This window comes from Saccostrea cucullata, unplaced genomic scaffold (assembly GCF_032062105.1).
Source record: "Saccostrea cucullata isolate Sc308-1 unplaced genomic scaffold, CSIRO_AGI_Scuc_v1 ctg628, whole genome shotgun sequence".
Lineage (NCBI taxonomy): Eukaryota > Metazoa > Mollusca > Bivalvia > Ostreida > Ostreidae > Saccostrea > Saccostrea cuccullata.
In genome coordinates this window covers 1-117,500 of record NW_026927928.1, presented here as the reverse complement: position 1 = coordinate 117,500, position 117,500 = coordinate 1, and the positions used below count along the sequence as shown (strand labels likewise).

Below are 117,500 nucleotides of genomic sequence, written 5' to 3'. Positions count from 1 at the left end.
TGTTTAAATTTAATAATTTAATTTAAATAACCTCATGAAGGTTTCACAAAGATCATCTTTTCAGGCCCAGTGTTTCTTAAGAAGATTTTTTTTTTTTAGATTTTTCCTATGTCTTTCATTGTTTATAAAAATTTGATTCCCTATTGTGGCTCTGACTCTAACCCCATGGACTGTTTTTTAACAATTTAGAATCTACACTATTTCTACATAATTTTCAGCTTTTCTGTTAGAATGGTTCCTAAGAGCAAGATTTTTCCTAATATACATTTCAATATTAAAATTTGAACTCATATATTTTGTTGCCTTGTCCTACCCCTTGAGGCCATGATTAGAATAGTATTGAGTCTACACTATTTCAGAAAGCTTTCATATAAATTTCAATATTTATGCCCCTCTTCGAAGAAGGGAGGGCATATTGCTTTGCTGCTGTCTGTCGGTCAGTCGGTCTGTCAGTCCACTTAGTTTCCGTTCATTTTCTTCGCAACCGTTGCACATACTGAAATGAAATTTGGTATACAGATATATCACATGAATTTATATCTAGGTCAAGTTTTGTTTTAGGCACGATCACACCATTTTTGACAGAGTTATGCCCCATGGTCTTAGAAAAATTTCAATTATTAGCAGTTTCCGCTCATTTTCTTTGCAACCATTGCACATACTGAAATGAAATTTAGTATACAGATATATCACCTTAATATCTAGGTCAAGTTCTGTTTTGGGTACAATCGCACCATTTTTGACAGAGTTATGCCCCTAGGACTTAGAAAAATTTCAATTATTAGCAGTTTCTGTTCATTTTCTTTGCACCCGTTGCACATACTGAGATGAAATTTAATTTACAGATATATCACATTAATATCTAGGTCAAGTTCTGTTTTGGGTACAATCGTGCCATTTTTGACAGAGTTATGCCCCTTGGACTTACAAAAAAATTCCAATTTGGGGGGAGGGGGGCATAAGTGTTTTACAAACATCTCTTGTTCTTGTCCAGTTGTTATTGAGAAAAAAAATTTAATGACTCCATTCCACTCTTTTTTCAATTATCTCCCCTTGGGAGGATGTCTTAAATTGCCAGTTTGTTCAAGAATTTAGAATCCTCTTCACCCAGAGACACGCATGTACCTACTTTGTCTAAAATGGTCCAGTATAGCTCTTGAGAAGAAATTGAAAATGTGAAAAGTTGTAGATGGACAGCTACATGTAGACAGACAGCTATAGAAAAATATATGGATGGACAGACAGATCACTTGGGCTTAAGTGAGTTAAAGAGTTTAACTACATACTTTCAAAATCTATTTCTTAACAATCTCTCTAACTTAATCATGTTCATGATACATTAAAATCATTGCTTGGGAAGTTTTACTTTTTCCCCAGAGACATTTGCTCTCAGTTGATACAGACAGCATGGATAAACTGTAGTTTCAGGGCTCTTTATTCTCTATAATTGGGGTTAGTTAAAATGATCCAATTCAAACAAGGTACCTTTTTCCAAATTGAATGTGTTAATTAATTTTCCCAATTTGTCACTTCCCAAAATATTAAGGAATGTAATTACTTAATTAACTTAATTGTTACTCAAGACATCATGTTTCTCTATAAAACAAGTTCTTTATTGACTTTGAGCTTTATAGCTCATCAGTACAAACAAATACAAACATGACTGTACATGCAGGTTTACAGGAGAATATGATAATTATGAACATATGACACTTATGTATAAATATATGACATAAATGATTAATTTAACAAGTATTCTCTAGTCTTTAGGCTGAAGTAAATAAATTTACCTAGGTTGCATAATTCTTTCACATTTTCAACATTAAAAAGTTGCAACAATTTAAACATTGAAGGTTTTTTCCAATAATAAGACTTTAAGTATTTTTTACGATGTACTAGTATTTCATAAGCAGAACAGATTAAAATAAAATGAAATTCGTCCTCAACATTATTTGAACACAAAAAACCAATATCTAGAGTGTCTTTCTGTATTACTATATCTACCTGTTTCAATTGCCAATTGGTGTGATGGCAGTCTCAATTTAGAAATTCATTTTTGATATTTTATTGGTATGGTTTTCCGTAAGTAAAATTGTAAATTATGATTTGCAATTAGATATCTGTAAAAAGAACACTTCCTGAAGCTATCTATTTGAGAAAAAATATTCTGTCTTGCCAAAACAAACCATCATGGTAGCTCATTTAGTAGAACATTTGCTAGGTAATTAAAAGGTTTTAAGTTCATTTTTGCTGCAACTGACCTGGCGGGGTCAATAAAACATTGGTAGCAACTAGCAACTCTTCCTTCACCATGCACTCGGCACTTTGAAGTGAAAGTTAATGGTCCTTCAGATGAGACCTTAAAAACGGAGGCCCCGTGTAATCGCAGGGGTTAGCCCGATTAAGATTCATCACTGCTCAATGGCCCTGAGTGTCAAGAAAAGGTCAAAATTTGAAGCTTTTTACAAGTATATGCATATGACGTTTAAATATGAGTGAAAAATTCTCCAATTGGGTATAAAGAACATAATGGTACAATCAATCTATATAACAAAACAGAAATTTTGGTGATAATAACCATCATAGAGTCAATTCATTATGAATTTAGCTTTGTCTTATGATTTTTCTCAGTTTTTATTGCCCCGGTTCTAGTCCCAATAAAGTGCCCCATCACAGCATGATACAGCTATCAAATATTGTCCAATTTATTATCCTAAACAGTTTACACTGCAGGAAAATCATGTTAACCTTGATACACAGAGAATGGGTGGACTTAGCGCCCTATTTTGGATCTTTTTGAGACTGCACTCTACAGTACCCGCATCGTTATTCTTTACAATTCTATCGTGTTCTATCGTGCGTGTATCCTATCGTATCGTGCGTGTATCCTATCGTATCGTGTTTTCCGTTTATCAGGTTTTGCGTTTTCTATCGTGTTTTCCGTTTATCGTGTTTTGCGTTTATCGTGTAGATCGTTTATCAGGTTCTATCGTGTATCATGTTTTGCGTTTATCATGTATATTCAGAAACCCTCGCTTTTTATCTTCACTATGTAAAGAAACTACTGAGCTATTCCGAGTTTCTTTTTCGTTTTGTTAATAAAAATGAGATTAATTCAACTGAAAAAGAGAAAATAAAGATTTATCCCTTTCTTTTTCATCAATATAATAAATATTAAAGCGTAGAAGGAAAAAATAATTAATCGCTTATTTCATGAATGAATAAATTGATTAATTGATAAATAATTAATTAAATAAATAAAATAATTATATCATGGTAAAGCAGACAGTAATTGTAAAATTTAAACAGTAACTCTATTTTTCGGAAATGAAATTATAAGTAGATCGATCAACTGGTCTATTACTTTAAAAAATAATTTGTCGAATTGTATGATTTATTTTGTCAAAATTAAATTATTTAAAGTCTTGATGTTACAAATATAATAAAACAAAAGACATTGATCCAGATGACTTTAACAACGATTTTGGTCGTATACGTTCAAATTTTAATTTATTTTTTTTGAAGCTAATTATAAATTTCTTGACATATGTCTAAATTAATAAAAGAAATCAAAATTATAAAATATAATCAATGAAAATGTTCTACCCAATTTATCACACCATGACTGTTACTATAAAATAGAAGATTTTCACACAGGCGCTTGACGTTTTTAACCTTTCTCTTTATAAATAAAAAATTTCCCTACTATAATAATAACCAAGGTGTCTCACGTAGCCATCTTGGATTTTTTTCAGGTCAGCTACCTCGCCTTGATTTTTAGTCTACAGTATGTTTAAAATAAACAGATACAACCCTTTCCTTGGAGTACTTACCTTAACCATGCCTCCACTTTCAGGCAATCCAACTCAAACCACATTAAACCCTCTGTAATCTTTAAAATATCGCTTCATACTCAGTATACTGCTACCGACTCGGTAAAAACTTAGAAAAGGGAGGCCGGAAGTGTTATTATGTAAATGAGAATTTCCTCTGCTTAAATTTGATTGATTACTTAGGTATTTATATGATGCATACCAGTAAAACTGTTCAAGCTCCATTATTTTGTGTGTATTTTATTTTTCATGCTTTAGATTTACATGATGTAAACAGTTCGTTTTCTATTTCAAATATTACCGCAAGTTTAATATTTATAACTAATAAGATATCAACCAATCAGAAAAGGGCTTTCCTGGATTATGACGTTCTAACATTAACTTCCGGCCTCCCTTTTCCAAATTTTTACCGAGTCGGTAGCAGTAGACTGAGTATGAAGCGATATTTTAAAGATTACAGAGGGTTTAATGTGGTTTGAGTTGGATTGCCCGAAAGTGGAGGCATGGTTAAGGTAAGTACTCCAAGGAAAGGGTTGTATCTGTTTATTTTAAACATACTGTAGACTAAAAATCGAGGTGAGGTAGCTGACCTGAAAAAAATCCAAGATGGCTACGTGAGACGCCTTGGTTATTATTATAGTAGGAAAAAGAAAGGTTAAAAACGTCAAGCGCCTGTGGATTTTCATTAATTTTATCTGACATTAGATTAAAAATAATACATGTATATACATGTACAGGGGAAAACATGAAGTTTTTTAACAGCTTACCTTTTCGGCGTGGAATTAAACTCAAAATATTATCCATTGGGATGCCAAAAATCAAAATAAATCGAAGACCTTTCCTACCAAGAAAAATGACACGTATGTGTGGCTCTCTAATTAGCACACTGTCTTCCTGTGCGGTCATCCGCCCCCTCCCCCTTCTCCCCTAACTGACACCTCAGTCCGTATGTTTGTAATCACCGTCAACATACCTGGACTAATTTCTCACCTGGGGTCAATTAGTAACCTCGAATACTACCTGGTTCTAATGAAACGCATCTACATGTACTTATTTTCGGGATTTTGTTCCTAACTTGTTTGAACAATTTTATAAAAGATTTAATTCAAAATACATTAAATAATTGTACGATTTATGGATTAAAAAATCATCTTGAATGTTAAAAAAATTTCAAATAAATCAATTTAATGAAATGAAGCCCCTAAACTCACTCCGTTGATTCTTTTTCATTTCGTACAATGTTTCCATTATGTTTATCTAAATAAGTCTTTTAATAAACATAAAAAAATATACTGCGCTTATGGTACGTTCACTTTCGGGTTTTTATGTAAAACGGAAAAAATTAATTCTAGGAAACGATTTCATTGATCGTGGAAACGGATGAAATAGTTCTAACTTTCTAAACTATAAAAATTAGCTCGCAAAATTTTTTAACGGTATCTTACTAAAAAAAATAAAACAAAATGAGTCGTCTGATCCGCCGTGACCATGTAAGACTAATAAATACACCGAATCAATTTATAGTATAAATTGATTTTATTCCATACGTATGTAACTTTATTTAAGAATTCAATATTATATTTGGCTATTTGGTTAGATCTTGTTTATCTAATTTAGTTGGTTGCGGACTTTCAAAATACCGCCCTTCGAATATGCCTAATATGAGATTACCGGGTCAGTGTAAAATGATGTTTAAGGTTTAATGATTCATTTGCCGAATTAAAACTATTTTTCGTTATTATTAGAAACAATACACACAGAGTTTAATAGCAATGATTTATAATTATTTAGTCGGAAAAGTCGCATTTCACTCTTTTAATATTTGTTAATTCATTTTTCTGTTCTGTATTGTAAAGAAGAAATTATTTTACCATTCAATGTTCGTTAATAAATACGACGTTTTAAGTATCTGTAATGTAAAATGTTTACATGTACATAAGTCAGAGCTTAGCGTAAACGCACATGTGCAGTTGTAGCAGATTCATATTCTCATGACACAGTTTACATGTATTAATGCAGATCGCCATTATTTTAATAATTATTTAGATCTCTATTCAGAAAATTCAACTTTCTTCAACTGTTTCGTTCTTGATAGATCTATCATGTTAAATTTATTAATTTTGTTAAAGCCGTTTTCTTTAAACCTTTCTTTCGGCCAGTCTTCTACTTGTATTATTTTCTAAGATATTAATATTTAATTGCGATTTTTGGATACATTGCAGATTGTAAGCTTAAGACATTAAATACAAATATTAAATTTATTGCGTAAATTTCTTTCGTGAAATAACTTGGCACTTGTAGATAAATTTATTAGATAAAAAATTAAAATATATTTTTCATAAATAATAAATCTGTTTATAGAGTTTCAAAATTCACACACTTAAGAAGAAATAAAAACAAAAATACAGTCTCCATTTTATAAAAATCCATTTAATCACTGTCAATTTTTTATATACATAAATAAACAACTTTTGTAAAATTAATACAGAGATCTCAGGTTCTTTTTATAATAAGTAAATGTACTTTATAGTTAAGATTTGAAGCTCTGCGAGTATTTAAATTAAAATATAATTTAATTAAAATAATCTTTAATCTTTAAATTTAATTCAAAATAATCTTTTCGTTTTGTCAAAAAACGTTCCGCATTTTGAAACAATCCTATCAGGTTTTGCGTTTATCCTATCGTGTAGATCGTTTATCAGGTCTATCGTGTTTTGCGTTTATCGTGTTTTGCGTTTATCCTATCGTGCGTGTATCCTATCGTATCGTGCGTGTATCCTATCGTATCGTGCGTGTATCCTATCGTATCGTGCGTGTATCTTATGGTATCGTGTATCCTGTAAAGAATAACGATGCGGGTACTGTAACAAGTTGAAAATAAAGTGAATCCAAAATATAATACAACCACTAGAAAGAGCGACGTATACATGGTTATTTTAGATACATAGCTAAACAAATGTACAAAAGCAATGCCTTGTTGCCATGAATCAAAATTGAAACAACGATACATTAGTGTTGTCTTCCCGAATTTGACATGTACCTGGAGTGGTTTTTAGGTCGCGCTATCAATATTAATAGGAGGCGGGGCTATCGATTGGTGTCATTGTTGACATTTCTCTCTCCATCTCTCTCTCTAGAAATTTGAATACGTGTTTGGAATATTACGGCGATGTCGTTATGATTTTTTTTTTAAAAAATGTGAGGACACACCAAATTAAAACAATATTTAATGTGCTAAACGGCACCAAACATAGTGATTTTCATCTAGGTCAGGTTGAAGAATAAAGGTTGAAGAACTGTTTCCACGAGTACACTCGCAGGTGAACATCACGTGATGAATTGTAATATTTAACAGGTCAATCGAAGTCGTAACAATGGAAACGAGAAGTTTGTTTGGAACATGTTTTTTTTCAATATACACATACAGTTTTCGTAAGAACAGCCGACAAACATACGCTGACTATGTATTCAGACGATGAAAAATGCGTGGCCCTGATTATCTATTGATATTCAACAAATCTTCAGGCACCATGCCTTCGATATTTATTTAGTTTACCTCTAAAAGAGCATTTTAAATTCACATCCGTACCATAAATACACAGTTAAGATATCGGAGGTTTATATGATGGAAAAAAATCAACATTTTATGGAACATAAATTTGCGGCATTTTTTCTGGCCAGTTAAGTCCACCCATTCTTTAAATAATGTTCCATTCCTGGCCATATAATGTATACATATCCCGAAGTGAAGGTATTAATTAAAACAAATGATATATATTTTTCATGTGGTTGTGCTAGAACTTAACTAATGCCCATTTAAAGCTTTGTTTAGTGTATAGTTTATGATTGATTAACAATGCTACAGCCTAATAAAACATCAAACAAATTATGATTATTCTTTAACTATATAAATATTGTCATCTTAGCGAGACATGACTCTGCAATTTGTTGCAAAGATATTAAAATCAAAATTAAGAAATATTACATAATATACCAGTATTATTAAGTTTGAATTATACTATACAACATGTACAATATAAAATTAGTCTGAATTATTTCACAACAAATTTATCTTCAAAGTTTATATAGACTAGCTAGCCAGCAAGGTTTTTATATGATGCTAGCTAGTCAACAAGATTTTTATATGATGCTGTTTCCTTTGCCCAAATCCCATCAGATATATTATACAGTTAAAGTATATCATTGTGGGAGTTAATAAGAAGGGAAATAGTCCTGGTCTTGGGAAACTGGAATCTTGCTAACTCCCTCAATGATATACTTTTTAACTGTTTTATTATACTGATACAAATAGAGGATTACGAATGGCGGGCAATTAGCCTCAAGACTATCGCACGAGGAATTAGTCCATTAACATATTAGACAGATACAAAGGTGAAATCTAGAGGATTACGGATATCTGGAGAATTAGTTTCTGAAGCAGGGATAAGCTCATTAAACTAATGCATGGGGAATTAGTCAATTCACTGAGAAGGGAATTATTCATATTTTCCTGCCTTTCTTTTATATAGGAAAAAATCAGTAGTGGTATAACAAGAGGTCCATGGGCCACATCGCTCACCTGAGCACTAAGGGTAGGAAAAAGTAGAAAATGGCTTTTATTGTAAATTTAAATCCAAAATGAGTCCCATAACCAATCATGGATTTGCTATTTTTTAAAAATGATTTTTAAAGAATTTTCCTATACATATCGTTAAAAATTTCCGTTGGCCATTTTGGCCCCACCCTACCCATGGGGTCTTGATTTGAACAAATTTAAATCTAAACTACTTGGGCATGCTTCCATATAAATATGATGAATTCTGGCTTTGCCATTCTTGAGAAGAAGATTTTTAAAGAATTTTCCTACGTATTTCTATGTAAAACTTTGGCCAGCCATTTTGGCCCTTCCCTACCCCCGGGGGTCATGATTTGAACAAACTTGAATCTACACTAGCTGAGCATGCTTCCATATAAATATGATGAATTATGGCTTTGCCATTCTTGAGAAGAAGATTTTTAAAGAATTTTCCTATATGTTTATGTAAAACTTTGGTCGGCCATTTTGGCCCCGCCCTACCCCCAGGGGTCATGATTTGAATAAACTTGAATCTACACTACATCAGCATGCTTCCATATAAATATGATGAATTATGGCTTTGCCATTCTTGAGAAGAAGATATTTAAAGAATTTTCATATATATTTCTATATATCATATACCTAGTAGTGTATCAGCCCTGATACAGGCGTTTTGGACTTGGCGATACAGCGCTTTGGAAGTAGGGCTGTCTCGCCCTCAAGGCTGAGATATCTCTGTCTCGGCCCGTCGTCAAGGGGCTGTCTCGCCCTCAAATTTCAAATCATTATTTCTGTTTAATTTGTGTGAAATAAGAGTAAAATTCATATTTAAGCATTAAAGAGAAACATTATTTATCGAAAAAATTAACCAGAATTTTTAAAAAATATTAATTCATATTAGAATTTTGAGAAAATTGTTTTTAAAAAGTGCGCCAAATGATAGCACTTGTGACGTAAGAGAGGTAACTTTTGTTTACTTCTAGGACGGCAACAAGTCATGTTTTCAAAACAATGGACGTTTATTTGCTTTGACAGTATAAAGGCAATACCAAGTTTTCATTTAATGTGCAATTTTCGATTAAATATATATTGTAAACAAAAGAAATATTTACTATAAATCTCAGGTTTACAAATTGTAACGATTCGTTGACGAAGTTGTAACCCCGGTTCGATCCAAAGTGAAAGTAGAATATTTTTAAGTTTGGGACCTTTTAAATCTTTGTTATCTAATATGCTTCAAAATGAAATGTTTCAAAACACCAGGACTATTCTTTTTAATGACCAGACCAGGCAAATCTATCTCATTTGATTATTCACCGTCAAGCAACATCTCCAGGAACATCGAAATAAAGAAAGATAACTCTACCGCCCTACCCCCGGGGGTCATGATTTGTACAAACTTGAATCTTCATTACCTGAGCATGCATCCATATAAATATGATGAATTCTGGCTTTGCCATTCTTGAGAAGAAGATTTTTAAATAATTTTCCTACGTATTTCTATGTAAAACTTTGGCCAGCCATTAAGGCCCTTCCCTACCCCCGGGGGTCATTATTTGAACAAACTTGAATCTACACTAGCTGAGAATGCTTCCATATAAATATCCCAACTATATTAATATCAATCATGACTTTGTTATTCTTGAGAAGATTTTTAAAGAATTTTCCTATATATTTCTATGTTAAACTTTGGTCAGCCATTTTGGCCCCGCCCTACCCATGGGGTCTTGATTTGAACAAACTTGAATCTTCACTACCTGAGCATGCTTCCATATAAATATGATGAATTATGGCTTTGCCATTCTTGAAAAGAAGATTTTTAAAGAATTTTCATATATATTTCTATGTAAAACTTTGGTTGGCTATTTTGGCCCCGCCCTACCCCCAGGGGTCATTATTTGAACAAACTTGAATCTATACTATCTGAGCATGCTTCCATATAAATATGATGAATTATGGCTTTGTCATTCTTGAGAAGAAGATTTCTAAAGAATTTTCATATATATTTCTATGTAAAACTTTGGTCGGCCATTTTGGCCCCACCCTACATTGTACCCCCGGGGGCCATGATTTGAACAAACTTGAATCTACACTACCTGAGCATGCTTCCATATAAATATGAGGAATTATGGCTTTGTCATTCTTGAGAAGAAGATTTTTAAAGAATTTTCCTAAACTTTGGTTGGCCCGTAATTTAGGCCCTGCCCTACCCCTGGGGGTCATGAATTGAACAAACTTGAATCTACACTACCTGAGGATGTTTCCCCATAAGTTTATGTTTCCTGGCACAGTGGTTCTTGAGAAGAAGATTTTTAAAATATGCCACCAAATTTTCATTAATTCCCAATTTTCTCCTCTTGAATGAGGCCGTGGCCCTTCATTTGAACAAACTTGAATCCCCTTCACCCAAGGATACTTTGTGGCAAGTTTGTTGAAATTGGCCCAGTGGTTCTTGAGAAGAAGTCGAAAATGTGAAAAGTTTACAGACAGACAGACAGCTAGACAGACAGACGGACGCCCGACAAAATGTGATCAGAAAAGCTCACTTGAGCTTTCAGCTCAGGTGAGCTAATAAAAAGATTTATGAAACACCTATTTGATCACAGATCTTGAGGACAGGACATCTCCATCTTAATTAAAGGTCAAAGTGACCTTGTTTTAATGTATGACACCCCTTCTACCCAAGATGTATCAATTGACAAAGTTTGATAATTCTTGACCTGATAGTATGCAAGTTATGAGCCGGTGTCACATAATAAACGTTCCGGGTAACTTAGCGTTCTGGCCGGAACTTAAATAGTTACCTATAATATTGATTCCAGGCCATAATAAATGTTCCACTCAACATAAGTTTTGTTCCGGCCATAATAAACGTTCTGGGCATGCAGGCACCGTATTAAACTCTTTATTTATACATGTAATTAATATTGCCTATTAATTTTAATTTTCTTCTTTCTCTAATACCTTCGTATATGATACAGCAGGATTTAAACCGGCGTAAGACATACATATGTTTACATTTTATGTCAGAATATGTGGTCTTTTTAACAGAGACATTCATATTTATTGATGTCTTTGATTTGAATATTATATTAATCCATTTGATTTGAATATTATATTAATTCATGAAATTCCAGCTGATAATTTTGATTCTTTGTAAACAAAAGAAAGTGGGAAACTTGTTTCCATTGATATGCCCCATCATGCTGTTTTACGACACCCTAGCTTGCCTTTGGTTCTATCGATACAAATAATTTCGCAGTCATGCGAATCGCCGTAAGCAAACATGACCACCCTGATCAGATGATAATGGTGATAGATCATTTATATTTATGATAAAAAACTTATTGGGTAATATTTTAATTACCTTGCACCCATAGTTGCGTTCTTGTAAAACCAACTATATTAATGAATTTACATAAAAGAACATAATAGGAGATGGATCTAAAAAGGGAATTAATTTATAAGCATTTTGAAGAAAAGGTGTTCCTGTTTGTTGGTTATTTTTCCTCATCAGGTGAAGTTTTTTTTTTTATTTCAATGTTAATTATGTTGACAAAATATGATCAAATATAGACACCGCTAAAAACTATTGAATAAAATTCAACAAGATTTTATTTATGCACGTAAGTACAAATACATTTGTATTAAGATTTGTAAAAATAACACAGAAGAAGAACTGTATTAAAGACACAGATCTGTATTTTACTATTTATATGAATAGCATTGATAAGTCTTCGAACCCCTTTTACCTACAGTGAACAGTAGCCATAGCCGGAACCTAACTTACAGTAAAAGCCGGAACCAATATCATAATTCTAAGGTTCCGGTTGGAACATAATATATCCGGAATGTAAATTATTCGACACCGGACACAAAAAGCTAACAGACAGACGGATGGACATGAAGGCTATAACAAATTACATTATTATACCTCATATAAATAAACACAAGTAAAGAGGAATCTGATTGGCTGAAGCAGTCTTGTGACCGTCGTGTTTGCCCTGCAAAAAAAAACTTCGTGTTTCCGGCATTCGGTTCACCTTGCCTGACTACGCTATCCTACATCTAAATGTAATCAACTGAGGTGTACAGAACGTCTTTCACGTAGTGTTCCCCGATTGTGATGTCACAATGCGGCGAATGCGATGATTTACTAGTATAATGAATTCGATTGTTTAAATCTTTGAATAATTATGTCGATATAAAATCTTAAAGTATAAATAGTTAGAAAAAGTGTTTCCATGAGTGGGTAATGAATGTAACTACACTGCAGTGTGTAAATCAGAATGACTTGTCACGAAGGGTTTTTTTTTTTTATGAAACGCTAGTGGTGTGACTTACACCTATTGGTATTTCATTTTGTTCTCATCAAATGTTAACTTTATTTATTGGATTCTCTTTAATATCTTCTGCATTGTGCTTGATTTGGTATAATAACATAATTATTGCATGAATGTTCGGGAGACATGAAGATTTCTTCGCCCATGAAAAAATCATATTCCCCTCAGGCATTGCCCTCGGGGAATATGATTTTTCATGGGCGAAGAAATCTTCATGTCTCCCTCACTATCATGCAATAATTGTATAATACACGTTAGAAGGGATGTCTTAGGACAGCGGTTCAAAAGGTGGTGTTTATAGAGCCCTGGGTTTTGTTAAAATTTTATTTACCTTGTTTACGAAGAACAGGACCATCCACATCCATGTTTTCTTCTTTTCTCTCCATTCTAATACAACTACTTCATCAACTACAATTACAACTACATCGTTAACTACAATAAAAAAAAACTGGAAAGTTTCCTCCACATTTTATACAATAGTTTGAATTCTTATAATGCTTCGATGATATTCTTGGAATGATAGAGCACTCATCAATTCTTTTATTCTCCGGTCCTTGTAAGCAAAGTAAATGAACAGGTCCAGCACAATCTCTTGATTAGGCCAGGTAAAATTAATCTTTAGATTCTCATCCTAATTTGCTAAAAAATGGGGGTGGGTGGGCGGATTTTATTTTTTATTTTTTATAATTGTTAAATTATACGTATCAGCAAAACATGGACGCCTCATACAAATTTTTTCATTATGTTATTGCAAATATGAATAGATTTAATTCTTTTCATATTCTTTTAAATATTTAAAGAAAATATGAAATATTTATCGTTAAGTAACAAATTATCAAGTACACATTATACGGCACACCCTGAACAAATGAGGTGGGGATACCAATAAATTGTGTATGTGTGACTTCTTATTTTGCAAAATATGTTCTAATAATTATCTACTGAAAAATCTAGGCCTTCTTTAAAGTCTGTCTACGATGTTGTTGGTTTTTTTTAAAAGCAAAATCACACACAGCTGGAGATCGTTATACATTTTGTATTTAACTTGACCAGGTGTCATTTTCCTCGTCTATTTTTACTTAGTTACAATCTCTCTAAATACTTGCACCCGTGGGGATCCGGGTTAGAATAGGTCCTCAGTAACCCCTTGCTTGTCGTGAAAGGCGACTAAATGAGGCGGTCCTTCGGATGAGACCGTATAAACCGAGGCCCCGTGTCACAGCAGGTGTGGCACGATAAAGATCCCTCCCTGCTCAAACTCCGTAAGTGCCGAGCATAGGCCTAAATTTGCAGCCCTTCACCGGCAATGGTGAGTCTCTCCATATCAGTGAAATATTCTGGAGAGGGACTTAAACAGTATACAATCAGTCAATCTAAATACTTGCTCATGCCAGTGATGGTATCTAGATGTGTTTATGCTATTTTTTCTTCTCTGCCTTCTCTATACTGACAAATGATCTTTTCCTTACATATTTAAATTGCTTTTACTGCCGATTTTTCTCCATTCTTCACATGGCTCTTTTGCTATAAATAGCGACACATGACTTTTAATGCAGACGGGAGATAACCTTTAAACTTTGACCCATATTCTTGCTGAATAAAAATACACGAAAATACCTTTATTAACACCCAAAAATCAAAATAAAAAACATCGGGGCGGGACACTTTGAGAGGGGCGGGCGGGGATGAGAATCTAAAGATTAATTTTATATGGCCTTAAGCTATATAGCTTTAAAAAGCTATATAGCTTTATTAAGCTATTCAAAATAGCTTGATAAAGCTATTTATATGCAATTTTTCACAAAAACGTTTTTTGAAAGATATAAACAAAAAGTCGCAAATATTTGACTCTTCATATATGTACTATGGACTATCAAAAATACAACCTAAATCACAGAAAGTTCTAACATTGCTGCTGTTGAATACTTTTAAGCAAAATATGACTTTCCATTGTTTGAGTAACTGTGTGTGTTGTGAGGCGTGGGTAAGTATGATTGCTTCTCATTGTGCTGAACTGTTACTAATCAATTATCCTGTTGGCCATAACTGGCCTCCTTTATAATTTCATTCAAGAAATAACAGTGTGGTCACTCATCAATAGCCCCAAAACTTTTAAAACTTTGAGTACAAAGTCTCTCAAGGAGACGCAATTTGGTGAGTGATTTTTACATGCATTGTATTCAGAAGAAAACAAAGTTTAATATTTCCACTGCACCAAGGTGCGACTTTTTGCACATGTTGAAAAAATAACGCATTTGAGAAAAAAGTCTGACAAAATAGCTTAATCAAGCTATTCTGAATAGCTTAATAAAGCTATATAGCTAAATCAAGCTATATAGCTTAATCAAGAGATTGTGCCGGACCTGATGAACTGACTGTAATGTTCACATTCAGATATGGCTATTTGCATGCAATGGTGTGACTGCTGCAAAGTATTAGGGGGAGTAAGATGGTGTTTTTCCCTTTTAAAGATCTGATAAGATGTGTTTAAAATAGACCTTGACACACAAAACTTTTTAGATATATCGATAACGCATACATGTAGTTACGAACAATATTTCATTGTACAATGTGGTCATTTAGGTAGTTTCAAACACCTATTGTAAAACTTTTACAATTGAACAACAAAATAAAGAAGAAATTAAAACACTACGATACCTATACCAATTAATGTACCTTAGTATCAGCCTACTTCATCAAGAACTTTGTCGTATACTTTTGAAGTCGCTATAAACAAAGAAGTTAATTAGGTCTATGGACAGGAAATCATCATTTTCTTTGTTTGTTTGGCTCGCGTTTGGATGTCACATGCACATTTATGCTTCTATACACTAAAAGTAATACAGTCATTTTTAACAAAAACACAAATCTAAATCTACTTTCGTTTTGGTCATCCCCGAACCCGATCAATTATCGAGAACCTAAAAATATGTATAATATCAATGATGTTCATTAACAATCACTGACATATTGAAATGCAATATGTACTGTATTCAATAAATAATTTAGACATAATTAAACGCTTCAATCAAATCCATTTTTTAATTAAGTTGAAAAGTTTCCGACGATGTTCTCCCTTTGCTGATTTCAAGGAATTCCCAACTTTTCCAACTTTCGGTTTGTCTTTATTTTACTCTTCCTTGACGACAAGGCAAATGCTTTAGTCTTTGAAGGTAATTTGAGCATTAATCATGTTAATTATGAATGGCATTTTTGTCTATAATCAAACTATTTGGAGATAAAATTATGATTATAGCTACAGAGCTTGCGTACGTATGGCAAATACTAGTATGACGAATTCAATCAAATAGACCAGGTCCAGTACAATCTCTTGATTTAGCTATATACCTTTAAATAGCTACATGTATATAGCTTTATTAAGCTATTCGGTATAGCTTAATTTAGCTATTTTACTACACTTTTTTTCTCTAAGGTGTAATTTTCTCAGTATGTACAAAAAAGCGCACCTTGGTCATGTTGGTGCAGTGATGATATACAACTTTGAACTCTTCTTAAAATAATGTATGTAAAATCCACTCATCAAATTACGTCTCCTTGAGAGACTTTGTACTCAAAGTTCTACAAGTTTTGGGGCTATATAAAGCAATTGATACAGTTACTTCTGCAATGATATTATAATGGAGACCAATTATGTTTAACAAGATAATTGATTGGTAACAGTTCAGACTACAAATTAAGGTACAGTGAAATAACGAATCGTATCCGTTAACGAATCACTTTCTGATGAAAATTCTGTATTTTTCTTATCAAAGTCCAATACTTAGCTTAACCTACCCTGTCATGCTGAATTATTCTTGCTTTTATCATTTATCATGAAATTCAACTCATTCAATGTCCTAATTTTTAAATAATGTAGTGAAATTGCATATATACAGTGTATATTTATAGGCCTACCCATCTTTCGTCATTTACAGAACTACAGAAGTAGATTGGGAGCGCCTATGAATAAGACTATATTATATACAAATATGTAGAGAAATTGTTTTTCCTGATGGGGTGATAAAAACCAAGGCAGACAAGTTCCCTGGCTTCATGCATGTAGGTTTGTGTGTTTGAAAAAAAAAACTCTATTAATATAATGAACAAGAAATATAATATTTCCATAAATTATTACCATAGGCACTTCCCATCTTAATTGTTAAAAAAATATATTCTACTACATGTATACTATAAACAAAACTTATTTTGTTTGAAGCATAGTAGATAAATTAATTTTTTTAACAATTTAGACGGGGAGTGCCTATGCTTATTACATTAGATATTAATTCGGGTAACCCTTCGATCATACAATGTAATCATATTGTAATAATTTGTTCATGCCCCCCCCCCCCTCCCGGGCCCTTGATTGCATGGTGAATAAACATTTATATATTTTTTTGTTGTTGTTTTAGATTGGCTTGTGTTGTATTACAACATGTCTGGATCATCTAAAACAGCCACTTCAAGCAAAGAAAAAAATAAAAACGTTGGCATTGTAAGTTGTGGAAGTGAGGGTTCAATATACTAGTACATGAAATTGAAATATTGGCACCGGATTAACATGAGTTAGAAAATCAGTCAATAAATCAGGGCTCGATAGTTATGTTAAATTGTCTATCAATATCATTTATATATTTTTATATCTCTGATCAATATGTATGATTATGCAGGCGGGTATCCAGGATTTTTTTGACTGGGGACCAATTTCTTGATTAAAAAAATAAAACAAACAAACAAAAACTAACGTTCACTCATTTCCCATTTAAAAAAAAAACTTTCGTGAGTGTGGGGGGTCGGGGGGGGGATTAAGCTTTAGCTTTGACTTTTAAAGCCTCATACTTATGACTTTTCATACCAATTTCAAATACATGTAGATCTGTCTCGGAGGAGGAAACCGCGTTTTCTCTGGGAAGGGGAGGGGGGTCCAAGTAAGAGTACATACATACCTCTGCAAGCCCTCTAGATCTATGCATGGTATGATCATTCCCACTCTCCATGATTCTCAAGTAGAAAACAGAGAAAAAGCTTTTTTCGACTGGGATTAATTATAGTGGAAGTTTGAAATTCTAATCTCAACCCTTCAGGCCCGTAGGAACCGACGAGATGTGCCTCAATAAGATGATGGGTGGATAAGACGGGCGAAGTGCTCATAATGCGACAGATAAAAAGTGAAAAGAACGTGGGCGCTTTGATTGGCATTCAGCAGAAATCGTGGCGTAATTGAAAAGTAAAAGTTTAATCGACATGTCACATAAAATTTTAACATTTTTAAAGCTATTAATCGGGTTCCTGTGCAACGGAAAAGGAAAATATTTTCCCGAAATTGAGCTTTGATTTGCTAAAATATAACTTGATGATTTGCCAGATAAGACATTTGGTACAAAAATGGTACATTTTTAAACACGGTTTTCTAAAATTTTCTATCTCTGGGTCTTCTCTCCATGATTTTGAAACGTTATTTTTGTTATTTTGATTCAAAGAAACGAATTCACTTTTGTAAAAAATGGACAGAAGACACAGAGACCACGCAAAAATAAACTTTTTCCACAAAACCCAAATGTGTGAATGTGGTGCTTATTGATCCTTTTAAAGTATAACATATATAAAACATATGTTTAACATATTTTCATGTGTATAAATACACCGTGTGTTTATTTTTACACATGTTAAACACAATCATGTGAAACATATTTTTAACATGTGTTTCAATAACACCATATACATTTGTGCACTTTTAAATTTTATGTGTTTTACATGATCGTGTAAAAATATATATGTTTAACACTAGTGATGCCCAAAAACTGCTAGCTAATCACCACCCCTCATTAGAATTCAATGGTGTATATTTACTGAAAGTGTGTATAGAAGGGATATATTAAATGTTGAAAACTCTTTTTCTTTGAATGCTTTGAGATAAAATATGATTTCCTGAGAATACAGGATTTAGATGATCATATGATAGTGCATGCATATTTATAAACATTAACATACACATTTTTTAGCATCTCAAAGATAAAAACATAGCTATAATACAGAGTAAAATGTCAATTTATATAAATTATGAGAGCTGCAGTCTAGTATTTCCAACCATCGAGAAAAATATACAGTGTATATTGAAAAAAAATGCACATCACTTCATAATTTTGCATTGCTTTTCATACGCGGACATTTTGGATTTCAAATGAAACTTTTTTTCTTTAGAGAACAATTGAAGAAGAACATGCAGAAGAGCTGGTTGCTCTTTTCAAAAAAGAACTTCAAGATATAAGTAAAAACTACAAAGATATTCATGTTTCGACATGCACATCACCTGCACAAGTTATTATTCAAACCAAAACAAAAGGAGATGAATCTGTAGAAAAAATTAAAAGAGAAATGCTTGGGTGGTTAGGAAGATTGACACAGGAGAAAGTTATAACAGAAAAAGATGAAGGAAGTCAAGCAAAAATAAGAGAGTTCATGAAAAAAAATAATATATTCTACAGAGAGAAAAAGCTTGGTCAATCACAAGTATTTCGAATGAAATTTAAAACAACAGTCTGTGACCCGAACGATTACATGAAGAAGCTTAAAAAAGTACTTGGAAGGACAGAGGAAAATACAGGAACGGTTAGTGAACTTGCACAAAATGTTGAAGGTCTTAAAACAAACCCTACATCGTTTTCAAAGAGCCTTAAAGGCGCAAAAGCACAAGAGGCAAAAAAATTAGAAGAACGGGAAAAGTCGATCCAGCAAGCAAAGAAGACAAAACCACAAGATCCGATTGTGCATGTACCAAATGGCAATTCTTTTGGAACAAGTCCTATGTGCAGGCCTATAAAAAATTCGTATAAAGTAGACGTAACATTAAAAAGTGATTTGATATTTAGAATATACACCGCAGATATTACAAAATTAAAACTGGATGCTATAGTTAACCCGGCAAATGACCAATTGTTAAACACTGGGGGTTGTGCTTTACACATTTCTAAAGCCGCAGGAAAGGACTTTGAAGACGATTGCAAAAGTATTATAATAGAAAAGAAAAAAATTAAAGTTACAGAAAATGTGGTGACTAGTGCAGGGAATCTGCCATGCAAATGCGTCGTTAATGCTGTCGGTCCAGAATGGGCAAATTATGATGAAGGGAAAAGGGTACAATGCTTAGAAGATCTTCTTAAAACAGTCATCAATATACTAGAAAAAGCAGAAAAGGCACAGCTGTCTTCAGTTGCAATACCACCCATAAGTTCAGGTATGATGCCATAGATTTACCTTTTTTGTTGAGACAGTGGAATAATTTTTGTAAATTGTGTCAATAATAACTTCGTATTAATAATCAATTTTCAGCTTTTGATTTATATTAAGTTTGAGGAAGGTTTATCAGCTGGTTGTAGACTATAACGTAGTTGATCTGTGTACTATATTTTTCTTCCTGTTAGGAATATTCGGAGTTCCTGCGGAGGTGTGTGCTCCAATGTACGTGAAAGCGATCACAGATTTCGACAAAAAGCATAGAAGGAAATTACGAGAAGTACATTTGGTTGATATGGATCCAAACAACAATATCTTAGACCTAACAGCATCTGCATATCACACTTTTCTGCAGAAACACGAAAGTCTTAATCCGGATGACGTCATGCGACGTTACGCCCAACTAAGTCTTCAAGGTTCGAAGTCAGTGAACAAACAAGACAAACTAGAGGCGTCTTCAAATCAATCACGATGTCAATTTGTAGGAAAAGACAAAGGAGGAGTACTCTCATTTGAAATGGGCAGAAAACTGAAGATATTCATATACAAAGGGGACATTGTTTCTCTTAAAAATATCGGGATACTTGTTTGCTCTGAAAATAGAGGAGTGACAGGATCTGGAGCTCTTGCCCAAAGCATTCTAAAAAATGCTGGTCCGCTTTACCAGAGGGACTTTAAGAAAGTTCAGGAAAAAGTAACCAAGACAGGGAAAAATCTCCCTATAGGTGATACACATGTTTTGCACGCAGGAAAACTCCACTACAAGCATGTAATCCTTGCAATTTTATATCGTTTTCCTCATGAAAGAGCTCCGAAAGAAAATGAACTGCTTGACTTGAAGCAAACGGTGTGTCATGTTTTGAATTGCGCAGAAAATATTATAGCACCTGTAAAAAAGAAGTCTGCAGCACATCCCAACTCTCTTGCAATGCCTTTATTCGGAGCTGGTAAGTTTTTTTTAAATTGAAAATTTGGAAATATATATCTAACAATTTTTATCAACACAATTGTTTCCTATTTCGCAATTTTTAGGGATGATGACAGATCCTAGGTATTTAGAAAAGCTTTGCTGGTCTGTGTATTTCGCCATTGACAGCTATTCAAATCGTAATGATAAAATCGCTCTGAATGAAATCCACTTGGTCAGTTTCAATGACAATACGAATGAAGCATTCATTAACGTCTTTATGGAAGGATCAGCCGAAAAATATAGACAATCAAGACCACTCCCACCTACGGCACGGCCTGCTTCTGCTGATCTTAGTGAACACAAAGCTTCTACCGAGGATAAGGACAACAAACATGCAGAAATATGGACCATGGAACGCAGAAAGAAAAGCCTACCAAATAATAAGACATATTTCCAGAATCCAGCAGAGAAATCTTCGGATTCCTGTGTCATCTGCTTGGAACCATACACCAAGCCTGTAGAGCTCAACCTTTGCCACCACGTATTCTGTGAGGAGTGCATTGGCGATTTCTTCTCGAGAAAGACTGCATGCCCCGTTTGCAATACTGTCTATGGGAAAATTTATGGAGATCAGCCACAAACAGGAACAGCAACAGTTTTCAAAGAAAATTACTCTCTCCCGGGACATCCAGAGTCCAACACCTGGGAAATTCTTTATGAATTTCCAGATGGAGTTCAAGAGGTAAAGACTAAAGGATATTGCACCTAGGTTTAATTTTAAAATTTATAAAAAAAAAAAAAAAAAAAAAAAAAAGATTATACCATTATACAATGCCAAGTAAGGGATGCATAAAAGCCTCAAATTCAATATTTTTACGTATAGCAACATTTGAAATTATATAAGACCAATCGTAAAAGTCTGTGTATCTTGATTTATAATTATGTGTGCAACAAATGCACTAGACGTATGTATAAATTTATTTCACTATTGATAAAGAAAAATCAGTTATTTTTTCTTGTTTTAGCAAATGATTCAACTAGAATTTCGCAATGTTATAGCTGGTGGACATTTTGTGGGTCTATTTAAAGCAATATGAGCTGCATGTTTGACATCGGAAAAAAATATTTCAAATTTGTGATTAACTATTTCAATGACAGGAAAATAGAACGTTTATAAACTTCTTTTGTTCATATTTGGTATGGAAGAACGTTTTATAAGCCTTGATTGAAGCAAAAATTAATTATTGTCGTCCTGTACAATAATGATTTCTTATATAATACTGTATATTCGGTTGTACAGAAATATTTCTTCTGAAACATTTTTAAACTTTAATTTGGTCTTATTGATCATAAGGGTTTAGATTACATACTGAAAAATCATAATAACAGATTTTACCAGCAAAATGAAATTCTCAAAAATGCAGCTCATATTGCTTTAAATAGACCCACAAAATGTCCACCAGCTATAACATTGCGAAATTCTAATTGAATCATTTGCTAAAACAAGAAAAAATAACTGATTTTTCAATATTTCAGGATTGTCATCCACACCCAGGTCTGCCTTACAAAGGGACTCGCCGTTTAGCATTCCTTCCAGCTACTAAAGAAGGCACGGCTGTTTTACGTATGTTGGAGAGAGCCTTCAAACAGGGATTGATATTTACTGTAGGATCATCCAGAACGACAGGGCAAAGTAACGTCGTCACTTGGAATGACATCCATCACAAAACGAGACCTAAAGGCGGGCCTGAGAGGTAAAAATATACAAAATTAATAGTAATCACCGATTCTTACATGTAAAAGCATTCAATTTGATTTTGAATACTTGTATATTTCAATCATTTTCGTAAAGGTTTGGATATCCAGACCCAGGTTATCTTCTGCGTGTTCGAGAGGAACTAGAAGCGAAAGGAATCACAGAGAGAGATGACAGGGAGCAGCAATAAGGCAGACAGTTTAGAAGCAATTTGAGACTTTGGATTGAGTTACTTTGACTTAAAACTTCAAAAAAGTTATTTTGTCTTGACTACATATCAGTTTTAAGTAAATTTATTCCGTACTTACCGTAATACAATTTCAAGTACTTATACCTGTTTACAAGGGAAAATTCTCGATTATTTTTTTTAACCACAGAGCGAGGGAGTGAGTGAGAAAGAAAGAATTATAGCATTGTTAGTATCAGTCTGTGCTATCTATTTTTATATATGAAGGAATGTTTGTTTTCCTATATTTTTGATGTCATGTTTTCTTACAAGATTTTTACTTGTTAAATTCTGTCGGTAGTTAGAAGAACATTACTTACCGGTATATTGGGTACATTATAAGAGAAACAGCGAGGAAGAGAGACTTGGAAGGTGGATTTTTTTGAGTTAGTTGTTTAGCTTTTAATGTCATTGAAAGGGTTTTACATAGTTTTTCTACATGTTTATAGTTTAAAAAAAAAATATTTATGGTACAAGTTGAAAGATATATTCATATATGTCAGCTAAATGCATGGGAAATTTTGTCGTCGTGTATTTTAACACATAAAATGAGTATCACAGTTATTGCGAAGTGCCGGTGACGAAAAAATACAATTAAACGTTACTGACGTTCTATCAGAAAATTTTTTTTAAACGTTTTAGAAAAGTCAATTCGCAGCAAGCATGATTTTGCTGTAAGGTTGTTTGTTGTAACCTTGTTTAACTGTACATCTTTAGTTAAAAGATGTGTACATTGTTTTTTTTAAACACCCAATTCTTTCCTCAACATTAATTAATATGTTTCCACCATTCTACGTCATCCTACATACAGCTGTACCTATAAAGTCAGGGAAACTATTTTGTAAATCAGATGAAAGCTTAATTCTTAAATTGAAATATATGTTGAGAGTTTGCAAAGGACCCGAATGGAAATGTAAGTACATGAAATTAAGGATGACTAGAGAATGACATCTCACAGTAGTATCCATTAAAATTTTTCAATTCACATATAATCAATATAGCCCCACCAGAACCCTTGACCCCGAAGCAAAGGCATTCAAAGTGTTTTAGAAGAGGTACACTATTGCTTCACAACAATACACTTTTCCCCTTGAAATCCAGAGAAAAACGGTAGTTAATTTTCACTAAATAATCAACTCCTCACACTGGGGCTACAAATTTTACAATTTTGGACACCACATCCCAACCATACAAATATTTTTTCTGCTAAAAATGAACATTTTTGAAAGACTATACATTTTCAATATATGATCATTCCCGTACGAAACAGTCCGGGCGGCTTAGACACGGCTCAGGCACGGATTCCGTCTCCAGAAACCCGTGCTTTAGCATTCCGTGCTCCTATGTAAAGTATGTATGGAAAGCCGTGCCTAAAAGTGGTCGAGGCACGGACACGGCACGGGATATTGGCCGAAATATTTAAATGAGATCACACGGTTTTACAAAACCCGTGTCAGAAAGCCGTGCTAGTTTCCATATATGGACTCACGGATTCTGTAAACCCGTGTCTGAAACCCGTGTCCTTTTCCATATATGGAGACACGGTTTTTTGGAAACCCGTGTCAAAAAAGCCGTGCCTTATACCATATAAGGAGTCACGGGATCTGTGCATTTGTCTAGATCTAGGTCATGGCCTTTAGAGAATCTCTTGATGTAACTGTGGATGCCAAAATGGTTACTGAAACCAAACTAACTTCACATTGCTTTACATTAATGCTTATAGTTTTAGAATTTCAAAAGTTAAAACTCTTAGACAGTCCAGTCCAATACGAAAATTCGTAATATTACGAAAAAACGTAAGATTACGAAAGATCATAATGTTACAAGTTTTCGTAATATAAAATTTATATTATAATTTTTCGTAATGTAGTTAAATTACGAATACGCATAATATAGCAGATTGTAAGAGACTATATTACGAGTTTTCGTAATCCAAGACAAATTCAAGCATTGCAAGAAATTGAGTGGTGGGTAGCAAAGTATGACGTCAGTAATATATCAGATTCCATGGCTACTGATAACACGCGGTCAGTTTGGTCAGTTACGCCTATCAGAAAGCATGGAAATTCAAGAAGAAAGTACCGCCAGCGATGGGTGAGTGGACAATTTCTTTTATTATTCTTTTATAGGAATTTTCCCAAGGATAAGACCAATTTTCCAGTAAATTTCAATATTCCCTTAAGCATGTCGCATTGGTCTATATCACCCGAACTCCCTACTTTTCTTCCGAAGTCTACCCTAAAAATTACACCCTCATCGCATAATACAACTTTTGTGCAATTCTTATTGAAATACACAGAATTCAAATCTTAGTAAGAGTCGTACAAGTTATCGCCCGTGACATCTCGTATTAAACGTCATACTTTGCTATCCGCCACTCAATTTCTTGCAATGCTTGAACTTGTCTTGGATTACGAAAACTCGTAATATAGTCTCTACAATCTGCTATATTACGCGTATTCGTAATTTAACTACATTACGAAAAATTGTAATATAAGTTTTATATTACGATAACTTGTAATATTACGCTTTCTCGTAATACTTTTTTTTGTAATATTACGAATTTTCGTATTGGACTGGAGTGTTAGATGAATGTGTCCATTTACTTTCTGTTAAAGATTAACTCTATCAGTTACAATCCATGCTAGTTTTTAATTAAGATTTTAATGATAATGTACAATATTCAATTGTAATTTAATCTAGTAGCTATAAGTTTTCACAATCTGAGAAAGAATTTAGTTTAAATAAAACTTTCACTAGCACAGTGATGTCACATAAAATATATACTATAAAGGATTAGTGAAAGCCCATAAAGTCATTAAGTCATTCAAATAAACCTAAACTATTTCATCATGTTCATTGTCAACATCGCAATACAGGAAGATCATGAAAATTGAAAAATTGACTTATTTATTCTAGATTACACTTACTGCATTTAGTTCAAAAGTGAAGAAATTATCCCAGACTGACATAAATACAATTCCAACTGACATCTATTAGTTAAATATCCTTTAAATAGAGCAAAAAGACACATTGACTTAGCTCATGACCATGAATCCCTCCAATTTAATATTCAAATAAAGGAAGTTATGATTGAGCATGCTCAGTAAAAAGCCATGAGATATAAATAAATAGTTTGAAGCAAAACCCGCCTAAGTTAAAAACCGTCTCCCTGGGACACGGATTTCGTGCCTCCACACGGGTTTCTGTGAGTGATGATTCCTAACTTTCAGACACGGAAGCCGTGTTCGTGTCTTGGACATGCAGAACCCGTGCGGCTTTTTAAAAACCCGTGCGGATTCCGTGTCTTAGCCGTGCCCAAGCCGTGCCCATTCCGCCTCCAACTTTCGTACGGGCTAGAACCCTAACGTTACTCCAATACTTTGTGTTTATTAATTTCACATTTTTGGTAGAAAATCTCAATGTTTATCACAATCATGGCATCATTTAAAGTGTTTTTGTGAACAGGAGTGAAGAGGGCTTAAATGACTGCATTAGTTTTTCCCCACCCCTCACACCCAAGAAAGGCAGGGACCATAAAATTTATAAATATTGTTCCCCTTTTCTAATAGATGCTTTATGACAAAATTCGATGAAATTGTTTCAGTGGTTGTTGAAATGAAACTGAAAATGTTCAACCGTTAACGTTTGCTATAGCACACGTTACATGTAACAGTTGAACATTTTCTATATATCTATTGGACATAATCAGTTAGCAATACATGTGCTAAGGCCACAAGAGAATCTTATTTTTATGATTATTTTTTATATTTTGTTAATCAGCATATTGTTATGGCTTTTAGAAAATATAAAAATCTGCTCTATGATTTGGTATTTATTTCAATTAAAATGTATACAAAAGCTCTACTGGAACAAGATACTCAACCCTATAAAATACATGTGGGTTTTGGTATTAATGAGAGATTGTACTATGGTTACCAAAATATATTAATTTCTTTATCAAATTCTAACGAAAAATTATATTCTTTATACAATTTTAGCGTGTTTTGATTAAATCCTGGTATATATACAGCTAGACTTCATTGAAATTCATTATTCTTTCGATTTTAGTGAAAGGTATTGTAATTGCAAACCAAAAATATATAAAGAACACAAATTTTTATATAATTGTAAACGAAATTATTGATGAAAAACAAATATATATAATGGGAAATTTGAAAGTCTTTCAAAAATTCTATTCCCTTCTAGGTATGATTAGATTTTAAAAATAGTTGGTAAAATTATATATGTAGATGTATAATCCTAAAATAGAAATCTAAAGGTCACACACCAGCAAGTGCACATTTTCCACTATTCAAACAAATGTGCAGCTATATCTGTGATATCGAAATTATTAAATACCGCCTTAAAAAGAAATTAATATATATGAAAAACGAGTTTTAAAGTCTTATATATAAGAAAACGAAATTAATATATAAAGAGAAACGAAATTATATATAAAGAAAAACGAAATTAATATATAAAGAGAAACGAAATTATTAAATAAAGAAAAACGAAATTAATATATAAAGAGAAACGAAATTATTAAATAAAGGAAAACGAAATTAATATATAAAGAGAAACGAAATTATTAAATAAAGGAAAACGAAATTAATATATAAAGAGAAACGAAATTATTAAATAAAGGAAAACGAAATTAATATACAAAGAGAAACGAAATTAATATATAAAGAGAAACGAAATTAATATATAAAGAGAAACGAAATTATTAAATAAAGGAAAACGAAATTAATATATAAAGAAAACGAAATTATTAATATATAAAGAGAAACGAAATTATATATAAAGAAAAACGAAATTATATAAATTATTAAAAGAAAAACGAAATTATTAAAAAAAAGAAAAACGGAATTATAAAAAAAGAAAAAAAGAAATTATTTAATAAAAAGGAGAGTGAGGGAGAAAGAGAAAATATCAACTGAAACAAATACTTCAATCTAATGTTTGAAGTAAATTGTCAATAATTGTTTAACGGTATACTTAATTTGTTGATGTGTGGCATTATGCATAGAGGATCAAGAGGGTGGCTGTTTCTGCTTGATTAAAATTAATGACATCCAATTCAAAGAGCGCTTGAATCGCTGAAAGGTCAAGACCTTGCGTATCGTATTATAAAATTCCCTCCGGGATAAGCCTAGCGCCCCATCTGTATATTCATAAATCACGGGTTGTTGAAACAATAACGAGGATGATTTGATTACTTCGTGGATATTTTTACTTCACCATTCCCCTCATTTCATAAGGACGTCGCTAAAATGGCATTTTGTTCTTCTTGTGGATCACCTAATCAGAATGATAATTATTGCTCAAAGTGTGGGAAGAAAATTGACAAGTCCTTGGGTATGTATATATACAGATTCTCTCTTTCGGGCTCTCCCCCTCTCTCTTTCTCTATCTCTCTCTCTCTCTCTATCTCTCTCTCTCTCTCTCTCTGTCTCATATAAACAACTTCTACATTGTAGTTATCCATCACAAATACAATGTGTGGTATTTACAGAAACTACAGGCACTGAAAGAACAAAACATGTAACATTACCAACTTTTGATGAGTTTCAAAGCTTTAGAAGAGAAAAAGAACAGGAACGGAGAACTACATTTCCTTTCTCTAAAAAGGGTAGAAAATGCGAAGGGCGTGTCAAGGTTGGTATAGCTAAAGATTTCTTTCAGGCGAACATATAAATGCAGAATACATGGTTTTCACGCACATACAATCTTTCATCATCGCAAACCACGGCCAAAATGTACGATCCTCTCCCATTGAGAGAGACAAACATGTAGACTCAGAACCGTGGCTTGAGACGATGACACCCTTCTGGTTGAGTTGACGTGTATGAAACAATTTTAATCAGACTCTGAAGAGTCAAAGGAAAAAATAGACTTATTTGAATTATTTAAAATTAACTAAAAAGTGAGCTTGGGCTCCACCCCTTTGAAAATGCAGACCATCGAAATCTGCATGAAGTTGATATTAAAACTTAAAAGTCATAGGTATGAAGCTTCAGAATTCAACGACTATCCCTACATCCAAACTAATCACCACCACCAACTTGAAATAGGGTTTTCACGTTAGGAAAGCAGTTTAATTTTTTTTGCTTATAAACCCAGGCCCTGGCATTCTTGCACGTTTACCTGTATATATTAAAATTAATTCACCACCAGAAATACCTTCATTTTACTTATGGGTCATTTATTACCGTTATTACTTTCTCAAAGGAACCCACTGTCTTGTCTGTTACACATCTTGCTTAAAAATTTATGGACAGTTTAAGGATGGATGGGCTAATTTATTTAAACAATAAAATGCTTTCTTTGTTTGTTGTTACTGGAATGAACGGAAGCAGCTGTTGCAGAAAAAATACATATTAACCCGCGTAAGCGGGTTATGTAATTTTTTTTCTGCAATAGCTGCGACTGTTCGTAAAATTGACTGTTCCGTATTATGATGTGATCTTGACATCTAGACATGTAACAAGAAAAGAAAGAATGTTTGGTAAAGAATTCATGCTGTATATATAACTCATTCTTTTCGTAAAACTAAAATTCTTAATTTAATTTTCATTTTCTTTTATTTTACTTCATAACAGCATTTGATTTAGACCCCCCCCCCCCCCACACACACAACAACAACAACAACAACAAAAGAAAGAAAAGGGACACAAAGGCATCTAAATACTTATTATTCTAACTGAAATATAAAACTTAAGATCCTTCCCTCAAAACTGATGACATTAATGGCCCCGCGCACAAAAATCAGAGATAAACGTTTAAGTTCGCTCTAATGTGTCTACAAGTTTTCTTGGCATGCGGTAAAACGCTGCTGACAGATCAATTAATTCAATGGTACAAATTTGAAAAAATGTCCCTTGATCCTTTGAATTCAGTATACACACCAGCAGATCTGTTGAAACAACGAATATATATAAAGCCTTTTTGACAACTGTAGATCACGTGCACTATTTTATTTTTTTTGCGTCCTGCTGATTTTTAACTGAATATATGATATATGTTCGCCAATTACACTGTATAAGCATACATATTATAATTACACATAAACAAGGTTTCAAGCATGGGAGCATAGCATAGCATCCAGGCATAATTAAGAATTTTGATTGTGAAAACAAAATAAAACCCCACCCCTTATCAAATTAGGATTTTTGAGCTAGTTCGGAGATTTTTTTACCTATAGTAGGTTTATGAACACACCACACTTCACACTGTATCCATCAATGTTAGAAAAGCGAGTATGCGAGCGGAACTAACATTTTATTTTAATTAGGTTAAGTTTCATTACTTATAATCAAAATTTACTGGTTTAATATAGTTATATCGGCATAAAATGCGACCAAAATGACAAATTTGAATTACATTTAGTGTATTTCAAAAAGTATGTTTTTTTCTAATTCAACAAATATGCTAAATATCACAGAATATGTTTTTTTTTTTTAACTGTGATCATTTTTGTGCGGTTCTTAATTTTCATATGTCCTAATCTTCCATGTATATCTTTTTTTCTGTTTTCAAATTAGATAACTGTAGGTTTAATGAGATGCAACGCAGGGGCACCAAAGTACGTAAGAGGTAGTGGCGTTACCTTGGAAGTCCTACCAAGTAGCACTGGTGGTGACTTAATAAGATTAGCACAGGAAAAGCATATCCTTCTTAATAAAGGTCTACCAGATACCAGTTACGTTCTTCTGTATAAAGATGGTTCGTTAGCTACCTGTATTCCTGGCACATCATCTCCCATGACCCTTCGTGGATACAAGGAATTTCTTGGATTTCCTTATCAAAAAGTACCACTATATATATGTCCAAAAACGGAGTACGAAAAAGGTATGTTTTAAAATAACTTAGAAAAAGCGGAGAATTCATCATTGGAAATATTTATTTTACAATAGCTTTAAACGATTTTATCTGCCCATATGCCAAAGGTGTCAAGAGGAAATTAAAAATTGGGTATAGAAAGGAGGTATGAGCTGAACAAAAAATGTATATAAACACCAATTTAAAATGCCTATATATTATGAACATGTCTACAAATAAGGGGGGATAACCACACCACCCACCCTCCGGTTTCGACGTCTCTGTATGTGTTTAATTGCTAATGCATTAATTTCATTTTTTAACAGTTCAAAAAGACTCCGACTCTGACGAGTTACCCGAAATAAACTTGGATGATTCTTGGGACTCGTCAGGCACTCCAGAAATAAAGTTTCGGAAAAAAAGAACCCAAACCAACATTCAAAGACAAAAGGACGACCAGCCATCAACTAGTTCTTCGATGTCAGGGGCACATTGCTTAAATTACAGGTATTTATATTATATTTTTTATTAGTAATGTTATAAATTATCAAAAATATTTTTAAATTAAATTATAGGTTGTATGTTTTTTTTTATAAAAACAATATCTTTATAGTGAGTACATCACCATATTGCCAGATGAAAGCGATGATAAAGAGGATAAAACAGTCTCACCACTACCGCCCCTTCTTGATAAGGAAGAGGACAATGTTCAGTAAATATTACATAAATAAAGATATTTGCAGTGACATAGCATCAATTTTGAAAGGGGACAATCAGATAACAAAAAATTCTATCTTAAAAAACAATCAAATAAAAAATAGAAATTGCCCAAACTCGAAAATCGTATTTCGTGGTGGTGGGGGTAGGGTTGTGGTTAGGGGATTGGACTTTTTTCAGTACCATATTATCTACATATAATGCTATATTACCCTTTTTTACCTTACTGTGGGTATAAGTGGGAGGAGGGCGGAGCACCCAGCCTTCAATGAATATTATTAATACAGTAGTATAAAGTTATGTTTGTAAAAAGGGGGAGGACATCCCCCTCCTGTTGCTACGTGCCTTATTTGTGTAATTGCATGCTGCATGTATTTTCATTTTATTGAATAATTTCTAGCATGTATATTTTAGGGAAGTAGTTTCTACAACGGTCAAAGACATTTTGATGGATCTTAGTCAAAAAATTAAGAAGACAGAGATAAACAGATTCAACATCAATAGAAAAAATGTTTGGGATGGGGCTTGTCGAGGATTCAAAAGAACATCATTTTCACCTGAAAACACCTTATTTGTGAAATTTACTGATGATGAAGGGGCATCGGAAGAGGCTTTGGATCAGGGTGGCCCTAGAAGGGAGTTCCTTCGCCTGCTTATGGGAAGCCTTTCCCAAACGTGTATGTTTGAGGGCCCCATTACATCCAGAATATTGGCTCTTGATAGTCAGGGTACGCATACAAATGTATTTTTTTTTTGGGGGGGGGGAGGGGGTATAAACACAGGCGCTTGTTTCATACAGGAAGCTTAGTCTTCTACTATAACAATAAGAGACACAAAATTGATTTCTCTTTTGTATATGCATGTGTGTTGGGGGGGGGGGTGAACAAACATGCTAATGAAGAAGAAAATATTTCAAAAGTTTTCAGTGGAGACAAAAGTTAAAAAAAAAGTTTTAGTCATTCTAGAAATAAATATATTCTGTCCTGTGTATGAGTGATCTGTCTCGATCGTCATTTTTGGAATCAAATGGCTCTCCTCTGAAAAAAAATTAATCGATGTCTTCTATGAATTTTATATGTCTTCTTAAGGCTAAAAATAAATCATATGAATATGAATTTCAAACAATATATTAAAAATTTTGGGAGTTAAAAGTATTTGTCTTCTGGGTGCATAAAAAAACCATGCCTTCTAGAGTAGCTGAAGGGGATTGAAAATGCATTTCAAATTAGAATTTCAATCCAACATTTTCTCGGTCAACCGCGTCGAATTGTACCTGCCCATTTCATTGTCTGTCAATAATTGTTTTGTCTGTAAGAGATTGAAATGACGTAAGCTGCATATTTCCAATGTTCCATGATCTTATGCTTTCTTATGTTCATTGCAGCTTTACAAAGAGATGATTATTATATGGCCGGACAAATGTTGGCGATTTGTCTTGTACATGGTGGACCTTCACCAAAATTCTTCTCACCAACACTGTTTGATGCTTTGGTACAAGGGCCCGAGAAAATCCATGTTCCGCTGGACGATATAACCAATGAGGAAGTCAGAAATGCTATAAAGAGGGTAAACTGAATACTAGATACTTCTGAGGATTCTTAATGCACTTCATGTTCCCATAGAAATATGTATTTTGACAGTTATTAAATAAAATTAGTGAATTTTTAAATAAAGAATCTCTGATATATCGACTATATTAAAAACTTGTAAGACATTGTTCTATATTAATATATGAAAACAAATAAATTATGAAATGTTATATAACAACAGATAACGGAAGCAGAGAACATACACGATCTTCAAAATACCCTTCATGCCGAGGCAAGTATTCTTACGATAGCTGGATGTTTCCATCATGTAAAATCTGTGGAGGAAAAATATCATATTGCAGAAGATTTAAAGAGATGGTATGTTCTAGGAAGAACAAGGTCAGCTTACGAAAGGTACGCTTAATATTAATTATGATAACGTATATATAGGATAATGTATATTATTGTAAGTTTGCAGATTATGTACTACTTATATATAGGTTTTTAATTAAACTTGCTTGTTTTAGTAGAAGAATAAGTTTATTTCTTTTAATAGGTTGAGAAAGGGATTGGAAACTCTAGGTGTTTTACAAGAAATCATCAAACATCCAAATCTTCTCAGAAATTGCTTCATATATAGTCCTATGCAACCAACCGCTGCTGAAATCGAAAGTCTGTTTATACCCAAGATGAGTGTGGTAGGAAGTAGCAAGCGTTTAATTGAAAATACAACATTGGGGTTTTGGAGGGATTACATCCAGGATGCTGAAGGTATTTATTTCTAGCAACATATCAAGCCCCTTCCGAATTTCTGTCATCTTAATGAATATTAGAAAAAATATTTTTACATTACAATTATGGTCAAGTGGAATACTGTTGGATGTTACATGTAAGAATAAAAAAAGATATATCTATTTACTGTGAAAGTCAACACTTAATTCAATACCTAATGCCTTTACTTTCAGAAAAGTCTGCCAAAGCATCACTCTCTGCAATTCTTATTTTTGCAACTGGATCTGATTCAATACCCCCACAAGGATTCACTCCTTCACCATCAGTATCATTCATTCACGCAGAAGAGGAGGGGCAGAATTTCATATCAAAATTCCCAATAGCAAACACATGCGCAAACGAGCTGAAGTTACCTGTAGTCCAGTCCTATGAAGAATTTAAGGACAATATGGACTTCGGAATTTTGAATTCTCCAAGCTTTGGGAGATTTTAAAGGACTCATTTGGTACTCCCCAGTACATGTCCTGAAGAACTATTACAAACTACTTCCATGTATCAACATCAGTCAAAAACATATAGCATGGGGCAAACAAATCAGATTGAATATCTAATTACACACAATATTTTACGTGTGTGTTTTTGTAAGAGTAGACCAAAATTCTGGAAATATTTTTTAAGGATTTGACTTCCAGTTTATGCATGTAGTCAATAATATCCTTGTAATAACCAAACAGAAAAATAAACATGTTTTAATGGATGTCGTGTAAAATTAAAAGTAATCGTATATCAAGACAGAAAAAAACTAGGATGTGTTCGTGAAACACTTTTCTTCCCAATATGTCAGCTTTTAGCGAAGGTTAAAGTTCCTCAAATACTAGTCAAACTTCAAGGTCAAGGATTAAAGGGTTGACTAGTTATCGGAAGAAAGGACTTGTTCTCAATGAATATATATGTGAAAAAGGAGAGCCCAGACACTTGCTATTAAAATTTTTGGCTTAGGTTAAAGGTTTTTGAAATGTAAACCAAACATGAAGCACCAATGTTCAAAAGTTCAAAATCCAAATTTAACTTTTTTCAAAAACAGGTCAAACTCTAAGTTCAAAAAGTCAAATTTGTTGGTATGGAATGCATTGTCACATTAAATACACCTATGAAATATGAAGACCCTTGTACTAATTGTTCAAAAGATTTGTGAATTTTTAATTTTTTTTAACTGGGTCAAAGTCAAAAGGTCAGAGATATTTATATTCCTTGAAAGATCTTGTTTCAATAAATACACATGTGAAATTTGAGAGCTATTATAGCACCAATCGTTCAAAAGATATGGCCATGGTTATAATATTAGGTAATTTATGGCTGGATTATTTTAAACTCCAAGGTCAAGGGGTCAAATATGTTGATACGTAAAGAAAAGCATTGTCACAAGGATTATATTTTTGAAATATGTGACCCATTGCTCAAACCAATCAAAGGTTATAGTCGTGTTAAAGTTTTTGCAGACGAATAGAAAGACAGCTGGACAGACGGAGACGGAAGCATGGGGCAAAAACTATACATTTCTGAATTTTCGAATACGAATTATAAAAATCCAAGTTTAATGAACAGTTGCTCTCTAAAAACAATATTATTTAAATACAATGTAGATCTTTCACGCCTTTCTGACCTCTGAAATCCAGTTCGCGAATATGCAGGGCATGCATGTACACTTTCCTTTTCTGAATACCTCTTAAGCCTTTTTTTTTTTATTAATTATTACTATCTATCTATGTTGTTAATTTTCGCCAGAGAGGCGCATAAGTCTCAAATATTGTTTTAACGCAGAGTCAAAATCACTTGGTTCATCCCAATCTGCAAAGGATTTGACATACTCTAAGTATTCTTCTACATCGTTATCATCACACAACTTTTTAGGTTTAGTGTTTACTCTCATATTGTTGATTTGGTCCTGATTGATTGGCTGTTTAAAGTCTGATTTGCTGTAGAGGTCGTGTAAGAAATATATTTCATTTGGAATTCCTGCAGGACACGAGCCTGTGTTTGGTCTTATTCTATGAGAGTTCCATGCTAATGCGGTACTCTCGAGTTCTTTTTGTAATATATTCATAAAGCAAAACTGAAAACAAGATTTCTGAAATCGATTATCTGGATTGTAAATACCGACTGAATACAAATCGGAGAAATAGTCCATCATCCACTGAGCTTTGTTTCTTTTAAAATAGCTCCACCATGCCTCTATACGCTGATTCCTTACAGAAGTGACAAACCTGTGACTTAATTCGTTCACAGAAAAAACTGTTTGTATCGCTGCTGTTGTGCTGTTCTCGGTCCCAGGGTCTGTTCTAAGATTCTTTGGGATTCCTTCCATTTGTTCTATACAATTCAAATAATAACCTGCAATAACAGCTGGGTCATTATTAGTGGCACATACTTCTAACCACATGACACGTCTGGAAAATCCATCTACAGCACCATGAATTGCAAATCCATACGGTTTTAATTTATCAAAACCGTCCATATGCCAGGTAAAGTTAGGACCATCACTGATATAAATTCGTCTTTGCAAACGCCGTGTCCTCCTTTTCTCACTGCCATGGGGGTCCAATCTCCGTAAAATTTCCATTACTTTATTCCTTGCAACAACAAGTTTATATTTTCTTTGTAGTGTCCTCCACATTTCTCTGTACCCAACATTACTGTTAGGGCCAGTTAACTCCTCTTTTATTTTATCTTCAACGATTGGAAGAGGAGTCATGTGTTTCCTTCGATAGAGGTTGAAAGATTTTAGTCTTTGTTTAAGTTTACGGACGCTCCATGTAATGCTGTGATACAATGATAAACACAGAAGCATCTTTTCATATGTATAACCCTCAATCATATATGCTCTCAACATATCCTCTTCCGTCTCAAACTGTTGCATCTGTGGTGGCTTAGGTAACGTTGCATTTGACAAAGGCAGGCTGGTTGCGATGGTCAATATTAGAAACATAATTTGTGTCCTGAAAAAAATCACAAAGTAATACAATGCTGTTTTATAGATTTTAGTCCATCCAGATTCAATTTCAAAAAACGTTCCATGAAAAATACATGTATAAACTATTCAGACTTGCTCAAGTCAAACGTTTTTACTTTTTTAAAAATAAAAATATGACTTTGCTCTCCTTCAAACATAATGTTATGCCCTGTTCACACGGCAAGTTTAATTCGCAGTAAATTAATGCGAAGTAAACTAATGCGAATCAAACTAATGCGAATTAAATAGCGTTCACACGACAGCTAATGCGAAGTAAACTAATGCGAATTAAATTTTTACTTCGACAGTCAGGCGTGGGGAAGGCTATTATGACGTCATTTGCAAATCACGTCACTTTATGCAGAAGCAAATGCATTAGACATAATGCCACAGTGTCTGGAGACATATTTCAGTGATTAACATATTTTTTCTTAGTTTTTCACTTAAAATAGCACAAGTACTTAAAGCTGACCACCGACATGACGGATTTGACTTAATTTTGCCATTACGCATGCCCCAATATTTAATCCAAATTAGCTTCGCTTAGCGTTCACACGGAGCTAATGCGAAGTAATTTAATTCGCAGTAAACTAATGCGAAGTAAACTAATTCGCATTAAATTCTCCGTGTGAACGCTAAGCGAAGCTAATTCGCAGTAAACTTACGTTTAATTCGAATTAAACTCTTCGTGTGAACAGGGCATTATTAATCATCGGACCTGTGACAAGGTTATGTCGTTTACGAATCAATATTTATGCCCTGTTCATGAAGCGCGCTTCATGAAATATGCCTACGTGACAAGTCTGTGTGATTCACACACCAATAACTCACACAAAACTAAAAAACATTCCTTAATTGAATTAGAAATTCGTGTACTCCTCATGTAAATTTCTAATTCAGTAATGGTAAAGGACAGTTAGTAGGTATCTGTTTTGTTGTGCAATCTTTAACCTATCCCCAAATAAAAGTTGTTTTAGCTACCGAATAAGATTATGCGGACCTTTTGAGAATGAATTTAGTTTTCCTTTTAGCAGTATCGAAAGAACATCCCGACCAAACCAAGATCTAGTTTTAATTAATTTTTAAAAGTTATTTCCGATATATTCGGTTAAGTAAAATACGAGTATATGAAAAATGAAAGGCATCTTAATAAAAAGCTTTTAGTTCTACTTTGTTTTTCATAAATTATCTGTGAGGACTGTAAAAACACAAGCAGTACTTGGAAATTGAAATATTTTTAGTGAGTCATAACGAAACATGGCTCTAAGGAAGGGGGCACGAGTTTTCTCTGCCCCATCCAGAAAGTATTCTAAAGAAGATAAAACTTACTCTGGAATGAACCCCTCAATTACGCTAATACATTTAATTTTCCAATTTTTTTTGCTTTAAAAAAATCCTTTTATAGCCTCTTCCTCAACTTAGGGGCCACAATTTTCAGCATATTTCCAAATTAATGTTTTGTTGTATTTGTAATACATAATTGCAATGTAAGTACATGTAGTTAACCGTGTATCTTTTACAACATATTAAAGTAAATGTGCCAAAATATATCAATAAAATGCAAAATTCCAAGGAAATAAGAGCCGATTGTCTCGCAAGAAATTGCCATTCTGACATTGTTTTCTTTGAAAACTTAAGGCATTCTTATCTTGTTGAAAAATTACATATTTATATCTTCTCATGTAATTAGAATCTTCGGTTTATATTTTAACAAGACAAAGTGGAGTGAATATTCACTACAGGGAACGTTTCAGCCTTCATTATCTTCAAACTTTACAATAATGTGATGCGTTGACCAGTTTGATCAATTGACCCTGTAGGTCTGGGAAAAGAAGTTAACATATCTGTTAGGATTCCGGTGTATACAACGGCTATAAAATTTGTAACATTTAGAAAATTCCCATGGCAATACATCATTTGTCACCTATAGCTAATCAAACAACACAGCCGGGCTGTAAAATGATATGTTACCAATCGAATTTTGCAAAGTTTGATGGCATTATTAAAATTCACTGCAGGGAAATTTGAATATGTCAAAGCATCCAATGGATTATTATAATTGCGTAATTCTTTACATTATTAAAAAATTCTTTAATAGTCCTGAACATTCTACAAGAGGCCCATGGGTCACATCGCTCACCTGAGCACTATAGCTTGGGAAAAAGCAGAAATCAATTTATTATTGGAAAGTTTAAACCCAAAAGTGGTTTCAACCAATCCTTAAAGAGCACAGGGTATGATTAGAACAAACTTGAATCTACACTAACTAAAGATGCTTCATATTTCTTTGACAACCTGTGGCTTTTTGTCCTTTACATTTGTACTTACATTGTATCCCCGCCCTACCCCAGGGGGTCATGACTTGAACAAACTTAAATCTACACTACCTGAGGATGCTTCCATATGGATATGACTAACAATGGCTTTGCCATTCTTGAAAAGAAAATTTATAAAGTTTTTTTTTCTACATATTTCTATGTAAAACTTGGAAATTTGAATCAACTCTACCCCCAGGGGTCATATCTTGAACAATCCTGAATATACACTACCTGAGGATGCTTCTGTATAAATATGATCATTCATGCCTTTGTATTCTTGAGAAGAAAATTTTAAAAGAATTTTCCTCTATTTTTCTATGTTAAACTTTAATTGGCCATTGTGACCCCACCCTACCCCCCCCGGGGGTCATGATTTGTATAAACTTTAGTCTACGCTTCCTGAGGATGCTTTCCTATAAGTTTCATTTTTCCTGGCACAATGGTTCTTGAGAAGAAGATTTTTAAAACATTCCACCAAATTTTCACTATTTCTGAATTATCTCCCCTTGAATAAGGGCGTGGTCCTTCATTTAAACAAATTTGAATCCCCATTACCCAAGGATACTTTGTGCCAAGCTTGGTTGAAAATTGGCCCAGTGGTTCTTGAGAAGAAGTAAAAAATGTGAAAAGTTTTCATACAGACAGACAGACGGACGCCGGACAAAATGTGATCAGAAAAGCTCACTTGAGCCTTCGGCTCAGGTGAGCTAATTAAAGTAAGGATGGAATTGATGTACTGACTGCAAGTATACACATTTTAAATTGCATTATATACATCTATGTTAGTTGTCGTTATCATCAAACAAGGCACACACACTTGTAAAATACTTACCTTTTTAAAACTGACATTTTCTCTGTGAATAACACGTCCCTGTTTGGCGCTGAAGACACACTCACTGTGGAATGAACCACGCGTGACTGGCACCCTTATCCCCGCGTTTTGTTTTGTTAAACTTATCAATGATGGTATCTTAACTTAATGATTTCGTTTTTCTTTATTTAATAATTTTTTTTATTTAATAATTTCGTTTTCTTTTATTTAATAATTTCGTTTTTTCTTTATTTATTTCTGGTTTGCACTATTGGGCTTTGTGGAAGCCCAATAGAGCTCAGCTAGAAGGTCAAGACCTTGCGTATAGTATTACTGGATTCCCATGAACTTAACCTAGCGTCCGATCTGTGTACCCATAAATCTTAGATTGTTGAAACTATAAAAAGAAAAATGATTTGATTACTTTGTGGGATTTCTTATGTACAATAGTGTGCATTGTTTGTTTATAAATATCACCGACTTATAAATATACAAATTGCGAGTTTGTCAATTAAAATATATGAGAACAAGAATTATAGTACCACTGACTTGTAAATAGTACAGACTGAGGGTTGGACATTTATAATATGTGAGAACAAGTACTAGTAGCCAGTACATCACCTCTAATTATGCGTTGATAAGATCAAGGACTCAACTGATTTGCTTTATTTCTAATTTAGTAAGCAATTATTAAAATCTACTTCTTGTAACCACTTTGACTCGTTTTACTTTTTGCACCTGTTCTCTTTAAACAATTTTTTAATATGTCAAACAAACCCAAGTCCGATCGATAACGTATTATTTTACACCTTTTTTTAATGAATGTATTGTGCGATAGTTGAATAATGGATAAGGGAATTTCCTGAATGTTAAAAATTCAACAATACGAGTTGTAAACAACGGAATCTTAACGTTCATGTTTTCTTAAATAGTTGTGCAATTAGATATCAAAGGTTAAATTCGTCCAATCCATGTATTGTAATGGATACGTTTTCGATTAAGGAAAAGGTGAATATAAAGGCAAACATCACACTTGTTTATTGTCGAAACAAAATCAGGTCTATCAGACGCGGTGCACTAATGATTTATGGGTTCAGACCCTTACCGTGCACCTCTATAAATTCCGTATTTTTGTTTCAGTTTTTCTACTTTTAATAATTTCGTTTTCTTTATATATTTTAATTTCGTTTCTCTTTATATATTAATTTCGTTTCTCTTTGTATATTAATTTCGTTTTCCTTTATATATTAATTTCGTTTTTCTTGATATATTAATTTCGTTTTCCTTTATTTAATAATTTCGTTTCTCTTTATATATTAATTTCGTTTTTCTTTATTTAATAATTTCGTTTCTCTTTATATATTAATTTCGTTTTTCTTTATTTAATAATTTCGTTTCTCTTTATATATTAATTTCGTTTTTCTTTATTTAATAATTTCGTTTCTCTTTATATATTAATTTCGTTTTTCTTTATATATTTTTGGTTTGCAATAATTTCGTTTTTCTTTATATATTTGTTTAATTTCGTTTTTTTTCAGCAGGTAAGAAATTTACCTGGAATTAAAAAGAAAGTACAGTAACTAATTGATTTCAGGTTGCTTTATATATTTTTTTAATTTTTGTTTTTTAATAATTTCGTTTTTCCATAATTTATTAGAATAATAATTTCGTTTCAAAAACATCTTATATATATAATAATTTCGTTTTTCTTTATATATCCAAAGATCAAAATTCCATTTCCGATAAAAGAGCATCTATTTCGACATCAGGCCCACCTGGTGGACAAGATTCAAAAGCATCAGAAGAGTCAGCAGTGGAAGTAACCAATATTGATAGTACAACCTGCAACGATGATGACATTAAGTCAAAAGACAGAAATGCTTCAACCGAAGAAAGATCTTCTTTATCGTCAAAAGTAGAAAGTAATAATTTTGCAGAACAAAATTCTGCAATATTTGAGGTCCCTGAAATTTTGACTGCTGAAGGGTTTGTCATAAAGCTTTATGTAACAGACTTGCTGGAAGCTGACGCAGATATAATTGTCAATGCTGCCAACGATAAATTGTCCCACGGAGCAGGCATTGCCTTAGCTATCGCCAGGGTAGCAGGTCCAGTGATGAGAAAAGAATGTAAGGACTACATCCAAAAGTATGGTACTCTTCCAGTTTCAAAAGCGTTTGTATCAGATGCAGGACATCTAAAATTTAAAAAGATAATCCATGTTGTCGGGCCCTCTTGGCCAGAATACACCAATAAGCTGGATTGTCTGAAAGATTTAGCAAGAACTGTAACGAACCTTTTAGAGAAGGCCAAAGAATGCAAAGTCAGAACTGTTGCCATGCCAACTATAAGTTCAGGTGAACATATAGATTTTAGTTAATTATTTGAGTGATATACATGTATAGTCAAACTAACCTCATTTAATAAAACTTTACCTTTTTATCTCTATCTACAGATATGCATGGTTGTTGAATTGAAAAGAAATCTAGATCAGTCAAAAATCAAATAAAAGAGATTCAGTTAATAAAATCAAATTTGAGGACAAAACCTTCGAGGCATTACATGAACTATCAGTTTCAACTTCACGTCAAAATTTATAATTCGAGGTCAAGAGATATAAAAAATTATTGGTCAAAGAAAGATCTTAATACAAGAAATAATCTAAAAATGTGAAACCTCTAGCACCAACCAATCAAAATGTATCAAGTGTCAAAAGTAATGGCACATAAAGAAAGAGTGTTTTACAACAAAGACATATCTGAGATAAGAAAGCCCTAGCACCAAACTAGTCAAAAACAATGGCCTTGGTTAAAGTTTCCAGAAAGTAGGCCAACCTCCAAGGTAAAAATATAAAAGGTCAAAACTGTTGTTACCAACAGAAGGTCTTGTCACAAGGAAAACTCAGAAAAGTGAAAGCCACATCTCCAACCAATAATAATGAATAATAGTATTTAAGTTTTTGCAGACAAACAGACGGACAGAGCAAATATGAAATCAAAAATATAAATCAATTACAAGGGCATAATTATTGAATTTGGCACTACTAAGTATATACCGTATATGTATGAGCCTTTCCTTTATGATGCTTTTTGAATATTATACTCGAATATTCTTTTATACAGGTATCTTCAGAGTACCAAAATCCCTGTGTGCTGCTATGTATCTGAAAGGCATCTTTGACTTTAGCAAACAGAAGAAGTTTGGATCACTTAAAGAGCTCCACATTGTTGATCTGTCAATGGAAGTCCTTGAATTAGTAAAGGAAAAGTATCAGCATTACTTAGCTTTTAAACAGGCCATTGATCCAGCGTGGTTGGTTGTAAGATACCACAGTGAGGAAGAAACAAAGACAACACAAAGTAAAACAACAACATCAACACAGGCCTCAAAGGTGTCAGAGAAAACCCAAGACAAACCAAACAGAGGAAAAGCTTCTGTATCAAATCCAAAGGAAAGTAAAAATTCTGAAAACCCTTCAATGAAAATCACCAAGATAGGCAATGTGTGTGTTTACATATATACAGGCGATATCGGTACGCTATCAGATTTAGACATCGCCGTTAGTAGTGAAAATCCATACTTCACGGGAAAAGGCGGTATTGCATCTAATTTTCTTTCAAAGGGAGGAAAAAAGTATAGAGAAGAACATGAAAAATTACAAAAACATGCACCGTTTACCTTATATTCTACAAAAACCACCTTGGGATATGAGACAAACTTTAAGAAAATCTGCCATGCTATTATCGTTGCCTTCTCGAAAGCTAACCCGTTTTTACCTCATCATCATATACCCTATAGAAATTTCATACATGGTATACTATACCAAGTGGACCACCTGGCAGGGCAAAAGTGTGGCAGAAAAATGAAAAATCTTCAGTCCATTGTTATGCCACTTTTAGGAGCAGGTAAAAGTATTTTTCCTCATTATTAAGATTTTATCCTTAGAGTTTCTTTTTAATAACTTGTAAATAAATATATACCGGTATTATTATTTTTAAAGGTAATCTTCAGGATCAAAATACCATCAAAACTCTTTGTACTCTTACTCGTGATGCGATAGAATGGTATGCCTGGTCACAGCCCTCAAATATAACGCAGATACATCTTGTTAATGTGCGGGATGGGTTTACACAAACGTTGGACAAAACCTTTAAACAGCCGGGTATAAATCTTCCGGTTTCTAAAGGTAACATTGCAAAATCTTCCAAGTTTGATTCTAGGCCTTTTCAATATATTTACACTTGGAAGGTGCCATCAAAAGATCAAACAGTAAGGTTTACAGACTTCATAAAGCAGTCAGAAAATGCCGAAGACAATACCTGCATCATCTGCATGGATGAAATGACGAAGCCCGTCGAATTTACTAGATGTCATCATCAGTTCTGCGAGGAATGTATTGCGGGATATTTTTCTGTAAAACCAGTTTGCCCCGTCTGTAATGTTGTTTACGGAAAACTTTACGGAATTCAACCCGCCAACGGAGAAGCTAAAATTTTCAAGGACACGAAATCACTGCCAGGATTCCCAAAGACAGAGACTTTCATCATCAGCTACGAATTTCCGGACGGGAAACAGGAGGTAAATATAAGGGCCGTTTCGTTTTAGGCCTTACTAGAATTTTTATTTGTCTTGATACACAATGACCCCATTCATGAAAATTCCAGACGACGAATGCTTCACATAAATTTCCTTTCCAATTTTTTTTCCCCTTGTTTCTTTGTAGCAATGCCACCCAGAACCAGGTAAACCATATACTGGGACACAAAGACAGGCTTATCTTCCAGACAACGAGGAGGGCATGGAAGTTCTCAATTTACTGGAGAAAGCCTTCAAACAGAGATTGGTGTTCACTATAGGTGTCTCTCGCACCACAGGGAAAGAAGGTGTGGTTACTTGGAATGACATTCATCATAAAACTAGAAGAGATGGAGGTCCAGAAAGGTACTGTGTATAACAATTATATAATATAGATGCTTACAAATATTTATTTATTTTAAAAATTAATGAATATCTTCTTTATTTATTTTTTTAATTCCAGTGTGATTTTTTTTTCTTATCACCATAAAGATATTTTAACAAAATCACAAACAAGCCTATTTTTCTAGAAATTACAAGTAAATAAATAAATAAATAATAGAGAAACAAATGGTATTAACATTAAAACGTGTTGTTCTAAGAATTTAGCACGTTGGACGATATTAAGTTCAAAATGGTACGATTGAAAGAAACAACAAGAAGTGTTTGTGAAACACTATGCACCCGGCACAATAAAGTTCGAAAAAGCTTTTTTAGCATAGAGGTCACAGTCAAGGTCACAAGGTCATTGACCTTGGTGTTATTTGAAAGATCCTAATTAGTGGAGTATGCATACAAAATATGAAGTATCTATCTCTCATGGTTCAAAAGTTATGGTGCAGGTTAAAGTTGTCAACAGACAGATGGACAAACATATTGGATATAAACAACATACGCCCCGGATCTATCGATAAGGGCACCTAAAAATAATCTTGGAAACAATTGTACACAATCAGGTCAATTTAAACATAGTCAAAATTAAAAAGAAAGAATGACTGAAAATCTTAAAGTAACAGTATTTACATGTTTACAATACAGAGACATTCTTATGATGTTAAAAGTTGGGTTTATTTCAGTATATAATTTTGTTCAAAACAGAAATTGTAAAGTTTCCAAATTGCAAATCTCAATATTCGACTTAAAAATCTTCTTTGAAAGAAATTTAAATCTAAAAACAGAAAAATTACTAATTTAATTAACCACAAAACATCTCTTTTTCCAGATTCGGATATCCAGATGAGGAATACTTAACACGAGTGAAAGAAGAACTTTACGTCAAAGGAATTACCCTTTAGTCATAGAATATTTGATAGAAAAAATGTGGATTGCATTATGTATGAATTCATTTGAAATTCCCTGAGCAATATCAGTTTTCGTGCAACGTGGTTAATAGCTCTTCAAGTGTGGTAAATGATTTAAATTCTATGTACGTTAAAGGATTCAGAAAAAAGAGAGAATATGAGGACAATTTCCTTTGGCATATTGATAAATTGCATTTACATTGTTATTTTGACCCACGACCTCCGCCCAATACCAACCCATGTACAGATAAATCATGGCTACTAACACTATTTGCGAACATATCAAAAGTTATGTTTCAATAAATACATACAACTTTTTCACACCTTTTAACCACCAAATTACCCCCTCCCACCCCACCCACCAAAAACCACGATTAAGCCACCTCGTGTTTGATTACGTGCTTATGCATGACACGTATAATTTATTTTACATTTATTTGAAAATATGTAATAAAAAAAAATTCATGTACATGTTGTTTTTAATTGTTTTTCTTTAAAGTTTGAAAGAATTTATAAAGTCTTGATTTATTGAGAAGGATAATTACACCACAAAGATGTCAAAAAGATGTACAAAGTGGTCTATTTATGAACTCTGGCATCTAAATTTTGTAGAGACACAATTTCAAGAATGACATAAATATGGAGTATATATAGTCAATAGTTGATACACGAAGATATATTTATCATGCCAAATTCTGGATTAGTAACGTCAGAAAAATCAACGAACTTTAATTTGCTGCAAATATAAGATGGTCCGAAGAGGTCACCTAATGATTTAGTAGACAGGATCAAAACGTTCTAAACATCAAAAGTATTATTGTTAGCATTGAAAATAAAACAAGAGACCTAGGGGCCACATCGCTCACCTGACCAACTAGCTAGGTAAAAACGAAAATCAGATCAGTATTGAAAAGTTTAAATATAAAAGGGGGTTCAGTGGAAGGGGGGAGGCTGTGTTTGAACAAACTTAAATTTTTACTTTTTATGCTTTTATATTGATGATCAATCATGGCTTTGTTGTTTTTGTGAAAAATTGTTACAATTTTTCCTGTGTATTCCTACATAAAACCTTGATCCCCCAATGTGGCCCCACTTTACCCACAGGGTTATGATTTGAACAAACTTGAATCTACCCGAAGATGCTTTCATATAAATATGAACAATCACAGCTTTCCTGTTCTCGAGAAGACAAATTCAAAAGATAATTTTTCTATGTTATCCATTTTAAAACTCTGATCACCCATTTTGGCCCCACCTTTGCCCCAGGTACACTACTTGGGGATGATTTCATATAACTATGACTTTGTTGTTCTTGAGAAGATTTTTAAAGATGTTTTCTATGTATTGTTATGTTGAACTTTGCTATTCCATTCAGACTCCGGCCACCAAACCCCCCCTGGGGTCAAGATTTGAACAAACTTAAATCTACACTACCAGAGGATGCTTCCATATAACTATGACCAGTCATGGTTTTGCTATTCTTGAGAAGAAGATTTGTAAAGATTTTTCCTACATATTCCTTTGTAAAACTTTGACACATCACTGTGGCCCCATCCTGCCCCTGGGGGTCTTGATTTGAACAAACTTGAATCTACACTATCGGAGGATGCTTCCATATAAATATGACCAATCATGACTTTGCTGTTCATAAGAAGATGGTTTTCAAAGAGTTTTCCTATGTATTTCTTTGTTAAACTTTAATACGCCAATGTGGCCCCAGCCTTCCCCTGGGGTTCATAATTTGAACAAACTTGAATTTATACTATCAGAGAATGCTTCAACTTGAGTTTCACCTTTCCTGAGAAGATTTTTAAAAGATGCCATTACTAATTCATTATTATCTCCCCTTGATGAGGGTGTGGCCTTTCATTTGAACAAACTTGCATCCCATTTACGCAAGGATACCTTGTGCTGTTTGGTTGAAATTGACCCAGTGGTTCTTGAAAAGAAGATGAACAAGAGGCCCAGGGGCCACATCGATCACCTGAGCAATTGGCTAGGAAAAAACACAGATCAGATCAAAACTGAAAGTAAACTGGGGGGGGGGCTTGATTTTTACACCCCCCCAGGGAAAAGTTTACGACGACAACAACGACAACGACAACAACGACGACAGACAACGGACAAATTTTGATCAGAAAAGCTCAGTTGAGCCTTCGGCTCAGGTGAACTAAAAAGTGAAAAGTTTACAACAACAACGACGACACCGCCGACGACGACGACAGACAACGGACAAAATTTGATCAGAAAAGCTCTCGTGTGCCTTCGGCTCAGGTGAGCTAAATAAGAGTGATGAGGTAAATGTATATAAGAAGTAGTAACGGTGAGATCCAAAATTTATGTCTATAGTATCAATTGGACCACAGCTAGAGACCTGACCTCTCATTTCATCTATAAAAAAAAAATACCAATCACAACAACTCCGCTATTTCGAGATAAAATTTTCGTCTGCCATTTGATTATTATATATACAAGTTGAGCTGATAATTTGATTATCCTGTCTTCATTCTTTATTTCAGGTAGAGTTTATCATTTAGATCTTTATGATAGTGAAGTGCTTCACATACTGAGAATATATGACATATTTGAATTATATTGCCCTTTCTTTATCGATATACATCGTTCATTATCTATCTTTATTGATAGTATGTATTCACATGCGATTCATGAATGTTCAGTTCTATACAGCGCAACTATTTAGAACTACGTAACTTTTAGGTAAGTCCCAAAATACACTTCTTTCACATTTGCAATTTGAATTATTCTCTACTTATGGCCTTAAAAACCGGGGGTGGGGGTGGGGGTGTCCCCCAATAATTTTGCCGATATAGTTTTCTGTAGAAAACATGCAGTATACTACAGAAAACACAAAGTAATACTAGAGAAAACAGTTACAGGATTAGTTACTTTTGTTTTTTCACAACTAACATTGCCGCCTACAAAAATGGTAAAAGAAAGATTCGACACTTTTAAAGAGAATAGGCTTGGATAATTTTCAATAGGTATTTAGAAAGGATATATTGACCTGTTTGCTTTATTTATGTCCCAGATTGCTGCATCCCTAATGCATCTCCACAGAAATAGTTTGTTTCAATACCTACCCTTCCCCTTTTTATTTCACTAAAACAAAGTTAAAACCTTATCAGTTGTAAGATTGGAGGCTGTGAACATGAAATATTACAAATTCTAAATTTCATCTCATTACATTTCTTTTCTCAAATAAAAGAAGTACAATGACATGAACTTTCTGAGCGACCTTTTGACATGATACTGAACGTATATGATGTTTATTTTAGAGACTAGAAATTCAATTAAAAAATTAAACAAATGTGTCAACAACAATATCAGTAATACTTTCAATTTTTATCAATCAAAAAGGAAAACACAATATCGAATATGATATTTTTAAAAACACTCTTTACTTTACAGATTAGATTTAGCATCCCACAATTAGTATTATGGATCAGGAAAAAGTATCCCAAAATAATTCATCGAAGGAGAAAGTCACCTACCTAGGCGGAGACCCTGAAGAGAGAGCGAAAGCTGATAAAGCCCTCAAAGAAATTTGTAGTGATGGAAATGTCTCATACGTAGTGTCATCGGATCAAACACACTGCTTTCTCTATGCCAAAGCTGTAGGAGAGGCAGAGAAGGCTGCCGAAAGGTATAATGAATTAATAGGTTGTAGATATGACAACAAAGAAACGGGAAATGAGAGTGTTGAGCTTACGACCAAAGAATCAGAAGAAAACGGTAGTAGTCATGTTGCCAATCATGGGAATAAAAACAACGAGGAAGAAAAAGAAGAAAATGAAAATGATACACATATTGCAGAAGAGGCAGAATTATTTCATGCAAATACCAAAGTAAAAACAGTGAAACCCCCAGAAAGTGAAACAGATGAAGAGAAAAGCAACATCCAAAACAGAGGTGAAAATCAGTCCATAAAAAGAAATTCCGCTTCCGATAAAAGATCATCTACTTCGACATTAAGATCACCTGACATACCAGTTTTTTTATACATCAAAAGAGTCAGAGAACGAGACATTCAATAACAATACCCGTAGTACACCCTGCAATGATAATGACCTTCAGGCAACAGACAGAAATTCTTCAACCGAAGAAAAGTCTTCTACCTCGTCAAAAGGCATAGGAAGTAAACAAAATTCTGAAATCACTGAAATTTTGACTGCTGAAGGATTCGTCATAAAGCTTTACGTAGATATAATTGTCAATGCCACCAACGATAAATTGTCACATGATTCAGGCACTCCAGCAATGATCGCCAGGAGAGCAGGTCCAGTGATGAGAAAAGAATGTAAGGACTACATCCAGAAGCATGGAACTCTTCCAGTTTCAAAAGCGTTCCTATCAGGTGCAGGACAGCTAAAATTTAAAAAGATTATTCATGTTGTTGGGCCCTCTTGGCTAGAATACACAAACAAGCTAGAATGCCTGAAAGATTTAGCAAGAACTGTAACTAACCTTTTAGAGAAGGCCAAAGAATGCAAAGTCAGAACTGTTGCCATTCCCACCATAAGTTCAGGTGAATATATGAATTAAAGTTAATATTTTTTTTTCGTATTTTTTTCAATTATGATTACTTTAGAAAAAGATTCAAGGGTTTTTTACTGGCTAGTATGTCATGAGTGTAATTCAATGTACGATGAAGACATTAAAAATCTCCTCTTGATGTTTTAGTCTTACAATTGTTGAAAATAGGTACTTAGTATGTCGACTAGATCAAACTTGATATTTATTGATATGTCAAAAATCAAAGTAAAAAGACACAAACAGGATAAAGCACTTTTTCGGATCCGTGTAAATGGAAGTACTTGCCTTTAATCTGACCATACATAGTTCTGTTTGAAAGGTTGAAATGTCAAAGATAATGTACAAACTAACATTATTTAATAACACTTAGCCTTTTTGCCTCAGAGTCTGTTTACAGAAAAGCATGGTTGTTAACTTGAAAAAAAATTGATCAAAGCTAACTAAAAGAGAATGAATTAAAAAAAAAAATCAAACTTTGAGGACAAAACCTTATAAGCATCACATGAACTATCAGTCCCGAACTTCTTAATAATTAAACTATTTTTTTTTCAAATTCAAGCCGAAATTCGAGGTCAAGAGATGAAAATTATTGGTCAAAGAAAAGTCTTGCCACAAGGAATAATCTAAGAAATATGAAACATCCAGCACCAACCAATCAAAATGTATGATCAAAGATTAATTTTTTAAGTAATGAGTCAAACTCTAAGTTCGTGGTTAAAGTGTCAAAAGTAATGACACATAAAGAAAGAGTGTTTCACAACAGACATATCTGAAATAGGAAAGCCCTAGTGCCATGGCTTCTAAAAAGGAGATCAACCTCCAGGGTCAAAAATAAAAAGATCAAAACTGTTGATACCAACAAAAGGTCTTGTCACAGGTAAAACTCGGGTGAAATTTAAAAGCCATAGTTCCAACCAACCAGAATTGGTAAGGTTAGAATTTTTACAGACCAAGAGACGGACAGAACAAATATTACAATCTTCAATCTTTTCAGGTCATAAATATTAAATTTGGCAATACTAAGTATATAAAAGTATGCATAAGCCTTTTCTTTAATTATGCTTTTTAAAAATAATATTTAAATATTCTTTTACACAGGTATTTTCAGAGTACCAAAATCCTTATGTGCTGCAATGTATCTGAAAGGCGTCTTTGACTTTAGCAAACAGAAGAAGTTTGGGTCACTTAAAGAGCTCCACATTGTTGATCTATCTATGGAAGTCCTTGAATTAGTTAAGGAAAAGTATCAGCATTACTTAACTTTTAAACAGGCCATTGATCCAGCGTGGTTGGTTGTAAGATACCACAGTGAGGAAGAAACAAAGACAACACAAAGTAAAACAACAACATCAACACAGGCCTCAAAGTTGTCAGAGAAAACCCAAGACAAACCAAACAGAGGACAAGCTTCTGTATCAAAACCAAAGGAAAATAAAAATTATGAACACCCTTCAATGAAATCCACCAAGATAGGCAATGTTTCTGTTTTCATATATACAGGCGATATTGGTACGCTATCAGATTTAGACGTCGCAGTTAGTAGTGAAAATCCACATTTCACAGGAAAAGGTGGTCTTGCAGCTACCTTTCTTTCAAAGGGTGGAAAAAAGTATAGAGAAGAACATGAAAAGTTACAAAAAAGTGCACCATATTTTTTATATAGCCAAGTAATGACCTTGGGATATGATATGAGCTTTAAGAAAATCTGTCATGCCATTATCGTTGGCTTTTCAAAAACAAAGCCATTGCTATTTCACCACCACAGGCACTATACGAATTTTGTTTGTGGAATACTATTTGAAGTGAACAACTTGGCAGGACAATCATTTGGAAGAAAAAAGAGCAGTATTCAGTCAATTGTTATGCCACTTCTTGGAGCAGGTAATATCATTTTTCTCCACGATGATTTTTTTCTCAAAATTCCGTTTACTTGTTTATAAATATAGATTTCTTTTTAGGTAATCTTCGGGATCCGAATACTATCCAAACCCTTTGTAGTCTTACTCGTGATGCAATTGAATGGTATGCCAGGTTCAAGCCCTCAAATATTACACAAATATATCTTGTTAACATGCAGGATGACTTCACAAAAATGTTGGAAGCAACCTTTAAACAGACAAGCTTAAAACTTCCTATTTCTGGAGGTAACGTTAAAAAAACCTTAAAGTTTGATTCTAGGCCTTTTCAATACATTTACACTTGGAAGGTACCATCAAAAGATCAATCAGTTAGCTTGGCGGACTTCGTAAAGCAGTCAGAAAACACCCAAGACAATAGCTGCATCATCTGCATGGATGAAATGACGAAACCTGTTGAATTTACTAGATGTCATCATCAGTTCTGCGAGGAATGTATTGTTGGATATTTTTCTGTAAAACCAGTTTGCCCGTCTGTAATACCGTGTACGGAAAACTTTATGGAATTCAACCTGCCAACGGAGAAGCTAAAATTTTCAAGGACACGAAATCACTGCCTGGATTCCCAAAAACAGAGACTTTCATCATCAGCTACGAATTTCCGGACGGGAAACAAGAGGTAAATATTAAGCCCTTTTCGTTTTAGGCCTTCCTAGAATTTTTATTTGACTGTCTTGATACACAATGACTCCATTCATGAAAATTCCAGACGACGAATGCTTCACATAATTTTCCTTTCTTAGATTCTTTTCATTCGTTTATTTGCAGGAATGCCACTCAGAACCAGGTAAACCATATACTGGGACACAAAGACAGGCTTATCTTCCAGACAAGGAGGAGGGCATGGAAGTTCTGAATTTACTGGAGAAAGCCTTCAAACAGAGATTGGTGTTCACTATAGGTGTCTCTCGCAACACAGGGAAAGAAGGCGTGGTTACTTAGAATGACATTCATCATAAAACGAGGCGAGATGGAGGTTTAGAAAGGTCTAACATTTAGTTGATATAAATGTTTTCAAATATCTATCAATCTTAAAATTAAAGAATAATAATTTCTTTGTAAGATTTGTTAAATTCAACGGTTTATTTTTCTCTTTTCATCATAAAGATATTTGAAAAAAAATCACAAACTTATTTTCTATAAATTACAAGTACTAGTAAATAAATGATTTTTTTTAAATGGAGGATCAAAAGGTATATACATTAAAACATTGCATAGTTCTAAGAATTTTTCACGTGCGATAACAAGTTCAAGCTGGTACATGTATCATTGAAACAAAACGAAAAATTCATCTGGGTAAAATTGTACAAAATCAGGTTAATTTAAAAATGGTCAAAATTAAAAGAAAGAATGAATGAAAATGACAGAATTTGCATGTAAACAAAAGAGAGACGACCTTAAAATGTATTTTAAAAATCATTTTATTTTAGATATATTGATTTCGTTCAAAACAGAGAAATTACAATAAAAATCACCAAACATCTTTTTTCCAGATTCGGATATCCAGATGAGGAATACTTATCACGAGTGAAAGAAGAACTTAATGTGAAAGGAATTACTCTTTCGTCATGAAATATTTAATTTTAAAAAATGTGAATTGCATTATGTATGAATTGATTTAAAAATCCCTGAGCAATTTTATTTTCCCGAGGTACTCAGTAAATAACTCTTAATTGTGATAAATGATTTGGATGCTGTGTAATTCGGGAAGATCCAGAAAAGGAAGAGATATTTTCTGGACCATATACTTAAATTGCATATTGATCAACTGAATTTAGTTTACATTGTTGGATATCGGCAGAGTTAACCTTCCCCTCCTCCTAACCCCCCCCCCCTCCCCAATGTACAGATGAATGGTGGCTACTGGCAACTTTTGAGCGATTTCGCTAGTAACATATCTTCCTTTGCTCAGTGTATAAAACTCATGTCACACCTTTTAACTCCCACCCACCCCCCAACCAACCGTTATGCTTGTGTATGAGTGATTTATTTTTTAAAGGAGAAAATTATTATGCTCATTAAAATATATATGCATGTTGTTTTACGTTGTTTTCTTTACAACAATTGGCAATATTTTTACTTATTGAGAATAATTTTGAAATTACAAAGATGCCAAGGAGATTTACATAGTGGTCTATTTCAAAAAGGTGCTATATCGATTTTGTATATAGAAACACAATATACTGATATATGCACAGACGAGGACAAATTCCGGGTTAATAAAGTCAGACCAATCAAAGTTATAGGAAGATGTTAGGTTACATTAAGAAAATATCTATGGAATTTGCTGCAAAGATAAAACTGTCAGGAGAAGTCACCTGATGACTCAGTAAACAAGATGAAAGTATTACTGTAAGCATTAATAATAAAAATTGTTCCAAACGGATAGATTTTCAAGTTGTTTTGATTTGAGTAAAGATGTCATCAGCAATCAAGTACATGTATAAAAGCAGTTGTGGGGAGATCCAAGCTTTAAGTTAACAAGTATAAGATGAAAAAGACTACGATCCTCAGAGAAATAAATATTCCAATCATGCACCCCAGCTCGATCTGCTTATTCGGAGATAAAAATTTTCGTCTGCCATTTGATCATTATTTATAAGTTGAACTGATAATTTGATTCCTCATGCAGTCATTATTCTTTATTTATATATAGACTTCATCATGTAGATCATTTACATGTAGATATTTTTGGTAGTGAAATTGCGGCACAAACATATACTATATATGAAGGCATTTTAATTATCTTCCCCTTGGCTTATCGGTATATATTTTTAGTACATTAACTATCGATGGTCTATTCACGTGGATTCGTGGACATTTAAGATTAATTCAACACTGTTCAGCTACTTCTTCCTAGGTTTTAGGTAAGTCCCAGAATATACTTTCTATTAAACTATTCACACAATTGCACTTTAAATATTTCATTATCAAAAAGCATTTTATTTAATTAGATCATTTATCTGTACGATGTGAAGATCTACTTTCGGTTTCATTTTGATTGAATAGAATGCAAATTCAATTTTATCTGTTGATTCTAATCTTTAAAGAAAGGCCATATAATTTTTATTTAAAAAATACTTTTGACTTTTGAAAAATGATGTAGGTTAAAAGATCTTTTAGGATTGATAAATTGGATGAACGTCAATTTCCTGGTATTATCACTTTAAATCTACTTTCGATTTCGATTTATTTTGATGCCTAAAAGTAATATTCATTCATATTATTTTAGCTACTTAGCATTTAAAAAAACATTAGGAAAGGATGGCCGACGGAAATATCTCGATCATTGGAGCTTCTAGTGATGAGGAATCGGATAAAGAAAATGCTGATTCAGAAAGGAGTGCAACGGCAGGGTCCAATGCAGGTTCACTTCGTCGCGGGAACACGTCAAAAGAGAAAGGTGAATATCGTAATGCAACCTTTTCAACCGTTTCTTCAAAACTTTTGTTAAACATAAATACTTAATATATATATATGAATAATTTTTATCATGTATATATGTGTTTTTCCTGAATTTATGCAAATATTATGTATTACCATTTATAAATGATGCCAATTAAAAAAACGTCTATAATTTAATTTTCTTGATTTAGAGCAACAACAGGAGAAGATATCATCGCCAATTACATCAAAAGTAAGATAACGCGTTTGTCTGTGCGAAATTTATACTTTGAACAGATTAAAACTTTAAAAAAGAAAAAACGTCTTTATCAGTAGTTGCTTAGAGTTTTTTGCAAAATAATGTATTATAATGCAATACGTTTAAGATCTTTTTAAGAATTCATTACAAAAATTATCATCAAATTATAGAAGTCTAAAATGAGAAATCTTAGTCATTTTATAAAATAACTTTTAAGTTAAATATTTTGCTTTTATACCTCCAACAACATGCACTTATGCCTCTGATCAGATAAGGAATAAATTTGTTGTTTGAACTTCCAGAAGACTAGAGTAAAAACTTTCGAGGGGCTCGCAGCGAAACAGCTTCTGATGTTTTTTCACAGTGATTTAAATGATGACAAGGTAGAGGTGCAGTTTTCACCGTTCAAAGGAAAGGAAAAGGTTACATTGTCGTCCCCAAATCCAACGCTAATAGCCACTAAGAAACAACAACTAGAAAAATTGATAGAGAGTTTACAATTTAAAGATGTCAATTTCACGAATGGAACATTAACTGAAATTGAAGAAATGGTAGAAACACATTCTCTAAAAATTGTGTTCAGTGAAGATTCAGACAACAAGCTAAGAGTTTACTACAAAGATCAGTCTGAATTCCAAAAATTTGAGAGCCTTTTGAAAGCTGAAGAAACTCCAGATATTACATCTAGAGAAACAGAAGAAAAGAGAAGAATCGACAGACGGGGTCGAACGTTTAGTGAAACCTTTTCTGAAGCATCCCCGGCTTCCCCATCTTCTGATCAAGAGGACACTGAAAAGTATAAAAGTAAGCTTCATTGGAAATCAAAAACCGAACCCTCAAATGGTTCAGTTTCAAGTGCCGAGAAAAACACTTTTACTTCTTCCACTTCTTTAGGAGAAAATATTACAGTTAAAGACAGTTTCACGGTAAAAGGAATTCATGTTAAAGTATATCAGGGATCAATCATCAAGGCAGAGGTAGATGGTATTGTCAATGCAGCGAATGATCGTCTGAATAATTGTGGAGGAGTAGCTGAAGTCATTTCAAAGGCTGCAGGGTATGAAATGGAAAGAGAATGTAGAGAAAGAATGGGCAATTGGCATAAGATAAGGGTATCTGAAAATGTCGTGACCAAAGCCGGTAAATTAAAGTGTCAGTGGATAATCCATGCCGTTGGACCTCGTTGGGATGGCTACACAAATAAAGAAAATGCCCTCATGGATCTTTATAAAACAGTGGTTAATATTCTTAAAACTGCATCTGAACATGGAATGAAATCGGTTGTTATGCCTCCCATAAGTTCAGGTAAGTGTAAAAATTGAAAATACTTTTGCAGAGGTCACCATCACAGTTCTATGTTATTGCTGAATATAAATGTCATTTTATTTAATTATATTTCAGGAATTTTTGGGGTCCCAAAAGAAGCCTGTGCCGCAATGTATGTAAAGGCATTACTCGATTTTGCGGAGATTCCTAAGTATGAAAAACGGCTTCAAGAATTTTACTTTGTGGACAACAAAGACGATATACTGGGATTAATAAGCAGAGAATATCAAGATGGCCTCAGTAAGGGAACAGTTTATTTAGAACCAAGAAAAGTTATCGAACGTCTGGGAATAGCATCATGGAATGTAAGGGGCCAAAAGCAAGGCAGTGGTACAGGCTCAACAACAACTGCCAATATAAATAATTATTACTCCAGGGGTTCACAAGGGGATTCAAGTGGTAATGGAAATAACCAGAAAGCGTCCGTGAATAATGTTCAAAATCCCCCAATTCCTTCTACATGTGTAAAGTTCTTGAAAAAGGATGCTAAAGGTAGTGATGAGTATCTTGTAGGAGAGAGTTTGAAAGTACATATTTATCAGGGAAGCATCATTGAAGCGATGAATGTCAGTGTGCTTGTTTGTGCAGAAGGGCGTGATCAACATGGTCAAGGTTTTGTTGCCAAACAAATCTTAGAAAAGGCTACGAAAAACCAAAAAAAGGAAATTTCTAAACTCTTTAAACAAGCAAAACACCTTCAATGGTCTCAGGTACTACCGTTGAATATCGGATTTCTTCATTATAAATCAGTTTTTTATGCAATAATAAAGAAATTTTCGAATGAAAAACCACAGAGTGAGGGCTTAGATATGTTGTGGAGAACAACTTCAAATATCCTTGAAAATGCAAATAAGAAGAAAAGGAAAGCCCAACCATTATCAGTTGCCATATCTCTGCTCGGCACAGGTATGTAGACACTTATTAAAATAATATACAAGTGTTAAAGAGGCAGCAATAGTTAAGGAGGCTAGGGGGTCAACAAATTAGCCTTCATTTATAACTTAAATTTTTAGATATGGTATCTTAAGCTGTCAACTTCCATTTCGCAAAGAAAAATCGGATACATTTTCGTTCTAAAATTTGATCATTTTTTTTTATATCTTTATAAGAAACTCTTCTTCTTAAGGAGACCAAAATAGTCTGAATATAACAACAGCCCCCAGCCCCTTTAAGCATTTGTGTAAATTTACTTTTGACCTTTTATTCTAGGCTCTATTAAGAATACAGAATATTTACAACAGTATGCTGATGTTGTGAGCAATTGCATTTTGGACTTTTCAAAACAAATAAAAATGGATTCAAGGCTTCAAGAAATACATCTAGTGAACCATAATGCATCTGCTACAGAGGCACTGAAAAGGGCATTCGCTGCAATGCAAGAAAATAAACAGGACAAACCAAGAAGACGATGGGCACCAAGTAATGTTTCAGGTAACGACTTAAAACGAACACAGTTTGATCCCAGTAAATATGAATTTGAAGAAACATGGAATGCAAAGAAGAAAACAGAGGCTCGTTTAGAGGACTTCATCGAGATATGCACCAAAACACGAAAACACAAACGTCAAGACACGAAAAAGCAGGTAAATTCAAATCAGACAAAGGAAAACAACCTTGCACAGGGAAATATTAATCTGATTAATGATTCCTCCGATGACGAAGACGATAAGCGAGCAGAAAAACATCAAGCAGCTGCAGAAGATACGAAAGATGGCGATTCCGATTACGATAACGTAGAGTCAGATGAAAGCGAGAGATTCACATGCGTTGTTTGTATGGATGACGAAATGGAAGATCCAGTACTGCTCAAAAAGTGCCGCCATAAATTTTGTCGAGAGTGCATTGAAGAATATTTTTCCAAAAAACCCACTTGTCCTGTCTGCAATACAGTATACGGTGAGGTATTTGGGAACCAACCAGATGGAAGTGCAAAAGTCTATAAAGACAAGACATCGTTACCTGGGTTTAAATGTCCTACCATCATTATTCATTACGACATCCCAAATGGCGTCCAATCAGTAGGTAGTTTTGTTTCATTTCAATTAAATTTCGAAAAAGGCATGATTTATATTTCTAATAATCAATTTATTGCATTTCAGGAGGAACATCCTAATCCTGGTGTTGATTTCACTGGAGTTTCCCGCCAAGGGTATCTTCCTGATAATAAAGAAGGAAGAAAGATCCTTGGGATGCTGAAGCGTGCTTTTGAACATCGTCTTATTTTCACAGTTGGATATTCTAGAACTTCCGGAAAAGACAATATGGTCACGTGGAACGACATCCATCACAAAACCAGAAGAGAAGGAGGACCTGAAAGGTATTCAAACAAATCAATTATTACTCTTCAAAACAATTCAATTAGATATACCTCCTATGTGTTTGCGTGTGTTTTAAGTAGAAAGCAACACGAGATATAAAATGCATTGTCAGGGTAAAAAAAAATGAAATAATTTGGCATATCCCATGGAACACTTTTGACTAATACATGTAAGAGGGATACAGTAAGTCTTGGGATTAATCATATTTCTACTTATAAAAGTTGACAGTTAATATCATTTAGAGATTGCCATCAAACTTGATGTCAATAGAAGTGTTTTAATGCCTCCTGTGATGAAAAAATGTAAAATGTTTCCATTAAATGTTCAATAAAAGGAAAAACATCTCTCCTTCCTTGTATTTAAAATTTAGGTATTTTCATTATGAAACTAGTACAATTATAAAGTTAGAATGTTTTGATTACAGATATGGGTATCCAGACCCCGAGTATCTAGAAAGAGTAAAAGATGAGCTAGAAGCAAAGGGAATCACAGAGAAATCATTTTAAATGGACAAACAACGTGAAAGAAGACATTATTTTGAACACCCACCTTCTTTTTTTTTTAAATAAAAATGATTTTGTTATTTTCATTCTACCCATTTATTGCATTGCAGAATGAATTGGAATTGATATGTAGATAATTAAATATGACAATTACTGAGGCAATATGTTACAAATAACAGACTACCAAGAGTCAATTTAACTTTTAAAGGATTGCGTTTCTTCCATGCTATATCCTCGATTAGATATATCGTAGTTTAGGTTATTTAAGGAGAAGTCTGTATAACTGTATTTTTAAGTACATACTAGTGCACAAAAAATATGATTACATAACAATTATACAGTCACATTTATCAGATAACGTAGCTGTATAGATTGGATATTCTAGTAAAAATAACTTTAAGCATGCTCTAAAACAGAAGCTTTGTTTGACATTATCTATTCCAAAGATATGTTCTCAAAACAATGGTTTCTATAGTTTACATGTTTACTAAGACAAAAATGGAAACTTTACTTACATTTTTGATCCCCTGCTCTGTTAAACAAAAGCATTTAGGGGATTTCTCAAAAGGGTTAAAGTATAAAGAGTAGGAATCGTATTTAAATTCAAATGCATTAAGTCATATTCATACGCAGAGCAATTCTACAAGAATTTATTAAGACGGGGGGACAAAGTTCTTTCTTTTGAAATTCGTTATGTTTCTTTATTTATCAATATATGTATGATCCGCCTATCCACTGCTGGATTTAACAATTTTTTTTTATTCTTTACCGCCAAAAGTTTACAAATCTCACTCTTTTGTTGATTTATTTTTTGAATTATATTTATTATCATCATGTTGTTAATTATGTACTCATATTATTAAAATGTATAATCTCAATTTTTTGTTTCTCTTTTTTTAGAATAAACTAATGGTATAAAAAATTTTTTATTTGTTTTTTGCATTTTTATTTTTGTGCACAAATTCAGATTAGTTATTTAACTGATACTTTAATAGGGGCTAGTGTTATTTGATTTTTAATTGTCAATTTATTTTGTATTACTGTGACCAGCCACTTTTGCATCGTTAGCAAAGCACAAGCTAGTACATGTATTGGCGTGTTCCCATTTCGCCTTAACTGTGAAATTCGGGTAAGAAAAAGTTAAAAAGCACTAAGGCGAAATGGGAATTTTAGTATTTGTAAATATTGTTACTGGGTTGATGTAAAAATTTAAATGATAAATTTTTTTAGATTGAATTTAACAATTCATGGGGATTTATGAATACTGTGAATGAAATAATACGTGTAATACCAAAAATTACTTTATGGTATATATATATATTTAATCTTCATCACTTTAATTCACCTGAGAGCTTACTAAGGCGAAATAGGAATGCTAAATTTTACAGTTAAGGCTAGATGGGAACAAACCTATGTGTTAACACTTAAATTATAAACACATATTAAAAATAATTAAACTCTGGAGGCGAATGTCACGAAACACCTTTGATAGACAAGTATTTCTTCCAAGGAATGATGATTAATACAGTAAGGTACATGTAATAGGTACGTAGGTACCAAAATCCTATTACGTTTGGGGAAATAAGGCAGCACATCCTGAAAAAAAGAAGGATTTTTAGCTCACCTGAGCCGAAGGCTCAAGTGAGCTTTTCTGATCAAAATTTGACCGTTGTCTGTCGTCGTCGTTGTCGTCGTCGTCGTAAACTTTTCACATTTTCATCTTCTCCTCAAGAACCACTGGGCCAATTTCAACCAAACTTGCTACAAAGTATCCTTGGGTAAAGGGGATTCAAGTTTGTTCAAATGAAGGGCCACGCCCTTTTCCAAGGGGAGATAATTATGAATTGGAGAAAAATTAATGGCATTTTTAAAAAATCTTCTTCTCAAGAACCACAGGGCCAGGAAAGGTGAAACTCATGTGGAATCATCCTCAGGTAGTGTAGATTCCAATTTGTTCAAATCATGACCCCCGGGCTAGGGTGGGGCCAAAATGGCCGACCAAAGCTTTACATAGGAGTATATAGGAAAAATCTTTAAAAATCTTCTTCTCAAGAAGCACTGGGCCAGGAAAGATGAAACTTTTGTGGAATCATCCTGGGGTAGTGTAGATATCTAAATTGTTCAAATCATGACCCCCGGGGTTAGGGTGGGGCTAATATGGCCGACCAAAGTTTTACATAGGAGTATATCGGATATATCTTTAAAAATCTTCCTCTCAAGAACCACTGGGTCAGGAAAGATGAAACTCATGTGGAATCATCCTCAGGTAGTGTAGATTCAAGTTTGTTCAAATCATGACCCCCGGGGCTAGGTTGGGGCCAACATGGCCGACCAAAGTTTTACATAGGAGTATATAGGAAATATCTTTAAAAATCTTCTTCTCAAGAACCACTGGGCCAGGAAAGATGAAACTTATGTGGAATCATCCTCAGGTAGTGTAGATTCAAATTTGTTCAAATCATGACCCCCCTGGGGTAGGGTGGGCCCAAAATGGCTGATCAAAGTTTTACATAGGAATATGTAGGAAAAATCTTTAAAAATCTTCTTCTTAAGAACCATTGATACAGAAAAGATGAAACTCATGTGAAATTATCCTCAGGTAGTGTAGATTCAAATTTGTTCAAATCATGACCCCCAGGGCTAAGGTGGTGCCAAAATGGCCGACCAAAGTTTTACATAGGAATACAGAGGAAAAATCTTTAAACATCTTCTTTTCAAGAACCACTGGGCCAGGAAAGATGAAACTCATGTAGAATCATCCTCAGGTAGTGTAGATTCAAGTTTGTTCAAATCATGACCCCCGGGGTAGGGTGGGGCCAAAATGGCTGATCAAAGTTTTACGTAGGAATATATAGGAAAAATCTTTAAAAATCTTCTTCTCAAGAACCATTGAGACAGGAAAGATGAAACTCATGTGAAATAATCTTCAGGTAGTTTAAATTCAGATTTGTTCATATCATGACCCCCGGGGTTAGGGTGGGGCCAAAATGGCCAATCAAAGTTTTACGTAGGAATATATATAGGGAAAACTTTTAAAATTTTCTTTTCAAGTACTTCAAAGCCATGATTAGTGATATTTGTATGGAATCATCCTCAGGTAGTGTAGATTCTAGTTTGTTTAAATCATGACCCCCTGGGGGGGGGGGGTTAAAATTCAAGCCCCCTCCCCCTCCCCACCTCAGTAAACTTTCAGTTTTGATCTGATATGTGCTTTTTCCTAGCCGATGTGGTCAGGTGAGCGCTGTGGCCCCTAGGCCTCTTGTTTTAATCGGAATATTAGTGCAATGCATTAGTTGATATGATTGAAAGCTACAAACCCTTGTAAACCTAAATTATTGTCAAATATTTTATAAAACATGCTTTTTTTCTGTTACATCAACCGGTAATGAATTGAAAATCATTCAATCGTTAAGGAAGCTCTAAACACAGCACACTTAAGAGCTCCAATAATTGGGTAATTTTATGCACTTAGAGTGATCAGCCCTTAGAAGTAAGATTGAAAAAAAAATATGTTACTTTCATTTAATCACACGATTTATATCAGATTAAAATATTTTAGCATTATATAATACCAAAATAGTAATTAAACTCATTATTCTCATTAATTTTCCCAAGGTGAGTAAACAGCAGTGATTTCTGCTCACAAATGTTCCAATGTCTTTGAACATTTTTCCTGTAGAAATAAGGCATGTACCCTATGTCATAACTAATGAAAAAGTATCAATATGCACACTTTAATATGATTATAATTTTCTCCAAATCCCAAAAGCAGGTTTTGTTAGTATTTAGAGCTTCCTTAAAATACCGACTGATTTAGAAAGTTGAAGATGTTATAACTTTTATGTACGAAGTTATAATCTATATGATTTTCTTCCTGAAATAAGAATGTTGCGTTTCTTTTGCGTTTCAGCATATTTCTGAAATTCGTCACACTTTGAATCTGCTTAAATGTGTGTATAATATAGATAGCTGTAATCTGTATAACAACACAACCTGGAAGATAAATGACATCCGTGTAAACAAACCTTGAGGATATAATTGGGTGTGATCTCAAGTTTTTTTTTATTTTTCATGTTTTATTCTTCCTTAAATAAGTGGAAACATTAATAGTTGTTACGCCTGTAAATAAAACACATTCATAAATTATATCGTACTGCACAGTACTGCACGCTTGAATACACAGAAGGATTTAATCATTACGTCTACTTTCATTTTAGTTTCCATGTATTTGACTTGTGATTTGTTCTTAAGGACATATATTATTCAGTGAAGCAATTCTCTAAAATTGGCTAACTAAACACAATGGCATCGGCATCAGGAACCAGAAAAGAATTTATCTTGAGATGGAAAAATGGTACCCTTGTTTTCAAGATTTACAGTGGATCGATCATAAAACCCGATAGCAATGTTGACGCTATCGTCAGCATCTGGGATAGAAGCAAAACTGGCGGTTTTTCAGAGGCAATAATAAGGGAAGCAGGTAATGAAGTTGCTGAAGAGATCAAAGCTAAAAGACCGATAAAAAATAATCAGAATTTGGTCACAAAGGCAGGAAGACTTTCCTGTAAATATATAATTCATTGTGCGTGTCCACGTTGGGAAAATTATGACAGCGGAAGCAAGACACAGTGTCTTAGGGATCTGTATGAAACTGTATCGAGAGCTCTGATAACAGCATGTGAAAGAGGTGTAAAATCTATTGCTTTGCCCCCTATAGGCTCTGGTAAGTATTCTTTCTTCAAATATCTAAAATTTGTAATGTTTCTATTTGTGCAGGAGTAAAGAATTTTCCATTATCCTTTTTATCTTTAACTTCATTTCCTTTCCTGATCAAAATTTGTCTGTTTTCTCTCGTCGTCGTTGTTTTCGTAGTAAATTTTTCACATTTTCGTCTTCTTCTCAAGAACCACTAGACCAATTTCAACCAAACTTGCCACAAAGTACCCTTTGGTTAAGAGGATTTGTTTGTTCAAATGAAGGGCCAAGCCTCCTTTTAAGGGGAGATAATTAAATGTATGAATAAATGAAAAAAATAATGGCATCTTGAAAACCATCGGACCAGGAAAGATGAAACTCATGTGGAAGCATCCTCGGGTAGTGTAGATTCAAGTTTGTTCAAATCATGACCTTCGGGGTTAAGGTGAGGCCACAATGGCCGATCAAAGTTTTACATAGAAATATATTGGAAAATTCTTTAAAAAATCTTCTTCTCTGGAATAGCAAAGACATGAATGATCATATTTTTATGAAAACATCCTCAGTTGGTGGAGATTCAAGTATGTTCCAATCATGACCCCTTGGGGCAGGGCAGGACAGGGCTTCAGTGGCCGAGAAAAGTTTTACATAGAAGCTTATATATATGAAAATTCTTTAAATATCTTCTTACATGTAAGAAAAGCAAATGCTTGGATGATCTTATTTTTATGGAAGGATTCTCAGGTACTGGACATTCAATTTTGTTCAAATCATGACCCCTGGCTGGGTGTAGGGCGGGGCCACAATATAAGTTAAATGTAAAGGGAAATAAAGCCACAAGTAGTCAAAGAAATATGCAAGCATCCTTAGTAAGTGTATATTCAAGTTCGTTCAAATCATACCCTCTAGCTTTTAAGGATTGGTTGGGACCACTATTGAGTTTAAACTTGTTAATAATAAACTGATTTCTGCTTTTTTCCTATCCACATTGCTCAGATAGGCGATGTGGCCCAGTGGCCTCTTGTTTTTCATTTTCAGTTCAGTGTTATGTCTTTTTTTTAAGTTTGTGGTATATTATCATTGTCATTTTCAGGTAAAATTTATGGCATTCCAAATATCGCAGCTGCAGCAATGTATGTAAAATCTGTAATGGAATATCAAAATTTTCTAGAAAAGACGAAAAATTCAATCAAAGAAATTCATTTTATTGATAAAAACAATGATAAAAACAATAATTCGAGGACAAAATTAACGAAATATTTCCTTCACATGTCATTTTTTTCTAACAGGAAAACCACCCTAATCCTGGAAAACTGTATCATGGCCTTTCCCGCCAAGGTTACCTTCCGGACAATGGAGAGGGGCGTCTTATTCTGGGAATGCGTAAACGTGCTTTCGAATATCGTCTAATCTTCACGGTTGGTTTTTCTCGAACTTCCGGAAGAGATAACGTGGTCACATGGAACGACATCCATCACAAAACAAGGAGAGATGGAGGGCCTGAAAAGTAAACGTTATGAATTTTAATAAAACCAAAAAAAAAAAAAATATTGAAAAATCAAAAACAAGTGCAGACTTGACTGTTCATGGAACAATTTTTTTGTCTTTTAATGCTTCATTACTTTGTTTTTATTTCTGAATATTTATCAGAAATATTTAATTTAGATTTTATGATTGTTAGTATTTCTATTATTTCAGATATGGCTATCCTGATCCAGAATACTTGTCAGAAATTAGAGATGAACTGAATGCCAAAGGAATTTCAGAGGAATGAAAACTGATACTTTACCTGAAATGACAATAAAGATGCTGTTTTTTAGGCCATTGGTACAGTTTTGTTCGTTTGCCCTCTAGACTTCTGGCTAAAACTAGGAAACAATTTTTTCTCTCTCCAGAATATTTGCGACCCGACAACATCTGTTTTGGAATTTATTAATAAACACCACCACCCACCGCTTTTAAAATAGATGTTAAACATTGAGCATTTATGTTGAAAATCCATAGGAAAAAAAAGTTCACCTACCTATACTAATGGCCCATTTTTTCATCCTGAGACTTGAGAGGGCAAACAAAAAATATTTTATTGAAGATGGCTTATCATTTACATTTCTCCCTAACCATATACTCCTACAATTTTGCTTCTTTTAATTATTCCACGATACTATTTTCTAAAAAAATTGATTTTTTTTTCGATGTTGCATGCAAAGAGGCCGATATTATACCAATATTTTAACTAGTCATCTTTAGATATCCATGCCATTTTCTTTTTATAAGCTATACTTAAGTCGTTGACATTCAATATATGATTTCCTTGTAAAATCCTTCTTTATGCAATTATCTGTTCAATGAAACTGTAATGCAAGAAAGGTAGATTTTCCAGAAAATTTGAGTGTAACCCAAAGTCAATGTACCCTCTCCATGTCCGTGTTAATGAGAAAAACGTTTCTATGTTGTAGTTTTATACACACAGAGAAACTAAAAGTCAGCTCCTTTAACAGGTCGAGGAAACTATTTTCTGTGACATTGGAATAAATTTACATGCTAAGTGAAGAACCAACGTGACTGACTTATCCACCAATCAACTCAATGAGTTGCATTATGGGTTCCTACAAAAATACTACATGTGTGTTTCAAAAAGCCATTTTTTAAAATCGCTCTCGGAGAGACGTGATGCAATTTTCCAAGCATTTTACACGCTTAATATAACATGTACATTATTATCTACTAATCCCATGCTCACATTTACAAACAAATAATTAACAATGATAAAAACTAGGTTATTCCCCACTCCAATGTACAAGTCCATTTACAGCTTTCCCCATGCAGCGAAAAGTCAATTTCACGTGGCTATTCATCGGTAAAAAAAAGCTCAACTCTGAAGGCCGGTATACACGATAAGATTTGTATTATAAGATTTGTATTATAATACAAAATCTAACAGTGTATACATTCTTAATACAGTGTTTCATAAGATTTTTCTAATCTTATAATACTGTATTAAGAATAGAGCAATGCTCTATTTCCTTATACAATTCTTAACTCACCTTTCACTTTCAACCAATCAAATGTACTTCCATTGGGGGTCATCCTATTTATATTATTACTAAATAAAACACATGGCAAATAATAATGGTCGACTTTTTGAGTAAAGATATCGAAAAACTCGTGGTTTTATGGGAAGCTTAAGGGTAAGAGGACTTGTGGACTATATCAAGCTGTAGCTACCACAAATAAAGATGCTAGAAGCAGAGCTTATTATTTTCATTTTTATTATTTTGACATAGAAAGAAATATTGGAGGAGAAAACACGTGGGAATAATAGTTTATTTACAATCTTATAAGATATGTATTAGCGTGTGTACGAGAAAGTATTATAATACAAAAGCATTATAATACTTGTATTATACTACAAATCCCATCGTGTATACCGGCCTTGAGGTGTGCTCACGTATTCACAATGTTTACAACTTCGAAACATACATTATGCTACTCAATACACGTTCTATGATTAATGCACATGGGAATAAATATAGAGGTAAATTAAAAAAAACGTGCAACTCAAGCCAATTTTGTAAATGCATGAACCTTAAATTTCTAGTTACAAATAACTGAGCAACAATTAACTAATTCAACCAGTTAAACGGCAAATTTACGATTATCAAGTACTGGAGTCCTTTATTTCTTACTTATGGAGCCTTTGTGAGCGGTATTTCAAAGTACTATTTAACAAGGAAAACTGACTTTGTTTGTTAATGTGAGCATGGCAATTCTTGATTAATACCTATTCTTCGTATTTTTCCCAAACACGTTTCAAAAAATTGTAAATTGACTTTCCAGCAGTCATTTGAAATCGCATCCTAAATTTCCCTTAACTCACGTGTTTGTAATAAAAATAAACATGTAGTAGACCATCATGCTTTTCGGCTCATTCACTGGATTGGACCATCGTTTGTTGTGAGCACCTTTGTGCGCAATGACAAAAATATCCATATAAGGTACTTTCCTAGACCTGTTTCAGGTTTCGTCAAAGTTCAACATGTTTAAATAATTATTTTTACAATAGCTCCAAAACTATATGTGGTATAATGTCAAAATATTTACAGCTTATAAACATATCATTGATTGATAGAAAGAAAGATCACTTGATAACAAATATTTTAAAAAAGACATTTTTTGAGAAAAAATTGAATCGGAAAATGTGCATATTTAAAAAGAAATGCACCTGCTTAATTCTGTCCTTTTTGAGAAAACAATCATTGCAGAAATGATAATGTTTATCATTGAAGGGCAAGTTGGACGTGAATGGTCTCTGAAAGGCTGTTATTGAAAGCAAGACCCCTGTAGAACCCGCCATTTGTAATGTACTTTCGCTTTCATATCTTAACATTTGAACAAAATAAACAAGGAAAACAACTTTCCAGAGGCTATCCACATAGTCTCACATACCTCACATAGTTTTGATTTATTGTAAAAATAAATTTTTTGACATGTTGACCTTTGACAAAACATTGATAGAAATCACAGCATACAGGTAAACTTTTCAAAAGTAAATCTAACGGTTTTTCATTGACTGGAACTTACTTCAATGTACATTTTCTATTTTGAATAATGCTATCCTGTTCGTATCAATAAATTCATAGACATACAATTGATTGAAAAGAATAATTTTATATTTAATCAATAAACAGACGTTGACGTTTAAGCATTTTATTTTACAATTTTACAATGAATCACACGAGATAACAAATACAGCTGAAGATCTGACATATATTGGTCATCTTCATATCTTCACACTTAATTACATTTTTAAAGTATGTCTGCAAGGGAAAAATGTCAAAGGTAGGACCCTAAGAAAGATCTTGCAACAAGGAACACACCTATGAATGTGAAAGCTATAGCCCCACCCACTCAAAAGTTTTTGTCCAGGTTGAAGATTTTGCGGAAAGACAAACAGATAAATAGACGGTTGAACATGACAAAAACTATATATCCCCAAAATTTCAATTAAGGAGCATAGAAATATTACTTTTCCATGAGCTATGATATTGAGAAATAGTCTCATAAAGGGGGTTTCTCCTCGCCTTGTACACCCTCTCTCTTTACAATATAGCGGCTCAGTTCAACATGTTCAAGAAATGTAAAATTATTGCTACCCTGCATTTTCAAATATTTTTTATGATTAAATAATCTGTGTTTCTCTTTTTCATCAATCATAAATCGGTAAAAGTATGATACAATAATACATGTACATGTACATGGACCATTGGTCTAAATCAGACAAGTGAATTTAAAATATGGGAGCCATCCAGAATCTGGTTCACTCTTTTTGTTCGATTCTATGATAATTGACATCGTAAACGGCTATTCAACCTTTTGTAAACGTTAAATTCAGCACGTCAGTTCAAATAAAAAAGTCTATGACCTATCTTTTCGTGAAATTGCATAATTTCCAAAATTCCAAAGTCTTAATTTTCTTAAAAGGAAAATGGAATAAATTACTATCTAGAGTAAAATTGATACACGGTAAAACCTTGGAGTGAAGTACACATGTAATAGATTCAGCAATGCAGATCACTAAAATATCTATTACTTTTGATTTTGACGTGCCATTTATTCCGGTATAACATTTTTGTATGTGTTTCATTAGATACATTGTAGATTAGAATAGAAATGGAAAAACATTGTATTACGAAATCAATATCATACCCGGTAAATTTCAAATTTATAACTTGATATAGCAATGAATTTAACTGTAATTTAAAATACATGTTTGCTGCTCTTATCATTTTTGGTGTTCCAATACAGATTTAAAAAGACCAGTTCGGCTAGTTTTTCCAAATATGAAAACCATATTTTCATATGAACATGAATAGAACACTTACGTCCATGAATAATTAAAAATTGTTCAAGGTAATGAATTAAGTACTTACTAAATGATTATGGATCAAATAGATAAGTTGTCAAAGCCAAAAACTATTTTTCTAAATCTTTAAACTATATGCAGTTTTACTTCATATATTTAAATTCCTAGCTTTTTTGTTCTGATTCGCACATGAAAACATAAAACAACAGAAAAGTAAATACTGTTAGATATATACATGGCCATTCAAGATCATAGAGCGAGAAAAACCAAGCACTGGCTTATTCATCGTTCCTTTTCTCTGCTAAAAATGATTTCAAGGGAAAAGTTTCCTCTGGAAATTCCATTCAGTCATTATCTAAGACCAACTTGATCCCAAAAAAATTAAATCGTTCGAGCTCTACTTCATTCGATATGGCACCGACTGAAGGATTTGAAATTAAAGCTGTAGGTACTGATAACAAGATGGTCCCCCTCAGAGAGAATGGTGAAATACTTGTTCGTTCGTGCCCTTCGTTCAGAGGGTACTTAAAGAATGAAGAGCAAACTACGAAAGTACTCACGAAACGAAGAAACTCTGCGTGAATTTTTCCAAAAAGACTTAAACATCAATGAAGAGACTGGTTTCTCGAAAACTTATTTGTTCCCAAATACTGTAAACGTATTATATTTGGCTGTGTTTTCTTTTTAGTGCCTTTGGCGGAAAGAAACTTCCGCCATTTCAAGTACAACACTAATGTCTTGCACATATCCCAATAGATAAGGTCCTTAAGAAATACGCTAAATCAAATCTACGCTAACTTGTTCAAATGTCTGTTTCCGCCAAATATCGTACACACCAAATGTAATACATTAACAGTGCATTGTTTTTCATAAAACAGATCTGCCGAAAACGCCAAATGGAAAAAAATGGATAAAACTAGACATTTAATTGACCATTCCTTTGATCAAAGAAATTTAAATATCATTATATGATTACCTGAACCATATCTTGGCTTGTCTGTGAGAGTACTTACTTTTAGCTTTTTTTCACGATCGTACTCCCAATCTTGCCTTGCGGGCAAAGCATACAAAGGGCATAACAACAAGTTATAGATACATATGTACCAGTATGAGTAATTACCTTAGTATGTCCCTGTTGTTCTTCTGTTCTTCTTATAAATTAAGATGATTATTACATACTAGTATCCCATAAAAAGTATAAAAGTTAAAGATATACGATCCTCAGCCAGGAAGGATAACTCTTAAATTTATAATTTAATTCAAACAGTATTAGAATAAGGCTTGAAATTGAAATTTTTTCATGCAACAATTTTCATTTTATGCCTCTTCGTATGATTCAATGCTCTTTCAAGTTTAAACGAATTGTATTTAAAAAATAGACATTTGTATCTCATAAAATGAAGTAAAACTTGCATATTTAAAAAAAACCAAATTTCTTTTAATTTAGCCTTAGTTACCAATGTTTATATGCATGATTTGAAATTAGAAGTTATTTACTTTGTTTTCTTTGAAAGGAAACACTTCATAAACTATGCATTATGAAACAATGGAAGTAAGTAGGAGAAAGTAAAGTCCAAATAATTGTAAAATTCATGCAATTTTCTTTAAAAGCCTGGATACCTATGATTTTTATTCCTAAAATCTATTTCTTGATCAATAATCAATTAAAAATATGCAATAGGTAGTTCAAATCACATTTCCTGAAAAATTATTCGAGATTTACTAATTTTCCCTATGATTAAATTTAAAGATGAATTTTAAAGAAACACTGTGGGTAAATACATATTAATTTGAGAATTTAGAGACATCTTTGAGAGCATTTTCAATTACTCAATGCCTGATTTTCAGAACCTCAGGATCGGATAACCTTAATTCTCTAAATGACTCGATTGCATTCCCTGGTACACTGATGAAAATGAATCTACACTAAATTCTTCACAGCTGTGTATTTAAGCCTAAGATTCTTTTATTTGTTTTCATCTTGGCCCGAATGATTGTTTGACGATATCATAAAATTTTATCTTCTTTACAATATGAACACGAATATCCAATACATGTAATAAGATCATTTTTATAGGGAAAAAATGGCTGAAAATACAGCAGATTGTCAGCAATGGGAACAAGAATAGTTCAAATTGAACATTTACTTAATTTTTCATTCATGCAGCTTAATCAAAACGGGGCATAGAAGAAATACTTGCAAAGAAAACTGACCCGAAATCTAATTCAACATCTGCCGTTCTGCAATTATTTTGAAAATATTAACACCCCCCCCCCCCAGCTCAATTAATCAGGAGAATGCAATACTATGATATGTGGATTTTTTGGTCAAATCATTTTTCTTTGGAGGGCTGAGATGAATTGGGAAGTGGGGTGAAGGACGATAAAGGTGAGTATTGTGTTCCGCTGATCTTTTTTGTGATTCATAAAACTATATACTTTTATACATGCAATTACCTAGGTTGTACTTTTTCAAAATATTGTACACTGATCGAAAGGCAAAAAAACGCAACAAGCAGTAATCTATATTAAGAATTTGGTTTTGATATTTTACCATTTCATGGAATGAATCACTTTTATGTTTAATTGAACATTAAGTTAGCTGCTATGATTTGTAATGAATTTATTAATTATGTCAATAATAAAAATTTTTTTTGCCTTTTAAATCATTTAAGCAGAACGACATTCGTTTCATCTTTAACAAATCAAACTATTCTTACATAAAAATCAAATACTATCAAAACCATTTACAAAAGAAGTGCAGAAGAAAAAAACCAAGAAAGGCAAACTGGCAGATATACAGGCGAACAAATACACTTACAGTTGAAGAGAAAAGCAGTAGCCCCTCCGGTTTTACTGGTAGGGGAATGAGAATGATTGAGTCGGTGTTCTCGACGGTTTTTAAATTTGCTTTTGTATGTAGTGTTTTCAATCAAAGATATATCGTCTTTTATTGGTGCCTGTGAAACCTGAAGGGACTATAGTTTTTTTTACCTCGTTTGTCTGTCTATCCCACTTGTTTTCTGCATTTTTTCTTAATTTTTCCTCAGACTTACAAATTTTGATCTTGTTTTACCTCCTATATTTCTCTACAAAGATTTTTGAGAAGGACCAAGAAGAATGCATTCACCTGCTTTTATATTTACTAGAAAACCTGCCTGAATACTAGTACTGAAATTGTTTTTAGTTTCCAATTAAATCTTTTTTTTATTTTTGGCCGGGCTTATTGCTCAAAGAGCAATTGCCGGCTTATGTGATCCTGTTCAAGGCAGGAAGTTGACCCCATAGTCGCCATTTTAAAGTTACGTGCGAAAATATAGTTCTTACTCTCAACCGCTTTTGAGATAATACAAACACTAAATAAAGCAACAAAAATAAAACGAAGTTTTATCTTTTTAAATTAAACATCAGTAGTTATGACTTTGAAAACTTCATAAGTCAAAGAACATGATTCATTAGCGTAAGGATTTTTGATAATCAGTGTTATCGTAGTTCTCTGCACATTCGAGGTAAAGCAGGAGAGGGAACCAGACTTGCCTGTTTGTTTACATTCAGCTGCGGTACCAGATTAATTGTGATTCTGACAAAATCAGACCGTGGTATTGGGATTGAAAACTCACTGTCAGTGCCTTATCATTTATATTGAAAGTTTTAAAATAATTTTTTCATCAGAATATAAACGTGATTCATGTAAGAAATCCATTCTACTCTGTAAATGAGCCCGGTGTAACGTTGAATATTGACCCGAGTTGAAAATTGACCCGAGGGTCATTTTTCAACGTTGTATATTGAACCGGGGTCATTTTTCAACGTTGAATATTGAGACCAAAAGTCGTTGATTTCATACCCGGGGTCATTTTTCAACAGCTTGATATTTTTTTTCTTACACCTGATGACGTCAACAAGTTGAAAATTGACCCTGTTGAATATTGACTCCACCTCAAATTTTGAACATTTTTTTAGCTTGGAAGTTGTTTTACGGGATTTATCAGTATCACTTTATTTATATTTCGGTTTCAATTTTTTTCCTTTTTCAAAAATAATAGAAATAAACATACAGTATCACCCCGTGTAGGCCCCCTATACATGTAAATTTTGAACAGTGCACTGTTTTAGTTATCTTCAAGCATGACAATTTTATTTTTGACAATACTTTCCAAAATCCATGGCATCCATTAATAACTACAAAACAACGAATAGGGCATGAAACAAAAATCTTTAAAATCTGCAATCTAGAAAGTAGCCCTATATATATTGATCAGGTGGGTGGAACATCCCATCTAGTCAAATTTAGTATAAAAATAATAAAATTTATAGCCTAAAAATTAGAATGAAACACATCGACCAATATGATTCCAATGATAGGTTATACTTGCGATAAGAGCAATATAGCGACCATAGCATGTAAGTAATGCTGACTTTAAATAAATTGTTGAAATCCCTGTAACAATTAACTTATGTGTCGGTAGACTGTCTCGGTTTGATCGCTTTCGGACCATAACCTTGAGAATGAGATTATTCTTATTCTAAAACATTCTTATTCTATAGAATGTGATTCCTATTTGATTACTTGTTATTTCTATTACATTATTTGTAATTTGTATTCGATAAATCGCTATTCCAATTACAGGAAATATGACAATATGATAAAATTTACATTTTTTTTTCTATTCGATGTCATTAATATTTAAAACAATCGGTTGCTAGTTGCTAATTTTGTCATTCCTATTCGACAATTTTTTTTATTCGATAATTATTTGGTTTATATGCAATAAAGTTGTTGTTCGAAAACATACAAGCATCCATTTCTATTCGAAAAAAATACGATGCCTATTCGATTAACTTCTCATCTTATTACATAATTTTATCTCTATGATCTCCTATGCGATGTTTTTTTTTTCTTTTTCAATAATTGCCATGACTGCATTCTGGGACATATGACAAATTAAACTAGAATTGGATGTAAACTCAATTAATAGGAATGTAAAGTTTCACATTATTATCGAATATAAATCATTTTATCACATAGATTGACAAAACAAAATTTGAAAATTTTGGGAATAAGGCGAAAGTTTTCTCTCTTCAAGACTTAGAGACTAGGGATCAGCATAAATTAAGCTGTTGCTGTTTAATATTAAATAAATGTGTTTTGTTTTATACATTGATGGAGTAATTATAGAGGATTTAGTTATTCAGAATGCTAATTTAATTATTTGATTATGTCTCCTATCAATTTTTTACAAAAGTATCCAAAATGTTTTAATATAAAGTACATGTAGATCCTAATTAAAGACTTCAAGGCGTTGTTACGTCTCATCAATTACGGAACATTAATTAAATATATTAATACAAGTTTTAGTAATTTTTTTTCAGAAACATCCAGTCATATTCTATATTATCTTTAATTGAGAAATCAATACTCTTTTTCTGTTTTTACCAAAAATTATCTCCATTTTAACAAGGACTCCTGCAATATAGCATATGATCACAAGAAAAAAACATGAAGGCATTTCAGATTCTATAAATAGTAACTCAAGTTTTTATGCTGTTATATACTTAATCATGTGATCAAGTCGTAGAGCTTAGAATAAAAGGTGATATCACCTTTTCGTGCTAAATAGGTTCTATCACCTATTTGAATAAGTTGTATCACCTATTCGAAAAGGTGATATTACCTATTTGAGTTTCTTACAACAGTCATTAATGAATGATACCTATAATATATAGATTACCACTGGAACCAAGAAAATTCGGACTACCAAGTTTTCATGCGTTTTCTACGATTTTTTGTTGTTTACATGATATATAAGTGAGATAAATTAATTTTTAAGCAAAAAAAAACTACAGCTGTCCGACGGGAAAAGGTGATATCACCCAATCGAATAGGCGATATCACCAATTCGAATAAGTGATATCACCTTTTCGAATTGGTGATATCACAAATTCAAATTAAAAAGGTGACATCATCTATTGGAACAGGTGATATTCCTTATTCATATACATATGGGGGATATTACTTTTTCCAGTAAATACCAAAATGGGGCCTCATACCTATTAATTAAGTCACAGTAGTGAAAACCCAATCATAAATCTGTGTTTTTGTGCTGTTGAATTTTGAACCGGTTTCATAATCAAAATTCAACGACCCGGCTCAGTTTTCAACGGGTTAGGGTCTAAATTCAACACCTTTGGTCTCAGTATTCAACGTTGAAAAATGACCCCCGGGTCAATTTTCAACCTGGGTCAAAATTCAACGTTACACCTGCTCTCTGTACTTCTGAGTACTTTGATATATATTTAAATGCAAATGTCTTATCTTTATGCCACTGTAAAGGAAGTTTCTTGGGTACATGTATATATATATATTTTGATGTCGTCTGTCTGTCTGTCTGTCTAGCTGTCTCTCTGTCTGTTTGTCTGTTTTCCCGCAAAAAAATTAACCTTGCCTAAAATTTTGATTAAGTGAAGCTATGACTTTCATATTTTACATGTGTATTCCTTGTGACAAGACCTTTCCTTTGGTAAAACCAAATTTGAGCTTTTAACATTGGAGTTTGACACACTTTACACATAAATTCCAAACTTTTACTTCGGCCATATCTTTTGAACAGGAGATACCAGGACTTCTATACGGCATATATGTATTCTCTGTGGAAAGGTCTTTCATTGAATACCAACAACTTTGACCTTGAACTTGGAGATTTGCGTGCGTATAAAAAACTTTGACCATGCCTATAACTTTTTAACCGGTAAGGGCGAGTGCTTTCATACTTCAAATGTGTAATCCATTACATTTGATATCAACAACTTTGGCCTTTTGAACTTGGAGTTTGACTAATCTTTTACAAAATGTTTCACCTTGGCCATAACTTTGTTAGGGTTAACGTTAAGGCTAGGGCTTCCATCCTTCATATATTTATTTTTTGAGGCAAGACCTCTCATTGGATACTAACGATTTTGACCTTTTGACCTTGACCTTAGAGATTTCTGTACTTATGTAAAAACCATAGCTTTTGAACGTCGAGGGCTAGTGGTCTCATACTTCACCAATGTAATCCTCGTGAGAAAACCCTTCATTGGATACCAAGAACTTGGACCCTTTGACCTTGACCTTATAGTTTGACTTATTTATAAAACAATCAATGACTAAAACTTTTGAAGGGTTAGGGTTGTGCTTTCATACTTTCCATAGTTAATCCTTTTGGCAAGACCTTTCATTGGATATCAATTATCTTGTCCTTTTGACCTGGAATTTGGAGATTTCTATACTTGTGAAAAAAATTTCACCATGGCCTACTTTCATATTTCAAAATTGTATTTCCAATCAGAAAACCCTACTTTCTGTATCAATATGTTAAATTTTGCATGTAAGAAAAGTTTCATCTCCGCTATGTTGCCATACGGGGGCATCAGTGATTCACAAACACATCTTGTTTTGACTTCTTTTTTCCTGAATCAATGCACATGACCCCTTGGAGACTTTGAACACTTTGTAAAGATTACTTTTATGTATATTTTCTTCAGAGCATAAGTTGTTAGTGAAATGTTGTAAACGTAACAAATACAGTCATGTATACAGAACGTTAGTGTAATGAAGGATATAGAGATAACGAACAGTATTCAATATCAAAGTCCATAAAACAGTACAAAATAGGAGCAGATCAGCAAACACCGACCTCCAAAACATTCGAGGAGGGATCAGGTGTAAAAAAAAAAAGACAGTTCTTATCGGCCATTGTGCATACTTTTTAATATATATTGTACAAATATGAAGATGGATTTCAACAACCAATAAAAAAGCACGATCAGATTAGGGTTTATACATGAGATAACAATGCACTTGTTTAGAAATGTTGTCCCTATGCTTGACAAAAAAGATAAATCGTTTTATTTCTCCTTACGCATAATATTACTTTTTACCAAGTACATGTAAAATGTTGCATCTTGAGTGTAGTTAAGGACCCTACCAATACAGCAAACACATTTCAAAATACTTTTGTGTTTTTATAGACTTATCCATTATTGAAAAAAATGTAATTATTTGCAATCTGAACTTTTATAAACCTATTAGACCATGGCAGCGTAAATGAAAGTTTTTGCATGTTTCCCATATTTGAGTAAGCAAATACGATTTTATGGATTACTACTTGGGTGGTGCTCATTATGACACAACACAACTTCGTTGTCTTTTTAATGGGTAAAAAGATACGCACACTATATTAATATGAACCGAATAATTTTGATTTGAACATTTTTATAAGAATAATTTAATAAAATCATGCCTCTTTATTCAGTATAAAGAGGATACGTAATTGATAAATAAGCGAATTGAATTATTTTGGGGTCCCTTATCAGAAATGACGCTTTTTTTCTATCGTTTAGGCCATTCCAATTTTTTTTCTATGTTGATGCTCAAGGACGGATTGGCTTATGGGTATGAAATTAAATTAAAAGAACGAAAATTAAATGACTTTCTTTTTAAAGTGATGTTCCAAAAACATTTTGCTTTCATAAGCTAGTATTATACTTAGTTACAATGTTTGATGAATTCTTACATGATGATGGGGAATTCTATTGTCTTGAATTGTTGTTTTTAACCTTCTGGTTTTTGTGCTTTTTATAAATAAAAAGAAAAGGATGTTGAATTCATTGTGGATGAAAAACAAAGAAAAATCTCGGAATGGCCTTATTATCACACGTGACTGGATATAAAGAAGAGAGTGGAAGTTAAGAGGCTCGGAAAACGTAAAGTTATACAAGGTAAATTGATTAGGATCATTTTTATCTTTTATACATTTCATCTTAATAGGTCATATAGGAGAAAGTTCAGTCGTTATAAGTAATCATTTATTAACTGTTGGTCCACTTTCGATTTCTCTTTCATATCAAAATAGGACGAGGGGGTATAAGAGTACAGCTGTAATGTCAAAGATCTGCTATAAAATGTTTTATCCCATGTTTACCACTGTATACGACTCATTGGATTTTTTTTCATGTTTCACACTTGTGACCTCAAAATTAGTTCTGCGTTAGAGGGATGAAGGAAAATGAAATGAGTCCTATATGAAAACAGTCTGAAGGTGAGGTCACGCGATGCTATATTTATAGAACATTGGATAAAACGATTTGTAAACCAAAGAGTCTTGTGTTTTTGATAAATATGTGAATCATATGAGATCCTATGTATTAGAGAAATTTGACGTTTACTTATGTCCCATCTTTTTTTTTTTTTAATTTACTTTACAATTATATTCGGTTACATAAACTACGTCCTTATTAGCTCACCTGAGCCGAAGGCTCAAGTGAACTTTTCAGATCACATTTTGTCCGGCGTCCGTCTGTCTGTCTGTCCGTCCGTCTGTCTGTCTGTTAACTTTTCACATTTTCGACTTCTTCTCAAGAACCGCTGGGCTAATTTCAACCAAACTTGCCACAAAGCATCTTTGGATAAAGGGAATTCAAGTTTATTCAAATGAAGGGCCACACCCTCATTCAAGGGGAGTTAATTGGCAATTGATGAAAATTTTATGGCATGTTTTAAAAATCTTCTTCTGAAGAACCACTGTGCCAAGAAAGATGAAACTTATGTGGAATCATCCACAGGTATTGTAAATTCAAGTTTGTTCAAATCATGACCCCCGGGGGTAGGGCGGGTCCAAAATGGCCAACCAAAGTTTTACATAGAAATATATAGGAAAATTCTTTAAAAATCTTCTTCTCAAGAATGACCAAGCCATAATTCATCATATTTATACTGAAGCATCCTCAGGTAGTGTAGATTCAAGTTTGTTCAAATCATGGCCCCCAGGGGTAGGGCGGGGCCAAAATGGCCGACCAAAGTTTTACATTGAAATATATAGGAAAATTCTTTAAAAATCTTCTTCTCAAGAATGACCCAACCATAATTCATCATATTTATACTGAATCATCCACAGGTATTGTAAATTCAAGTTTGTTCAAATCATGACCCCCGGGGGTAGGGCGGGTCCAAAATGGCCAACCAAAGTCTTACATTGAAATATATAGGAAAATTCTTTAAAAATCTTCTTCTCAAGAATGACCCAACCATAATTCATCATATTTATATGGAAGCATCCTCAGGTAGTGTAGATTCAAGTTTGTTCAAATCATGACCCCCGGGGGTAGGGCGGGGCCAAAATGGCCGACCAAAGTTTTACATAGAAATATATAGAAAAATTCTTTAAAAATCTTCTCTAAGATAGAAAATCCATGATTGTTCATGGGATTACTTTTGAATTTTACTTTTTCAATTATAAACCAATGTATACTTTTATCTAGCCACAGCGCTCAGGTGAGCAATGTGGCCCATGGGCCTCTTGTATCTATATTTATGAAGATAAACACAACTTTAGGTTTTGTCAATTGTCGCACGGCAACAATATGACCGGTCGTTATTTACTTTTTGCATTTATTTAATGTTCTAGTATATCATCACATTCAAAATTGAGTGCTGGAATAAATACGTTTTTACTATGTTTAATACTATTATACCTTCCGCCTATGCGGATATATTCCCTACATTGAGTATATGCTTATAGTTTTGAAAGTATTGTATATATCTGAATGAAAGATCTTTAGGGCAACAGTTAAAATGGATAAGATTTTAAATATTTCATAGCAGTTGTTTCATAAATTTGGATCGACTTTCGTAAGTCATCCTCTGCATGCAACAACTCACAATAGAGATTTGCATCTTGAACAAACGAACAGACTGCATATGGATTAATAACCATTGTTACTGCAATAGAGCTAAACTAGGGTGTCTCCTATAATAAATTCAGATACCTAACGAATTAATTGTTTCTATTCATCTTCGGTAAGAGTGCAATTAGAAAAGATTTAAATCTACAATTACAAAACATATTCTACAGGCAAAACATCTGAGATTTGAAAAAAAATATTTCTCCTCCTTGAGCATACATGTGCATGTCCCTAGTATTTAAAAAAATTAAATTCATTCCTACCACTGTTTGTCTATAATGACAATCGATTAAAGCATGGTTAGAATACACTGAAAACTTCATAAAGAATCTGCACAAACAACATTCTTCGTGTAAAAGAAATTGATATTAAACATATGACATAAAAGAACAGTTGATTAAATCGAGTAGCCTAAAACAACTCTATCTAATGTGCATCTTCTTTTGAGCATATTATGACAGCTACATAGGGGACTAAGTTTATGGTTATATTGCTGCTGTTTTTATGCGCCCGAATCGATAGATCCGTGGCGTATATTTTTTTGTCCTGTTTGTCTGTCTTTTTGTCTGTCCGTTGTCAACTTTAACCTTCGCCATAACTGTCTAACCTTGAAAGATAGAGACTTCATATTTAGTATGCATACTCCAATAATTAAGCATTTACAACTGACACCAAAGACAATGACCTTATGACCTTGACTGTGACCTATATGCTAAAAATACCTTTTTCAAACTTTTGTCACTACTTTTGAACCTATGAGTATAGTCTTCATATTATTTGGTATACATACTCAGATTATTAAGCTCTTTTAAATGACGCCAAGGTCAATGACTTTGTGACCTTCTCTGTGACCTATATGCTAAAAATAGCTTTTTCGAACTTTCGCCATTATTTTTTAACTATAGGAGATAGAGACTTCATATTTGATATGCATTCTCCACTAATTTTAAAACTCCTTTCCAATGCCAACAAGGCCCATGACTTATGAATTTGACTGTGACCTATATGCCAAAAAATTGCTTTTTCGAACTTTGTTGTCGCCGGGCGCATAGTGTTTCACAAACACATCACACATTCTTTATGCGTAGAAGATGGCTTGTCCTGTAGGCAATATCAGCGTCATCGATAGCTCAAGTGACGAAGACTCAGATGATGCACAAAGGATAGTTACTAAAGGTATCAATATTGGAGTTAATTTATATATTTTTTTTTTTTACAAAATTATGACTTGGCCGAAATAAGACGTTGCATTACAACTTAGATATGAAAAATAAATCATCGACTAATATACACAAAATATCCAGTAAAATCAGTACAATTCTCACACAAAGGTTTATAAAAGATCGAGTAATGACATAATTATCGTTTTGTATACCACATAGGGAAGATTATAATTATTTCTCATTTCATGTATAAAGAAGTAAAATGATAATTAACATGTCTATATCTCCCCCGCGTTTCCAAACAACCGTTACTATGGCAACTGCCATAAAGTTACTGTCCTAAATATTCAACGCTTTTTTACTTAAAATATTCAACAAGTGTCTTTATTCTCGTTAGTAATTCTCAAACAATTTCACTTATAAATAAATTTAAGATATAGCCTGGTATATCATGGATTCGTGGTACTTACCGATTCGTAGTAAAATAAAATCGATTAACAAAACTTTCAGCTTAATTTTATTGTGATTTAATAATAGTAGGATCTTATCTCTTGTTTAGTACACAGTTGTGTAATTTCATCACTTCTCTGTGTCAAAATTCACCTTAAAATGTGTGGTGTTTACACCACTGTAGAAAAATCAAGCGTCTCATTGATTCGTGGTACGTCATCAAAATCTGAACTATTGGTATGGCGTGCTATTTCGGGCACAAATACTAAATAAAAAAGATATAAATATTGACAAAAATCGATGTTTCATTCCAAAAATTATTTAATTTATTGCAAATACCTTTATATAATTTTCTAAAGATAATTGCAGAAAAAATACATAACACGCACGCAAAAGATGATTTAAGAAGATTTTTTTAATTTATAATAAGGAATAAAATATTTGAAAATTAGTTTTAATATGGAATATTTATTTATATTTTAATTCCTGATGCAAAAAGAGAGAAATTAATTTAATTGAAGGACGAATATCTTATAGTTTTTACAGCACTTGTTATTTGGCTGCTGGTTACGGTGAAAAAAAACCCCACTGATTTTTAACGCTAGCAACTTTCCATACTTTATTCAATACCCATCAATAGCACTTGATATAAACAGTCAATCATGCAGACGACATTTGGAAATTCGTTTGAAATCCATTTATCTACTATTTTGTACCCGTTTAGCGATTTTTAGGAAAACAGGTATGTCACCCCAAAGCATATAAAATGGATGTAAGCATTATTTATATATTTTTTGCATTGTGTACCGAATTTTCCGTCATTTTAGTTGAATTATACCCCTTTGCTTACATCAGGAACTCTGCTTTCGATTTCTCAAAATAAATTTCTGGAATAGTGCATTACGCGTGCGCAATGACGGAAAAAGAAAATACCACGAATCAATGGGTACCACGAATTGATGAGAAACGACCATAAAGAAATTCCACGAACTTTTAGATCAACCCTCGATTTAAATCTCGAGAAACCTGAAGATACGCGTTGTTAACTGCTTTATATGGAAAACATCTGCAAAATATAAAAATTAATGTATCAAGCAACAACAAAGAAACTGTACCTTCTATAATTACTTGTACAAAGAGTCATTCTTCTGATACCTTTTATCAATAAAAAAATGGTTTTATACTTTCATTCTTCTTACATTTTTAAATGATTTAAAATTAATTTTCATACATTTTCTTTGATTTTACAGAGGAAGAAATTAGAGCTGATGAAAGGGTAATGGTACCAGGAAATAGAAATTATTGAAAAGAAATATAACAAGAGGCCACATCGCTCACCTGAGAAGCATTGACCATTCTGTTCTTTACCAGATTTCCCCTTTGTTATACATAATGCATCCCCACCCTACCCACTGATCAGAATTTAGACATTTTGAAGTCTACACTACCCATGATCCTTTCATGGGCACATATGTTTCAGCTTTTTTGGCCCAGTGGTTCCTGAGAAGAAGATTTTCAAAGATTTTTCCTATATATTTCTATATAAAACTTTGATTCCCCATTGTGGCCCCGCCCTTCCCCCGGGGGTCATTATTTGAACAATTTAGAATCTACATTATACCAAGATGCTTCCAAATAAGTTTCAGCTTTTCTGGCCCATTGGTTCTTGAGAAGAAGATTTTCAAAGATTTATACCTATATATTTCTATCTAAAACTTTAATTCCCCATTGTGGCCCCGCCCTTCCCCCGGGGGTCATGATTTGAACAATTTAAAATCTACACTATACCAGGATGCTTCCACATAAGTTTCAGCTTTTCTGGCCCAGTGGTTCTTGAGAAGAAGATTTTCAAAGATTTTTCCTATATATTCCTATATAAAACTTTGATTCCCCATTGTGGCCCCGCCCTTCTTCCGGGGGTCATGATTTGAACAATTTAGAATGTACACTACCCAATGATGCTTCCACATAAGATTTAGCTTTACTGGCCCAGTGGTTCTTTAGAAGAAGCTTTTTTAATGACCCAACCCTATTTTTGCCTTTTCTTGATTATCTCCCCTTGGGAAGGGATATGTCGTGTCTTTAACTCTCCGTTCTATTTTTATAAATGCTCTATTTTAATGCATCTCATGTTGCTAATCACAAAGAATGAATGTTCTAAAGCATTACGACGAATATTTCATTCAAGTTTTTAAAGAAAAGGGCGTGTCATTAAATAACAATTGACGTCTGATAAGAAACACCCAAACTTTCCATTCCAACGAAAAGTTTTACAACTTCAATGCGCTTGATTGTATAAATTTGTCTTTTTATTATTAGAGTAACATTAATTGAACTGAAGTATCAATTAGTTAATAGCATTATGGAAAGGTACACCTCTTATTCATTGTTCGGATGAAAATATAAGCATGTTCTTTAACAATCTAATGTGATATGACTACAAAAAGTTTTTTAAGAATGTAGATAACTATATATTTAAATCTTAAAAGTAATCAGTATATTCCTCTGGATTATGCACTCGATTTTGACGCAGTTTGGTTTGAATTCTAACTGCTCCCATGATCATGTTTCTCTATATTTCCCCACGTGTACATGTATACACATGAAGGATCCCATTATATGCGACAATACTCTCAGGAGTTGCACTGTATTTCAATGAGGGATATATGCATATAAACTGGGTTTCGAATTCGATATATGAAACTACACGTGGCTTCATTTTTTAATACATTTTTTGAGCACATTTTACAGGATTTACCATCATTCCAAGGACAGGACATCGTGAAATGCAGCAACTGCTCACAATTTGCTCAGCGTTATTGTAATGACTGTTGTAAGTCACATTGTGAAGATTGTGCACAGAAACATCATTGTGGGGAAGAACACACGCTGGAAGATGCTAAAAGCAAAATACAGACGGAAATAATGAAGGAAGAGCCGGGTAAGTACGCAAAGGTAATATTGGATAGTTTTTGTAGTTTTAAAATGATCTGTCAGAACATTTTGCTTCAAAACATTTTTACGTTTTATGAAAGTCAATCTTCCTACCCAAATTAATCTTGTAGACGATAAAGACGATATGCTAGGATCAATAAGCAGGGAATATCGTGATTATCTAATCAAGAGAAGAGATTATTTAGAACCACAAAAAGTGAACGAGCGTCAAGCAACAGCGGCTAGGGACGTAGGACATCCCAAGGATTATGGTGGCTCACACTTACCGTTATCTGCCGTTGAGTTCAGGAGTTCATCATCGGGTGCAGGATATAACCAAATAGCATCTCCAAAGAATCCTCAATGTCTTCCAAATTCTTCGATGTGTGTAAAAGTCTTGCAAAGGGATGCCAAAGGAAGTGACGAATATCTTGTAGGAGGAAGTTTAAGAGTACACATTTATCAGGAAAACATTATTGAATTGGTGAATATCAGTGTGCTTGTTTGTGGAGAAGGCCGTGATCAACATGGACAAGGTTTCCTTGCCAAACAAATCCTAGAAAAGGCCACCAAAAACCAAAAAAAGGATATTTCAAAACTCTTTAAAGAAGCAAATCACATTCAATGGTCTCAGGTACTACCACTGATAACCGGATTTCGTCATTACAAATCAGTATTTTATGCAATAATTAAGAAATGAAAAACCACAGACTGAAGGCTTAGATATGTTGTGGAAAACAACATCAAATATCCTTGAGAAGGCAAATAAGAAGAAAAAGAAAGTCAAACCATTATCAATCGCCATGCCTCTGCTCGGTACAAGTATGTATTACATTTATTCCAAAGTACAAAAGTGTAATAGAGCAGCGATTCTATATGATAGTTAAGCAATTTTGTAAATTCAATATTGGCCTCCTATTTTAGGCTCTATTAAAAATACAGAATATTTACAACAGTATGCTGATGTTGTGTGTCATTCCATTTTGGACTTCTCAAAACAAATAGATCAGAATCCAAGGCTTCAAGAAATACATCTAGTGAACCATAATGCTCCTGCCACAGAGGCACTGAAAAAGGCATTTGCTGCAGTGCAAGAAAATAAACAGGACATAACAAGAAGACGTTGAGCAACAGACAATGTTTTGGAGGACTTGGCACTAACTCAGAGTGCTTTGGTATGGTGAACAAATATTTGCAAGAGAGAAGAACATCTTATTTTGTAGTTTTGTGCCTACCCGATTAATTTTACAAGAATATTTAAAAAATATCTCGAAAATTATGTAAATAATTTGAGCAAAGTTGATCACAATTGAAGATTGATAACCTTTTCCGTTTTGCATTTTTACAAGGCTATATTTTTTATATACAATTCGCAGGTTCTTCATAATTTTCTTTTTAATTTTTTTTTAATTCTTTAGAAGTGTTCGATGTAGGGGTTTTATTCAGAAAAAAATATTTCTTTGAAAAACGGCAGAAAAGACCTAAAGAATTGAATGTACCACTTTTAGACAATTGTGTCAATTTTCGTTTACTATGAAACATATGGAGATAACGAACTGTATTCAAGATCAAAAACTCCATAAAACAATACAAAAGGGGGCAAAGCAAATGTGGCCATCCAAAACATCAGAGGTGGGATCAGGTGCCAGGGAGGAGTGAGCATCCCTGCCGTATGCTCCTTGTCATGATCAAGAAATAAAGGAAAATTCTGTCGTCATTTCAGAGTATAAATAATGAACTAAAAATGTGTATGAAAAACGTCAATCATCATTTGACTCAATAATAAATTATACAGTAAAACACGTTTAGTACGAACACGGATATAGCGAATTCACGGATATAACGAAGCGTTTCTGGGTCCCCAGCAAAATTCTTAACAAATCTTTGTAAAATTTTACGGTTATAACGAACTCTGATATAACGAATTTACGGATATAGCGAACTGATTTTGAGTCCCGTTGAGGTTAAGTATAATGCATTTTACATCTTTTATAACGAACTTTCAAAGATTTCAAAATTTGAATAATTGGACTGACTTTATTTCTCTCAGCGTCTGTATATAAAATTCAATTCATAATAAAACCTTAGTTTTTGAAGGTATGTTTTATAATATTTGCTTTCCTACCATATTTGATAGTAACACTTGATGGAAAACATGCATATTGTGAATTCGCTGTATATGGTTATATGAATTCGTTATACGGATATAACGAATTACGGATAAAGCGAATTAAATTAACAGGTCCCCAGGACTTCGCTATAACCGTGTTTTACCGTATGTATCTTGGCTGACAACGCCATTGTTTCGACAACAGAACTTACAAAATATAATGACCGTTGATATTCTTGTTTCATCAACTTGTTTGTCAATAGTTTACCTCGTTTTAAAAATTGTTCATACGTAGAGCATGCTCTTGCGTAAATCGAATTGACTGAGATATATAAACTCCGTATTTAGGTGATAAAGGTATATTGCTTTATAATAAGGGAAGTTGACGAATTTGAAATTAAATATTGGAATTTAACATAGAGCTTGGTTGTTAGATTAAAATTAACGTATCTTTTTTATATCAACTTCAAAAAACTTGTGTGGTGTGAACAATCATAATATTTTTTAACAAATGAAGGATATCAGGAAAACAAGCAGTATTCAATATCACAATCCATAAATAAATACAAAATAGGAGCATGCTCTTGTGTATTGTATCAACTGAGATACTAATATATAAACACAGTATGCAGGTGATGACGGTATATTACTTCGTAATGAAGGGAAATTGACGATAGACAAGTTAAAGTCATCACATTTATCACAGAGCTTGGTTGTTAGATTACCATTAACGTCTTTATACCCGCACTTTCTAAAGAAAGTTCGGGTATATTGTTGTTACTCATGCCCGTCCGTCCGTCTGTCACACTTTTCTTCCCTGAACTCCTACATTTTACACAGTAGCTTAATCATCTTTTGGGAGATGGTTGGTGGTGTCATGTAGATGTGCAGTAAGGTTTCGGAATTTTGATTTTGCCCCGGGGGGTCAAATGGGGGTCGAAAAATGACGTTTTTTTTATGCAAAAAGTCCCATCTTCCCTGAACTCCCTCTACATTTTACTCAGCAGCCTAATCACCATTTGGGGATGATTAGTGGTGTCATGTAGATGTGCAGTAAGGTTTCAGAATTTTGATTTTGCCCCGGAGGGTCAAATGGGGGTCGAAAAATAACATTTTTTTTAATGCAAAAAGCCCCATCTTCCCTGAACTCCTCTTACATTTTATTTTGCAGCCTAATCATCTTTTGGGAGATGGTTGGTGGTGTCATGTAGATGTGCAGTAAGGTTTTGGAATTTAGGTTTTGCCCCGGGGGGTCGAATGAGGGTCGAAAAATGATGTTTTTATGCTAAAAGCCCCGTCTTCTCTGAACTCCTCTTTCATTTTACTCAGCAGCCTAATCACCTTTTGGGAGATGGTTGGTGGTGTCATGTTCATATGCAGTAAGGTTTCGGAATTTTGATTTTTCCCCAGGGGATCAAATTAGGGTTGAAAAATAATGTTTTTATACTAAAAAGCCCTGTTTTCCCTGAACTTCTCTTACATTTTACTCAGCAGCCTAATCACCTTTTGGGAGATGGTTGGTGGGATCATGTAGATGTGCAGTAAGGTTTCGGAATTTTGATTTTTCCCCGGGGGGTTAAATGGGGGTCGAAAAATTAAGTTTTTTATGCAAAAAGCCCCGTCTTCTCTGAACTCCTCTTACATTTTACTCAGCAGCCTTATCATCTTTTGGGAGATGGTTGCTTGGGTCAAGTACATGTGCAGTAAGGTTTCGGAATTTTGATTTTGCCCCGGGGGGTCAAATGGGAGTCGAAAAAAGCCGTTTTTTATGCAAAAAGCCCCGTCTTCCCTGAACTCCTCTTACATTTTACAAAGTAGGCTAATCATCTTTTGGGAGATGGTTTGTGGTGTCATGTAGATGTGCAGTAAGGTTTCGGAATTTTGATTTTGCCCCGGGGGGTCAAATGGGGGTCGAAAAATGACGTTTTTTATGCAAAAAGCCCCATCTTCCCTGAACTCCCTCTACATTTTACTCAGCATCTTTTGGGAGATGGTTGGTGGTGTGCTGTAGATGTACAGTAAGGTTTTGGAATTTCGATTTTGCCCCGGGGGGGGGGGGGTAATGGTGTCGATTAATGATATTTTGAAAAGTGAGGTCAAGGTCAAACGAAAATTCAAGGTCAAAATAAGTTGACATATTAATAGCTCTTAGCAGTATGTATCAGCATATGAAGTTTTATAAATATGTCTTGAATTGTTTATTCAAAACTTGTCTAAACATTAATTTTAGAAAAGTGAGGTCAAGGGCACAGGAAAGGTCAAGGTAAAAAAGAGTGAAGCATCGTTAAGCTTACATCAGTATGTATCATCATGTGAAGTTTCATTACACAACTTGAATGGTTTTTTTAAAATAAAGCTAAACACTAATTTAAAGAAAAGTTAACTGAAGGTCAAAGGAAAAGTCAAAGACAAGAAATATTGCTGCAGTCGGATTTTTACATCAGTATGCATCAACTTATGAACTATGATAAAAATATCTAGAAAGTTTACTTGAGCCCGATGGAAAGACAGATGGAAGTGTCGAGGACGGACATGACAAAAACTATACATGTATTCCTAATCAGGGTGTGGCAAAACTTGAATCTAAATTATATGAGCATGTTTCCATCTATCAAGATTATACAAGGAAATTCAAAGAATTGTGGTCCTCTGCTTTCTGTGTTTTAGTGAATGAGATACCATAATTTATGGCAGATTGTGTGTCAAAAATGCACCCCTATCATATATCAATTTTTGAAAATTGGATCAAAGGGGAAAAAATTATAGCATGCTCTGAAACATTTTGTTGCAGGTAATGTACATGTCAAATATGAAAGTCCTATCTCTTTTGAATCAAAAATTATACATACAATATAATATTTTTGAAAAGTAGGTTAAACTTATAGGTCAAGGTCACAGAGTCAAAAGTAGTGATATATTTAGAAAAGTCTTTTCACATGTAATAAACATGTATAATTTGAATGTCCTTTCTTTTCTCTTTCAAAATGATCAATTTAAAATGCTATTTTTTGGAAAGTAGGTAAAACTTTAAGGTCAAGGTCTCACTTGGGTTAAAAAATCATAGTATATTTAGAAAGTTTTGTGGTAATGTGCATGTGAAATATGAAAGCACTATCTCTTATCATTCAAAAGTTATGACCAAGGTTGAATTTATTGTGACAGATGCACATACTAGCTGTCAATAAGATGGAAAGACTGGCAGACAAATGAGATGTAGTGTCCCCTCCCTTTCCCCAAAATGGGGGACAAGAATGCCCTTGCTGTTTTTGAGAAGAAGATTTATGATGGAAAAAATCCCCTGCATATTTCTTAACGCAAATCAATATTGTGTATTTATTTCATTTGTTTGTTGTTAAACATCCCTCACAGGAATTTTTCACTCATATGGAGACACCACCATTTGAAAAATAATGAGGACAAGTTGGCTTTGAGGTCAACATTCATTTTAAGAGTTTTCAGCCATTAAGACGTAAAGAAATATTAACTCGATCCTTCCCCTCACCCCTTCCCAGACCCCTGTTTCTTCATGTATGCAAAAAAAATGTTTATCATTGATGCACTTTTATTTAATTTAATGCAGTCTTATTGTGAACATTTCCAGCTCATAAGGAGAGTGGGGATGACCTCTAGGGGTTCATAACCTTTATACCATTCAATTTACATAACATAATAACACAAGAAACAATATTATGTATAGTCAAATGGAAAAAATTTCCTACTATTTAGGAGTCACATTATCATTGTCATGACAGGGAAGTGGATTGGGAGATCGCCCCCTCAACCCCCCCCCCCCCCTTCCCCCGGAATTTGCAGGACTATAATATATACTGGAGGAAATAAAAATGACTTTGGATGCCCTAAGTGTCCCTCCACCCTAGAAAACAGAGCAAACCAAAACTTCTTTTTTTTCTTGCTTCTCAGGAAATTCTGGTCTGGAACCAGAAACTTGTACCTACCGATTGTTATTACTTAGGCCGTCATCTTCATGATATATAATCCAGTTAAAACACAAAATGAAATAATTCCTACCGACATACATGTGTATATGCAAATATGCACACTAGTATCCTACTGCACGTGTAGTGAAATCTAAAATGATAATGCCAATGGTAAAACTAGTACTTTACTACTTAAGTTGGGTACATGACGCAAGCCCAATGTGATGCAGGTGTTCGGATACATGTATAGTGCAGGAACAAATTAAAAATTATCATTTACAAAAGATGTTTAATTTTTAGCTTTGCAATCAAGGCCTTTTTGCAAAAACAGACAAATATGGTGTGTTTGTGTATGTGTGTTGATGAGAGACGGGTGGGGTTGACTATTAAATTGATTGTGTATATGGCAGCTTTCAATGAGAATTTAATTTAAATACCCAATTCACATATTGAATATGATTTCTTAATAGCCGACGCTATAGGCATTCTACCTGCCTTGTTCACTCATCTTCTTTGTCAGTTGATTCATCTTGGGTTTTTAGGATAATGTTGACCAAAAAGTAGGTCAAGGGGACCTACTTTTATCATTTTATGGCTATATTTAAGTATCTTGGGTACTACTTGGCTTAAAACCCCGTCACATTTTGAAAAACGACCAACGGCCGACGGGTTTTGAAGCAAAATTAAATGGAATTCTTCGGGTGACAGACGGCAGGTCATCGGTGGTTGTCTAGCCCGATTTTGACCTCTTTTTTTCGTCGGCCGACCAATTTTGTGTCCATTGGTCCAAGTTATAATTTTTTATGCGTCGGTGGCCGATTTCTTCAATTGAAGTTATCCGTCGACCAACCTTCGATCACCGTCCGACAATTGGCGGTCAGTTTATTAAGTCGGTCGTCCGTCGTTGGATAATAAGGATGTTTAAAATTACGGCCGACAGTTAAATTGAAACTGTAGCTCAGAGCATGATGCTCGGGCGACGATTGGCCGACTTGTGGATATTTAACCTGTAAAGGATACATAACACAAACAAAATTTTGATGAATGGATTGATATATATTTTTTTGAACGGAAATAACATGAATAATTAATTGCCATTCTCTGTAACCACTTAAACTTCGTTGCCACGCATGGTCACCGATTTTGATGAAACGTCACCCATGCTTAGAACTTGATACCAGAAACAAATATCAAACAAAATTTCGTTGCTAAGTGTCTCGGTTGCTATGGCAACAGCCGGAAAAGTTTGAAAAATCGAGATTTTCAGCCACTTTAAATCCTGACTGTGGCTTAATAAAAACTAGAAAAGGCAAACAAACCGTTCTAACAAGAACATGACACCTTGATGTCACTTATACTGTGAAGAAACTGTTTAGAATATATCTCTAAGTAAGTGGTAACCAAGGGTACATTTGGAATACATTTAAAATGCTGAAATATGCAGAAAAATACTCCATATTCACTAATGGTAGGTGTTACATGCTAAAACTCAATCATTGACTTAAGAAAAACAATGAAAATATTTGACCTTAAGTATATAAGTATAAGCAATATTATTCTATAAATAACTTTTATGGTTGCCATGGTAACACAGTGAAACCATGCAAAACCAGTAACTAAGATTGGGTTTATGCTACTGTTTTGAGAAAAAACATGAAAATTCAAGACTGGCAAATATGCATCCTTAGGACCTTGCAACACCAAAACCATAAGAAAAATTGGGTATAATTGCTACTTTGTAGTGTTACCATGGAAACAAAGTACTAGTGCTTACAAGTGATTTTTTTTCCGCTGAATTAAGAATTAAATTGCCATTTAATCAAGAAACAAATTAAAGAGCTCAACTGGAATTGTCTTATCTGTAAGAACTGAAGGTAAATATGATATATTGATAAAATTGATGAATAAAACAACACTGTTGCTATGGTTACCAAGAAGGGAAAATGTTCGATTTTTTAAACTCTATATCAATATCAAATCCTGTGTGCCAACTTCTTGCATCCACTTAGAGATTGGATGATAGTCAAAATTAAAAGTCAAGTTAGCTATTAATAAATATCAATCATAAAAGTTTTGTTAATCTACATTTAAGGGTACGTATCCAAGGAAACAAAACATTTTTCAGGTTTTTAAGCATAAATTTTCCGCTTATTTCCATAGCAACGCTCTATTTAAAGAATCTAATCTGAATTTTTTGAAATGGGAAAATTTGGAGCACACCAACATCTTATAAAATTGATCATTAGTTATGAGGAAATGTGCTTTTTTTAAAAGATAGGATCATATTTAAACATACATAGTGTTACTTTGAAGGCTCCCTGGGACATAAAAACCTTGGCAACCATTGCCAACCAAAATGAAATATATTTTTTCTTGGTATGTGTTTTAAGGCTCTTTTTTCTATTATTTGGTAACATTTCATCCTATAATTGCTTTTCATTTTTACGAGTATGACTCCATAAAATTCAATGAATATTTTTTTTTACTTTTGATTACTTTGTTACCATAGTAACGTATGTAATAGTTGATTTACGAAACATGTTTATCATGCATTTGAGATATCTTACCTTCAACTTTTGGAAACAGTCATTAACAATGGTTTGCTTTGCCGCAAATGTTAACTATGGGCCTCTAAACATGTTAAAAAATGCCATTTTTCGAAATTTAATACATGTTGCCATGGTAACTATAAAACATAGCAACGAATTTTTGCCTGATTTCAGTTCAGGGTATCAATGCCTTTTATCATAGAGAGTTTGGAGAAATTCTGAGACTATGCGTGCCACAGCTCCTATATAAAATTTCAAATCATTACAGAGAATGGCTCTTAACCCGTAAGATATTAAGAAATCTAAAGTATTCTTTGCTGTTTATATATGCACTATTTGTCGTTTTTTATGCAATTCCATACAAAATTTTGCACACATTTTCAATATTGAGTCACAATTTTATAAGATTCTCCCACTTTGCGTTGCAAACATTACTCACGTCACCTATACAAATATAGATCTTTGAAAAAATATTGCTGATTTCTACCTTAAAAACGTCTTTACCTCTTTAAAGAAGTGCAATTGCAGTTATCAGATTTGACACTATGCTTAAACAAGACATTGAATTTTACTTAGGACAAATATGTACATGCACGAAACCTCCAATCTATTATTTTTTCATTACTTTACTTTAAACATATTTTATTGAGTATAATTCAATCAAGATTGGGCAACAGGCAATGCCTATGTAAACCCTCTCCTTTTATAATTGGTCAAGATACAAATTAGTAGTAAATAATACATGAACATGATAATCAATAAAATTATAATGAAAAATAAAGATTCACAATCGAGTATTATTTATCAATAATATGTCTCAAAAAAAAAATGACAACCCCCTGACTGTATGCATATTATTTACATACTGTTCCAGCTTAAAAATAATACAAATATTTGAAATAAAAATTATGCATTTAATAGAATATTTAATATGACAGTGTCCCTAATTTAGTCTTTTACGAGGGTTGTTCGAAAAGTTCGTGGACGATGTCCATCTTCGTTATATTACTCACAAGAAAATTTGAATAAGCACGATATAATATGTAAAAATATTTGTTTTGTTGATGTGTGAAGTTTCATTCTATTCAATTTAACAGAAATCAATTTACTTCATTTTAAAATCAACATGTTCTGTACCCTCGGAGCACACTTAATGGCAATGTAACGTCAAAACAAAGCGTCAAGAATTTATTAAGAATACTAATCCCTTTACATTTCACACAGTATAATCCAATGTCCACTCATTAAATCCTTTTCTGATACTTTACTTTTATAATTTAAGAATTGCTCTCGTTGGATAATTTACTTTGTCAAGGTGTTAACATTTTAATATCTTTTATTACTTAACTGCTTTCACATGAAAAGCAACTCTGACGCGCCTATGTCTTTCTTTGACGTTCCAATTTTTTTTGAGAATTTTTGGTAAGATTCTTATAGTTAACCCGTTTCTTCACAGATTGTTCTCATCCGATACAGAGTCTCTGTCACTCAAATACTGCCTGTACTATTTGTACACACAAACACAACTCGCTTGTGACATATTTTCTTGATTTCTCCAACATTTTTAGAGTTTATTCAATATTTTTCCTGAGAAAAACACAATATTTCATCTTTGTCTGCTGCTCCGTGACGTTCTAAAACGTCATCGTTTTTGTCGTTTTCAATAAGGACTACCTATCTTCTCAAGTTGATTTCTTTTCAACAAAGCAAAATATAAAGCCATAATTTGGTATACAGATCGATATAACAATTCTTAATTTGAATTTCTAGGTTGTTTTTCGTTGTTGCTTAATTCTACAGAGAGTATGACTACAGACATTATTTCGTGGATAGTCTGTAACTTACTAAATTTTGACCTGCTCCGCGACCCGATTTTTGCATTTTTAAAATCTGGATAAATTTTGAATTAATCGTTATATTTTAAAAAAATTAATACAAATCATTTGGATTGATTGTTAAAATATTTCTACCAAATTTGGATAACATATGACATCAAATAAAAAAGATATGGGAGTTGTCCACGAACTTTTCGAACAACCCTCGTAGAAGATTTAATAAATTCTTGCACATATGAAAATATTTGACAATTTGTTTGATAAGAGTATTGAGATTTTCCTCTTAGTAGAGCGTCGAGTTAAAAAACAACATCAATATCACTTAATTTTTGTACCAAAATGTTTCTTTCAACATTATACGATGGATAGTTGATAAAATAATGTTCAGTATCTTCAGTATGAAATCCACACTTTTGACATGATTGAATATCTGATAAAAAATGATTTTTTAAATGTGCATTAAGATTACTAGCATTGTTTCGCAACTGACAATGCAAGATATTTTCTTTCCTATTATCAAAGTTAAAGTACCTACAAGGTTTATTAGATGCTCCCCAATTCTTAAGTTTTGCTTTAAAGATAGCTAATGAAGGAGAGTTTTTTACATCTTCACTAAGACTGTTCCAAAGTTTTACGGTTGATGGAATAAAACTATTATAGTATGACATTGTTTTACAAACTGGTATGCATAAGTCATTACATCCAGACCTTAGGTTGTAAGCATGTTGAACAGGAAAACAAGGTTGAATCAAATCATACAAATAATCAGGTGCAGAACCATTAATCATTTTATACATCAATTGTAGTTTGTGTTTTTCTCTTCTAAGATATAATGGTTCCCATCATAGTGTTCACCATACAAACAAGTTCTGGATGAATTAACTCTAAGTCCAGTAATAATTCTGGCAGCTTCTATTTGAACTTTTTCAAGCAATTCTGAACTATTTTGGGTACAATTATCCCATACAACATTAGCATATTCTAAAATTGGTCTTATAAAGGCAAAATAAATTTTTATTAGTGAATTTCTATCAATGCTATGTTTCAGTAATCTAATTATGTTTAATCTTTTACATGCCTTTTCATATATATTCAATATGTGATTGTTCCAAGAATCATCTGCTTGAAATTGTAATCCTAAATGAACATGAGTATTTGATTGTTTTATATAATCACCTCCATATCCAAACTGAATATTAGGATAACTTATGTGTTTTCTAGTAAAATCAACATTAACAGGTTTTTAAACTATCAAAATCTATAGCCCAAGCTTTGGACCAATTATTTATCTTTTCAAGATCTTGAGTAAGGGACATTGTTGGAGCATTGACATCATTGTCTATAATAGCAAACAAAGAAGTATCATCAGCAAACAGTCAAATATTACAAGATATATCTTTAGCTATATCATTTATATATAACAAAAACAAGAAAGGACCCAGTACAGACCCCTGGGGTACCCCAGCATCTATTGTTTGACATGATGATGAAAAGCCTTCTAAATTCATTCTTTGTTGTCTCTCAGTAAGATAGTCTTCAATCCAACCCAGTATATTACTTCTAAATCCAAAGTTTTTAAGTTTGAAAATCATTCCCTTATGCCATACCTTGTCAAAAGCTTTGGAAATGTCACAAAATATAAAGCGTATATCTCTGCCTCTGTCAAGGTTCGACATAATTTTATCATATATTTCAACTAATTGGTTAACAGTAGAATCCCCAGGTTGGAACCCAGATTGGTATTTACACAATAAGTCATGTTCCTTAATATGATTAAACATATATTTAAAAAGTATTTTTTCCATTAATTACATATAGAACAAGTCAATGATATTGGTCTGTAATTATTAGGTTGTTGGGGACAGCCTTTATTTTTAAAAATAGGTGAAATATGTGTTTGTTTCCATATGTATGGAAGAACTTTATTTGTAAGTGAAAGGTTAAATAATCTACATAGAGGTTTATATATATATATATATATATATATATATATATATATATATATATATATATATATATATATATATATATATATATATAAAGCGCAAATAACAACAATTCTTAAACTAATATAACTGCCCTAAGTGAAGAAATATTAATATAGAAAGCACAGAGAAATTCACTTTTACACGGATACTCACTTCCGCCCCAGCCCGGGGTTGAACTCTCGACCTACGGAATCTGTCTCCTAGCAGTGCAGGAACAGCGCGTTAGACCGCTCGGCTATCTAGGCAAGTTAAAACCTTGCTTTCGATGCCGATGGAATTCTCACAACGCTGTCCTACACCACACGGTGATTGAAAATGGAAGTGAGATACAGTTATTTGGACATTAGTTTTTAGAGGATTGTTACCAATGCATGTCGTGATGAATTTAATTTTATTTATAAAGCACAAATAACAACAACTCTTAAACTAATATAACTGCCCTAAGTGAAGAAATATTAATATAGAAAGCACAGAGAAATTCATTTTTACACGGATACTCACTTCCGCCCCAGCCCGGGGTTGAACTCTCGACCTACGGAATCTGTCTCCTAGCAGTGCAGGAACAGCGCGTTAGACCGCTCGGCTATCTAGGCAAGTTAAAAGCTTGCTTTCGATGCCGATGGAATTCTCACAACGCTGTCCTACACCACACGGTGATTGAGAATGGAAGTGAGATACAGTTATTTGGACATTAGTTTTTAGAGGATTGTTACCAATACATGTCGTGATGAATTTAATTTCATTTATAAAGCACAAATAACAACAACTCTTAAACTAATATAACTGCCTTAAGTGAAGAAATATTAATATAGAAAGCATAGAGAATTTCACTTTTACAAGGATATTCACTTCCGCCCCAGCCCGGGGTTGAACTCTCGACCTACGGAATCTGTCTCCTAGCAGTGCAGGAACAGCGCGTTAGACCGCTCGGCTATCTAGGCAAGTTAAATGATGGAATTCTCACAACGCTGTCCTACACTACACGGTCATTGAGAATGGAAGTGAGATAAAGTTATTTGGACATTAGTTTTTAGAGGATTGTTACCAATACTTGTTGTGATGAATTTAATTTTATTTATAAAGCACAAATAACAACAACTCTTATATATATATATATATATATATATATATATATATATATATATATATATATATATATATATATATATATATATATATATATATATATATAATAAAAACTAGAAAAGGCTAACAAACCATTCTAACAAGAACATGACACCTTGATGTCACTTATACTGTGAAGAAACTGTTTAGAATATATCTCTAAGTAAGTGGTAACCAAGGGTACATTTGGAATACATTTAAAATGCTGAAATATGCAGAAAAATACTCCATATTCACTAATGGTAGGTGTTACATGCTAAAACTCAATCATTGACTTAAGAAAAACAATGAAAATATTTGACCTTAAGTATATAAGTATAAGCAATATTATTCTATAAATAACTTTTATGGTTGCCATGGTAACACAGTGAAACCATGCAAAACCAGTAACTAAGATTGGGTTTATGCTACTGTTTTGAGAAAAAACATGAAAATTCAAGACTGGCAAATATGCATCCTTAGGACCTTGCAACACCAAAACCATAAGAAAAATTGGGTATAATTGCTACTTTGTAGTGTTACCATGGAAACAAAGTACTAGTGCTTACAAGTGATTTTTTTTCCGCTGAATTAAGAATTAAATTGCCATTTAATCAAGAAACAAATTAAAGAGCTCAACTGGAATTGTCTTATCTGTAAGAACTGAAGGTAAATATGATATATTGATAAAATTGATGAATAAAACAACACTGTTGCTATGGTTACCAAGAAGGGAAAATGTTCGATTTTTTAAACTCTATATCAATATCAAATCCTGTGTGCCAACTTCTTGCATCCACTTAGAGATTGGATGATAGTCAAAATTAAAAGTCAAGTTAGCTATTAATAAATATCAATCATAAAAGTTTTGTTAATCTACATTTAAGGGTACGTATCCAAGGAAACAAAACATTTTTCAGGTTTTTAAGCATAAATTTTCCGCTTATTTCCATAGCAACGCTCTATTTAAAGAATCTAATCTGAATTTTTTGAAATGGGAAAATTTGGAGCACACCAACATCTTATAAAATTGATCATTAGTTATGAGGAAATGTGCTTTTTTTAAAAGATAGGATCATATTTAAACATACATAGTGTTACTTTGAAGGCTCCCTGGGACATAAAAACCTTGGCAACCATTGCCAACCAAAATGAAATATATTTTTTCTTGGTATGTGTTTTAAGGCTCTTTTTTCTATTATTTGGTAACATTTCATCCTATAATTGCTTTTCATTTTTACGAGTATGACTCCATAAAATTCAATGAATATTTTTTTTTACTTTTGATTACTTTGTTACCATAGTAACGTATGTAATAGTTGATTTACGAAACATGTTTATCATGCATTTGAGATATCTTACCTTCAACTTTTGGAAACAGTCATTAACAATGGTTTGCTTTGCCGCAAATGTTAACTATGGGCCTCTAAACATGTTAAAAAATGCCATTTTTCGAAATTTAATACATGTTGCCATGGTAACTATAAAACATAGCAACGAATTTTTGCCTGATTTCAGTTCAGGGTATCAATGCCTTTTATCATAGAGAGTTTGGAGAAATTCTGAGACTATGCGTGCCACAGCTCCTATATAAAATTTCAAATCATTACAGAGAATGGCTCTTAACCCGTAAGATATTAAGAAATCTAAAGTATTCTTTGCTGTTTATATATGCACTATTTGTCGTTTTTTATGCAATTCCATACAAAATTTTGCACACATTTTCAATATTGAGTCACAATTTTATAAGATTCTCCCACTTTGCGTTGCAAACATTACTCACGTCACCTATACAAATATAGATCTTTGAAAAAATATTGCTGATTTCTACCTTAAAAACGTCTTTACCTCTTTAAAGAAGTGCAATTGCAGTTATCAGATTTGACACTATGCTTAAACAAGACATTGAATTTTACTTAGGACAAATATGTACATGCACGAAACCTCCAATCTATTATTTTTTCATTACTTTACTTTAAACATATTTTATTGAGTATAATTCAATCAAGATTGGGCAACAGGCAATGCCTATGTAAACCCTCTCCTTTTATAATTGGTCAAGATACAAATTAGATGTAAATAATACATGAACATGATAATCAATAAAATTATAATGAAAAATAAAGATTCACAATCGAGTATTATTTATCAATAATATATCTCAAAAAAAAAAATGACAACCCCCTGACTGTATGCATATTATTTACATACTGTTCCAGCTTAAAAATAATACAAATATTTGAAATAAAAATTATGCATTTAATAGAATATTTAATATGACAGTGTCCCTAATTTAGTCTTTTACGAGGGTTGTTCGAAAAGTTCGTGGACGATGTCCATCTTCGTTATATTACTCACAAGAAAATTTGAATAAGCACAATATAATATGTAAAAATATTTGTTTTGTTGATGAGTGAAGTTTCATTCCATTCGATTTAGCAGAAATCAATTTACTTCATTTTAAAATCAACATGTTTTGTACCCGCGGAGCACACTTAATGGCAATGTAACGTCAAAACAGCGTCAAGAATTTATTAAGAATACTAATCCCTTTACATTTCACACAGTATAATCCAATGTCCACTCATTAAATCCTTTTTCTAATATTTTACATTTATTTTTTAAGAATTGCACTCGTTGGATAATTTACTTTGTTGGGGTTTTAATTTCTTCTATTAAGTTACTCTGCTTCCACAGGAAAAGCCACTCTGAAGCGCCTATGTCTTTCTTTGACGTTCCAATTTTTTTTGAGAATTTTTGGTAAGATTCTTACAGTTAACCCGTTTCTTCACAGATTGTTCTCATCCGATACAGAGTCTCTGTCACTCAAATACTGCCTGTACTATTTGTACACACAAACACAACTCGCTTGTGACATATTTTCTTGATTTCTCCAACATTTTTAGAGTTTATTCAAGATTTTTCCTGAGAAAAACACAATATTTCATCTTTGTCTGCTGCTCCGTGACGTTCTAAAACGTCATCGTTTTTGTCGTTTTCAATAAGGACTACCTATCTTCTCAAGTTGATTTCTTTTCAACAAAGCAAAATATAAAGCCATAATTTGGTATATGAATCGATATAACAATTCTTAATTTGAAATTCTAGGTTGTTTTTTGTTGTTGCTTAATTTTACAGAGAGTATGACTACAGACATTATTTCGTGGATAGTCTGTAACTTACTAAATTTTGACCTGGTCTGCGACCCGATTTTTGCATTTTTAAAATCTGGATAAATTTTAAATTAATTGTTATATTTTGAAAAAAAATTAATACAAATCATTTGGATTGATTGTTAAAATATTTCTACCAAATTTGGATAACATATGACATCAAATAAAAAAGATATGGGAGTTGTCCACGAACTTTTCGAACAACCCTCGTAGAAGATTTAATAAATTCTTGCACATATGAAAATATTTGACAATTTGTTTGATAAGAGTATTGAGATTTTCCTCTTAGTAGAGCGTCGAGTTAAAAAACAACATCAATATCACTTAATTTTTGTACCAAAATGTTTCTTTCAACATTATACGATGGATAGTTGATAAAATAATGTTCAGTATCTTCAGTATGAAATCCACACTTTTGACATGATTGAATATCTGATAAAAAATGATTTTTTAAATGTGCATTAAGATTACTAGCATTGTTTCGCAACTGACAATGCAAGATATTTTCTTTCCTATTATCAAAGTTAAAGTACCTACAAGGTTTATTAGATGCTCCCCAATTCTTAAGTTTTGCTTTAAAGATAGCTAATGAAGGAGAGTTTTTTACATCTTCACTAAGACTGTTCCAAAGTTTTACGGTTGATGGAATAAAACTATTATAGTATGACATTGTTTTACAAACTGGTATGCATAAGTCATTACATCCAGACCTTAGGTTGTAAGCATGTTGAACAGGAAAACAAGGTTGAATCAAATCATACAAATAATCAGGTGCAGAACCATTAATCATTTTATACATCAATTGTAGTTTGTGTTTTTCTCTTCTAAGATATAATGGTTCCCATCGTAGTGTTCACCATACAAACAAGTTCTGGATGAATTAACTCTAAGTCCAGTAATAATTCTGGCAGCTTCTATTTGAACTTTTTCAAGCAATTCTGAACTATTTTGGGTACAATTATCCCATACAACATTAGCATATTCTAAAATTGGTCTTATAAAGGCAAAATAAATTTTTATTAGTGAATTTCTATCAATGCTATGTTTCAGTAACCTAATTATATTTAATCTTTTACATGCCTTTTCATATATATTCAATATGTGATTGTTCCAAGAATCATCTGCTTGAAATTGTAATCCTAAATGAACATGAGTATTTGATTGTTTTATATAATCACCTCCATATCCAAACTGAATATTAGGATAACTTATGTGTTTTCTAGTAAAATCAACATTAACAGGTTTTTAAACTATCAAAATCTATAGCCCAAGCTTTGGACCAATTATTTATCTTTTCAAGATCTTGAGTAAGGGACATTGTTGGAGCATTGACATCATTGTCTATAATAGCAAACAAAGAAGTATCATCAGCAAACAGTCAAATATTACAAGATATATCTTTAGCTATATCATTTATATATAACAAAAACAAGAAAGGACCCAGTACAGACCCCTGGGGTACCCCAGCATCTATTGTTTGACATGATGATGAAAAGCCTTCTAAATTCATTCTTTGTTGTCTCTCAGTAAGATAGTCTTCAATCCAACCCAGTATATTACTTCTAAATCCAAAGTTTTTAAGTTTGAAAATCATTCCCTTATGCCATACCTTGTCAAAAGCTTTGGAAATGTCACAAAATATAAAGCGTATATCTCTGCCTCTGTCAAGGTTCGACATAATTTTATCATATATTTCAACTAATTGGTTAACAGTAGAATCCCCAGGTTGGAACCCAGATTGGTATTTACACAATAAGTCATGTTCCTTAATATGATTAAACATATATTTAAAAAGTATTTTTTCCATTAGTTAACATATAGAACAAGTCAATGATATTGGTCTGTAATTATTAGGTTGTTGGGGACAGCCTTTATTTTTAAAAATAGGTGAAATATGTGCATGTTTCCATATGTATGGAAGAACTTTATTTGTAAGTGAAAGGTTAAATAATCTACATAGAGGTTTATATATATATATATATATATATATATATATATATATATATATATATATATATATATATAAAGCGCAAATAACAACAACTTTTAAACTAATATAACTGCCCTAAGTGAAGAAATATTAATATAGAAAGCACAGAGAAATTCACTTTTACACGGATACTCACTTCCGCCCCAGCCCGGGGTTGAACTCTCGACCTACGGAATCTGTCTCCTAGCAGTGCAGGAACAGCGCGTTAGACCGCTCGGCTATCTAGGCAAGTTAAAACCTTGCTTTCGATGCCGATGGAATTCTCACAACGCTGTCCTACACCACACGGTGATTGAGAATGGAAGTGAGATACAGTTATTTGGACATTAGTTTTTAGAGGATTGTTACCAATACATGTCGTGATGAATTTAATTTTATTTATAAAGCACAAATAACAACAACTCTTAAACTAATATAACTGCCCTAAGTGAAGAAATATTAATATAGAAAGCACAGAGAAATTCACTTTTACAAGGATAATCACTTCCGCCCCAGCCCGGGGTTGAACTCTCGACCTACGGAATCTGTCTCCTAGCAGTGCAGGAACAGCGCGTTAGACCGCTCGGCTATCTAGGCAAGTTAAAAACTTGCTTTCTATGCCGATGGAATTCTCACAACGCTGTCCAACACTACACAGTCATTGAGAATGGAAGTGAGATACAGTTATTTGGACATTAAATTTTAGAGGATTGTTACCAATACTTGTTGTGATGAATTTAATTTTATTTATAAAGCACAAATAACAACAACTCTTATATATATATATATATATATATATATATATATATATATATATATATATATATATATATATATATATATATATATATACATATGTAGGACTCCAAAGTGCGATGGGACTCCAAAGTCCGATGGTCACGCCAAAGTCCGATGGTCTGCGCCAAACCCCGATGGTCTGACACGCCAAAGTCCGACGGTGCGGAAAACAATTAACGTTTATGACGTCATAGTAGCAATGCGCCAAACTAAATGCCGCGTCATGCAAAGGTCTTTAGAATAAGTATAAATAAATGCGAAAACTAACCCTAAACTCTCAGGCAGGTGCGAGACTACCGCTCAAAAAGTGTGTATTAACAATTACCTAAATATCTTGAGTTGGGGCAATACTAACCCTAATCACTCGACTTGGGGTGCGAGGACTAACCCTAATTCACTCGGGTTGTGCAATTGCATGGACTAATCCTAATCAATCGAGTGGTGTGCGAGGACTGACCCTAATATCTCTGGAAGCTGCAAGCATTAAGCAAAATCAATAATAAAAATTGTATTAGAGGACGAATTCAGAAATGATTGCTTTTGAATGCAGGACAACGGCGTCAAGGATTGACGTCGGATTATTGTGACGTCATAAACGTTGATTGTTCATCCGCGCCATCGGACTTCGGCGTGTCAGACCATCGCACTTTAGCGTCGCGCGTCTCATAGGAAACGAGCCATCGGACTTTGGCGTGGCCATCGGACTCTGGCGCCCGTAAAGACAATGAGCCATCGGGGTTTTGCGCAGACCATCGGGGTTTGGCGAGACCATCGGACTTTGGCGTCACCATCGGACTTTGGAGTCTTACATATATATATATATATATATATATATATATATATATATATATATATATATATATATATATATATATATATATATATATATATATATATACAGGTAACTCTTGATGGCTCGAACTTCGATCTCTCGAAGTTCTTGATCGCTCGAAGTGAGTCTCCGGTCCCGATTTTTTCAACTATATAACTAAGCAAATTTACTCTTGATTTCTCGAACTCTTGATCTCTCGAAACCCTTGATCCCTCGAAGTCAAAACGCAGTCCCGCTGTGCACATTCTATTGAAATTTACCCTTGATACCTCGAAGTGGCTATGTGTATACAAAGTTACATAATATTAGCAACTTTACCTGGACATTTAATGACCCGAGGCAGAAGGCGTGGGTCTCGTGAAACGGGATGTTTTTTCAGGTGACACTTATTCTGCAAGGTGATAATTGATTTATGATAAATCTTATGGTGCCTATTTGCTATTAAAAATAATTATCATTGACTAGTACTGTATTACGATAATTTAGAAACGCAGTGTCGCTGAGGAATTGTTATGGAAGATTACAAGACGAAACACTTGATGAATTTAATATTTTATTTAGAATCATTTTTTAAGTTTAACGAAATATGAAAATTCAGAAGCAGCCTCGCTGTCAATTTGACGACTATTGTTGGACAAATACATACAGAATTTTGTTCAATGCATATGTTTGGAAAAGTCACAATGCAATGTACCAAGCCACGCTGTTAAAATGCTGTCTTCATATAACGAACGCGTAGAATGATGTCCGTATGATAAAAAATTAATAAATATACACGAACTGACGATGTACATTTTTTACTTTACTCAGTTTTAATAAATATTCATTTAAAATTCGAACACATATCGTTGTTTTATAAAAACCACGTGTAAAATGTAATGACTTCATGAAAATCATTACATCCGGGAAGACTAATTTTTAAACCTGTCAGACAAACCCGGAAAAATCCGAACTCTTGAAAACTCGAACTCTTGATCTCTCGAAGTTTTCCCTCGGTCCCGCGGACTTCGAGGTTTCGAGAGTTACCTGTGTATATATATATATATATATATATATATATATATATATATATATATATATATATATATATATATATATATATATATATATATATGAGTTGCGTCAAGCGAAAAGGGACCTTCGTGACATAAAAGTAATTACGTCACAATAGCGCTTCAAAGACGTGACGTTTCGCCAGTGCGTTTACCGATAAAAAAAATGATACCATAAAGCAAAACAAAAATACTTTCGCGTAATACATATTTTCAAAAAAAATATACACGCCTAAAACTGTTCTGAAAGAAATGTACAATTTCGTCAATTTATAGATTTACTGGTATTTTTTCCAAAATAATTTATAAACAAATATAAGTTTTGATTGTTTATGAATGGTTTTATTCGTGAGCTGTCAAAAATTTTCATCAACAAATCAATGTACGTGCCCGCCTAATGTCCTGAATCAATCGCTTCTTTGGCCTTTCCGGCTGAGCTTCAGTCTCTACAGATAAGCAAGTGGTCCCTGCATTTATTTCAACTTTTTTTTTGGGGGGGGGGTGTACATGTAACATTCCAGATTGTTTCTCCGTTAGACAGAAAGGCCCGAGAATTGGCGACTCAGTGTCCAAAGTTTGTCATCAGATATTTAAAATATTAGAATCAAGTCCACTGATTCTAGTTTAGTTGCAATAGCATTTTTTTCAATGCATATTATATAAAAAAAATATGAACGCAGCAGCTAGGAACCCTTGTCTGTAGCCATGTCATAAAGGATGAAGGGCTTCCATATTTACTCATTAACACGTTAACTTTGGCACAACACTCTGAGGTTTGAAAACTGCATGACCCAATAAAATGTGAAAATAATGCACAGTGGTCATTTTCAAAATTAATTTTGGTCTTGTATTTATTGCCTAAATTAATTTCAATAAATTAAAACTAAACACGATAACGTTAGGTATAAAGCTGATGTTGTTAAAGTCGAAAATTAAGATCGAAATACGTCATGTAAAATCAGACACATGTAGGCCGATAGTCTTAGTTTCTGAAAACAAATTTTATTTCAGGCAAAAAGAGTAGTTCCGGGCTAAAAATATGAACACATCTTGAGTTTATAATCTTACATAATATTGTAATTAAATGGTTTGATCCCCCCTTATCTTGTATGTGCTAATGTTCGTTTTCATTACTACGGAAAGGGAAGCCTTTAAAGGATGAATTCCGATTTTTTTTATATTTAGGGTCTTCCGTCTCCAACGGAAGACCCTTCTATTATTCTATTGTTTCTTTTTCACTATTATTATTATTTTTTTTTTCGTCCAAATTTTGTGCAGACGATTTCTCAGAGATGCATGGACGGATTTCTTTGAAATTTTCAGAGATGATGTATCATGATCTAAACTTGATCCATTTTTTTTTATTTTTGAAAAATCACTTCCGGTCGGAAGTTATCGACCTTTAATCGAATTTTTAGTGACCATTTTGTCGACACAAAAACTCAAAAACGACAAAAGCTAGAATGTTGTCATTTTCAGGACTAATAGATGACATGTTGTAGTTTTGCACCTATACTTTCAAATTTTCGTCAGTGCTTCCGGTCGATACCGGAAGCGAATTTAAAAAACCGCAATTTTTCAACTTTTTTGTTTTCCAATATTTTTTTTTTGATATTAGACATCTTAAAAGTGACTCTTTTGGGAATGCGAAATATGTAATTTGTTTTAGATTCGAAAAAGGCGAGATTTTCGTATTTAAAAATTTGAAGCGGTGTTTTCAATGGCTGAATGGTTAGCGCGTCGGATAGTCATGCGGGCGACCCGGGTTCGCTCCCCCGAATGTCCAATTTTTTTTTATCACTTTTTCTGCAAGATTTTTCGTTTTTTACTTCAGAATCGGACGGAAGACCCACTCGTTGCTCGCTACGAGATCGTATCTAGTTTTTTTTATTATTCTCTTTTAATTTTTTTAAATTATTTTATTTTTCGTTTCGATTTTGCTTGTTCATTTTCTTTTTTACGTATTTATTTTACTATTAATTTCTTTCTTAGTTCAACCATAACCACTTTGAACATACACCATATCCCTAACCTACCCCCTCCTTCTAAAAAAAAAAAAACATCGCTCCTATATTTGATCAATGAATGAAGTACCGGATCATTATCTTGAAATTCACATCATCAGTAAAGTTCTTTTTTTTCCAAACGCTTTAGTTCCGTATTCTTTCTGAATTATAGATGGTAATTTCATATTTGGGAAGCTGTGCACCCCCTTTGTTAGTGTTGCCGAAGAACTATCTCAATTTACATTGCGATTGTAAACTCAATTCTTATATTCATGAACTCTTATTTTTATGAACTCCTTATAATAGTGTCTTATTACCTTTTTTTCTCTGTATAATAACCTTTTATAAAGCCCTTCCCCACAAATGAAGTTGCTTTCTATACCTGTCTGTTTACTGCATATGAATTTTTTATTTTTTATTTATTTTTTTTTTTGAATCGGAAATGAAAGAAATTCTGACATTTTTATTTTAAGAATTACCCACCCTATAGGAATGAACAGTTAGGATTTAAAAAAAAATTTTTGAATAATATCCTTCAATCATCATTAATTTGTGATTTCATTTGTTTATTTTATTTTATTATTTTTTTGGGGGGGGGGGGGGTATGGCGTACACATATTACTCGGAGCTCCTCGGATGGCTTGTATACCTGTTTGAATGAAGTGTAGCGGAGCAAGCTGAAGATTACCGACTACATGCACACTATCCTTAATGAGATCTATCTATTAAAAAGTACAAAAGCAAATAATTGAAACTTTTGCTTACAATCACAATCACATGCTGAGAATAAATTTAAGGAAAGAATGAATCGTTTAAACGTCCAAATTTGGCCCCCCGATAATTTACAAAAAATAAGTTTAAACATTTTCTACATATTTTTGTCTCAATCTTTCCATCAAACATTGTAGTTTATAAATTTCATTTTCAATTTTCACTTCCTTGCACTGTAATTGGGTATTTATCTGATTAATATAGCAGGGGTACGTTGTTTACATCTATTTCTCATAGACTTTAGGCCACACCCCCACTTTGCAAGCCCATTTTTTATATGAGCGCATTGATGTTTCAAGTTGTAATAAATACGGTCAATGTAAAGAGTTATACTTGTAATTTTAATTCATGAAAGAAATTGAAACAGTCGTGCGCTCACATGTTATTTTCCCAAAAGGTGCAAAATCTCGGGTACCTTTCCCTATAGTAAAGGCACCTTGTTTACAAATTCAATCCGCCTTTGACCTCATGAATAACAAAGCATTGAACACGTGACTCAAATCTATTCACTTTTCATGCTTTGAGCAGATCAATGCGACATCGTGTCCATTGTTGCGAGCTATCGATGGTCAAATCATTTTCAAATTGGTATAATTTATAGACTTTAAAGTACTCTTTTAAATTTGTAAATTTATATGCCGGTATATTCAGGACATATTCACATTTTTTTATTTATTTGTTATTATAACGATATTTCAGTTGATTTTGTTTGATTGTTTTTTCGGCATTTATCAATATATATTGGAGGCTTGTAGCATAAACCTTGCACTTACTACTTGTACCTCATTAATATAGAATTTAAAAAAAAATACTGTGGGTATATTTGTTCCTAAGTACATATACTTATCACATCAGTGGTACGTTCATTAAACCTTAGAAGATATTAAATATTTTTCGTTAATTTTAGAGATCGTTATTTGAAAAAAATATTAATTTAACATATCTTTAGAAAATAAACCATTTGTTACAAAAGCGTACTTCCAATTTAAGAAACCTTACGGAAAAGAAATTGAAGTATGAGACGTTACTATATAAGGCTTATATATATATCGGATGAAAAGTCACTGGACGAACGCATTGCACAAAATGCACCCCTAATTAAACAGAGGGAAATTCCGGGTTACTTCTGACGACATGTTACAACTTTTTACATCGGCACAAAATATAACAACAATTAAATATTAGTAACAAAAAATCGAATGATGAAGGGCGTAAATTTTTTTTTAAACAATGCAATCTGGACTGTACAAAGTACACTTGTCTAACACTGATGTTTTTTTTATATATCCAGCAACGATAATATTGACGTTAAACTGGCGTTTAATTTTCACTTTCTTGCGATTTTATTTTTTATACACAGAGTGAAATTTATATATATCATATTTCAACCGTATTTTGTGTAGCACACGAATTTTGCAAAATCATATATGCACATGCTATGAAATAGTTGTTCATGTAAATGTAATGAGCTTTAATGTATTAATCATAAGCTTTAATGGGTTAATTATTATCTCTATAAAAATGAAGTTTTGAAGTATGAAAAAAGTGTATATATCCTGCATTATACGTTCTATTCACAGATTCGAAATAATTGTTTCTTTATATATGAATAATTTGACGAATTTCTAATAAATCATTTCAAATATGAATCGTAAGTTAAACAGAAAAAAACGAAGTTAAGTCTGACAAATTAAAAAAAGGGTACTTATATCTGGTGGGTCTCTAGCACTAAATAAAAGGTTTTAGGTGTCACTTCATCATAAAACTAAGTACAATTCGAACACACTCTAATATATTCACACAAATCGCACGCTTGATAGACGCCCCGCCTTTCATTCAAATACTTGTTCTAAAATGACCTACATAGCCGTAATGGCGAAGTTTTACAGTGAAATATGCGACTTTATTTAATCGATATCATGTATATATTGAAAGTCTCTTTCCTAAACAATCCTTTATTAGTATCTATACAGACTCTACTTGAAGACTCTAGCTATAAGATAACAATTTTCTTATTTAAAAGGGTAAAATTCTGCATGTAAAAAGGGGCGAGATTGCAGTGTTTAGAGGATTCATTCTTTACAAAAATGCTCAATTATTTTATAGATCAAGAATTGCTGCTTCTGTAACACGTGTGTATTTTTAAATATATTACAACAGTATACTGATATTGTGAGCGATTACATTTTTGACTTTCCAAAAGAAATTAAAAAGAATCCAAGGCTTCAAGAAATACATCTAGTGAACCATAATGCAGCTGTCACAGAGGCACTGAAAAAGGCATTGGCTGCAATACAAGAAAATAAACAGAACAAACCAAGAAGACGATGGGCACCAAGTAATGTTTCAGGTAACTACTTAAAGCAAACACTATTTGAACTCAGCAAATATGAGTTTGAAGAAATGCAATGAAGCAAACAGATGTTCGTTTAGAGGACTTCATCGAGATGTGCACCAAAACACCAAAACACAAACGTCAAGACACGGAAAAGCAGGTAAAATCAAACCAGACACAGGAAAACAACACTGCAAAAGGAAATATAAATCTAACTTATGATTCCCCTGATGACGAAGACAAAAAGTGAGCAGAAAAAAAGAAGCTGCAGAAGCTATGAGAGATGATGATTCCGATTACGATCACGAAGCGTCAGATGAAGGAGAAAGATTCACATGAAGTGTTTGTAAGGATGACGAAATGGAAGATCCAGTACTACTCAAAAAGTGCCGCCATTAATTTTGTCGATAGTGTATTGAAGAATATTTTTCCAAAAAACCCATTGTCCTGTCTGCACTACAGTATACGGAGAGATATTTGGGAACTAACCAGATGGAACTGCAAAAATTTATAAAGACAAGGCATCTTTACCTGGGTTTAAATGTCCTACCGTCATTATACATTACGACATCCCAAATGGCGTCCAATCAGTAGGTAGTTTTGTTTCATTTTTATTTAATTTCAATAAGGGCCTGAATTACATGTCCCATTACCTAATCACTACGTATACATTTCAGGAGGAACATCCCAATCCTGGAGTTGGTTTCACTGGGGTTTCCCGGCAAGGTTACCTTCCTGATAATAAAGAGGGAAGAAATATTCTTGGTATGCTGAAGCGTGCCTTCGAACATCGTTTGATTTTCACAGTTGGATATTCTAGAACGTCTGGTAAAGACAACATGGTCACGTGGAACGACAAGAAGAGAAGGAGGACCAGAAAGGTATTCAAACAACTCAATTATTCTTCTCAAAACAATGCGATTCGATATACCTCCTATGTGTGAGTGTGTTTCAAGTAGAAAAGCAACAAGATACAGCTGTATATGCTGTATTGACAATGAAAAAAAATGAAATTATTTGGCATGTCCCATGGATTATTTTTTAATAATATATGTAAGAGAGCTACTGTATAAGTCTTATGATTAATCATATTTCCTACTTATAAAAGGGTTTCATTGCCTCCTGTCATGAGAAATGTAAAACATTTCCATTAAATGTTCAACTAAAGGAAAAACATTTCTTCCTCCTTTTATTTAACATTTAACGTTAGGTATTTTCATTATGGAACTCGTATTTTTTAAGACTATTGCAAAGTTAGAATGTTTTGATTACAGGTATGGATATCCAGACCCCGAATATCTAGAAAGAGTAAAGGATGAACTAGAAGCAAAGGGAATCACAGAGGACTCATTTTAAATGGACAAAAAACGCGAAAGAAGACACCATTTTGAACACCCACTTTCTTTCTTTTTATTAAAATGATTTTATTTTTCATCTACCCATTTATTGCATTGCAGAATGAATTGAAATTAATACGTAGAAAATTAAATATGACAATTACTGAGACAATATGTTAGAATAACAGACCGCCAGGAGTCAATTTAACTTGTAATGGATTGTGTTTCTTCAAAGCTATACCCACGATAAAGATATTGCGTAGTCTAGATTATTTAAGGAGAAGTACTGTATAACTGTATTTTTAAGTGCATACTCGTGTACAAAAGAAGATACGATTGCATAACAATTATACAGTCACATTTCAGATAACGTAGCTGTATAGCATTAAGCATGCTCTAAAATATAAACATTATCTATTCCGAAGATATGTTCCCCAGACAATTCTTTCTATTTTATACATATGCATGTTTATTAAGACAAAAATGGAAACTTTACTTATATTTTTGATCCTCTATCTGTTCTGTTTAAGAAAACATTTTTTTAGGGATTTCTGGATTTATCCATGTTTTGATACTTTACCGCCAAAAAAGTTTACAAATCTCGTTCTTTTGTAGATTTGTTTTTTTTATTATAATTATTAATCATCATGTTGTTGATTATGTACTCATATTATTAAAATATCTACTTTCAATTTTTTTTTCTTTTTTTTTTAATAAACTATTGGTATTTATTTTTTTATTTATTCGTTTTGTGAAATTTTCTATTATTGTGCACAAATTAAGATTAGTTATTTGATTGCTACTTCAATAGCGGTGAATATTATTTGAGTTTTAAATGTCAATTTATTTTGTATTACTGTAGTCAGCTACTTTTGTATCGTTAGCAAAGCACAATCTTAGTACATATATAAACACTTAAATTATTAACACATATTAAATACATGTACAGTTATACAGTCACATTTTATCAGATAACGTAGCTGTATAGCTTGGATATTCGGTAAAAAAACCAATAAGCATGCTCTAAAACGGAAACATGATCTTTTCGGAAGATATGTTCTTAAAAAATACTTTCTATTAAGATAAAAATGGTAACTTAACTTATATTTTTGATCCCCTGTCCTGTTAAACAAAAGCATTTAAAGGATTTCTCAAAAGGGTTAAAGTGTAAAGAGTAGGATCGTTTTCAACTTCATATGCAATCAGTCATGTTCATACACAGACCAGTTCTACAGGATTTTTTAAGACGGGGACCAAAGTTATTTTTGTGATTTGTTATGTTTCTATATTTATCAGTATATGTATGATCCGCCTATCCACGCTGCATTTATCCATGTTTTGATACTTTACGGCCAAAAAAGTTAACAAGTCTTACTCTTTTGTTGATTTTTTTTTTGAATTATATTTATTATCATCATGTTGTTAATAATGTACTCATATGATTAAAATATATAGTCTCAATTTTTTGTTTCTCTTATTTAAAATAAACTATTGGTATATAATTTTCTATTTTGTTTTATTTTTTTATTTTTCATTTTTTTTTAATTATTATTTATCATTATTTAGTGACTATAAATCCCCCCTTTTTACCTTAAAAAATTATTTTAAAAACACCATCCTATAAACCAGGCCTCAACCACATTTGAAATAAAAACAACATTTAATTGTGTTTGGCGTGCTTGTCATGACCTTTTATTATATGTACATTTTAATATGTAATTCACAAATATATGCGCCGATTACAATTATATGGCAGCATAAATATTGATGAGAAAGCAATAGAAATACCACCTGGATCCAAGGAGCCTGGAGACAACAGTACCCCCCGGAGATGGTATTCTATGCAAAATTATGCCAAATGGTACATGTGACAAAGTCAAATGTACCATCCGCCATACAACAAGGCGGCAATTTTGCCCCTTTCACAGTTCAATTATTTAAATTACTTGCGCAAAATGCGCACAAAGAGGTGAAATTCACCAACATTCAAACTATAACTTAAAATTGCAACAGATGCGCTCATGATCCAATTCAAACAATAAAAGTTGCGTCAAATGCGCTCATGATCCGATTCAAACAATAAAAGTTGCGTCAAATGCGCTCATGATCCAATTCAAACAATAAAAGTTGCGTCAAATGCGCTCATGATCTAATTCAAAACAATAAAAGTTGCGTCAAATGCGCTCATGATCCAATTCAAAGTAATTCAACTATATTATATGACAACACATATATATTTCTATAGACATTCACCTAACCATGACAAGCACCACCATTTCAAGGAAAGGTCCTGGTTTGAAATTTACAAGATAAAAATTGTTTCAATGCACCCTTTACAATAAATGATTTAATAAACAAATCATTGCCTAAATCTGTCATGTGAGCACCATAAGGGCGGACAAATTTCTTCGATTTGCAGTTATATCTGGGTACCTAATAGCTGCTCCACCTAATTTATTCAATACAAAAGATGCTACTGAACTATTGATTCTTTGCCTACATTTTTCTCCCTCAGTGTTAGCTACTACATTTGACCAGTTTCTTCGTTGCAAGATATGAGACCAAATAATTTGGTAATCGCTCTTTTATTTTTGCTAAATTAGCCTTCATCATCATTTGTATACCTCTTAAAGTGTTATGTTGTTGTCCAATGTTGTCCCCCCCCCCCACACAGTGAATAACAATGATATCTGGAGTTTTGTTACTAACTAATAGAGATGTTTCTGAATATGAATCGAATCCGAGTCTGAAAATGAATCTGAATCGGTGAAATCCCGATCCCGATTCGAAAACTAATAAAAACATTAGAAAAAGAATATTTTCTAATTCCGCTTTTTAAATTGTCACTGTACATGTACCAATAAGGGACATACATAGTGGATGGTGTTTATATTTTTGTCACTGGGATTGTTACTGTTATAAATCGGATAAGTCAAATTCTAAAGACTGAATAGCAGAACAGGTACCCTTTCAATTCATGGAAAAACCTGTTCAAAAATGTCACTGTTGTATTTTTCATTAGCTTACTTTATTTGTTCCTCGCAAAAATTGTATTCTGAACCTTATTATGAGCAAATGGCTTTCATAAGAGTCACCTTATATATTTAGACGTAATTGAAATATCATGTGTCGCATATTTTTAAACAACATTATCCTATGGCCATGCAATGTCTCGCAGTCCAAATTTTTGTCGAAAGCAAATCGACTGATCATGGTCATGAAATCGAAAAATCTGACAGTTTTCCATATATTTACATGCTCTTGATTCCGCCAATCCACGTGCTACAAACCCTGTTTCTTGTCTGTATATGTCCCGCCCTGCACGTATTTTTTTTAACATGCAGCACCTTTTGATGAACCAGTACATTTATGTAGAAATTAAGTTCATAAACTATTTGTAATTTTATCTCTGAAAACTTTAAGACATTGGAAATGTAAATATTGTGAAGTTTACAGTGCAAAAATTAATAGAAAGGGTAGGGAGCTCTCCTTCCCCAGTTTTTATAGACCTTGTATCATATCATTTAATTCGACGTCTTCAAATGAGAAGCCGATCAGTAGCGACCATGAGAGCAAAGTGTCAAAGTAACCCCTTCCCTTTGATTATATTGTTCATTAAATTGTATGCTATAAAGTAAACAAATATTAACCCCCCCTCCCTTCTTTGGGAATCACATACCCCTCGCTCGTTTGCTAGCGCGAACATGTCACCGCCCATATATCAGAACATCTCGCGATACCCAAATTTGGTCGATGAGAATTAAAACCCCACAAACATGCCCGTGGGAGTTTATTGATACACCCTTCTCCCTTTGTGCCCCCCCCCCCTAGTAAAATCCCTGGCTCGCCGATGACATTTCAAACACACTCCTTAGGCAAAAAAAAAAAAAACTAGCAAACTTGATAGACTCTTATTTTCACT

General features: G+C 33.2%; 10 protein-coding genes, 1 long non-coding RNA gene and 1 pseudogene across 11 annotated transcripts in view; 10 read left to right on the top strand and 2 right to left on the bottom strand.

Annotated features, from left to right (window-relative positions):
• The window catches only part of LOC134275876 (uncharacterized), a 26,027-nt gene extending 12,889 nt beyond the window's left edge, over positions 1–13,138 (bottom strand). The window contains exon 1 of the mRNA XM_062758158.1: positions 13,084–13,138. Coding sequence (XP_062614142.1) covers positions 13,084–13,138 — 55 coding nt within the window. The remainder of the gene's footprint in view (positions 1–13,083) is intronic.
• A 5,822-nt stretch (positions 13,139–18,960) lies between these two features.
• On the top strand, positions 18,961–24,127 carry LOC134275890 (uncharacterized). The gene is made up of 5 exons (XM_062758169.1): positions 18,961–19,986; positions 20,174–20,932; positions 21,018–21,637; positions 22,432–22,649; positions 22,748–24,127. The coding sequence occupies exons 1-5, from the start codon at positions 19,128–19,130 to the stop codon at positions 22,839–22,841; spliced, it is 2,550 nt and encodes an 849-aa protein (XP_062614153.1). The 5' UTR covers positions 18,961–19,127; the 3' UTR covers positions 22,842–24,127.
• Positions 24,128–27,980: 3,853 nt separating this feature from the next.
• On the top strand, positions 27,981–34,458 carry LOC134275887 (G2/M phase-specific E3 ubiquitin-protein ligase-like). The gene is made up of 9 exons (XM_062758167.1): positions 27,981–28,538; positions 30,425–30,731; positions 31,028–31,208; positions 31,315–31,413; positions 31,833–32,146; positions 32,803–32,984; positions 33,189–33,361; positions 33,504–33,718; positions 33,913–34,458. Exons 1-9 carry the CDS (start codon positions 28,191–28,193, stop codon positions 34,170–34,172), a joined length of 2,079 nt encoding a protein of 692 aa, XP_062614151.1. The 5' UTR covers positions 27,981–28,190; the 3' UTR covers positions 34,173–34,458.
• Positions 34,411–40,101, bottom strand: LOC134275889 (uncharacterized). Its single transcript, XM_062758168.1, has 2 exons — positions 39,840–40,101; positions 34,411–36,675 (listed from the first exon to the last, which is right to left on the bottom strand). Exons 1-2 carry the CDS (start codon positions 39,854–39,856, stop codon positions 35,451–35,453), a joined length of 1,242 nt encoding a protein of 413 aa, XP_062614152.1. The 5' UTR covers positions 39,857–40,101; the 3' UTR covers positions 34,411–35,450.
• A 1,431-nt stretch (positions 40,102–41,532) lies between these two features.
• LOC134275875 (uncharacterized) lies at positions 41,533–46,107 on the top strand (the record flags this gene model as incomplete). The annotated part of the gene is made up of 5 exons (XM_062758157.1): positions 41,533–42,175; positions 42,941–43,723; positions 43,819–44,396; positions 44,542–44,759; positions 45,616–46,107. Coding segments are annotated over 5 exons (2,295 nt in total), but the record flags the coding sequence as incomplete, so codon positions are not given.
• Positions 46,108–48,992: 2,885 nt separating this feature from the next.
• LOC134275885 (myb-like protein X) lies at positions 48,993–49,909 on the top strand. Its single transcript, XM_062758166.1, has one exon. It carries the CDS (start codon positions 49,153–49,155, stop codon positions 49,747–49,749), a length of 597 nt encoding a protein of 198 aa, XP_062614150.1. The 5' UTR covers positions 48,993–49,152; the 3' UTR covers positions 49,750–49,909.
• Positions 49,910–49,918: 9 nt separating this feature from the next.
• LOC134275883 (protein mono-ADP-ribosyltransferase PARP14-like) lies at positions 49,919–53,754 on the top strand. The gene is made up of 5 exons (XM_062758164.1): positions 49,919–50,240; positions 51,347–52,129; positions 52,207–52,783; positions 52,933–53,150; positions 53,658–53,754. The coding sequence occupies exons 1-4, from the start codon at positions 49,973–49,975 to the stop codon at positions 53,018–53,020; spliced, it is 1,716 nt and encodes a 571-aa protein (XP_062614148.1). The 5' UTR covers positions 49,919–49,972; the 3' UTR covers positions 53,021–53,150; positions 53,658–53,754.
• A 2,003-nt stretch (positions 53,755–55,757) lies between these two features.
• LOC134275882 (uncharacterized) lies at positions 55,758–60,831 on the top strand. Its single transcript, XM_062758163.1, has 6 exons — positions 55,758–55,801; positions 56,110–57,112; positions 57,209–58,039; positions 58,343–59,151; positions 59,233–59,450; positions 59,876–60,831. The coding sequence occupies exons 2-6, from the start codon at positions 56,158–56,160 to the stop codon at positions 59,955–59,957; spliced, it is 2,895 nt and encodes a 964-aa protein (XP_062614147.1). The 5' UTR covers positions 55,758–55,801; positions 56,110–56,157; the 3' UTR covers positions 59,958–60,831.
• Positions 60,832–64,126: 3,295 nt separating this feature from the next.
• On the top strand, positions 64,127–66,036 carry LOC134275874 (macro domain-containing protein LA_4133-like). Its single transcript, XM_062758156.1, has 3 exons — positions 64,127–64,677; positions 65,743–65,920; positions 65,988–66,036. The coding sequence occupies exons 1-3, from the start codon at positions 64,257–64,259 to the stop codon at positions 66,034–66,036; spliced, it is 648 nt and encodes a 215-aa protein (XP_062614140.1). The 5' UTR covers positions 64,127–64,256.
• LOC134275886 (uncharacterized) lies at positions 66,036–66,468 on the top strand. The gene is made up of 2 exons (XR_009993943.1): positions 66,036–66,156; positions 66,348–66,468. It is a non-coding gene; the product is annotated as an uncharacterized LOC134275886 (long non-coding RNA).
• An 18,724-nt stretch (positions 66,469–85,192) lies between these two features.
• Positions 85,193–87,113, top strand: LOC134275884 (uncharacterized). The gene is made up of 4 exons (XM_062758165.1): positions 85,193–85,788; positions 85,913–86,415; positions 86,492–86,603; positions 86,706–87,113. Exons 1-4 carry the CDS (start codon positions 85,545–85,547, stop codon positions 86,906–86,908), a joined length of 1,062 nt encoding a protein of 353 aa, XP_062614149.1. The 5' UTR covers positions 85,193–85,544; the 3' UTR covers positions 86,909–87,113.
• Positions 87,114–111,550: 24,437 nt separating this feature from the next.
• LOC134275900 (E3 ubiquitin-protein ligase DTX3L-like) lies at positions 111,551–114,650 on the top strand (annotated as a pseudogene).
• The last annotated feature ends 2,850 nt before the right edge of the window (positions 114,651–117,500 follow it).

Bases quoted from the DNA above. Each gene is read 5' to 3' on its own strand.
- LOC134275874 (XM_062758156.1), top strand. From the start codon at position 64,257: ATGGCATCGGCATCAGGAACCAGAAAAGAATTTATCTTGAGATGGAAA. The intron at 64,678-65,742 runs GTAAGTATTCTT...TGTCATTTTCAG, and splicing joins TTTGCCCCCTATAGGCTCTG to GTAAAATTTATGGCATTCCA. The intron at 65,921-65,987 runs GTCATTTTTTTC...TTTCCCGCCAAG, and splicing joins ACGAAATATTTCCTTCACAT to GTTACCTTCCGGACAATGGA.
- LOC134275883 (XM_062758164.1), top strand. From the start codon at position 49,973: ATGATCGCCAGGAGAGCAGGTCCAGTGATGAGAAAAGAATGTAAGGAC. The intron at 52,130-52,206 runs GTAATATCATTT...ATTTCTTTTTAG, and splicing joins TATGCCACTTCTTGGAGCAG to GTAATCTTCGGGATCCGAAT. The intron at 52,784-52,932 runs GTAAATATTAAG...GTTTATTTGCAG, and splicing joins TTCCGGACGGGAAACAAGAG to GAATGCCACTCAGAACCAGG.
- LOC134275882 (XM_062758163.1), top strand. From the start codon at position 56,158: ATGTTTTTTCACAGTGATTTAAATGATGACAAGGTAGAGGTGCAGTTT. The intron at 57,113-57,208 runs GTAAGTGTAAAA...ATTATATTTCAG, and splicing joins TATGCCTCCCATAAGTTCAG to GAATTTTTGGGGTCCCAAAA. The intron at 58,040-58,342 runs GTATGTAGACAC...CTTTTATTCTAG, and splicing joins CATATCTCTGCTCGGCACAG to GCTCTATTAAGAATACAGAA.
- LOC134275884 (XM_062758165.1), top strand. From the start codon at position 85,545: ATGAAACTACACGTGGCTTCATTTTTTAATACATTTTTTGAGCACATT. The intron at 86,416-86,491 runs GTACTACCACTG...GAAAAACCACAG, and splicing joins ATCACATTCAATGGTCTCAG to ACTGAAGGCTTAGATATGTT. The intron at 86,604-86,705 runs GTATGTATTACA...CTCCTATTTTAG, and splicing joins CATGCCTCTGCTCGGTACAA to GCTCTATTAAAAATACAGAA.
- LOC134275885 (XM_062758166.1), top strand. From the start codon at position 49,153: ATGGATCAGGAAAAAGTATCCCAAAATAATTCATCGAAGGAGAAAGTC.
- LOC134275890 (XM_062758169.1), top strand. From the start codon at position 19,128: ATGCTTGGGTGGTTAGGAAGATTGACACAGGAGAAAGTTATAACAGAA. The intron at 20,933-21,017 runs GTAAGTTTTTTT...CGCAATTTTTAG, and splicing joins AATGCCTTTATTCGGAGCTG to GGATGATGACAGATCCTAGG. The intron at 22,650-22,747 runs GTAAAAATATAC...ATTTTCGTAAAG, and splicing joins CCTAAAGGCGGGCCTGAGAG to GTTTGGATATCCAGACCCAG.
- LOC134275887 (XM_062758167.1), top strand. From the start codon at position 28,191: ATGATAATTATTGCTCAAAGTGTGGGAAGAAAATTGACAAGTCCTTGG. The intron at 31,414-31,832 runs GTAAATATTACA...TGTATATTTTAG, and splicing joins AAGGAAGAGGACAATGTTCA to GGAAGTAGTTTCTACAACGG. The intron at 33,719-33,912 runs GTATTTATTTCT...CTTTACTTTCAG, and splicing joins TTACATCCAGGATGCTGAAG to AAAAGTCTGCCAAAGCATCA.